The sequence below is a fragment of the Phaseolus vulgaris genome, chromosome 5, assembly GCF_051622355.1.
Source record: "Phaseolus vulgaris cultivar YP4 chromosome 5, ASM5162235v1, whole genome shotgun sequence".
Lineage (NCBI taxonomy): Eukaryota > Viridiplantae > Streptophyta > Magnoliopsida > Fabales > Fabaceae > Phaseolus > Phaseolus vulgaris.
Window position 1 is genome coordinate 35,863,187 of NC_143502.1, and position 144,179 is coordinate 36,007,365.

General features: G+C 32.7%; 10 protein-coding genes, 1 long non-coding RNA gene and 3 pseudogenes across 13 annotated transcripts; 6 read left to right on the top strand and 8 right to left on the bottom strand.

Moving 5' to 3' along the window:
- Positions 1–337: 337 nt before the first annotated feature.
- Positions 338–2,901, top strand: LOC150027598 (uncharacterized; annotated as a pseudogene).
- A 15,386-nt stretch (positions 2,902–18,287) lies between these two features.
- LOC150027599 (uncharacterized) lies at positions 18,288–19,098 on the bottom strand (annotated as a pseudogene).
- A 6-nt stretch (positions 19,099–19,104) lies between these two features.
- LOC137834363 (uncharacterized) lies at positions 19,105–20,523 on the bottom strand (annotated as a pseudogene).
- A 4,728-nt stretch (positions 20,524–25,251) lies between these two features.
- On the top strand, positions 25,252–40,281 carry SDG2 (SET domain protein 2). Its single transcript, XM_068644061.2, has 20 exons — positions 25,252–25,554; positions 25,763–28,132; positions 28,293–28,349; positions 30,308–31,453; positions 31,815–32,188; positions 32,275–32,820; positions 32,903–33,003; positions 33,478–34,516; positions 34,640–34,711; positions 35,349–35,459; positions 35,561–35,661; positions 37,294–37,393; positions 37,494–37,589; positions 37,802–37,969; positions 38,058–38,183; positions 38,307–38,360; positions 38,650–38,897; positions 38,989–39,097; positions 39,207–39,509; positions 39,825–40,281. Exons 2-20 carry the CDS (start codon positions 25,879–25,881, stop codon positions 39,999–40,001), a joined length of 7,182 nt encoding a protein of 2,393 aa, XP_068500162.2. The 5' UTR covers positions 25,252–25,554; positions 25,763–25,878; the 3' UTR covers positions 40,002–40,281.
- A 3,187-nt stretch (positions 40,282–43,468) lies between these two features.
- Positions 43,469–44,285, top strand: LOC137834507 (basic helix-loop-helix (bHLH) DNA-binding superfamily protein). The gene has a single exon (XM_068642536.2). The coding sequence runs from the start codon at positions 43,495–43,497 to the stop codon at positions 44,215–44,217; it is 723 nt and encodes a 240-aa protein (XP_068498637.1). The 5' UTR covers positions 43,469–43,494; the 3' UTR covers positions 44,218–44,285.
- A 15,890-nt stretch (positions 44,286–60,175) lies between these two features.
- Positions 60,176–64,069, top strand: LOC150027600 (uncharacterized). Of its 2 annotated transcripts, XR_016521226.1 has the most exons (4): positions 60,176–61,836; positions 62,085–62,138; positions 62,427–63,086; positions 63,188–64,069. It is a non-coding gene; the product is annotated as an uncharacterized LOC150027600 (long non-coding RNA). The 2 variants fall into 2 exon arrangements; XR_016521225.1 differs by lacking the exon at positions 62,085–62,138 and having other exon boundaries at positions 60,179–61,836.
- A 15,419-nt stretch (positions 64,070–79,488) lies between these two features.
- On the top strand, positions 79,489–80,463 carry LOC137834508 (protein VASCULATURE COMPLEXITY AND CONNECTIVITY). Its single transcript, XM_068642537.2, has 3 exons — positions 79,489–79,692; positions 79,769–79,974; positions 80,110–80,463. Exons 1-3 carry the CDS (start codon positions 79,594–79,596, stop codon positions 80,279–80,281), a joined length of 477 nt encoding a protein of 158 aa, XP_068498638.1. The 5' UTR covers positions 79,489–79,593; the 3' UTR covers positions 80,282–80,463.
- A 2,237-nt stretch (positions 80,464–82,700) lies between these two features.
- On the bottom strand, positions 82,701–87,226 carry LOC137835524 (beta-amylase). Of its 2 annotated transcripts, XM_068644063.2 has the most exons (9): positions 86,975–87,226; positions 86,564–86,766; positions 85,591–85,659; positions 85,106–85,504; positions 84,654–84,818; positions 84,221–84,484; positions 83,933–84,142; positions 83,128–83,367; positions 82,701–83,042 (listed from the first exon to the last, which is right to left on the bottom strand). In XM_068644063.2, exons 2-9 carry the CDS (start codon positions 86,753–86,755, stop codon positions 82,818–82,820), a joined length of 1,764 nt encoding a protein of 587 aa, XP_068500164.1. In that variant the 5' UTR covers positions 86,756–86,766; positions 86,975–87,226; the 3' UTR covers positions 82,701–82,817. The 2 variants fall into 2 exon arrangements, with proteins under 2 accessions (XP_068500164.1, XP_068500163.2); XM_068644062.2 differs by lacking the exon at positions 86,975–87,226 and having other exon boundaries at positions 86,564–86,913.
- Positions 87,227–94,982: 7,756 nt separating this feature from the next.
- LOC137835525 (transcription factor ILR3) lies at positions 94,983–97,120 on the top strand. The gene is made up of 5 exons (XM_068644066.1): positions 94,983–95,286; positions 95,483–95,539; positions 96,199–96,273; positions 96,352–96,514; positions 96,644–97,120. The coding sequence occupies exons 1-5, from the start codon at positions 95,132–95,134 to the stop codon at positions 96,893–96,895; spliced, it is 702 nt and encodes a 233-aa protein (XP_068500167.1). The 5' UTR covers positions 94,983–95,131; the 3' UTR covers positions 96,896–97,120.
- Positions 97,121–97,472: 352 nt separating this feature from the next.
- On the bottom strand, positions 97,473–98,505 carry LOC137835526 (uclacyanin 1). The gene is made up of 2 exons (XM_068644067.2): positions 98,229–98,505; positions 97,473–98,116 (listed from the first exon to the last, which is right to left on the bottom strand). Exons 1-2 carry the CDS (start codon positions 98,392–98,394, stop codon positions 97,635–97,637), a joined length of 648 nt encoding a protein of 215 aa, XP_068500168.1. The 5' UTR covers positions 98,395–98,505; the 3' UTR covers positions 97,473–97,634.
- Positions 98,506–99,688: 1,183 nt separating this feature from the next.
- On the bottom strand, positions 99,689–100,630 carry LOC137834509 (antimicrobial ginkbilobin-2-like protein). Its single transcript, XM_068642538.2, has one exon. The coding sequence runs from the start codon at positions 100,542–100,544 to the stop codon at positions 99,825–99,827; it is 720 nt and encodes a 239-aa protein (XP_068498639.1). The 5' UTR covers positions 100,545–100,630; the 3' UTR covers positions 99,689–99,824.
- Positions 100,631–117,826: 17,196 nt separating this feature from the next.
- LOC137835527 (antimicrobial ginkbilobin-2-like protein) lies at positions 117,827–118,836 on the bottom strand. The gene has a single exon (XM_068644068.2). The coding sequence runs from the start codon at positions 118,671–118,673 to the stop codon at positions 117,912–117,914; it is 762 nt and encodes a 253-aa protein (XP_068500169.1). The 5' UTR covers positions 118,674–118,836; the 3' UTR covers positions 117,827–117,911.
- A 14,355-nt stretch (positions 118,837–133,191) lies between these two features.
- Positions 133,192–135,057, bottom strand: LOC137834510 (uncharacterized). The gene is made up of 3 exons (XM_068642540.2): positions 134,169–135,057; positions 133,520–134,044; positions 133,192–133,408 (listed from the first exon to the last, which is right to left on the bottom strand). Exons 1-3 carry the CDS (start codon positions 134,955–134,957, stop codon positions 133,304–133,306), a joined length of 1,419 nt encoding a protein of 472 aa, XP_068498641.1. The 5' UTR covers positions 134,958–135,057; the 3' UTR covers positions 133,192–133,303.
- A 5,469-nt stretch (positions 135,058–140,526) lies between these two features.
- LOC137835528 (uncharacterized) lies at positions 140,527–142,460 on the bottom strand. Its single transcript, XM_068644069.2, has 3 exons — positions 141,528–142,460; positions 140,879–141,403; positions 140,527–140,772 (listed from the first exon to the last, which is right to left on the bottom strand). The coding sequence occupies exons 1-3, from the start codon at positions 142,314–142,316 to the stop codon at positions 140,668–140,670; spliced, it is 1,419 nt and encodes a 472-aa protein (XP_068500170.1). The 5' UTR covers positions 142,317–142,460; the 3' UTR covers positions 140,527–140,667.
- Between the last annotated feature and the right edge of the window lie 1,719 nt (positions 142,461–144,179).

A 144,179-nucleotide genomic window follows, 5' to 3' on the forward strand; every position in this document is an offset into this window, starting at 1 on the left:
GGTGCCCTAACAGAATTTCGAAAATCCTTTCAGCACAACAAAAATAAACCTATTCTTTTACAGAGAAACAGATTTATTTTTGTGCAGTATCCTGATTTTTGGAGAAAACTCTAAAAAGCTTTTTGAAAAACATTTAACCACTTCATATGCTTAAACTAAGCTTGATTAGGCATCTAGAATAGGTCATACAGCAAACGGCAACCTTACACAAACACAAGCCTAAATACAAGATCATCTAAACTCATTACAACTTCAAAGCAAACTAGTTATTTTCTTCATCAAACACACACAAGGACTGAGTAGAGAAGAAGCTTCCTCCATCTTCAACATCACATACATGTCAGAGAGGAGAGCGAAAGGACTATGCTATTTTTGTGATGAACCTTATTCCATGGAGCATAGTTTGGTTCATAAGAAATTGCAAATTCATGCGATGGAGATGGACAACAATGATATTACCGTTGAGGACACTACCGGTGAGGAGGAGGAGCCAACACAGTCGGCTAAACCACAAATTTCTGTTAATGCTTTAACGGGGGTAACATGATTTCGAACCATGAGAATTATGGGATATTATCAGAAAAAACCAATGCACATTTTGATTGACAGTGGCAGTACCCACAATTTCTTGGATGCTCAAGTTGCTAAAAACTATGGGTGTACAATTGAACAAATGCAGCCTCTAAATGTTGTGGTGGCGGATGGATCTAAAATCTCTATTTCTTCTATGGTCAAGAATTTCAAGTGGACTATTCAGCATACAACTTTTACAGCAGATATGTTGTTACTTCCCTTAAGGTGTTGCGACTTGGTATTAAGCATTGAATGGCTAATACAACTAGGAGATATCATATGGAACTTTGATAACCTTACTATGGAGTTTAGAGTCCAAGGAAGGAGACATGTGTTAAGAGGAGCGACAACAAATAAGGTAAAAACTGTTAAGAAACAACAGTTTTGTAAAACATTAACCGATGGAGTGCACCTCTCGTTGATGCAAGTAGTGGATGACACAGGAACTTTATTACAGTCCTTAACAACCCATGCCCACACCCAGGTGGACCAATCAGGATTACCGCTTGAAGTATAAGAGTTACTTGAAGAGTTTCAAGAACCCACTCAATTACCTCCATTCAGGACAAGACATGATCACCAAATACCCTTGAGTCAAGGAGTAGACTCGGTAAATAGGAGACCATATAGGTATGCGAAAACCCAAAAAGACATTATTGACAAACTTATACAGGAATATTTGAAGTCTGGAATCATTCAGAACATCAGTATCCCCTATGCAAGTCCAGTAGTGCTGGTGGGAAAGAAAGATGGATCATGGCGATTATGTGTGGACTACAGGGAGCTAAATAAGGGTACAGTAAAAACAAGTTTCCTATTCCCTTAGTTGATGACTTGTTGGACGAACTTAAACACTCCACAATCTTTTCAAAATTGACTTGAGAGCAGGGTACAATCAAGTCATAATGGACCCTGCAGATATATGGAAAACAACATTCAGAACACACTAAGGACATTATGAATACTTGGTAATGCCCTTTGGCCTCACGAATGCACCTACTACTTTTCAGGGACTCATGAACACAATATTTCAACAGTTTTTTAGGAAATTTTTATTAGTTTTCTTCGATGATATTCTCATTTATAGTAAGAATTTGACGGAATATCTCCAACAACTACAACAAGTCCTGGTAACCCTTAGACTCCACTCTTTATTTGCTAAAAGATCTAAGTGTTCTTTTGCGGTGGATACTGTGGAATACTTGGGACATATCATATCGGGTAAAGGTGTTTCTACTGATACTAATAAAATTGCAACCATTGTCAACTGGCCTTTACCTTAGACCCTAAAGCAGTTGAGGGGTTTTTTGGGGATAGCTGGTTATTATAGGCGATTTGTTAAAGGATATGGAGTCATCCGTAACCCTTAACTGATATGTTAAGCAGAGACAATTTTACATGGACTGATATAACTGTACAAGCTTTTGACAGGCTAAAAACATTAATGAGTAGCACACCAGTTATGGCATTTCCAAACTTCTCACAAAATTTTGTTATTGAGGTAGATGCTTCTGGATACGGAATTGGGGCAATTTTAATGCAGGAAAGTCATCCTATAACTTATATTAGCGAAGCTTTTAATAAGCAACAATAGTCTAATTCAACTTATGAAAAGGAATTGCAAGGAGTAGTCTTTGCGGTACAGAAATGGAGGCATTACCTACTAAATAGGCATTTTATTATCAAGACAAATCATTACAGCCTAAAATACTTCCTGAATCAGAGGTGGACCACTGATTTTCAGCAAAAATGGTTAGTGAAATTGATGGAATTTGACTTCTCAATAGAGTATAGAAAAGGGCAAGACAATGTTGTAGTTGATGCCCTTTCTAGACTAGATAATGTGGAATGCAAAAGCCTTATTACTCTTCAATTAGAGTCACATCTGCTAACTAGAATAAAACAATCTTGGACTGCTGATTCAAATTTACAGAAATTGATTACAAAGGTGCAAAAAAATGTACCTGCCCACAAGCATTATTCATGGCAGCATGATGAATTGAGGAGAAAAGGAAGATTGGTGGTAGGAAACGACTCCCTATTGAGGAAAGAAATTTTGCAGTGGTTGCATGCTTCAGCTAGTGGGGGACATTCGGGAGTTAATGCAACTATAAAGAGAGTTAAAGCAGTGGTTTACTGGAAAACATTTTATACAACGCTCACAACGTGCCAACAAAATAAAAGTGATTCAGCTGCGAGTCCAGGTTTATTACAGCCCTTGCCCATTCCTGAAAATATTTGGCAGCATATTACTATGGATTTCATTGAAGGATTGCTTAGTTCCTATGGCAAACAGGTGATTTTTGTGGTTGTGGACAGACTGAGTAAGGCCGCTCACTTTATGACTTTATTTCATCCTTACTCAGCAAAGGAAGTAGCACAATCTTTTTTAGACAATGTGTTTAAATTGCATGGGTTCCCACATACTATAACTAGTGATAGAGATTATGTTTTTGTGAGCCAATTTTGGCAAGAATTGATGGCGGTGCAAGGGGTTAAGATCCAACTATCTACAAATTACCATCCACAAACTGATGGACAGACGAAAGTGGTAAATTGCTTTCTTGGGACTTATTCCAGGTGTATGTGTGCTGAATCACCACAAAATTGGGTGAAATGGCTATCCCTGGCTGAGTGGTGGTATAATACAACATATCATACTGCTACGAAGTCTACACCATACGAAATTATGTATGGACAACTCCCCCCTATACATCTGCCATATTTGCTTGGGGAATCTAATATTGAATTGGTTGATAGAAGTCTTGCAAAAAAGGGAGGAAATGCTAAAAGTAATCAAATTCCATTTGAAAAGGGCGCAAGAAAGAATGAAGCAAGTGGGCTGATAGGCACAGATCTGATAGGAAATATGAGATTGGTGATAGAGTTTGTGTGAAGTTGCAGTCCTACTGACAATTCACAGTGAGCTTTAGGCCTTATGCCAAACTAAGCCCTAAGTATTTTGGGCCTTATCAAATTCTGGACAAGGTGGGAGAAGTAGCCTACAAATTAGAACTTCCTGTAAACTCAAAAATTCATAATGTGTTCCACGTATCTCAGCTGAAGAAGTATGTGGGAGATACAATAGTCGCTACTGAGTTGCCTTATCAAGCTGAGGAAAGGTTGCAGGAGAAAGAGCCCGAAGCCATTGGATAGGATGACTGTAAAAAGAAAGGGAATGGCAGCCACCAAAGTGCTTGTGAAATGGAAGCATAACCTTCCAGAAGATGCTACATGGGAGTTTTACTATGACTTCAAAAGAAAATACCCTTCATTTCATTTTTTAGGACAAGAATGTATTCATGGGAGGGGTATTGTCACATATAAAGTGATTTTTAGATGTAAAAGTGAGCGGTTAGTGTGACCCATGAGTTTTAGATGTAAAGTGAGCGGTGAGTGTGACCACCGCTTTCACCGCTTAGCTACATACATATAAATACATATTGTAATCATGGAAAAATATATGATAATACACATTTTTACTCACCTCTGGATTCTTCTTCTGTTTTCTCTTCTCTGTGCGAACCCAATTCTCGATTTTGTTCCTCTTCTCTGTGCGGAAACCCCGATTGGTTTTTCTTCCTGCAATCTTTATCTTCGGTGCCCTTAGCCAGGAACCCTACATCCTATTCTGTTTTTATCACAGACCCGCGGGTCAACCCTTACGCGGGACGGACTAGAAAAATCAACCCGCAAATTCTATGTGGGGCGGGACAGCTCGCATTGCCACCCCTAGTAGTGGGAATAAAAGTTCAGAGTGAAATAGCGAAAATAAAAGCGACGCAAAAGGAGGGAGAAGATGCATGACTGGAGCACGAGGAAGGATAGGGGAAGTAAGAAAGGAACCGATATGAGGAGTGGCATCTAGAGAGAAAGGAAGAGAGGCTGCTTCGGCTGCTACCGGCGGATCGGCTGCTTCCGACGAATCCATGAAAAAATAAAAGCAGAAACAACGTAAGTTAAAATAATTTAATTAGTGTAAATTAATCTATCTTAACATCCACGTGTATTTCACTTCAGATCGGATTGGAAGATTAATATTGTTGGAATAAATCCATGATAATGCATTTTGTTTCTACTTTTATTTATTATTAATTAAAATGATATAAAAATAAACATTTATTTTATGTGATTGTGATTTATAATAATGATATTCACATACTTTTTGTATGGGTCACTACAAAAAAAAGTGTATATTGTGGCGGTTATTTTCGTATAAACTGACGTTTATAACCACCACAATATACGCTTGTGGCGGTTTCCCAAACCGCCATAGAACTGGCCGCCACAAAGTTTAATGTGGCGGTTTTACACTACCCGCCGCAACACCCACCACTTTAAACATAGTGTAAATAGTGACGATTTTTATATGTAAGTAATATCAGTTATAACTGTCGCAATTTACATTCATTGAAGAAGATTTTGGCGCCATAATTTACGTAAGTAGTGGCGTTTTTAACTGACGTAATTTTAATTCTGAATAAATAAAATTTAACAACCACTTTTTTATAATTTTTTTCATAATCTGTTTTATACAATTATAAAATTTAACCACCACTTTTTTATAAGAAAATAAAATAATGTATTAAGTTATAATCATCCATTTATTTCATTGAAAATTAAAGTACACATAATAATGTTCAAAAATTTATATGTAATTGAAAATTAAAACACATAAAAAGCTCATACATCCCTAATCAAGTTTAAAATGAATCTCCCCTTTAATCAAGTTTATACACATAGATGATGACTTCTCTAACTTTTCCTTCTCAATCTCAGCTTAGCATGCTGTGTAACACCATTTGCAAGAGCTTGATAAGAGAACTCGAGTGTCTGGGTAAGGTTTAGAAATCCCAATGGATCTGATGATTGCATCACTACAACAAAATTTATATTTATGTCAGACAACAATAAGGAGGCATTCATGAAACTTATAACATGTTTTAAGGGGCAGTATTAGCATACCTTTCATTGTATCCACAAAGAAAACAAAAGTGTTGTTGTTGTATTGACTTGAAAAATTAAATTTATTGATAACTACGGTACAATATTGCATGTTTACTATAAAATATTGTACATATTGATGTTTACCGTACAATATTGCACACATATTTTTTATTATTGTATAATATTGCACATATTGATGACTACTTTACAATATTGCACATATTTATGTTTATTGTACAATACTGCTTATATTGAGGACTATTGTACAATATTGCACATATTGATAATTACGGTATAATATATCACATATTGATTTGTACAATATTACATATATTGATGTCTACATTGCACAAACTGACGTGTACTCTACAATATTATATATATTGATGTCTATTGTACAATATTACACATATTGAATACTATTGTATAATATTGCACACATTATGATTACTGAACAATATTGCACATATTGACATATTGACACCAAGTATACAATATTAACATATTGATAATTACAGTAGAATATTGCATATATGGATAACTACCACACAAAATTGCACATATTATTTGTTAGGTTGTTTTATAATAGTACATTTTTCATGTAATTGTTAGGCAAAAGTTAAAATGCAAATACAATTTGATATTTCAATTTTTTTAATAATTAATAAAATATAAATTATTGTATCTTTTAAAAATTTAAATTAAGAATATGCATCTTATTTTTTAAACATTAAAAGAAGTAAAGTTAAAAATTATATATGACCAGTTGATACTATTTGACTGCATCCACAATTGATCAGTTTTCATACTACAAAACTATGATAGTTCTTTTGTATTTTAGCTTTAGATATGTAGCTTAGAAATTGATTGACAAAAACATAAAATCATGTTATAGAATGAATGCATATGTTTAGAAATATAGAGATCAACAAAATAAATAAAAGTCAATGAGGTATTAATATATTTAAATATTTATTGATGTCTTTTTTTAATAATTATAACATTGAAAATCATTGATTTAAAATTATTTATTTCAGACATCAGATATTGGAAGTGATACTCCATCATCACCTAACCAAGTAATAGGATAAAATGTTGGAAGCAAAACTGATTAGGGATGAATAATGTGTGTTTTAATTTTAAATTATGTTTTAACTTTTGAACAAGTATGTATGTTTTAATTTTAAATTACGTATCAACTTTTGAACAATTATTTGTGTTTTAATTTTCAATTATGTATCAACTTTTGAATAATATTATGTGTATTTTAATTTTCAATGCAATAAATGGATGCTTATAAATTTATATATTATTTCATTTTATTAGTATTTTATTTTTTTATTAAGAAAATATATTATGTTTAGTTTAATTGTGCAAACCAAATTATAAAAATGCGATGACTAAATTCCATTTATTTAGAATTAAAATTACGTTAGTTGAAATCGATGTATTATTTTTTCAATTTTATTATAATATTGACGTTTAAAAACGTCACATTATACCCTATATAATGGTGTTTAAATAATCTTTAATGAATTACATTGTGACAGTTATGATTGACATTACTTACATATAAACACTGTCACTTTAAACAAAGTGTTAAAGTTGTAGGTGTTGCGGCGGGTAGCATAAATAAACTTTGTACAATGATTTCGTATAATATTGGTTGGAAAGTTGTGTGCGGATCACAAAGGATATGTGCAATATTGGTAGGAAATTTGTAAAATATTGGTAGTAAATTTGTGTAGAAAAGTTGTACAATATTGGTAGAAAATTTGTGTGCGGATCACAAAGGATATTGCATATATTGAATCCTAATCAATATTAGCGATACGGATATGTGCAACAATATATACACAATATTGGTAGGAAATCCTACCAATATTCGCACACAACTTTCCTATCAATATTGAATTCTACCAATATTGCACAACTTTCCTACCAATATTGTACAAATTTTTTACCAATTTTCTCATTGTACAAATTTCCTACCAATTTTTCCATTGTACCTTTAACATTTCATTTTTTTTTCACAAATTTGTTGCGTACGGATATTGCACGGATTCCCCATTGTTGTGTGTGGATCACAAAGGATATTGCACATATTGATTTCGTACAATATTAATAAGAAATTTGTACAATACACATTAATATGTAATAATATACAGTAGACATCCCTGTCATCCCTGGTTTGCTTCTTACACACTATACACGTACAAAAATTGTATACTATACATTATTGCACATATGGATTTCGTACAATATTGGTAGTAAAGTTATGTGCGAATCACAAAGGATAATCATTATGTATTCATGGAAATGCTTCAAGGATATTAGGTATATGATGTGGAATGTGTCAGAATTAGTTGAATGTTTTTCTTAGCTTGTATAGCTAATTGGTTTCCAGGTATCTAACATATTGATACCTAACGATTTTCCGCAAAGTTGCGACGAAGGGTATAACTTCTACAAATCTTTCCATTTTCCAATTCGATACGATCCATTCGTTCGTGGAGCTATTTACTCGATCGCAGACATTCAATTCTAGTGATTTTTGTTTCGGCATGCACATGAACATTTAATGATGCAATGTTGAAGGTGAATCAACAACATAACACAGATATTTCAGCTTCAGTAGATTTTTGTATCATTTTGAGGTTTTGTAATAAACTTTTTTTGATCTTGTTTTTAGCTTGATGAAGATAGAATTATTACTGGATTAGAGAATGAGATTATCAAGTGAGTTTTTTTTGTTGTTGGAGCATTATACCTCTTTTATGAATTCTACTTCAATGTTTTTTTTATTGTGTTCTTTGTTTCATTTATATAGTTGTTAGTTTTTTTAGTTTGGTCGGGATATCACCCAACTTCGTCCAGCCAATAGCTGAAAACTCAGGGCCGGTTGAGTGTATTGGTAACATATAGTCCATTCCACTCTTATGAAAAATATTGTTTTAAGCCTCAATTTTTTTAGTATTTTTTGTCCTTAGCATCGATTCGGTAATTTTTATTGTGAGGTGGTTTTGGAACTTCATCTATGATTCGTGTGTTTTCTCCCTCATTATTCTGTGCTTGAACATATGTTTTCATATCCCTAGTTTATTATAAGTTTCACTTAGATTTTTTATGGTCTTGTAGCATTCTCTCATGATAGAAAGTTTCTTGGAAGGGATGAAATGTTAAAGGTACTTCTTTATTCTAAATGTTGGAAGCAAAACTGATTAGGGATGAATAATGTGTGTTATAATTTTAAATTATATATATATATATATATATATAACATTCATTATGTAAGTAGGAAGTTCTTCTAATCATTGCGTATACATAATTTAAAATTAAAACATGCATACTTGTTGAAAAGTTAATACATAATTTAAAATGTTTATTATTCACATAATTCTTAAGAATAATTTTTATCCAATTAGACCTAAAAGTCAATGTTTGTGTTATGGCTATTTATTTAAATTTAAAATAAATATTATTTTTGAAAATATGAATAAATATTAAATACATTTATATTACGATAAATATATCTAAAAAAAAGAAATCATATGCATTTTTCTTTGATTTATAGTGCACATACATAACTAAAATTGAATCACACCAAATTTTCATACGTAATAAAACATAACTTTTTTTTATCTTCCGTCTCTATATCTTTTGTATACTCTTAATATTTAAATATTGCCTTTTATTTTTATGTTTACAATACTGTAAAATATTGTATTGTTCACAAGTAAGAGTATGTAAGGAGAAAACTTCATATTTTAAAATAAATAAATGAAATTAACTTATGGATGAGTTCAAAATCAAATTCTGAAAAAATATATACAGTGATTGTACATTATTATATGTAGGTGATTATTACTAGTGAATGGAGGAAAATTCATAAAGCAAAACATATACAAACTTATCATGACGATTATTGCAAAATTTGACATAAAAAGTCTGATTTACTATGACGGGTGGTATAAGTATCTGTCCTAAAAAATCAATTACTATGATAATTATGATGAGAACCATCATGGTAAGTTATATTTTTATGATTATTCTAGAAATACCAATCATAGAAAGTTCCATTTGGACATATTATGATAGATATATTTATAACAGTCATAGGAAATATGACATACTATGACAGTTATATCCACAATAGTTATAAAAACATGACTTATTATGATGATTCTTCTTAGAACCATCATAAAAAGTGTTGTGCAACAATCAGGTTTTACATTAATTTTGCACATTTTATGACAATTTACATACAATAGACATAATAAGTTCAACTTATTATGATAGTTTTTTAACTGACAAAGAAAGTGCAAAGTTTTTATATCGTCTGCATTAATGTCGTCATTAGAATCATCATAAAAAGTTATGTAGAACCGTCATAAAAAGCCCATATTGAACTAATGTTTATATCTAGTCATTTAACTTGGTTTAGATAAAATAAACTTAATTAATTTTGATGGGGTATAAATTTGATAAATTTATGTGATTATATCTACGTTAAATTAAATTCAAGATTTGGAGTAATCAAATTTGAATTATAAATTATTTATTAGAATTGTGAAATGTGAAACAAGTTTATTTTTTATGATTGATTTATGTGAGAAAGGTTAAGAGTGATTAAGATTACTTACCTTGATTTTGGTATATGTTGTACACATTGTTGCATCATTTTTTATTTTTTTTTTTCTCACGAGAGATTTTTAAGTAAACAAAAATTATAGTGAGACAATTTTTTCTCCTTGCAATTCTCTTTCTAGAAAGAATTTTCACTTATGCGGAAAATTTATCGTTGAAGATAAAACACCTAATCAAAGTATGATTAATTATATCATTAATTAATTTATATTTTTTATATGTGATTGGATGATATACATAATTTTGTATATGGATATATAAGAAAATGATAAAAAATGGTAAGAAGAAGAGATGTTTATTATTCTTATGTGTATTTTACATCACTCATGTATAGGAAATATATAGGGAGTTTCTCTCTCCCTAATTACAATCTAATTAGGTAGGATACTAATCATGAGATTCTATAATTATTAAATTAATTGCATATAATTGGGTACAATATCGTCAAATATTGCATACAATAATTGCATATAATTTGATAATTATTATTTCCTTAATACTCCCCCTCAAGTTGGTAGGTGAAGATCAAGAACCCCCAACTTGTGTCGTAGCGTCAAAAATCGTTCTTTGCCCAATGCCTTCGTAAAAATATATGCGAGCTGATACTATGTCGGTACATATGAAGGACTGATTATCCCAGCTTGTAATTTTTCTCGCACAATGTGGCAATCTATCTCAATGTGTTTTGTGCGTTCATGAAATACTGGGTTTGCTGCTATATGTAATGCCGCTTGATTGTCACAAAAAAGTTGAACCGGCAAGTTACATGGCACCTTTAAATCCTGCAACAGATATCGCAACCAAACTATCTCCAAACAAGTATTGGCCATTGCGCGGTATTCTGCTTCCGCTGATGATCTTGATACGTTTGTCTGTTTTTTTGACTTCCATGAGATAATAGAAGAACCAAGAAAAATGCAATATCCAGATACTGATCTCCGAGTTGTCTGACAACCTCCCCAGTCTGAGTCACAATAAGCTGTCAATGTCAGATTGTTTTCGGATGGCAATAGTAATCCTTGTCCTGGTGATCCTTTGATGTACTTTAGGACTCGAATTGCGGCATCCCAATGAGGTTTCCGTGGATTCTGTATATATTGACTTAGGGTCCGAACCGAAAATGCTATGTCAGGTCGAGTAACCGTGAGGTATATCAGTCGTCCCACGAGTCGCCTGTATTTGACTGGATCCTTTAATAACTCTCCATCGTCTGGTGTGAGTTTTAGGTATTGTTCCATTGGAAATTTTTCTGGACGAGCACCTGTGAGTCCCGTATCCTGCAAAATATCAAGCGCATATTTTCTTTGGGACATGTAAATACCAGCTTTGGAACGGGAAAATTCAATCCCTAGAAAATATTTTAGGTCTCCAAGATCTTTAATGCGAAATTGTTGTAATAAACAATCTTTAACACGCTGAATTTCTGTCAAATCATTTCCTGTCAGAAGAATATCATCCACATAAATCAAAAGGGCAGTAAATGATGAGTTATTCTGTCTTGTGAATAGAGAGTAATCTGTCTTGGACTGTTGAAATCCTACAGATTTAATCACATGAGAAAATGTTGAAAACCATGTTCGAGATGCTTGTTTGAGACCATAAAGGGATTTGTTGAGTCGACATACAATGTTCTCCCCCTGTCGATGATGTCCGGGTGGCAAGTCCATGTAAATAATTTCATGCAATGTGCCATGTAAGAAGGCATTTTGCACATCTAGCTGGTGAGTAAACCAATTTCTGGCTGCTGCAATGGTGAGGAGACACCTCAAAGTTGTTAATTTTGCTGTTGGTGAAAAAGTTTCAGAATAGTCGACACCTTCAATCTGAGTGTACCCCTTTGCGACAAGGCGCGCCTTATATCTGTCGACGCTACCATCTGAGTTGTACTTTATTTTATAGACCCATTTGCATCCGATGGGTTTCTGCCCAGCGGGTAACGGTGTTAAGGTCCACGTTTGATTTAGCTGCAAGGCGGAAAGCTCTTCGTCCATTGCTTTTTGCCAATTTGGATCAAGGATAGCTTGAGCATAAGTGTGAGGTTCTTTGGTGGTTGTGATGTTAGCAAGATATGCACTATGTGTAGAAGAAAATCGTGAATTAGACAGAAAATGATGCATAGGATACCTGGTTCCATTCGGTCGGTCTTGGGCAGTGGTCGAATGATTGGCTTGGGATCCCGTTACGCAGTCTTGAAGCCAGGAAGGTTGGGTTGATGTGCGACTGGATCGTCGAACAGGAAGGTCGGTTGGAGAAGGTTTGGTAATGGGTGGTAAACTTCTTGGCATGGGAGAAGAAGGTTGGTCTACTGGAGATTCAGGTGTATTATGACGAGTAGGAGAAGAAGGTTGGTTTGATGGAGGTTCAGGTGTATTGTGACGAGTAGGAGAAAAAGGTTGGTTTGATGGAGGTTCAGGTGCATTGTGATGAGTAAGAGAAGAAGGTTGATCGAGTGAATGTTGGACAGGAGTAGGTAAGTCAATGTCAATAGTGGGCAAAATACCTTGTAATGGAGGTGAGGATTGTGTCTGTGACTGTTGGCAGAATGGGAAAACAGTTTCATGGAAGATGACATCCCGACTTGTAAAAAAAGTGCCTGCATCTATATCAAATAATTTGTATGCTTTTTGACTGTGAGGATAACCAATGAAAATGCATTGTCGGGCACGCGGATCAAATTTTTGCTTAGGTGAAACAACAGTTGCGTAACAGAGGCAACCAAAAGTTTTTAGGTGAGAAAGTGAAGGTGGTTGATTATACAGTAGCTCAAAAGGTGATTTATTTTTTAGTAAAGGTGATGGCAAGCGATTAATGATATATGTGGCGGTTAAGACGCATTCTCCCCAAAATTCTAATGGTAAATTGGACTGAAATAGGAGGGCTCGTGCTGTGTTTAAAACATGTCTATGTTTGCGTTCTACTACTCCATTTTGTTGAGGAGTGTAAACGCAAGTGCGTTGACATTCAATACCTTTTTTGAGAAAAAAATCATACATTGAAATAAATTCCAGTCCGTTGTCAACGCGGATGGTTTTAATAGATGCCTGAAATTGATTTTGTGCAAATGTAATGAATGACTCTAAGAGATGTTGGGTTTCAGATTTGTGATTCATAAGAAATAGCCAAGTACATCTAGTATAGTCATCGACTATAGTGAGAAAAAAACGTTTTCCAAAATGAGTTGGGGTTTTGTGAGGACCCCAAATGTCACAATGCAATAGATTAAATGGAGAATGAGATTTTATTGTGCTTAAAGGAAAGGGTAGCCTTGTCTGTTTAGCTTTGGGACAAATACTACAATGATTATGAATGGGAATGAGATTTTTACTGATAGGGATAGGTAGTAGGGAAGATACAAGCTGTAGACACGCCGGAGAAGGATGTCCAAGGCGCTTGTGCCATAAATCAGGATCGGTCGATATTTGAGATGCGTGGGCTTGGTTTGGAAGAGGGGACATGTAGTATAAGCCTGCGTGTTGTTTACCCGAGCCAATCATCCTCCCCGTAGCCAAGTCCTGTAAAACGCAACCATGTGGAGTAAAAACGACACAACAATTTAGTGAACTGGTTATCTTACTAATGGACATGAGATTTAAATTAAAAGAAGGAACACAAAGAACATCTTTGAGAGTGATTTTGTCATTGAATTTAATTGTGCCTGTAGATGAGATGGGCGCAGTTGAGCCGGTGGGCAGATTAACATTTGAAATAAATGATGATGAGGTGTGTGTGAAAAATTGTGAATCAGATGCAATGTGATCGGTTGCTCCGCTATCCAAAATCCATGGTTTCGTAAAAGCAGAATTAGAAGAGGAGTTATGGGCAAGCAGACCTGCAGAGCTAACAAACGTGTCACTTTTACCGTTATTGTTGAGTGAGTAAATAGCCCTTGCCAATTGCTGAATTTGCTCGGCACTGAAGCGTTGTACGAGGTTTCTATCGGACTCGTTACTGGTGCCTTCTTTACAAGACATGATTTTTTTATTTAGGGGATAGAAATGGAGAGGCTGTCAGGGCACAAAGATCGGTGCTCTGATACCATATAAGAAAATGATAAAAAATGGTAAGAAGAAGAGATGTTTATTATTCTTATGTGTATTTTACATCACTCATGTATAGGAAATATATAGGGAGTTTCTCTCTCCCTAATTACAATCTAATTAGGTAGGATACTAATCATGAGATTCTATAATTATTAAATTAATTGCATATAATTGGGTACAATATCGTCAAATATTGCATACAATAATTGCATATAATTTGATAATTATTATTTCCTTAATAGGATATTTATAGGATATAGTGATTTAATGGGACTTTGTGTAGATACTTATGTGATATCATATTGGGTATGTTATGAATGTATGAATTGAGATGATATTTTGATCCTAAGAGTCAAAGTTTTAAACATAAAAAATTATTATGTAAGTAAATAATATAATTTCATTAATGGTCTTATACATAGATTAAACATTAGATTATGATAAGTGGAATGAAGTTGGTACATCATGTTGTTATAAAGTATGTGTAAAGAGTCACCGTGACATAAGAATATGATAATAAATTTCTAATATAATTCTCAATGGGTGAGAAGGTTTTAACTCTTTTGGGACATTATTAATATGAATTTTCAAAATTGTGTTGAACATGATAATTGCTCTGAATCATTAAGATACAATTAATGATTCATATAGTCTTGTATAGTGATTCAGATGTAATTTTTTTGTGTTTGTTTTTAGAGTGAAAATGTGATAATTTCATTTGTGTGTTGATGATTTCTATATGATATATGAATGGTATTGAAAATTATTATTTTATATTTATATTTATATATATATATATATATTTATTGTAATTACTACATATTTCATATCATAACAAGTATTCTCCACTACATTCTTTGAGAGGAATAAAAAGGAAGAGAAAGTTTGCTATAGAAAAAAGCTCATACTAGAAAACTCGATCTAGAAGTTAGAAAACTCAATCTAGAAGTTATTATTTACGTTTTGGAAAGCTTACTCTAAAAATTTCATTATGGAAAGCTTGTTCTATAACACTTTACACGTGTTCTAAAAAATCACTTTATGAAAAGCTCATTTCAAAGGATATTATATATTTTTTGGAAATTTTGTTCCAAAATTTTTGTTCTGGTTTGTTCTGTAAATTCTATCAAGCCATATCTTCCAAAAATATTGTTCCATAAATCCTTTTTTTGAAAATTTTGTTTTAGAAATTCTGGAAAGCTTGTTCTAAAAGATTTCTAGAATAGATAATTCGAAAGTTAATTTAAATGGTAACTTTAAAAATTATGAGAGCGTAGTTAGAAATTATAGGTGTGCAAGAGGAAAAAATATTGTTTCATGCTCTATTCCACCGTGGGCTTGATTGTGCGATTGTTGGCCAGGGAAATCAAGAAGATCATGGGCTATATATGACACAAAACGCCTTTCCTCCTCTCTTCCCGTGTTTTGAATATCTATTAATTTTAGATTTAATTATCTTATTTGTCCTACAATGGGTCAATATTCAATTTAGTATTGTGATTTTAAAAAAAATCAATTTGGTCCCTATGTTTTTTAAAATGTATTCAAATTGGTTCTTTCTGTTAGGTTCATTTGTTACGTGGCAAAGAGAATGTCTGCCCATTCTCTCTCACATAAACACTCTCTCTGTCACGTAAGCAACACCTGAGTGAAACTTAACGAAAATGATCAATTTAGATACATTTTAAAAAATAGGGACCAAATTGATTTTTTTAAAACCACGGTACTAAATTGAATATTGATTTCAAATGTATGGACGAATAAGGTAATTAAATCTTAATTTTAAATGGGGTTTTAGTTATTTAAATTTGATTTTTTTTAGTTTTACAAATTAAAAGTGCCATTTTAAAACTTTTAAATTTTATAAAATATATTTATTTTATTTCGTTTCACTGATAGTTTAGATTTGTTGTTCACGTAACTAAATATATCCTTGTTAACAATGATGTGTGATTTTTTTTAGTCTTTAGATGTAGAATTGATATTCTTAGTTTGTCAATTTTTTAAAAAAAAATAGCCCTCCAAACTAGAAAAATTTGTAGTCTCCAAATTATTAATTTTAATTTTTAAAACAAATTATTTTAATTTTTAAGGTTGACGTTATCAAAATTTTGTTAACTAACATGTATTTAGTTTAAGAAAAACAACTTCAACGGTATTTGAAGTATTTTCTTAGTTTTATTAATTATTTTTCTCTCCTTGTAATAGTATTTTGAGTAATTGTTATTACAAGTGCAATAATGTAGTTTTTGTCCTAGTTTTATTGCCCTTTTTTTGTTTACATTCTTGAACTTTTGATTAAGTTTTTATTTTAATATTGAAGTATTGGGGTTACGAATAAAATGTGTAAGTATAATTTTTTTTCTTTACAAGATTTTGGAGATTCAAAATTATGAATAAATTTATTTTAAATATTATTTGATAATCTTGAAATGCTAAAGTTATGCTAAAGTGTATCTCTGACTTTTCATACAATATATAAAAGTTGACATAAAGGTTATAAATTATTTTTAAAAAATCATTACGTGATATTTTTTTTAGAAAAACAAATGAAACAAAAGTTTCTCGTTTAATTTTAAGAGATGTTAACATAAGTCTTAAATTTGCAAATTAAAGATGTGGTATCAATTTTCCTATAGTTTATATTATCTATTTATTTCATTTATTTATTTTTCCTATGTGAATGAACCTATAATTTTTTAATTATTATGATTTTTTTTTTAATTTCTGTGATTTATTCATTGCAAAAATTAGTCAATCTTAATTATTTATATACTGTACCGGTACTGGGCGAGGCTGTGACCCACCTGGCTGCCCGATGCCCCAGTTAACCTGACCGAGACCTTTGGAGACTTGGCCGAGAGACCAAGAGGCCGAGACCTTGGGAGACTTGGCCGAGAGACCGAGAGGCCGAGACCTTGGGAGACTTGGCCGAGAGACCGAGAGGCCGAGACCTTGGGAGACTTGGCCGAGAGACCAAGAGGCCAAGACCTTGGAGACTTGGCCGAGAGATCGAGAGGCCAAGACCTTTACAGACTCATGCCGAGAGGCCGAGACCTTAGAAGACTTAACTGAGACGGCCGAAGACCACAAGTATTTGGCCGGTGGCCGACTCGCACCATGGGAATCTGACCGATGGCCGAACCCCATTACAATTAACGCTCAAACCGAGATCAGTGAAGCTAATCCATCATCAAGAATTAGGTAATGCAACCCTAAGCGGTATCCACCCCGATAAACGGGCCCAACAAGGTAGGCCCATTAGGATAATATAAATAGCGCGCATCCCAAGGAGGAAGGTATGTCATTTATTATTGTTCACCTACCTGAGAGCTGACCACCCGCTTTACTGACTTGAGCGTCGGAGTGCCTTCGCAGGTACCCCCACCATCCGGTGATTCGCCCGACGACCGAGCGCCGAGTACCGAAGGATAAGCAAGAAGACGAGAAGAATCACAGTTCATCACCCAGTCACCTGCCCCACCGAAGGAAGAAGAAGAAGACCTCAATAGTTCCCTAGGTCCCATCTCCCTAGCAGGAACATATACGTATGCATTATTTTAGCTATTACTCCTTTTCTTTGTTAATATGAGACATTTAAAGTTTCATTTATAAATTGATTAAAACATTAATTTTCATAATTTAAAAAAACTTTTTAATAATATTTTTATTGTCTTTTCATTTTTTATATAGAAATTCACTTATCATATTAGTACATTGTGAATTTATTTGTAATAAGATATCAAATGTTAATTTTTTTATAGGATTCTAAGGAATTGAAATTTGTGTTATGGGAAAAAAATAAATAAATTTGGGGTTTGATATAATTATATTGAAGCTTTAGTTAAATATTTTAAGTTGTTACTCCTTTAAAACATGAGTATTACACACAAAAAAAATATTATTTGTATTTTTGGAAAAGTGACATAAAGAGATCAACATTGTTGACAAGAAATTATATTTCCCAATCTTGTTTTGATAATCTTTAATGTAAAAAATTATTTTCTATTGTAATTGTGAAACATGAAGAGTTAAAATAAGACAAATTAAGTAATCAATCAAGCAAAATGTACTTGACTTCTACTTTCTTGTCAAAGATTGACACAATTTAAGCATGATTGATAAATTCTTAAAACCTGGATGATTAGGAGCATCACCAATAAAATGTTGAAGTTGACATTTTAAACTAATCTTCTCTTGTTCACTAAAATACGTATGATAATTTCTTTTCACAAAAGTGCATATATCCTTAATGTTAAAAGCTTTATAAGCATCCCTATGAACTAAAACATTGCTTAGAGTTAAAAACTCCATTGTTCCTCATTAAATGTCATTTAATTCTTGCAGTTACTTATCCATACTAACAAAAAATATACTCACTTTGAAATGACGTTATACATTGACATTATCTTTTTTATGTTGAGAATGGCTATGGTGTGTAACATAAGTAGAATTCAAGCTAGGAATATCAATGTCATGTTGTTCACGAAACAATATTACACCTTTCAAAAAAAATTGTCAATTATCTTCTCTTAACTTTTGAATCAAAATTTTCGTAGAACAAACTAGTTGCATAACATTAAGTATATCCTGAGATTATTTATGCAAAGCTTGACAAAAGATAGTCAATAATCCTCATAATCTCTTTCATCGTGTATATAATCAATATGAACTTAAATGAAGACAAAACATTAAAAGCAGCATTGCATCACCCCTTTGAGAATAAGTTTATCCATCAACCATTATTTTTTTTGGAGAACCAAACAAGATGTATTACATAGCTTCATTATATTACAAATGGAATTAAAATATAAGCTCCAGTGGTATCACTAACTTGTTTTAAAGTGTTAATTTGGTTTTTTCCTTTACTAGTTTCAAGTTCACCCATTTATAACAATTAAGTCGAATTTAGATATTCTTCCCAAATATAACTTACTTTTCTAGAAAAAATATGCAAAATTTATTTTTGAATATGATGAGAATTATAGTTTGCATTACATGGAGCATTTTCTAACATAAGGCGTCTCACTTTATCGTTTTATGATGTTATAAGTTTAATCATCTCAAGAAAGTTACATCTATTATTGACTCTGATGTTTTCTTATGGCCTCTAAATGCATAAGCTTCAAATGTTAGCCAAACAAATTGTATCAATAGAGATTTTGAGATGTAAATGGTTCTTGCAAAATTGTTCTGAACTTTGAACATTTATAATGTTATTGATGTGCATAGATTGATTCAACAAATCTTCAATAGCTTTCATTGCATTGTTATGAAATGAGGAAAGATTATCTCCATTGTGGCTGAGAGATGCATAATTATTTTATGCATTAACCTTTTCTCGTGATCTAAATCCTTGTCTAGTAAACATATCTGAACTAGGATGATCAATTGGCTTTGAACTAAATAGATAACATGACAAACAATAAGCTTTATCACTAGTTGGGGAATACTTTAACTAAGTGTTCCTACAAGACCTAAACCCTACAAAACACTTCCTCTTGTGATGATCTTCTCGTCTTTCCGGCCTTTCGGTTAGTCTTCTTTCAGTTGGATCTCCTTTGGTCTGGACACGATGGGGGAGTACCTGCGAAGACACTTCGACGATCAAGTCAGACTGCAAAGACACTCTGACGATCAAGTCAGACCGAGAGCTAAGTACCAGAAGAGTGGGGAATGAATAGTTACCTTGGGTGTTGTGCCTCTTATGCTATTTATACTGCTCTAGATGGGTTGTGGTTGCTATGGGCCTGCTTTAGGGTCCAAATGGAGGCCCAATCGTTCCTTAACCGCGCTTATCACTTAAGTTTGCTTGTTTATACCTAATTACATGTTTAACTTTGTATCTTGTCGTCTAGTCGGTTTTGTAGATTGGTCGGCCTTTCAGCCACTTGGCAGTACACTAAGAATAATACATTTTAAACCAAATAGATTGAAAACTCCTTGGATGTTTTTCCTTAGAAAAAGGATAATTTTGAAGTTATGTTTGATATAGACCCTATTTTAAATAAGCTTTTCTAATTTAATCTATTTGACTCATTGGATATTTCCATATCTGAGGATGTTTTCCTTAATCATGTTCCAAAAAGTTAATATAAAATTTATCCGTTGTAATTCTTTAACCCCCTGTTTGCTTCCATGGATGTACTGTTCAAGAGGAAGGATGTGAGTGGATATCCATGGTTTGGATCAAAGGATGTGCAGGGAAGTCAAGGAGAGGATATACTTGTGAACAGTAAATATCCTCTCCCCTCAAAATGAAGAGATGTAGAGGGAAAGCCATGTCAGCATCCCTTATTTCCAAATTTACCCTCATTTGAATGTATTAGTATTTTAAAAAATTTATTGTACAATGTTTAAAATATATATATATATATATATATATATATATAATGAAGAAACAAATCATAATAAATTTTAAGGAAGTTTTAAGTTTGTTTATTATTTTATATAATATTATAAATCAGTGTAAAAAAAATATAGTTAAATAAAATCTTCCATTTATATATTAGTTATTAGAGTAGATCAGGTGATACCTATTTTTCAAGTTCTAATCAGATAATTTATTAAATGTGGTTGAATTTGTTTTTTTTTAAAAGAAAAGAATATACTATATCTAATTAAAATTGAAAATATTACTTGGATTGGATCATGGTCATCACCAAAAGGTTATACTAAATATTTTTCATTTTATTTTATACTAAATATTTAATTTATTTAATACAAAAAAATCCCTAAAAATAATCCATCACTTAAAATAATTTTATTCTAACTTAAATTATTCATTAGAAACTGAAAATATAATTAATATATTAAAATATGTATTTATGTATTATGTTATATTTTTGTTACTGTTGTATTTTTTAGATTGCTTTATTGTGAGGTTTTTTAATATTAAAAAATAGTATTTTTTTATTTATATAAGATGTGATTTATTTTTTAATTTTATAGTATATGTTTAATATTTAAAGAAATTATTTGAAATTTTGTTTTTATTTTTATTTTTGTTATGTTTATATTAAAATATTTCTATATATAGTTATTATGTTTATGAGTTATAATTTATTTTATTATAATTTTTTATGAAATTTTTTTCTATTGTTAATTACGTTATATTTTTGTTGTTGTAGTATTTTTTATTTTTCATTTCTAGAGGGTTTTTAATATTAAAAAATAATATCTTTTTATTTATATAAGATTTGATTTATTTTTCAATTTTATTACTTGAAGTTGTGTTTTTATTTAATTTGTTGAATACATATTCTTTTTTCTAATTATAGTTTTTATATTATACATATTTACATTTAACATATATTTTTTTAATTATAATTTTCATATATTTTTTTTAATTATAATTTTTAAATCTACGAAATGTGTGAAAGTTTTTCACTTTTAAACAAAAACAACTCATTTTATTATTAATTTTTTAATAGGCAAGGGTTAATCTGTAAAGTAACATTTCACACCTTTAAAAAAAATTAAAATTCCCTCATAACCATCACATCACTCACAAACTCCCATAAACTTTCCTCACACATCCATCCTAACATACCCCAATCCAAACACCCTCACTTTCTTCACACTTTACTCACACATCCACTCCCTCAAATCCTCACACATTTCCTCCCTAATCCAAACAAAGCCTAAATATTGAAAAGAGGTTCCTTTATTTGAATAATTGGATTACTAGTATCATGCTTCATAATAATAGGTGGAGATGTTGAATTTGTGTTATTTTCATCTTTACATTTGGCTTCCCTTTTATTGCGTTTAAAAAATAATCTAGTATTTTATTCTTCATCAATATACCTATTTTCAAAAAAATGAAATAAAGTTAAAGACTAAAAAATAAACTATAAAAATTAAATTAAATATTGAGATATGTAATTACTAAGAAGGAAATCTATGATAAATAAGTTACAATTAAAATCTAGTTATAAAATAAACACATAATAGTTAACATTTCCTTTCATATTTCTAAAAATAACTCCCATACACAAAGCTCGTGAGATAAAAAATAATATATACTATGAAATTAATATTTCACTATCAAGTGGGACAAGAAATAATTAGCTCTTTTTTCTTCAAAAAATTAACGAAACATTTGAGAAATGGGTAAAATAACGAGTTTACGTTTTAATTCTTTTTTTTTCTTCATAAACACAATAAACATAATAGAATGGGTGAGAGTGAGAATTAAGGAAAAAGCATAAACAATGAGTAACTGAAGACGTAAAGGGAGAGAAAATAAAAGCAAAACTTAAACCTATCCAAATTTAATGAAAACTTATGGATTGAACAATCCAAAATACTTTCAAGGAGGTGTTTTTCCTTAATAGCACAACCTGAAACTTCTCCCATTGTAACTATGCAATGTACTTTCCATAAGGGTACATTTGCCTTCCAAAAAGTGTTCATAATATCTAAAAATTAGTATTCTAGAGTGCTCAATCTAAAAAAATTCTAGATACCAATATCTAAAGAGAGAGAGAAAAAAAAATACGAGAATGAGTGTAGGGAAACTTCATTATTACTAAATATGATTTTTAAATACATCTCAACACTCATTAAACAACTAACTTGAACACTTTTCAATACCTTGGATTCTAACAACACTTTATGCGAGTCATTAGAAGCTAAAACCATCACCTACCTCAAAGTGCCAACAATTGAGTCTTTATTACTAAAAAAAGGAAAAAAAAATAGAAATGGATAAAGTTGTCACTTTCAAAATTTGGGGGGTTCTAAAAAGAAAAAGTCTTTCCTATGATACTAGATTTGGTTCTTAAAAAAATAATACTCATTTCAATCCATATATATATATATATGATTTTTTTTATCATTGCCATCTTATGATTGTTGTTTCCTACAACTCCATGAACAATGAGAATGTAAAAAATATACTTCTATATAATTGTTAAGAAGAATTAAGATAGAGTGATCCAAAAAATTTTTGAATTACATAATTCAGAAGTTAAAAAATTGAGTGTTGGGCTTCTAATTGTACACTTTTAGAGTTTTTTTTTTAAATGTTGTTCAACAATCCATAATGTATTTTCAAATCCAAAATGTGATACAAGTTTGAACTAAGTTGGACGGATAACAATTTCTTTTCTGGCTTCGTCTTCACACGTGGGAAAAAAAGAACAACAAACAATTTCTTACTTATCACACAACACTCAAAAATTTCTTCTCTTTCAACCTCATATACAATTTTCATTTCTTTACTCATCCTAAGAAATTAATCAGTCTTTTACACTGGCGAATAGGTGTTTCAAGATATTTGGAGGTTTGAAAGAAGTTAAAACATTAATGTGATGACAATTAACTTGTGACAGATTCTCTGTTTTTTCTCTCTTTCTTTACATATTTCCAACTCCTTTACGACGAATTAATCTAAATAGAAATAAAATGAACTATATTTAATTGGTGTAGAATATTTTTGCTAATAGTTTTTTTTTGTAAATCTAATCTAAAATGAATTATTGTTTGGTCTTGAAAAAATTTGGGTAAATATATGTATTGTGGATCCATATTTAATTTAGGAATCCCAAAAGATATATAAAGACATATAGATTGGAAAATCGAGAGGTATGTTACAAATTTTAGAAAATAGATTTTACTGTGTAATTTAGAAGTTAATCCATTATAACTACACATTATACAATATGAAATGTAATCATTTGCTTTTTAAGTTGTACAATCACCAGTTATAGTTAATTAAGTAGCTTTTTTTATCCCGATTGTTTAATATGAAAGATTTTTAGATTTCTTAATTTTAAATTTTTTTGGTGCATAATATGAAAAAACTTTAAAAACCAAAATTGTTATAAAATAAAAAGGGTAAAGTTGTCATTTTAAAATAAATGGGGTGCTTGAAGCAACAACCTCACCTGAAGCTTATAAACATGGATCATGGAATGAACCAATGGAGTAACCCAAGTGGGTTATATTTCTTTTTGCACCTTATAGTTTCCATGTGCATTCCATAGAGGTGATTAAAAAATCAAATTGTTCCCTTATTATCACCACCCCTTCTTGTTGCCGTATCGCCACCCCTTCTTGTTGCTGTGCTCTTGTTATTATGTCATCTAGTTTATGTGTTGTGTTATTGAATTTGAATATTGGATTGTACAATTTGAAAGACTAATGATTAGACAATTCAGAAACTTTTAAATAAATTTCAGATAATCTAGAAAAAAATTTCACGCAAAAAAATAATTTGTATATTGCATAATTTAAAAATTTGTTTTTCATGTAAAAAACAACTTATGAATTGTACAACTTATATCTAAAAAAAGTTTCTAGATATCATGATCTAAAAGCATTTTTCATGAAAAAAAAAATTGGATTGTGTAATGTAAAAGTAATTTATTCATAAACCAAAATAATAAAGTGAGAATTTTGATATTTATAAAAGTGCAGAAGAAAAGAAAATTAAGGGTGCAAAAAGAAATTCCCATATTTTATTATCTGCATATGGATCTGTGAAATTTGTGTTAAGTCAACAACAGTTTCCTCTGAGGCTGCTTCTTCCTGCACCTCCATACCTTCTTGTGCCACCCCATAAGTTTTTCATATTCCAAAAATACCCTTCTCAATATTCCGGATTACATAATTTGGAAGTCTCCAGAATTAGTTTCCAGATTATGTAATCTGGAAGTCTTTTTGTGATTAGCTTCCGGATTACATAATCTAGAAGTCTTTTCTATACATAAGATTAGTTTCCGAATTGTGTAATCCGGAAGCTAAATGAAATTGACTTCCAGATTATGTAATCCAGAATATATCCAGATTACATAATCCATAGGTTTATTATTTGAAATCTAAGGGGGTGAAGAAAAAAGGATAGAATGATATTTTCACATTTAGTATGGGGGTGGCACAAGAAGGTATGGAGGTGTAGGAAGAAAGAGTCTTCCTCTGATCTTAAGAAAAAAAATCACGCGGGCCTGGCCCTTTTCCCCACCCAAATATATATCCAGTTTCGTATGAAGAGGGGCAACTTGGTACTTTAACACAGTCACCAACAATAAATATACACAAAGAGAAAAATAAATATACACAAAGAAAAGAAAAAAAAAAGAGAGAAGAAATATACACGAAGGTTTGGTTCGTCTTTAACCCAGACCAACATCAAAGAAGAACAACCCAAAAGAAGGGAAGGAAGAGAACATATAATAGCAGAGAGGAAGCGCGAAGACGGAAGACACTGTTACTAATTACCCTATCTTTCTCTGGCCACAAACCATACTTTTCGATCTTCTTTGTTCTAACGCTTCAAATTCAAACTACAGCTACGCTCGTCTCTCCGATCTATCATATTCTCTCTATCTTTCTTTTCTCGGTAATCTTCTTGTCTTCTTTCCTACCTCTTCTTTTTTCTGTTTTTAATTTTCCTTTATATATTTTCGCGGAGTGGTTTCGCGCGGTTCGAATCTTAAAGCGTATTTTTTTTCCACGGGAGGTTTCTCGTTCGCTTGCGCGCGCCGATGCGCGAATTATACGCATTTGCTTCGGCTTTGACCCGTTTCGTGCTTGTGTGTGGAATTTAGGGTTTTCAATTGGAGCGAGGATTGAATTGAGGCGAAGCATTTGCAGCATGAGCATCGACAGCCCCGGGCGAGGGGACTGCTAGGGTTTCGAGGTTCTTACGTGCAGGTGAGATTTCATGGGCGATGGAGGCGTCCCGTGCATGCCTTTGCAGTATATTATGGAGAGGTTGCCGAGTTCCGAGAAGACTGTTGTGTGCGGAGGCAAGAGTGGGAATGGCTTCAATTCCAAGTTGTTCAAGTTTGCTGGCAATGAGAGGAGGAAGATGAAGGCGAGAAAGAGTGAATTGGGTTTGGACAGAGTGAGCAAGAGGAGCAGCAATGACGTTGAGAATGGTGGCGAAGTGGAGAAGCAGCAAGAAAAGGTGCAGAAGGAGGAAGTTGAGGAGGGTGAATTGGGCACTTTGAAGTGGCCTAGGACTGACCTGGAAAATGGGGAGTTCGTGCCAGAGATGCCGCCGCCACCCCCACCGAGGAGGGGCGAGATTGAGAACGGGGAGATTGTGAGTGAGAAGTGGAAAGGACGGGAGCTGGAGAAGGGGGAGATTGCTTCTGGAAAATGGAGAAAAGAGGATGTTGAAAGAGGGGAGATAGTTCCTGAGAAGGGTGGTAGGAAAGGGGAAGTTGAGAGAGGTGAATATGGGTCGTGGAGAGGAGTAAATGATGAAATTGAGAAGGGAGAATTCATTCCGGATAGATGGTACAAGGCAGATTATGATAGCAGTAGAATCCGCAGGTACCATTCAGGTAGGGACAAAGGGTGGAAAGTTGAACGTGAACGTGAACGTGAAAGTACACCTTCTGGGAGATATACAGGGGATGATTTTTTTAGGAAGAAGGAATTGAATATTCGTGGGAGTCAGCATGCTAAAAGTTCTCCCAGGTGGGAGGGTGGACAACAGCGGAATGTAAGGATCAGTTCAAAGATTGTGGATGACGAGAAGAACGTTCACAGCAATGGTAAGGACCATGCACGAGATTACACTTCGGGAAGTCGCTTGAAGAGGCTTGGCAATGATACTGACAGCTATGAGCGGAAGCATTCTGCAGATTATGCCGGTTTAAAAAGCCGAAGACTTTCTGATGATACCGGTCGCCAAGTTTATCCAGAAAACTATTCTCGTCGTTCTGTGGAACGGTCTTACCGAACTAATAATGCTACAAAATTATCGGCAGATAAATATTCAAGTAGAAATCATGAATCTTCTTTGTCTACTAGACAGGTTTATGATAGGCATGGGCGCAGCCCTGGTCATTCTGAGCGATCCCCACGAGACCGAGGCAGGCATTATGATCATAGAGATAGAACTCCGGTACGCCGGTCTCCTTGTGGTCGTGACAGATCTCCCTATAACAGGGAGAAATCTCCACCACATGGTCGGGAGAGGTCACCATATCTGTATAACCGGGAGAAATCCCCTCATGGTCGGGAGAGGTCGCCATACACAAGGAACTCGGACAGAAATCGTCAGCATGATCATAAATTGAGAAGTCCAACACGAGCTGAGCAGTCACCGCCAGATCGAAGTCGACGACATGATCCTAGGGATAGTACCCCAATTTTGTCAGAAGCATCTCCCCTAGATCAGGCTAGGAAAGACAGTCGTCGTGATTCAAGTTGTAAACCCTTGCCTAGTGAAAAACATGATTCCCAAAATTGTTCTAAGGATATTGAGGATAAGCAGACTCAGAGGGATTCAAACTGTTCAAGTACCGAGTCTCAGAATGAAAAAAGTGTGCAATATGCCATTAAGTCTGTTGAGAAAGATACCTGCAGTCAACCTTTAAAGGAACACCAGAGTTGCAGCCCAATTGTTACCCACAAAGAATCTCCTCACTCCGAGCTACCTCCTGAGGAGATGCCTTCTATGGAGGAAGATATGGACATTTGTGATACCCCTCCACATGTCCCTGTGGTGACAGATTTGTCATCAGGGAAATGGTATTACCTGGACTATGGTGGTGTAGAGAATGGGCCTGCTAAATTGTGCGACATCAAGGTCCTTGTGGATGAAGGTGTACTAATGTCAGATCACTTTATCAAGCACCTAGATAGTGATAGGTGGCTAACAGTTGAAAATGCCGCGTCACCTTTGGCACCTCTGAACTTTCCTTCAATTGTGTCTGATACCATAACTCAACTGGTAAATCCTCCAGAAGCTCCTGGTAATATCTTGTCAGATACACCTGATATTCTTCAATCTGCTCCTGAGTGTCATCAGGAAATGCTAACCTCCTCGCCTCCATTAGTGTGCCCTAGTGACAGTTTGCGTTCATCTGAACTTTTGGAGGACTTCCACATTGATGAAAGAGTTAAAAATCTGTTAGAGGGTTATGATGTCACTCCTGAGATGGAACTTGAGGCAATAAAAGGTATTTTATTCTGTCAATAAATTTTTTGAGAGTTTCTTTAATAAAAAAAAGTGAGAAAATAAATCTCAAAATTTGTTGTTAATTTCACCCCCAATCCTCGTCCTTTTTAATATTTCATCATCTTTTTCACCTTTGTTATTATTATCATTTATGCTTGCAGAAGTGTTGCTAATGAATTTTGAAAATGCAAAAGGGGAGGGATCGAGAGACTATGAAGGTACGTAATTGCTTTGTGGTTCTTGTCTGTTTTCATCTTTTTAACTTCTCTATTAATTCATGATTTTTTGTGTGATATTTCTTACAAAGACGAGATATTCTGAGAAGTTTGACTTTTTTGGAAGCATTATATATTGTGCTATATTCAAGTTATTGGTCATTTATTGCAAATTTTCTAATTGTTCTGGTTTTCTGGTATTTGGCAATATTGAGGTTTTTGTTGTTGGAGTTCTCCATTACTGGTGTTTTGTCATATTTTTGCGGAAAGCAGCTTCTTGTTTTCGGTTATGATTGAGCATTGACAAGTGGACCCACTTCTTGATATTGGTAATACATGACTGAGAGCTGATAAATATGTGAAACTTGTATGTGCTTAGCATTGGCAGGCCAGCATTGTAATTTGGAAATAATACTGTTCAGTGTTTAAATCCCATAGGGGCGAGTAGTGGTCTGCACCAAAAACTTTAGCCAGATAACAGTTATTTTGAAATTTTTATATATTTAATGTAATGTATATTATATGCAAATATATGTACAAAAATGGTAAAACTTACTCTAAATTAATGACATTCATAATTAATAATAATATTTCTTAACAAAACATACAAGTAAATGCCAACAAAAGTCAAATACAAGTTCCGATTTTGAAATCATTAGTCATCATCTTTTAAATGTCTTTTTTTTATCATTTTCACTAGGAGCCTAGGCGGGTTGCACAAACACAATCTCGCCAAACCCAATTACATTTTATGGGTTGGAATTTTTGTGTAACAAATTCGTGAGTTTCAAACCTGATGATCATGCGACTAACACGCAAGCTCGCCCAACCCAATTACAGTTTTGTGGAATGGGTTAGAATTATCCAATTTAAAGTGGAATGGGTAACGGGTTCGTGACTTTCAAACTCGATGGTCATGATCCAACCCAACTACATAATAAGTATATGATAAAATACTATTTGTGTTATAATTTTACTATAAAAAAGAAATTTATGTATTATTATGTGTATTGTTTATGTATGTGATATAAGTATTGTTGTTACCTTGTAAAAATTAATAGGCATTGAAAATATTTATTACCTAACAAACATTAAGAAGCAATGAAATATATATTTTTGTGAAGAGGTGATAATTTTTTTAATAACCCAACAATCCAATTTAACCCAATTAAATTTAATTGGATTGTGTTGAAAAATTGGATTGAATTTGACTAAACCTGTGTCATTTACAACCATAATTTTTACTTCTATTATACTGTATATTTTGTTTGAAAATCGGACTCCCAAGAATAACTCCCCAGAAAAATCTTAATTTCTCTGTTGAGTTGAGAGAGCTTTTCTGGAACCAACTAAGTGCTGCTGCGGCCGCCATTCAGTCTGCCATTTGGTCTGTATGGTTGCTACACTAAACCACTCTACCAGCAAACCTTGTTGGTAGATGGGGGACTTTTCTGCACCCCTTTGCCGTTGTAGTGCACTATTTAAAACCTTGCTTTTGTTTCAAGCAAATACACCTTATTTGTGTCTAAAATCTGAAGAAGTTTTTTAGTGTTCTACAGAACACTTTAGTGATTATTTATAAAATGACGTAATTTGCATTTCATTTTAGGCTTGGCTCTGTTGCTCTTTTGTAACTTCTCACTGAAAAGAGTTTGTGGTAATCTTCAGTTGTTTATGATGGCTAAGTATGCTATCTTATGTTAGCAATTGATTTGGTTGGTTCGTAAAACAAAATTTTGCGGTAATCCCATTCAGTTGTTTATATACTTTTTATTGAAAACAGAAGTTGTAAACCATCTCAGATTGTTATTTTACATCGTGTATGGAACTTAAAATTATAATTTGTCCATTTTGTTATGCCTACGCACCCTAAATTTGTTTGTGGATTATGCTTATTTTTCATCTAGAAAAATAAAGGGATATTCACTTATGTCATGACAAAGTATCTCTGACTTTTTCAGGTTTTCCTTGGAGTGTTTCCTGCCTTGGGGAAGATTGTGATTCTAGTACTGATTTAGCATCTAGAGATTCTGAGTCACAGTTAAGTATGTCATCTGATAAGGATAATGGACTTGGCTTTGGTATTTCTAGTGACTGGTTTTCCACCCGTTGGTCATGTAAAGGTGGTGACTGGAAGAGGAATGATGAGGCCCTGGATAGATATTCTAGAAAGAAACTTGTCCTAAATAATGGTTTTTCATTGTGTCAAATGCCAAAGTCAGGATGTGAAGATCCTCGTTGGCCTCAAAAAGATGACTTGTATTTTCCTTCTCAAAGCAAGAGGCTTGATCTTCCTCTGTGGGCTTTCAGTGCTGATGAGCGGGATGAATGCAGTGTTGCAGGCAGATCCGTTCAAAGTAAGCCTGTTTCTGTGAGAGGAGTGAAAGGGAATGTTCTTTCAGTGGTCAGGATAAATGCATGTGTAGTAAAGGACCAGGGGTCATTGGTCTCTGAGTCACGGCACAAGACACGGGGCAAGGAAAGACATCATTCTAGGTCAAGTCGGCCCTTCTCTGCAACCAGTGATAGCAAGAGATCATCAACTGACCATGATTCTCAGTTAAAAGCTTTTAGTGATCAAGGTTCTTACAAGATCATGGAATTCCTTAATACTCCTAAAGATCATCTTTGTACTATCCATGAGTTGCAATTACATTTGGGTGACTGGTATTATTTTGATGGTTCTGGGCGTGAAAGGGGGCCCTCATCATTTTCAGAGCTACAGTATTTAGTAGATCAAGGTATCATAAAAAGGCATAGCAGTGTGTTCAGGAAAAGTGATAAACTCTGGGTTCCTATTACCTCTGCAACAGAAACATCTGATGGTAGTCTCACGATCCAACAAGAAAGCAGTTCAATATCTGGTGCATGCTTTGGTTTTCCGTCAAAGCAAACTCAAGCATGCGGTGAACCTTACACAAATTCAAGTTTGTTTAACAGCTTACATCCTCAGTTTGTTGGTTATACTCGTGGGAAGCTACACGAGCTGGTAATGAAATCATATAAAAGCCGAGAGTTTGCTGCTGCCATAAATGAGGTTTTAGATCCCTGGATCAATGCAAGACAACCAAAGAAAGAAATTGAAAAACAACTATATTGGAAATCAGGTAACGATTAGTCCTTTGATATCTAATTTGTCCGCTGACCTTCTTTGGTTGTAATTTTTCAACCTGTTTTTTTGTTCAAACCTCAAATTTTCTCTTAAAAATAGCTAGTGATTGGGCAACTAATTTATTTTTTTAGACTAATGTATTAGCGTGACTAGTATAAGCTGTGAGCCCATTTGCTAGCAAATTTACCCTTCTGAGCAATGCTTTTGACCTTGTCACATGCTACTTCCTGTGTGGTAGTGTGTGTTGGTCTATTAGAGAATATAACAGAAAATAAATTTGATTCAAATGGTTTCATGATTAACTTTTAATTTATTTCCTTATTTTGTGTATGTATGTTGGTACTTGTAATTTTTAGAAGGTGATGCACATGCTGTCAAGAGAGCCCGGATGTTGGTTGATGATAGTGACGAGGACAGTGATTTGGAAGATGGTGATTTTACTATTGAGAAGGATGAATCCAGTTTTGAGGATCTATGTGGTGATGCTACTTTACCTGAAGATGAAATTGGTGTTACTGATTCTCAAATGGGAAGCTGGGACAATTTGGATGGTCGTGTGCTAGCACGGATTTTCCATTTTTTGAAATCTGATTTGAAGTCCCTTGTTTTTGCTTCAATGACTTGCAAGCGCTGGAGAGCTTCTGTAAGGTTTTATAAAGAAATGTCAATACAGGTCAACTTGTCATCCTTGGGTCATTCCTGTACCGATACTATGTTGTGGAACATTTTGGTAGGTTTGATATATATTTGGTAATTCAAATTAACCAGAATATTTCATATTCTTCATCTTCCTCTAATCTGATTATTTGTTTGCAGAATGATTACGAGAAAGAAAAGATCAATTCTATAATTCTAAGGGGTTGTGTTAATATTACAGCTGAGATGCTTGAGAAAGTTCTTCTTTCATTTCCTGGTTTATTTACTGTAGACATTAGAGGGTGCAACCAGTTTGGAGAGCTGACTCTTAAGTTTGCAAATGTGAAATGGATCAAGAGCCGAAGTTCACACTTGACTAAAATTTCTGAGGATCCTCATAAAATTAGAAGCCTTAAAAATATTGCAGAGCTAACCTCATCTGTATCCAAATCCAGCAGTATAGGTATAGATGATTTTGGGCAATTGAAGGATTATTTTGATAGTGTGGATAAGAGAGATACCAAGCAATTATTCCGTCAAAACTTGTACAAGCGATCAAAACTATATGATGCTAGAAAGTCCTCCTCCATTCTATCGAGGGATGCTCGCACAAGACGTTGGGCAATCAAGAAATCTGAAAGTGGTTATAAGAGGATGGAGGAATTCCTTGCCTCAAGACTCAGGGAAATTATGAAGACAAACTCTTGCGATTTTTTTGTGCCCAAGGTACTGTGCAAAACTCTTTCAATGTCCCTTTCATGAAGTTCTGCTTTGTTCATGATTTCTTTTGGGTTATTTTTCTTAATAGGTTGCAGAAATCGAGGCTAAAATGAAAAATGGTTACTACAGTAGCCGTGGGTTGAATTCTGTGAAAGAGGACATAAGTAGAATGTGCCGTGATGCCATAAAGTAAGTTCTCTTTCTGCTTTTCCTTTTTCATTGGTAGGTGGTAATTATTCTCACTTTTATCTGATCCCAGGGTTATATTATTTTTATTGTTGGGCAAATTGAACTGAAGATGATAGGGCTTATTAGTTTATGATGACAAGAATACATAGCACCCTTTAGTTTCTCATATTTGTGTCAAAATACTGATCGAGTGATGTATGTTCTTGCGATTGAGCTGTTTGATGTGTAAGCTCTCCTGCTTTGCAATTGTAGTGATTTCATCTATGCTAAATTTGGTGATTTGCATGTCTTAGTTGTCTTGCACTCGACATTATCTTCAAAATTTACTCATTATACTTACAGTTGCCTCTGCTTATGGACTTATTCATTTAGCTCATGTTTCTTGGATGTGTATCATCTGACAACCCACATTTTTCATGTATTTTTAATCCAATATTTATATTAAATGTGTTCATATTGATATTGATTACACAGAGTGAAGAATCGGGGTGATGCTAGTTACATGAATCATATTATCACACTGTTTATTCAGCTTGCAACACGGTTGGAAGAGAGTTCTAAATCTGTGCATGACAGAAATGCATTACTGAAATCATGGGACAATGACTTGCCTGCAGTCTCCTGCTCTACTTTGTCAAAGTATAAGAAGAATAAGTTGGTGAATGAAAGGAAGTATAGGAGTAATGGGACACATGGTTTGGATAATGTTGAATATACCTCTGATCGAGAAATTAAGAGGCGATTATCAAAGCTGAACAAGAAATCTATGGACTCAGAGAGTGAAACATCTGACGATGATCTTGATATGTCCTATGAAGATGGAAAGAGTGATAGTGATACTACAACCTCTGACTCTGAAAGTGAACGAGAAGTACATTCAGAAAGTCTAATCAGGGAGTCAAGAGGGGAAGGATACTTGACATTTGAGGAAGAGTTGGATTTTATAACTGATGATCGAGAGTGGGGTGCACGCATGACAAAAGCAAGTTTGGTTCCTCCAGTTACCAGGAAATATAAAGTCATTGATGAATATTGCATTGTAGCTGACGAGGATGATGTGCAAAGGAAGATGAGGGTTTCATTACCAGACGACTATGCTGAGAAGCTGAGTGCACAAAAGAATGGCACTGAGGAGTCAGATATGGAACTTCCTGAAGTGAAAGATTACAAACCTAGAAAGCAGCTAGGATATGAGGTTATTGAGCAAGAAGTTTATGGAATTGATCCTTTTACACACAATCTTTTGCTTGATTCTATGCCAGAGGAGTTAGATTGGACTCTGATGGAGAAGCATTTGTTTATAGAAGATACTCTACTTCGAACATTGAATAAGCAAGGTAGAAATTTTACTGGAACTGGAAGCACTCCAATGAGCTACCCATTGCGGCCTGTTGTTGAAGATATTAAAAGACATGCTGAGGAGGATTGTGATGCAAGAATGGTTAAAATGTGTCAAGGAATTCTAAAGGCCATGGATAGTCGTCCTGATGACAAATATGTAGCTTATAGGAAGGTATATCCTCTTTTTGTTTGTTAATTACAATTTAACTGTTATCTTACACTAGTCTGCAAGTGATTCATTTGTCACTGCGATTTTTCATGGTTATGATACTATCTGTTGGGATGGATCATGCAGGGGCTTGGTGTTGTTTGCAACAAGGAAGAAGGATTTGCGGAAGATGATTTTGTTGTGGAGTTTTTGGGAGAGGTATGTCTCAATGGAATTTTACCCTCGAAACTTCAGTCTTTGAATATTAAATTTGCAAGGTATATGTTTCTTCGTGCAAGTTCCTACTTTGGGATAAATTCAGGTTTCCAGTGTAATGTTAAATATTTAAGCAACGATCCATCTAAAGACAGAATAGAAGACTGTGCCCAATCATGATTTGTTCTGTATCTTTGAACATGATTAAACTACTCTTGATCTATTCTCTGCAAAAAGCACAAATCTATACATTTCTGTATTTTACATATGAAACATGTCAAATATCTAAGCAACAACAATTCACTAGAGAATAGAAAATTTTCCATGTGTATGAAGTATGCAATAATTTACTCTCTAATTTGTGACCATAACAAATATTGGCCTATCAGATCCTTGACTTTCTAGTTAGCCTCAGGGATCTGAACTACTTCTCAAAATGCTAGCTGTGGTTTTGTATAAAATGTTTTATTTACAATAATTGTAGATATAGTTGTTTGTTCTTTTGAGTTGATGTGCTCTGCTTGTTCAGTTTATTGAATGCACTAGTGGCTATCCAGTTTAGAAATTTAGTCTGTAGCATCATATGCTTATAGGATTTTGTATTGGTGAGGCATTATAGTTTGTTAAATGTTCTTCATAGGTTTATCCTGTGTGGAAGTGGCTTGAGAAACAAGATGGGATTCGATCTCTGCAGAAAGATAGTAAAGATCCAGCACCAGAATTCTACAACATCTACCTTGAGAGGCCAAAGGTGCCCCCTATCCCTTCAAAATACTGAGGTTATGATGGTTAACTTGATATGATTCATCCATCTTCATTCTATACTGATGAATCTTACAACTTTCATGACAGGGTGATGCTGATGGGTATGACTTAGTTGTTGTTGATGCCATGCATATGGCTAATTATGCCAGTCGAATATGTCATTCGTGCCGACCTAACTGTGAAGCCAAGTAAGTTGTTTGTCTTTCATATTGTATGGTTGTTGTTTGCTGTCTTTTCAGATCCTGATACTAGTTCTCTTGTTTGTAAAACAATTTTGTTTGCTATTTTAGTTCACTGTGTGCACTTTGGGGGTCACTTGTGCATGAAAGATTATACTAATCTATTTACCAAATACAATCATGATTCTTGTGATGACACAAAGAAGGGTTGTGGCTGCTGAAGAAGGGCTGCGGAAGACCTAAACCTAGTTTTAGGAAACAGAAATTTGGGCCAAAGGCCCATTTCAGCCGCAACCCTTCTTTTCTTTGGTTTTTGTTTGAAAATGGTAACAAACTGCTCGTGGCTCATCATGATCTGCATCTTGCATGTTGTGGTTGTTGCTGACGATCAAATATTGGCATGTTAAATTTAATGAGAATGTTTCCTTTTCCATTCATTATCCTAATATATCTATATATTTGCTGGGTTCAATTGAAATTTTAGTCCCTTTATTATTGTTAATGTGTGATTTTGCTCCCTCTAATTTTTGTCGAACTCGATCTGTGCTTTTTAACTTATTACAAATAAGTTCATCACCTTCCATTTGTACTTAAAACTCTCAAATTCTCTTTTTTGTATTCCAAATCGTCAGAAAAGTTGAATAATTTGTTTTATATATTCATTCATTTATAACTCACCAGCCAAAATATCAAATTTCGTAAAAAATAATCCCATAATTTTCCCTTCACACTTGACATCAATTTTCAACTAAACTCTTGGCTTCCAAATTTTATAAATTATTTTAATGCCATATCAATTGTATATTTCCAATTACTTGAGTAGAAAATTAAGATTTTGATAATTTTATGTTAACAAAATGGACAAAAGGATCATTTTTTTTTTAAAATAGAGATTTAATTCACTAAAAAAAATAAACTAGAGGGATCAAAATTGCACAAAAAAATGCACTTGAGTTTTTCTGCTAAAAAGAACTTAAATGCAAGCATTGCTACCAGGCTCAGAGTTAAGTCGACATGCAAAGTTGTTGCTTCTTATTCTATTGTCTTGTTTTGTTCTTCAATGTGTTGATGGGCTTTAAATGCTTTTGTGATTGCCCTCTTTTGGTGGGGGAAATTCTTTGGTAAAATAGCAACAAAACACAAATGACTTAAAAGTGCTTTAATAATGACATGGAAGACCTAAACGATCTTATCAAAGGAGAAAAGAGATATTTGTGTGTTCATTTAAGGTAATGATCCTAGTGGATATTAATGATGTCACTAATGACATTTAAGTTGAAATTACCCATTTAATTTTCCAGTGGAAGTAGAATTTGTATAGGTTGATTTCGGAAAGAAATTTCAGCTAGTTGGTCTGCCGAGCTTCCACTTCTGCCCCTTGGCTGTGGCAATAAAGGTGCTGAGGGACCAAGCCTACGTACATGATAGGACTATTGTATTTAAGTCTTTATATTTTGACATTAGTTTGAGGTTTGACCAATGGACACATTTTATATATTTTATTTCAAATTTTTCCCTGGCAATGACACAGGGCTATTTATTGTTAGTTGAGGATTATATTACTAGGTTGCATGATTTTTTTAATTGTTAATTGTTATACTTTCTGGTAGTTATCTGTTGTTATTTTCACTGTTTTTTCAGGGTTACTGCTGTTGATGGTCAGTATCAAATTGGTATTTATAGTGTTCGTAAAATTCAACATGGTGAGGAGATCACTTTCGACTACAATTCTGTAACAGAGGTTTGTCTTGTTACCTTCCGACTTCTATCTATTTTATTCCATTAGATAAATGTATCCTTAGTATATCGCTGTGTAATGAGTACCTTTCATCTCACTGTAGAGCAAGGAGGAGTATGAAGCTTCAGTTTGTTTGTGTGGAAGCCAAGTATGCCGTGGGAGCTATCTAAATTTGACTGGTGAAGGGGCTTTCCAAAAGGTTTGGACTTGTACAAAAATTTCAATTTATAGTTGCTAAGAAAAACCAAAATAAGACAGAAATATTGTTAATTGTTCAGTGGAATTACAAGACATGCTTGCTTGTTAATAATGGTAGCGTTTTTTTGCATAAAATCTGAGTTTCTACATATACGTTTCTTCAGTATTTGGTTATTTTATGTGTTGACTGGAGTGTGCTGTCTGTCCTCTTAGGTTCTGAAGGACTCTCATGGAATTCTCGATCGGCATTATTTGATGCTAGAAGCTTGTGAATTAAATTCTGTGTCTGAAGAGGATTATAATGACCTTGGAAGAGCTGGTTTAGGCAGTTGTTTGCTTGGAGGCCTGCCAGATTGGCTTGTTGCTTATGCGGCTCGCCTTGTATGTGCCTTCATCTGTGTTGATACCCTTTTTCTGTTTTTGTGGTTGTTGTGTATCAATTTTCTCTAACATATATTCTATGGTGAAGGTGAGATTTATCAATTTTGAAAGAACAAAACTTCCTGAAGAAATTCTAAAGCATAATCTGGAAGAGAAAAGAAAATATTTTTCAGATATATGTCTTGAAGTTGAAAGGAGTGATGCCGAAGTTCAGGTTTTCTATCTGTCTATCTGCTTTCTTTTGTGTACATTATTCTCATGAGATGACATTTGTAATATTGTATTCTCATTTTTCCTCCAAATATTGTCCCTTTATCCCACTTTTTGTATGACTCAGGCTGAGGGTGTTTACAACCAAAGGCTTCAGAATCTTGCTGTCACTCTTGATAAGGTGATTATGCGTTCTTATATCTGTATTTGTGTTGTCTCATTTTCTATTTTTTTAACGTTGATAAGAAGAAAACTCTTTGGATGTAAACATAATCATAAAGGAGAATTGGTAAACACTAAGTAAGAAATCAAGCATTTCACTAATACACAACACAACCCTTTGTTTTTTGAACTCGATAAATGTCAACTCTTTCTCTGCAAAATATTATCTCATTCTGATAATTAGTTTTCCAATTAATTTTGCTCTCTGTAGTTTGTAGATGATGCTAATTTTTGATGGGGTATTACAGGTAAGGTATGTTATGAGATGTATTTTTGGCGATCCACGGAAAGCACCACCTCCTCTTGAGAAGCTTAGTCCCGAGGCAACTGTTTCCTTCCTCTGGAAAGGTGAGGGTTCATTTGTTGAGGAGCTTCTTAAGTGCATCGCTCCTCATATTGAAGAAGACATCTTGAAAGATCTGAAGTTTAAAATTCATTCTCACGATCCTTCAAATTCAGTAGATATTCAAAAAGAGCTTCGAAAATCTTTGTTATGGTATGTGGTTCGTACATCTAGTTTGTCTTAAGTTTATTTTAACTTGGTGGAACTTCACAATCTTTACAATTTAATTTTCTCATTTTCAAAGGTTGAGGGACGAGGTCCGAAATCTTCCTTGTACATATAAATGTCGGCATGATGCTGCTGCTGACTTAATCCATATTTATGCTTATACCAAGTACTTCTTTAGGATACAGGTATGTTTCTCTATTGCCAATAAGCTACATGGTACAGTTAATTTTTTCTTTTGTAATTTTTAAACCATACATTAGCAATCTGAAAACAGTTTTAATTTTTATATTGCAGAATTATCAAACGATTACATCACCACCTGTCTATATTAGTCCACTTGACTTAGGTCCCAAGTACACTAACAAGTCGGGAGCAGAATTTCAGGAGTACCGAAAGATATATGGTGAAAATTATTGTTTAGGACAGCTGATATTTTGGCACAACCAGAGTAATGCAGATCCAGATCGGAGCCTGGCTAGAGCTAGCAGGGGTTGCTTGTCTTTACCAGACACCAGTTCCTTTTATGCCAAGGCGCAGAAGCCCTCTCGACATTGTGTTTATGGTCCAAGGACCGTCAGATCTATGCTTGCTAGAATGGTTAGTTTTTTTTATCATGATATATTTTTTAAGTTATTCTGTTATTGTGCTTTTATCATAGATGCGAGTCAAGTAACGGCATCCACAGCCTTGATACCTTCTCATGCTGTTCATAGAAAACCTCTTCTCCACAATTGTCACGTACTGTCTCTGGCAATAATATGCTTCTATGAGCTTCAATCAGATTCAAATCCATTAAGTAGATTCTTTAACAGTGTTAGGAATGACGTGCTTAAAGCCTAGCCCAGATATGTTGATTGTGATTTAGTGTGACACTGGCAATTAATTGGTCATCTATTCTGTTTGTTTATTCAGGAGAAGCAGCCGCAGAGATCTTGGCCCAAAGACCGGATATGGTCATTCAAAAGTTTTCCGAAATTCTTTGGTAGCCCAATGTTAGATGCTGTAGTAAATAACTCTGCACTGGACAGGGAGATGGTTCATTGGTTGAAGCACAGACCTGCCATATTCCAAGCCATGTGGGACCGTTAAAATTTTGCATGGTTTGGAGAATTTTGGTCAGAGCACGCTCGATAAAGCACCTACTTTTAGATGTGGAATGGTTCATCATTCAGAGCTGCTGCCTGTTTTAGCGTGGGTGGGGGTCTGTAATTATTAATCAAAAAGCGTAATTCCTTGTACCGCTTTTCAGTCATTCTTGTGTACAGTTTTGTTGGCCATTGATTTGTAATTCATTTGATTGTAGGGCATTGGTTTTACATTTATGTAATATGAAATGATAGTTAGGAAGAAAAAAGAAAGGTTATTTCCAGTCTTCTGTGTTCTCGTCTTTTATTAAGCTAAAACTGTGCCCTGTAATTTTCCCCATGAATGGTCCCCTTCAAATATTCGGATCGAGTTCACCTTGGAAACTTCTATTAGGTTGCCCCATTGTGGGGATGTTCTCTGCACTTTTTCGTACTGAGCTGGCACCTGATACTCTTCGAAACCAGTAGCTGATACCCAACATTACGGAGGGAGAAATGATAATCGCTGACACTGTCCTTGCGTGTCTGTTTTTTGTGCTTTTTCGGCTGCAACAAGGTTTGTTAGATGCTTTAATTTTTAACTTGACAGACCATTAAAATAATTGTAAATTGAAACAATAAACCCAGCTTCAACTGTTTTTTACCAGTATATTTCCTTATTATTGCAAATTGTTAACTGCTAATTTTTAAAAAGCTGTCCATTTTTGGATGGGAAATTTCCCTAAGCGCCATTTTACATATAAAAGAGAAAGCTGAGGAGAGGGAAATGTGAGTGCGATAGAGAATATATGATGTGGTAGGAATAGAGAACTAGATTTATGTTTTATTGTTAATATATAGTCACTTTTTTAATTCATTTAGAAGTGTAATTAGTCATCAAAACTAATATTCACTTCTTTCAATCCTCTACGAAAAAGACTTGAGACCGAAGGAGATAGGTGTACTAGATTAGATCGGAAAGTCACAGCCTAGAGGGACATTGTAACTCGTTTCTGGAGGTGTTTTTTTGGTGAATTGTTTGTTGAGTGACTATCCCCGAGGTTGAAATTGAAGGTTTCTGAGTCTCCTTTATCGATTTGGTTTTCTTCATCAGAATGAATATCCATTTGCCAAACACCAGAAATAATAGTTGGCATGTTAGTCCACACTAATAAATAACATTTGCTCTTCGATAATATGACCAGCTTCATTATCTGCTGATTAGAATATGAGTGATTAGTATTTGATCTTAAACTTAGCTTAAGGATCTTATGAACATTATCTGACATTCACGTGTCGCAGTTTGTCTGGAGATTGCGGTGCATGAACTGACGAATCGCTTCACTTTATAACAACAAACCAAGCAGAATCAAATGATTACATGGCACGGATAATTAATAGTTGTAATTGCATGCACACGCAGCTTCGATTTGGTTTTATTTGGGACAAAGAGGAACACTGAATACTCTATCTGATACCCATACTATCACCACCCAAGCAAGCGTCAATTGCAAATTTGTTCTCATTTATATGTTGCAAACTAAAATTTTTAATTTTTCATATTATCCAATTGAATAAAAATTATAACCCAACTTTTTCTTACATGAAAAGTTATAGCATTTTTTGTGGATTAATTTTCGTACAAAAGGCGAAAACATAGCGATCTTTCTTACATGAAAGGGAGGGTATCTACACAATTACAAAAATGATAATAATGAAAAAAAAGGAATAAGTTGTGAGATAATATTATGTGAAAATGTTGTTATGTGGATATGATAATGAGATCACTTTCAGATAAATGAAAATTAATGATCTTTAACATGTCGACAATTTTAGATGATTAAACACTCTTACAATTGTGGGTTATCTTAGACCGTCTTTCAATTATCATGGTTCTATTCAATCCTGCTTGCATGCTACCGACTCATTTTGGTTAATAATAACTGTTAAATAAGTTATCCGTATGAATATGTACAAAAAGTTTTTTATTCCAAGCAAGTGTAAGGATTGAATTATCTGATTGTATTTTTATACTGTTAGTACATTTTTAAGACTTTATAAATAAAGATGAATATTAAAACAAAAAAATATGGTTGATGATTAAGTTATGATTTGTTGAATTCAGATATAAATATTATTAAATAATATCTGAGTTAGTATTAAAAATCGATGTTAATGTCGTTTCATTTATTTTTAATCAATATATGTTTGGTTTTAGTAAAATGACACTTTTACACCTTAACTTTTGATGCTTTTGTTGCATTTAATCCGTGATGTTCTCTCTCCCTTTATCAAACTGATGCTTTGGTCGTCTTTATTGTTGTCACATTCTTTTAACATTTGTCCTTTCAGCTGATTTTTGGATAACAATGAAAAAAACACCTACTTTTCTATATAAATAAAAAAATATTTTCATCTAAATCATATTGGACGAATAGGAAAAACTAAATTATACCATATATATATATATTTTTATTTTTATTTTTGTCATTATTTTTCACACGGATGACCATATAAGCAAATCATAAATTTGAGATACTTTTTTAATGTAAAACCACGTTTGATGCATATAATAACGATTGAGCATAGTGTGTGATTATAACAAAATGAGTATATATACCCATTGGAAGAAGGTGTGAATAATGTGGAACAACTTGGTTCACTGATGGAAGATGGAAGAGGACGAGACATAACCTTTTCAGAATTAAGCATCCCAGCCGTCCGATGGTGATGACATGCAACGGTTGCGATGCAAGCCATGCCTGAAACCATAACTAAATAACAAGAGAAGAGAAAAGTTGACGACAACAGCAGAGTGACAGGGATAATAAGGAAAAGAACAAACGGCCAAAAATAGTATCAGAGCAGACAAAACAAACAAACAAACAAACCAACCAACCTCCTTCATCATCCATTCTTCTCATCCCACCTGTTACTTCCTTTCTCATTCTCTCTTTCTCTCACATAAATATAAATTTATATATTCTTTTTTCTTCATAATCCAATCTATGCTTTTTATATTTTTTTCAAAAGTAAAAACATACATTTGCCCAACGTTAACACTGTTTTAATAAATCTTAACAATTCATAATTTTTATCCCCAATCTAAAATTTACAATGAGGTCACCATACCATTTGTGTAACGTTTCGACTCTCTCACTAATAAACCCTACCCATTTCTAATGTTTATTGTTAAATCTAATAAATGAAATAAAAACCAAGTAAATATAAATATGACTGTCAAATTTATTGATATAACAAATGGATTAGTTTTTATTTCAACAGCAAAGAACAAAGAATCCAAATCATCCACCATTCTAATAAAATCTCTCTAATTATTATAAGTTCTAATTGTATAATACAATTTTATTCCGTTGAATTAATTACTACATTAATTATCAATAATTAACTCCTTTCTTATCTTATCTCTCATAAGCTCTTATATATACCCATTTTCATTCATGCAATAGCGTCTTCTCACTTCCCTCTCTCTCACTCTCTCTGTCTGTCTCTAAGTTATGATAATGTATCCCGGCGACGGCTCCTCCTTGGACCCCATGTTTTCCGGCACCAGTTTGCAGTCACTTCTCTCTCTCAACCCTTCCATCTTGGAAGATGGTTTTCCCACCTTGGCTTCCCTAACCGACGACCCTACCTTAATACCGCAACCTTCAGAAGTTCCAAAGCTTCTCGTTCCCAAAACCGAACCCTCACAACCATTCAAATTCTTCCCCCAATATCATCCCACTCCCTTCCTCCATCTTCCCCAGCTCCGCTCCCCGGACCAGCCTCAGCCAAAACGCCAACGGATGGAGTCTCCGCTGATTCCGCAGAGTAACCTGGCTCGCCAACGCAGACAGAAGCTGAGCGAGAAAACGCGGTACCTGCAGAAACTGATGCCATGGGACAAGAAAATGGATCAAGGGACGCTTCTGGAGGAAGCCTACAAATACGTGAGGTTCCTTCAGGCGCAGTTCCGCGTGCTACAGTCCATGCCCTCCCACTCCTCCTCTTCCTCCTCCTCCTCCCGACAAAATACCGCCGCCGTATTCGTAGATCTGGAGAAGCTGAACCGATCACAACTCCTCCAGGTGCTGGTTAACTCCCCCGTCGCTCAAACAATGCTTTATTCTCAGGGCTTTTGTGTCTTCTCTCTGGAACAGTTATCACTGCTCAGACAATTATCCGACAGAAAACACCAGCACCATGATTCTGCTTTCTCCAAATCTGTTTTCAACTAAGTTTAGCTTCTGTATTCAATGTTTTCTGCTATTTTACATTCCTACTTAGTGACTCTTCAATTTCTCAACTATTTTACCTTCTCTCATCTTTCACCTTACCTCACTTTCCTAATCACTTCAACAACACTTAACAATCTCTTTATTAAACCCAATCCTCTTCACACTCTGTTTAATATCTTTTCTGAAACCAGATTTTTATTTTCACACCCTCTATCTATAATCGCCTAACTAAAATATTAATATTATTAAAATTATTTTTGTAACAATTTAGTCGTATATATTTTTTAAATTAAATTATATTATTACTAAAATAAATGTGCTAAGTGTGTGTTTATTTAATAAAACGGGTGAAAATAATATCATTTCTTATCTTTATAGTATTTTTCATTCCTTTTCCCTATTTTGCGAATAAGTTGATCATTTTCCTTCTGTACTTAAAACACTCAAATTCTCATTTTTGCGCTCAATATATTCAGTAGAATTGAATCATTTGTTTTATATATTTATCATTTATAACTCGCCAAAATATCAAATTTCGTTAAAAATAATACCAGATTTATTTCCTTCAAACTCTACCAACAAATTCTAAATAAATTTATTATTATCTAAGTGTAATAGAGAGAAGTATAAGGGTGGAAATAAAGGAAAAATAATGGAAATGTAGATTATTTAAAAACAGGAATGAAAAATAAAAATAAAATAAAATTATTATTATTACTCCAACATATATGGGGTGGAAGGAGAATGAAGAGAGAGAAATAAGTGTCTCTACCTTATCGGATTTGATGAAGAAATATATTTTAAGCAAGCAATCAATACAAATTATCCAATAATCTTTATAATATTGTAAAAAAATTAAAGACTTTTTAAATATAGGATTAATTAAATCTTCTCATTCTCAGCCCTTATGAAGTTGTTTTGAATTTTATCTTAAGAATGTGTTGGGATAAGTGAGAAATTTCAAGATTAGTTGTAAATTATAAAACATTGAATAAAGTATTAAAATGATAAGATGCCTATTAATTCTCGTTTAATTAAAAATTATGTTCTCAAGATTGGACATGAATATCATAAAATATAAAAGTGTCCATGTACTGCGTTTTTTTACACTAAAAAGGGAACGAATTTTCCATAGGTTAAAAAACGCATTTAACGAATTCCAAAATATTATAAATAAATTATATTATTTCAACAATACATTAACTTTTTTTTTATATTTTAGAAAATGTATTAAATTTCTCTAAAAGAATATATTAACACATTATACATTTAAATTGAAATATAGAATTAATAAAAAAGTTGGGTTAGTGTTTTTGACAACAACAAAAAAAAACTAAAATATTTCAAACTAAGGTTATATAAAATAGATTCTGAAACAATAACTCATATTTATATCTTTAGAATTTGTAAAAAAACATTTTTGTTTTCACTTCCTTTTCAATTTTATCCAAACAAATTGTTTGAACCAAAACAATAAAAATCACTTGTAAATTAGATATTTCATATATAGGTCTTATTATTGGATGTCCTTCACTACTTTTTTTATTACATGCAACTCCAACTTCATGTTTATTCTACTATTCAACCTCATGTTTGTTTTAGTCTCCCAAAACCTTATCTAGATTTTCATTTTGCTTTCTTTATTGTTTTTGTTTACCTTCATCCAACAATATAAATCACATGTTATGTTATCCACAAGACTACAACAATTAATATTAATACTTCGCTTAACAAAAAAATGAAATATTAGCAACTCAATTAAAAAAAATATAATTTTTTAGTACTTAATATAAAAAAATACCCAAATTTATAAGAAACTTCAAACTTAATTAAAAAAATATTCCAACATCAGAATCTTTATCAAAGAGAAACTTAATTGTATTCTTTTAGCGTTTTGTATTTTGGGCTTTTAAGTGTTTGGATTTTTTTTTCTGTTGGCACCAAAGATCAATTTGCCTTTATTTCTCTTTGTATAAATAAACTCGCATAATTTTATTTTTTTAATCAAAATTAACTTGAGAGGTAAAATTAACTCGCATGCCAATGACTATGTTGATGATATTGCAAAAGGAGTTTGAAAATCTAAAGAAAAATAATGAAGAAGAGTTGAGTATGTTGAGAGTTGAGAATGCATATATGAAGTAGAAGTTGAATGAATAAACAATTTTAAATACAACTTCATTTGAAACTGTTCAACCATGAACACGTATTCATCATGTTAAAGTGTAGGCCTTAAACAATAGGGGGGTGAGTTGTTTATGAAAGATTTTTGCAAATATTTAAGGTAAATTGAAAGTCAGGGAAAAATCAATCAATTAGAAAACTGTACAACCAATTAGAAAACTGTTTTTAATTTGATTGCAAAAAATCAACCAGTTATTTTTCCGAAATAATCGGTTGTTTATACCAGCAATGTTGAAAATCAAAGCAAAAGTAGTTTTAAAAAAAGTAAGATAGAGAGATTAACACAAAATATTTATATTGGTTCATTCTTTACCAAGAGCTACATCCAATCTTCAACAACCACTAAGAATTCACTAAGTAATCAAACATTGATTACAAACAACACACCAAGGTGATGATCTTGAACCCTTCAAGAATACACACCACCTTTGGCAAACACCACATAGTTTTCAGAACAACCTACGAAACTACACAACACCAATTCACGCAGAATTTCAGTGATCAAGAAAGAAAGGAATGGAATACACTTGGGTACAATCAAAGATTAAAGTACACAGAATACATGATAATCATATTCCACACTTGAGAATGATCCAAAGCTCTTTGAAATCTTGAAAAACTAATTTGAATGATTTTTCTTAGTTGGTTCACAACCACGAGCGTAAAACAACTTATTTAAACTTCAATCAGATGGTCAAAGTATTTAATTCAAGAACCAAAATCAGTTTTAATAATTTAAAACATATTAAAGTCACTTAACAAAATTCTGTTAAGGTTTTCAGAAAATCAATCGATTGAAAACACAAATCAATTGATTGAATTGGTTTGACAACAAAGTCAAGCTTTTTCAAATCTTTTTCAAAATACACTAAGAGTAAAACAACCGGATGAATCGACATTTCAACAGGTTGAATTTTCACACTCTTTAGAAAACACATCTTTTTCAAAAGGATTGAGACACTAGTACAAAAATAAGAAAAGAATGCTCCTTATTTAATGCGGTTCAGCGCTTAAACGCATTCGTAAAAAACGCGGTGGCATTTTTGAAATTATTTTGATTTACAAATGCGGTTATTTAAATAACCGCATTTGTAAATCAAGCTTTTTGATTTACAAATGCGGTTATTCAAATAACCGCATTTGTAAATCAAGCGTTTTGATTTACAAATGCGGTTATTCAAATAACCGCATTTGTAAATGGATTTTACCCTAAAAATTTTAGGCGCTCAACAGTTTCGTTCATTCTTCGTTTGCGCTCATATTTGTTCTTCGTTTTCTCTGGTTGCGAAGTTCTTCATTTTCGAAGGTACGTAACTGCATTGCCCCTTATTCTCTTGTTTCCATTGCTCCTAACAACTGCATTGAACTTCAATGGCTTTCGCTTTCCATATTGCTTTCGTTTTTAATGGGTTTCGCTCTGCATTTTGAAGGTGTACTCTTCCATTGCTTCCGCCGCTGTCGCATTTCGCTCTCGCCGCTTCCGCCGCCGCACTCGCCGCAGCTGCCGTGTTTCCTCTTCTCCCCTTCCACTCTTCACCAACAACGTGCCCCTAAAACCCCAGCTCATTCAGAAGAATATACAAATGCGAGCTCATTCAAAAGAATATACAAATGCGGTTATTTCAAATAACCGCATTCGTAAATCGCATTTACAAATGCGGCTCTATAGCCGCATTTGTATTTCTCTGATTTACAACTGTGTGCTGATCAAATGCGGCTCTATAACCGCATTTGTAAATGTAAAATAGCCGCATTTGATTAGCATTTCTGCGCTAGTGAGATTCACACACACACAACCAACAACAAGAATCTTCATGCATTCCACTTGGATTTGGAGACATCAAAGCACCTTGTTCAACACATCATAACACATATAATGAAGTAAGTCTTAAAGTGACATGGAGGAGGCAACCGAAAACATAAAGCTTACTTTTTGGAACATCTGTGAGAAGACATTCTTTTTTTGAAACAATCATAGAGACTCCACTGTTTGAGAATTGGAAAAATCCAACTATGGATAAGTACGATGGAAGCACGAACCTTGATGAACACATAACAATTTATACAACACAGATAAGCTTATATACCTGGAGTGACGTTAAGTATTTCCAACCACTTTAAAGGGAGCAACTTTAAGTTGGTTTACTCGTTTGCCACTGTTGTCCATTGATTGTTTCGATACACTTGTTGAGAAGTTTGGAGTGCAATTTGCTACAAGTCAACCACATCATTTGACTTCAATTGCTTTGGTGAATATAAGACAGGAGAAAGGAGAATCACTCATGTTGTTTATGCAGCGTTTTGGAAAGGTTGCATTGAGTATCCGCAATTTAAGTCCAGAAGTAGCAATGCATCATATGATCACGACATTGACGAGTTGAGGCAACGTGCATCAAAATTTATGCAGATGGAGGAGTTGAGGGATTTTAGAAATCAAGTGAAAGCAGATGGCAGAGTTGAAAAGAATTATAATGAAAGAGAAGGAGGGCAACAATATAAAGGAGTCAAAGAAACTCGTGGAACGAAGTTTCCACATTATACACCTTTAAGCACTAATAAAGCTTGAATATTACAAGAGGCAATGGTTGCAGAGATAATACCACCACCGAGAATAGCATGAACACCAGAACAAGTTGATCAAAGTAAGCACTAAGAAATCATGGCCATCACACAGAAGAATGCATATCTTTGAAAGACCAAATAGAAGAGTTAGTTTAGGCTAGGCAATTGAAGCGTTTTGTAAGAGATGGAGGAATACCGAGAAGGGAAGAAGTCCATAATAGATGGAAAGGGGGTATGCGAGTAGAAGGGAAGAATGTTTTGTTAGGAGGGATGAAAGAATAAAAGGAAGGGTTGAAAGAATAGAAAGAAGGGTTGAAAGAAGAGAAGAGAGAAATTGTCAAAGTCCTCAAAGAAGGAGAAGTTGCGAATGAAGTTTGGGTAAGCTTGTCAGAGGTTTTATCAACACTATTTGTGGAGGTTTTACAAGAGGAGGAATGATATAAGGTTTGCAATAGTAAGAAAGTATGATATAAGGTTGAATCCTCATAAATGTGTTTTCAGGGTGAGAGGTGGAAAATTCTTAGGGTTTATGTTAACTAACAGAGGGATTGAAGCAAATACTCACAAGTGTGAAAAATCTTGAAAATGAGAAGTTCAACTAACTTAAAAGAAGTTTAGAGGTTAGTTGGAAGATTGACTGCCTTAGCTGTTGATCAAGAGTGATAAAGAGCTTTGAAGAATCCAAATCCAAGGTGTTTGATGAAAGCTTGGTGTTGCTGTTGTGTGTGTGTGGGATCTGGGTAGATTAAAGTGTAATTCACTCTTTTGTTGAATCTAAAACTGATGTGAATTGAAACCTTTTTTAAAATAGATGTTTTTCCAACCAAGTGAAAAACAACATGATGTTTTGTCGAATCAACCGGTTGTTTTGCTCTTAGAGGTTTTTGAAAAAGGTTGAAAGTTGTTTGACTTGGTTGACTTAACTGTCAAACCAAATCAATCAGTTGTTTCGTGTTTACAACTAATTGTTTCTTTGAAAATCCTAACATAATTCAATTTTGATTGGTGAATCTGTCTTAAATGATTTCTAACTGAATACACTCCTTCATTAAATGTTTTAACCAATCTTTGGAAATATATATAGTTTGTTATATGTTTCTGAAGAGTAAGAAATAGTTTTGAGAAATTCAGTTTGACAAACTTAATCTCAAGTTTTCAAGATTCACATCAAGCTTTGGATTTTCAAGTGAGAGTGGAATAGGATTGCAATTGTATTCTTTTCAGTTGTACTTTGATCAGGTGTAATCCTTTTCTCAATCTTTTGTATTTCTATAGTTGTATTGTAGAGAGTGTTGTGTGTTCTTGAGGTGTTCAAGATCAACACTCTTGGTGTGGTTTGCCAAAGGTAGTGTGTTTCTTGAGGGGTTCAAGGTCACTACTTTGGTGTGTGGTGTTTGTAATTTGGTTTTGATTGCTTAGTGGATTACCAGTGGTTTCTTGGAACTGGATGTAGCTCTTATTGTAAGAGTGAACAAGTATAAACTGCTTGTGTGCATTTCTCTTTCTCTGATCTCTTTTAAATTCTGTTTTTAAGTTGTTTAAATTTCTACTAGTATAAACAATCGATTGAATCGAAGAAACAACCAGTTGTTTTGTTGTGCTTCACTTTAAAACAGATTGTATTCTTGGCTAACTTGGTTCCTCTTATGGATTTCTTCACTGAGTTTCATTAAACCTTCAAAAAATTTCAAAAATCTCTTATAAATAATTCACCCCCTCTCTTGTTTAAGGCCATATATTCTAACATTAGCAAGATTCTTACTAATCCTAGCCGAAAGGAAGAAACCTATAATCAAACTGTTGAGAAAAGCAAAAACTTTCAAGTGGATTGGGCAGTGTGAGTAAACCTTCCTAATGATTAAGAAAATCTTAGTTGAAGCCCCAATTTTAGTGAAACCAGTGTCATCTCAACCCATCATTGTATACCTAGCTACTTCACATGAGACCATAGGAGCAAACTTTGTCCAAGAGTTCCCAGAACAAAAAGCCAACTTACTTTGTCTGTCGAGCCTTACAAAACGCCAAAACTAGGTATCAACTTGTAGAGAAAATAGCCCTTGCCTTGGTGTATACAGCGAGACGTCTCCAACCATGCTTTCAGAATCATTAGATAATAGTGAAAATTGACTGTCCGATAGAAAAAAGTTGAGAAAACTAGAACTTGCAGGAAGGATGGTAGCATGGTCAATCGAGCTTTCAGATTTCATCATGGAGTTGCCGATAACACCATTGAAAGAAGAATCATAGAATTTATATATAAATGGATCATCAAACAAGAAGGGAAGCGGAGCAGGAATAACATTGAACGGACTATTCAGAATAACCGATTATTTACAAAATGGAGCCTACAAATTAGAAACCCTGGACGGAAAAACAATTCTGAGAACATGGAATACAAGTCATTTGAAGTTTTATTTTAGTTGAAGACTTGTATGAACAGTATCAAGACTCAACCAATCATAATACCTTTCGGTCAAGGATGCTTTCTAACTCCAAAAGAAAATCCCTCCCGTGATGGAACTGTTTAATGAAGAAATCATTTCTAAAAGTGTGTTCTCATTCTCTTAGTTCAAGAAAGAAAAGTAACAACTCTTGGCCAAGGAAGTTTTCACTCCAAGTGAATCCCTTCCGAGAGAAATACATTTCAAAGTTTTCACTCCAAAACTCTCGGCCAAGGAAGTTTTCACTCCAGGTGAATCCCTCCCGAGAACAAATTTATATAATCTAATGCTCCAGAACTCTCGGCCAAGGAAGTTTTCACTCCAGGAGAATATCTCCCAAGAGAAATACATTTGAAACTTTTCACCACAAGTGAATCCCTTCCGAGAGAAATCTACATAATCCAACGATTCAAAACTCTCAACCAAAAGTAATTTCTCCTTCAAGAAAAACTTATTTTGTTTAAGTTGAATCTCTCGGCTTAAGAGAAAACACAAATCTCTCGACAAAAAATGTCTTCAATATAAGTGAATTCGTTTTGGAAAATAAATTATCTTGTTAAACTAAATGTTCTTAACATAAGCTCTCGCTTAAAATCACTTAACCATCTTTACATGATTTGTTTTACAAGTTGATGACACGAAGAGGTTGAAAGGTTAAAACTGAGAGGTTAAAACCATAACCATCTTTGCATGATTTGTTTTACAAGTTGATGATACCGAGAGGTTCAAAGGTTAAAACCGAGAGGTTAAAACCATTTAACGATTTTTAAATGATTTGTTTTATGAGTTGATTATGTCAAGAGGTTGAAAGGTTAAAACCGTTTAACCATCTTTACATGAGTTGTTTTATAATTATAATTTCATAGGCCGAGAGGCTGAAAGATAAATAAGAACGAAATAATGATGCTGAAACTATTATGTTAAATCTAACAAGTTCAAAACGGTTGACAAAGGCCAAACCAAAGCATACAAAACTGATAACTAATAACTGAAAAGTACATCAAAAAGAAAAAAAGATAATGATCTTAATCATTCAACACCCACTACAACATCATCAACATTGACAGTTTCTTCTTCTTAACCTTCTTCATAAGGTATTTCTTCAATGGAAATGAGGTTGTCGTTATAAAAATCTTTTTGAACATCAAAATTGTCTTCATTCAAAGGAATTTTGTAAAATTATTCGGCTTGGAGAGCTTTAGAAAAACTCAACTAATGTTGTTCTATTACAAAACTCTAGGCTTCCTCTAAATCTTTCTGCAACTGATTTATCTTAGTCTTATTGGTATCTCGTCTTTTTCCAAAATCCTCATGCATGGGGGACTAGTGTACTAACTAGGCCGAGAAAACGAAAGACCAGGAGGTCGTTAACATATGAAAAGTTAAAACAACATAAATAAGTAATAAAATAAGATAATATTGTATCAAAGCCCAATAAATAGGCCTAAAACACTTAAAATATATTTAATAACTACAAGGTGTGAAAAGTAAAAACCCAATCAAGTTAAAGCCCAACAACAAACCACTAACCACTATAAATAGGTGATTTGTTTAACAGGTAAGTAAAGTGTTTTTATCCGATAATCAAACAAACTGATTATGACTTTTTATCATTAGAGCCCCTTGTAGGTACACACACCTATTTGAGAGTTATCCTAGACCTAGAAGTTGAGAGCTGAACTAGATCCAATGATGGTCCACATCCAGTAGCCAAGAACAAGCCCAAGTCCAAGCCCATATAACAGAGTCCAAACTAGCTGATCCAATAACCGAAAGTCCAAGTCAACAGCAAGAGACCAAGAAGCCAAGAGAAGAAGGAGTTAATTGTTTCTAAGACCTTATAAAAACAATTTACTTTGCCTTCGAATTTTGTTTTATGAAATATTCTAAATCAATAATAAAGTATAATTATTAACTGATTAGCCCTCTCAGTCACTAAGGCTATAATAACTTTAAACAGGCAAAATTTTTTCTGATTTTCGTATTGTTACATGGCTTAACATATGCTTTTAATAATGGTAACTATAAGATATTCAAAGTTTGTTTTTAAAAATTTCTTAAAATATTAATATAAGCCATAATTTTGTTTTGATATTTTGTCGTTTCCAACAAATAAAATGTTAATAGAATCTTTAGTTTAGTAAAAATAAAAGCATTTTAATCATAGTAAAAATAAATTAAACTTTAAAAATTAAAATTCATCGTTTTAAAAGTTTAATAATAAAACTATTTGATAAGTTAAAAAAAAATTATTTGCAATACTATTTTTTTTAATCAAATTCAATATTATGCTTATTATGGGTATATTAGAAACCATTGATATAAAAATTGATGTAACACTTTATTTGAATGCAAGTTTAATAACAAAATGATATAACAATTTTACTTTTATAAAGTATTAAAAATATATTTATAAAATATTATTCAAATTTTTTTTATAAATTTAATTTAATTTAAAACTTTTAAAAGATTGAATGTATTTTTAAATTTTTATTAATTATTTAAAAATATTTTATATAAATTTTGGTTGAAATGTCCAAGGATTAAAGATTTACATTATTAAAGGTAATAAATACGCAAATTTTCTCAAAAATCCTACGAATACAATTTTTCTCAATTTTTAACTTAATTTTATATATTTTGATCTAAGTTTCGGTTGATCTTGCCTATTGTACCGGTAGATGAGTTGAAAATCTATAGTTGATGAATTTATAAACATTTTATCACATATTGTATCAATAAATACGCGGAAAATGAATTTATAAATATTTTATCATGATATATATAAAATTTAAACTCAATCATACTTCTTTTCAAATTTAAATTAGCTTCTGTAAAATTATTTTTCGTTTAGTTTCAAATTTTATAGCTATTATCTTTTAATTTATTTTTTATTAGATTGTATATATTTTATCTTATGCGTTGATTCAATGATAGAAAATAAACATATCATATCATTTGCATCATAAACATTCATAAAATGGTAAATAAATAGTGCGAACGAAATAAACTAAAAGAAAATGCAGCATGTGATAATGACATAGAGTAATAAAAATAAAGAGAAAACGTAAAATAAAATAAAAATAAAAAATTTGATAAGTGAAGAAATATTTTAAAAGATTAATTTTTTAAAATTTCATTATATTTAAAATTATGAAATGTCAAAGTAATAAGTATACCCGTAAAAAGGACATGTATCAATTATTAAAAAATGTTACAATTGTAATTTTGTTAGTTTAAAGAATCTATAATTTTTCTAGTTTAAGGAATTTATATATAGTAAGTATATATATAGATTACGAGATCTTATTATTTTATTATTTATTGACGATTTGTGTTTGTATTTTGAATGACATTAATAAATTTATATGAGATATTATTATTTTGAAGTTTGTAGCTTTTCACAATTTTGAAAGAATTTGTTTTTGTTTGCTTTATTTTTGTTAGTATTTTTTGAGCTTGAATTTTGAAATTAATAGTTAGATACAATGGGCTTTAGTAGTGGGCTTAATTCAGTGACAGAGAAAAACGAGTGGCAGCCTAGCAAGAAAGTAAAACAATTTGCCCTCTAAAAGCAGAACCAATCAAGTAGACAAACCTGAAAAGAAACTGACATTCTCTTAAAAGATTAAGAATTCCAACTCTCCATTTCTACTTTTTTTTTTCTACAGCTACTGAAAAGTGAAATAGAGAGAACAAAATTTAACTATGATAATGTTTGTGCTAATTTCTTTTGAAACTTTCTTTTTCTTTGAAAAGAAAAATAGTTTTAAACAACTTTTTAAAAGGCTAATTAAAAAAGAAAAATCTCAACTTAATAGTAGATAGAGTTGTATTTAGAAATTTTTGAGGTTGAGAATCTAGATAATAACATCAAGTTTAACATGTCATCGAAAATGATTTGTTTATCCTTTTAGTTTCTTTTTAATATAATTTTACATAGTTCACGATTCTAAATTAATAACAATTTATATATTTATTTATCTCTCAACTTCTCAAAACATTTTTTAAAAATAAAACTGTCAAAACATTTTTTAAAAATAAAACTGTAAATTAATAACAATTTATATATTTATTCATCTCTCAACTTGTTAAAACATTTTTTAAAAATAAAACCGTCAAAACATTTTTTAAAAATAAAATTGTGATAAAATACTGACTTTTTAAACAAAGAATACCTTGAATCTTGAATTTTAGGTTAGAACACTTTTAATCTTATTTTTAACTTTTTTTTATAAAATCTCTTCGATAAATAATCTCTGCGGCAGATAATTTTTCACTCATAATTTGTAACAAGTTTATCAAAACTAACAAATTGAGATTAAATTAAATTTCCATTTTTTTTCAGTACCAATTCTATACTTTTTCATTTTGATTTTTTCCAATACTTAACAAGTTGATACTTAACAATTTTCTTAAACATTTTTTGATTTTGTGGAGAAGGAATAATTGGAGTTGAACTTAAAATAGATTACTTGTGAGACAAGTTCCTGAACTCCATTTTGTGCTTTAATAGTTGTTTACTATTTCTAATATTAAGACATGTAAAATTTTAAAATAACATTTGGTCTGAAAAATATTCTTATGATGTATATGTATCAATATCTATGATTTAAGTTGTTTATAAAAATCTTCTTTTCTTAATTTATTGAAAATATTTGTTAAGAAAAAAAGTGTGATAAAATCATCAAACTCCAAAATTAACCATGCATTGGATGTAATGATTGAACCTAATGATGATATCTTAGTAGATTTGAGGTCAAAATACTAACGTTGCAATTATGAAAAAAAAATATTTTAGATCATTCTTACCGATTAATCCTTAATTGAGACACTTGTTTTGGTATATCCAAAAGTTTCTACTGCTTAGGAGCACTACAAGAAATAATGATGGTAGAGTCTCCAAAAGAGCGACGCAAAGAGTAAAAAAGAGACTTTACATGTGACTAGTGTGAGCTTAGCATCCCAATAGAAATGGAAGTTAATGTTTTAGAGACGACCTCCAATGGGACACAAATTTACAAGGTAGTGTTGGCTAAGCCTACATAAAGAAAAATATTATTTAACTATAGCGTAGGTTTATGGGACACTAAAATGACTATAAAATTAAATAATTATTAAAAAGTGGACTTTAAGTCTTTCCACCCACGTATATACTATGAAATTGTCCTAATCTATAGTCGATGTGAGATCTCCAACAACACGTCAAGACTACCAACTCGTACGTGAAACTATATATTATGGGTGGTCCGATAACGAATTGCTATGATAGGTTCGAGATGACTCTGATATTATATTAAGAAGTGGGCTTTAAGCCTAATTCAACCTCATAAAACCAGCTTATAAGGTGAGGTTTACACCCACTTATATACTATGAAATGTCCTAATATCTAATCGATGTGGGATCTCCAACAATAATTAAACTTAGAGTCGCCATTGGAGACAATACGTGAGAAAACAAATGTGAGTAAATTGTCGCCATTGGGGACACTACCTCGGAAACAAATATTAGTGTCACTTAGACTTACGCTAAATTTAATAAAATATTAACTAACATCCATTTTGTGTCCCCATTCTCGACGCAGTATCATTCTGCAACTTATTTTTTTATTACATCTACTTTGTGTCCACATTCTAGACGCTAACTTATTATTATTATTTTAATAATTTTTAACTTGCATTCACTTTGTGTCCACATTTTAGACTCAATATTATTCCGTCACTTATTTTTTTTTTATTGTATCTACTTTGTGTCCCCATTCTAGATGCTAACTTATTATTATTACTTTAATAATTTTTAGTGTGAGTTAAAAGTCTCCATTGTGGACACAATGTTTGACATTTATTTTTGTGTCCAACTTGAGTAGATTTCACTCTTACTAGTGACTTCTTTTTTATAACCCTCACTTTTTGTTGGAAGCTAAAGTGAATTTTTCTTGTAGTAGAGTTAAGGTAAATAGTGATTTATATGCACTCTACTTTCTTTAATCCAAAGACGTTTTACAAGAACAAAATTGTGTTCCAGTCATTAAACTTAAAATGAAACAATACATTAGATGATATAATTAATCCTAATGATACTATCTTAAAATACTTGAAATTGACATATATTGTAACAAATATCTCTTCCTATCAAGGAAATATTTTTTAAAATTATTTAATTGTGTCAAATTATATAAAATAATACATAAATATAATTAAAATTAGATTTGAAGCTTCTTAAAATGTGAAGTTATTATTTCTTTTTTAACCCATTCTACAAGCATGTTGTATGTAGTTCTTTCTTGAATGTTAGTCATATATTTTGCAGTTTACAATTATTTTTAAAATTTTGATCAACGATACTATTGTCACTTTGTTATAACATGTTTGAGTTATTGAAAAATTAAACATAACATACTTTTTTTTTAATTAATCACAATTGTTACTTCTTCATTTCGTGCTTTTGAAAGTATAACTTTTGTTTAAATTCCACCAAACATTTGTTCCTTAAGATTTTAAAACATTTTGATCCTCTTTTAATTTAGGCAAAGTTGTATTAAGTATAAGAAAAAAATGTTCAATCTTATAGTTGTGTCAAGATTTATCCTTAAAAATTATGAAAGACTTTAGTTTTGATCCAAGTTAAATCAAAATCTTACTAAATATGAAAAATCTTATGCTTTGTTTACATTTGGGTGAACACTATTCACGTGGATGGAATATTAGGGAAATACATTATTTGTATCAGCTGATTAGCAGGGAATTAAGAGCGTTAAAAAACAATGAAATAGGAAAAAAGGTTCTTCTCGATTATGCCCGGATTACTGAAGAAACACACGTGAACAATTTTATTACATTCTTACTCTTCTCAAAAGTAAAACTGAATATTAATATTTTTTATTAAGAGACACTTTCCAAGTAATTTATGTGAAGTATTTTAATTTTTCTATTTTTAAACTAATCCAATTCAGTTTGATAAAATACAATTAATATTATTAATAATAAAATAAAAATAAATACAGTCATTTATATAAAATAATTTTGTTTATATAATAATAATATTAATATTATTAATTATAAAAAAATAAACATATAAATAAATTAATATATTTTTTATTTTTTATTATAAAGATAAATTTACTAACTTATATTTTACACATTTAAAAAAAAAAATTCACAACCATCACATCACTCACAAACTTAACTTTTCTCATAAATCCACCTTAATATACCCTAATCCAAACAATATCACTTTCTTTATACTTTCATCTCAAATCACTCCAAATCCACTCACTCAAATCCTTTAGCCAATCCAAACACAACTTTAATGCAAGTTGTGTCAAAATTTACTCCTTAAAATTGTAATAAACTTTTATTTTGGTTCAATTTAAGGTGAAATCTTATTCTATAAAAGAAAAATTAGCATAATAATAAGTTGTGTAAGAATATACTTATAACCATAATATAATCATGAGTTGTATTAATGTTTGATATAGTAAGAGTTATTTATACATAGTAAGTTGGAATAAGAGTTTGTTAAACATAACAACGATACATTAACATAATTAAAAAATCATGCTTAAAGTAAATTTCTATCCATAAAATCAACTAAATTCTTAAAATATTTATATCATACTCACTTAGTTATTTGAACATACATTAATTCCACCGTCTCAAATATGTCTTCATTAAGATAAATTGAAATTATGTTCTTCTTTCTTCTTTAAAACATTTCACTTCTTTAACTTATATATTCTCTAATGTCCTTTGTTTATATACATATGCTATTTAATTTTCATCATAACACTAAAAGGAGAGGTTGTATACCTTTCAAATTCTTTCTATAAAAACATCAATAATGAATCAATCATTTAATGACGTAAACCAAAGACTTATCATAACAGCAATAATCTAATTTGAGGAACGATAACTAAATACTTCCAAGAGAAATGTCACTATAGAAATATTCACCTTGTAATTAATTATTAATTATGATTACGTAAAAGTTATGAAGTTAAAATATGATTACGTAAAAGTTATGAAGTTAAACAAATGTTTTTTTTTTCAATTTTTAAAATGTTCTAAAAAGGTCAAATTTAACTTCTAATTTAGAATCATATATCTTAACAGAATAGTCAATATTATTTTTTTTGTTGAAATTTTTTTGCTTTATTATGGGTGGTAGTTGAAGCAGTTTGTCACCATCAATATAGGTGGATTTTCGGATTTTCTATACTCTTCTTTGTTGTCTTTATATATTGGTGGGAATATAAGTATCTTTAGTAATTTTTATTTTTATTATTATTATTATTATATATAAATTTATATTTTATTTAAATGATATATAGATTTATGTGTATGAGACATACAAAAGAGTATGCTAGTGATGTTATTGTGTTTCAAGAAATTTGAGAAATAAAGTGAGAAAGAAAAAAAAACAATGATGATAAAATTTCAAAAATTCGAATTAAAATACAAAAAATTAAATTAAAAAAATATTCTACATTTAAAACTGCTTCACAGAATACTCCTAAGACAATAATAAACTTAAATATTAATATAAGAAGAAAATAATAAAATAAATTGAAGTTAAAGAAGAAATCCTTTATATATATATTACAGATTTCAAGATTTTGATAAATGAATGGATTTAAATTGGAGTCATTGGTTTTAGATACCTGGAATAAATACAGAAGGCTGTTAAATTAAATTTGAAATTACAAATGAGGATGGGCACGTGTTTCTCCAAATCGAAAGAAGAAACCTGCATAATGTTTGTGCAAGCATGATTATAATGTAACCTTGGAGTATTATAGGAAGTTGTTTGGTCTTTAATCTTTGATTAAAGTTATTAATTTTAAAAATGGTAGGTTTGTGCAGGTAACGTAACGTGAATTAGTGTGTTTGTAGCCGTTAAGGAAAGGGCAGTTGTATTGTAGTGAGGATGGAAAGAGCATAGAAGAACGCAAGAATGGAAAAAGACGAAAAAGAAGGCAAAAGACCCACACACAGTCACTACTACTGAAGCAGATTAACAAATACTGGGAGAACAACTTGTACTGAAAAGGAAATCAAGTTTCAGGTTAGGACAGCCAGACAAAGCCCCACCATCTTCAACATTTACAAAATCGTTTTTCCCAGTTGCAGGGGAAAAATAACAGGAGAATGTGCTACGTGGGGAAAGCAACAAAGATCTTCATCTTCATAGTCACCGTGCTCCTTGTTCTGGGTCTCGTTTTGGGATTGGGGCTCCTCCGCCGCCGCCACCACACCAACACTGCAAATGACTGTTCTGATGGCTCTTGCTTTCATCCATCACCTTCATTACCCGACCCCAATTTCAATTCACCAACCCCACCTTCCTCCATTCAATACCCCCCAACCCCACCAACCATTCCGGTTACAAATCCAACCGCTCCGGTTACAAATCCAACCCCTCCTCCTCCTTCCGACACCAACCCATCTTCGCCGCCGCCGCCAATGCTGCAGTCGCCGCCACCGCCGCCGCCGCCGGAGGAAACTGCCCCTCCAAATCCTCCAAGTGTGGCGGCGCCACCTATTAATACCCCTACACCAGGGTCGGCGCTGGTGGCTCAAGGTCCTGTGCGTGTTTTTGTGTAGCTATGTATCTGCATTTTGCAGATGGCAATTGGGTCAAAAAGGAAAAGGAAAAGGAAAATCGGTATTGGATCTGAGTGGTTCCTATTACTCTTATTCTCTTTTTTTCATAATTTTGCTGGGTGATGGGGTTGTTACTTTGTTGGTGTTTTTCTTTTGGTATTGGGATGATGTGAAAGTGGGATCACTTTTTTGTAAGCCTCTATGTTTTTCGCAATAAGGTATATAACTCTTTGATTATACACTTCAAACGACATTCATTAAATGCAGTAATGCTGCTTACCAGATTTGCATGCATCTTTCTCCCAAAGGCTCTCCCGAAGGCTCTGAATATATCAAAGTGTGTTTGTTTTTTGCATTAACTCATTTGATAACTGGAGTTGTGTCACGCTATACAATTTAGAGGTCTTGGATTCCGTCTAGCATTTTGAAGCATTTGGTTATAAGCTTCTGCGTCATAATATCTTGCAAGTGCTTTTCCACCTGCATTCTAGGCATTGAAGCTGAAATTGCACAAAACTAAGGCATGCTTCATGCTAATTCTCTGAGTACATTCAAGATTTTTTTTTCTTTTGAATTTTCTATTAAGATGCAATAGTTGTTTTAGCTGATAACCAATTAAACAGCTTAAGCACTTGAGATTGTGGATATTTGAGAGTAAAGATCCAAGTCATAAGGCCTTGATGCTGGGGTTGGCTGCAGCAGTGCTTTTGACATCAGCTCATGTTATAGTGAATTTGGTTTGTGGCTTCAGTTGCCTTTGTTCTCAACAAGAGGATGATAAGGCTTCTCCCAGTAGACAATTCTCAATGGCTTCTCTCATTTTAACATGGTAATGTCTCATTGCCTCCACTATTGTTTTGGAGAAAAGGAATTAGGAGAAATGAGTATTTTTTTTATTAGCAAGAAAAGATAGTTATTTCTCATATTAGTTTATTTTATGTTTTGTTTGGATATAAGATTAGGGAAGGGAACTGTTTGTTTGACTAATCCCTTCCCACACTTTATATATAAGGAGAGCTCTTTTCTATTTGTGAGAACACTTGTGTGAGTGATTTGAAATTTATCTTGAACTCTTAGGAAGTAATTGACGATTCTACCTCCTTCTTCAAGTAGTACTCTTCTTTCATTCTTGTAAGTTTTTCCATCTTTTCTTCATTGTTCTCTGTCTTGAGTTCTTAATATCTTGTTTGTCTTGTTATTCTTTGCTTCGTGTTTCCGCCAATTAATCTCCTTCATCATGTCTTTTTACCTTGTGAAATGTGTTAATTCTTTCTCATCGTTTAGAAGCAAATCTTCACATTTAAATAATTTTCTTAGCTTAAATTTGTGTTCGGTGGTAAGCTTCATTTTTAGACCAAAATCCAGAGTTTCCATTGTTAGTTAGTTTGTGATAGAAAATTAAATAAAAAACCCTTACAGGTACTTATTTCAAGCTATCAAAGCTTAGATCCAACATCTTGATGACAGATGCAACATTTCCAGCGAAGCAGTTTTGTTCCATTGGTGCAATTTGCATTGCATTTGAAGCGCGATTTGTTAGCCATTCTGTGAAGTTTGTTCGGTTATTGGTAAGCGTCTTTCATTGAAGGACCGCTGCATTCGTTGACTAAGCCAAGCATGACTGAATTCACGTGCAGATGTGAACAAAATTGAATTTGTTGTTTTCAAATCAATTCTTAAATTTTAATTCATGTAAAGTGCAAACTGAAAGTGTTGTGGTGCGCTTTTGGAATTGGAAATTGACTTAGCAAATAGAGTCTATTTGAATTGAAGATCTCCAAGCGATGCTGGCTAGTTACAGGTGGGGTAATCACGCGTACGGTGAATTGAATTGTGAGAGCATTATGCGGTGCGGATCTTGTCAATTGCAATTGATTCGGTATTTTTCGGAAACTAAATTGGAATATGAATCTGCAAAGCAGGAGCTGTTTCGAGTGAAGGTGCAGGCAACATGAATTGCACGGTGCAATTAAGAAGCGGAATTATGGAACTGACGCTGAAATTTACTTTCGGTGCAAGAATCAATCTGGTTTCATTGAAGCATTTCGTCCAAGATTTGGAATTGACACTGCGTCGAATGTAAGCGTATCTGTGCTTAATAATTTGTTTCAATCGTTTTGTTCAGATGAATTTATCAAGCAGCAGTTCAATTGATCAAGCATGTATTTTAATTGAAGCAGATGATTCAAAGTCTGCTTCGTTGCTCGAGTGTTTTGGAAGCAAGCAGTTGATATTTTCTGTGATTGAATTAATTCAGCAACTGCAGTTTGAATCAAAACACGTGAGTAGGTTCAATGCATTTAAATTCCACAAACAGTGGAGACAATTGATCTGAGCAAGCGGATGCAATTTTGTGATTGTTGTGCTTCCGACATTTTATCAAGCATTTAGCAAGCGCGGTGGCTTTAAATTGAATTGACGGTGCCTTTCTCTATCATTGATCAAACTCCTAATCAGAAGAAGCTGGCTCGTCGATTATTAATTGAACTTGAACGGCACAGTTATTGATTGGTTTTTTTATTCAAATAAATTCCATAATTTTGGTGCCTTAGATCATTGAAATAGAGTATTCAAATTGTTTAAAAAGCTCAGCAAGCAGCACGAGGAGAAATTCGATTTGATTCTTTAAAGCAATTGTGGTAATTCATTGGTTTTGTTGTACGATGCCTTATGCCATTGATTTTGATGTGGTTGGATTCAATGGAATAACTAGAGAATTCAATAGCAGTGCATCAAATTAGCTCATCGTGGAATTGTTTGTGATTCTCTTAATAGTTGGTGCAAAGTGAATTCTATTCGATGCACCTAACTTGAATTGTCGAATTGGCAAAAGATTCTTTTTGTTCAACTGACTGAGATCTTTACTTGAACTGGTGCAGTGGTTCATCTATTTCCGGTGGCTTGATTAGCTGATTATGGATTGAATTCTTTGATGCCTTTTGTGAATTGAATTTGGTGTAATTCAAGAAGGCTAACAGTTTATTCGAAATTTGGAAAGAAATTTCTTAAAAAAAAGGGAAGGATGATATGATCTTAAAATAAAAATAAATGTGTATTTTTTATTTGTTTTCTTTATACTAGTTATTTCTAGTATTAGTTTATTTTATATTTTGTTTGAATATAAGGTTAGAGAAGGGAAGTACTTGTTTCTCTATTTCCTTCCCACCATACTCTCTCTGTAAAAGGGTTTTATGTACTCATTTTAATAATTTTGATTAAATAAAAATGTGAATTCTCATCTAGAATGTCATATCTAAGGTGGTTATGGATTGGATTTTGGGTAATCCAAATCCAAATATTTGGATTAGATTTATGGCAAATGCTTCTTACACCCAATCATCTTTAACCCGCACCCAACATATTTTTTTAATTTCCAAAAATACCCTTTATTTCGAAAATAAAAATCCAGAATTGAAAATAATATATTCCGGAAAAATAAATCCATAAGTGGTTATTGAGTTTTGGAAATAAAAATCCGGAAACAAAAATTAAAATTCTATTTCGGACAAAAAAATCCGAAATTGAAAATAATACATTCCAGAAAAAAAAATCTGGAAAAGAGATTATTGTGTTTCGGAAATGAAAATCCGGAAACAAAAATGAAAAACCCATTCCGGATTAAAAAAATCCATAATATAAAATTTCGTTTCGAAAAAAAATATCCAGAACACATATTTTGGAAAAAAAATTTAAGGACAGTTTCGTCTTTTCCGCTGGAATCGGGTGCAGTGATATGGTGCAGGAAGCAATTGTCCAGATTTATAATCCAAATCCATATTTTTAATAAAAAGAATTTGGATATCCAAATCCACATATTTGGATTGGATTTTAAGTAAAAATCCATATTTTTATAAAAAAAATTGTATTTTAAATAAAAAATCATGTTTTCTTAAAAAAATTAACACAATATTAATATAATAATATGTATCAAAAAGTTAGAATATTATATAAATATTAAGAAAATATAATAAAGTTATAATTTAATAAAACTAAAAAAAAATTAAAGATAACATAATATATACATTTTTAACATTAAAATATACCTACCTATAATACTTTAATTAAACTTTGAAAATATTATATCCATTTATTATGTACAAAATATTGGAACAAATAAAATTATAAAAAAATGTATAAAACTTGATTACATAATAATGTAATGTGTGTGTGAGACAGTAATTAAAATTAAAAAAGTGAATAAGAGGTGGAACCAAGAGGTGGAGGAGAGAGAGGTGGAACTAAGAGAGAGAGAAACTAAAATTTTAAAAAGTGAATAAGAGGTGCAGGAGAGAGAGAGAAAGAGAAAGAATAAAAAGATGATTTGGATAGAATAGAGAATTTGGATTGGAAATCTGGATTTTCTAATTTTGAAGATATTTATAAACAAAATGGATATCGGCTATGAAAATATAATAAAATATGGATCAAACTAAAAATTGGATTTAAATAAATGAATTTTTAATGGATTAGTGCAGTGCAAAAATGGAGGAATTTGATAAAAGTAGATTTTTGCTCAGCCCTAGTCATATCTTCATTTGCTTATTTTAAAATGACGCATCTTAACTTATTTTTTGTATGATATATTGTTGGTTAATTAAAGATGTGGATGTAAAAATATTTCTTTTTTAAGAGTTCTTATCTTTGAATTAGATTACAAGTGACGAGTTATTTATCTTGCAAGATTAAGTGGCACATGATTCTTCTCAATTCATAATATTATCTTAATTTTTCTATTTTTTTAATTATTTAATGAAAATTGTCGAAAATGATCTTCCTAATCCTTGGTTAGACATATCTCACAAAGTTTCGTCAAACAACAAGTCAAGTGGTTCTTGTGGTTTCACTTTGCCACCATTTCCTATCCATTGGTGGAATTTTGTGTTTTGTGCATGTCCTATTCAATGTATTACGTTTCGACCGTTGGCTGTTAACTAACATTTAAGTTAACTGGATTTTGAGGTAACTTATCTTCCATTTATTGTGTTTTTTTCAAATGTTTTTCTTTACCAAATGTTTATTAAGTTAGATTAAAAAAAAAGAAAAAAAAGAGAGAAACCATTCTTATTTATCCATTGTCTGAATTTAGCTAATGTTGGAGTTATCCAAAATGTTTGGACTTGTACGAAAATTTTAATTTATAGGTGTTAAAACAAACCGAATGGACTTGCATGTTGGTACTTGGTAGCATTTTTCTCATGAAACCTGAGTTTCTATTAACTCGTGTTTCTTCAGAATTTGGTTACGTTATCGGTTGATAGGAATGTGCTTTTTGATCTCTTATGCTTTGTTTGGATTAGAGGGTTTGGGGGAGTGGAAAGTTGAGGGTGAGGAGGAGTGGAAGTGTGAAGAAAGTTGAGGTTGTTTGGATTAGGGTATGTTAAAGTAGATGTGTGAGGAAAGTTTATTGAAATTTGTGAGTGATGAGATGATTGTAAGAATATTATAAATTATTTTAAATAGTAAAATTTGTAAGATTACAAATTTACCCTTGTATATAAAAGAAGAATAAATAATGATGAATCATTTTTCATATTTTAGTTAATTAAAATAATTTTAAGTTTCATTTATAAATAAAAAAAATGTAAAATTGAAAGAAATCATGAATTATAATTTTAAATTTAAGTATAATTTGATTATTTAACATTTTATTAAATTTATTTTATTTTTTACTTAAGTGAATTTATTTTCATAATTTTAATATTATATATGAATTTTTAAATTATGTTATATTATATATATAGAAATATATATAAAATTAATTTTAATAATGATTTTCATTATTATGAATAATAAAATGAATATATTTTAAAAAGAAAATAGATATTTAGAATATAACATGAATATTAAGTAGTTGTCAAAATATATAATATAAAGTCATTACATTTGATCCAGAAAGAAATATAAAGACATGTTAATTTGTTTGTAATTTTGAAATTATGTAAAAATGAAGAACATAATAATGTTAATTAGAAAAAGAAAAGACATCCCCAGTAATAAAATTTTAATCATTCTTGTGGAGACCTTCAAACGGTTTTCTAGAAGATATATCTTATTCCGTTGTATGATAATAATTGCATCTTTTTCAATGCACCATTTGAAAAAATTACAGCCGAGAACCATGTCACTTCTAATCTGTTTTGATGAAAACAATAAAATTGAACAATGAATAAGTTTAAAATAACATTCGTAAGTTTGTATCAAACCTAATTGTATAAATTTTACCTTGTAGTTGGGACAACCCCAAAATTTTTTTCCAACATTTTTTTTTCTGTTGTCGCTATTCTCAAAATAGCAAACTGTCCACAATCACAAATAGGAGCAACGAAGGCACTTGTGCTCCCAGTAACATGGGTAAAAGTACCACGTTTTTGCACGCTACAACCAGTACAACTAGATGACGACGTGTTCTGATACGCAGACATTGAATGACACTTAACCAATGCTGTTGAAGTTCCGTATTAGGGTTTAGGGACACAAATATGATTTATGCATAATATAAATAAAATGGTAAAAAAGTTGCATTCAAAACAATATGATTATGTAAATAAGTAGCATGAAAAGTAGCATAAAACCTTAATATTAAATAACAATAACAATTCATTAATGTTCAAAATGAAAATTAGAAATAAAAATAACAATGACAATAACATAATGATAACACAATCAATGGCCTTGATGACGTCGAATGTCATTCATAGTATCCTCAATTCGGTCCATCCTTTGATCAACCCTGTCAATGTAGGTATTCATGTTTTGTATCTCGGACAAAATTTGGGTTAACAATTCGGTTTGATTGGGGATTGTCGCCTCAGGTTGACCACCTTCAACATCTTGTGCTGGCAATGCATACTGTTCATCATCTTCTTCGTGTGCATGGTGAGGCCTACCAAGTTGCCATACGCCATTGACCTGGAATATAATTAATTTTGTCATACTCTTTTAACCAAAGTAATGATTCCAGCCTAGCATTATTGGTTGCTCATTTGACAAGTCGAAGCCATACACCTGCAAGATCCTCGTGATCAAATTTGCACATGGGAGAGACATCTTGTTATCCCGACATTTGATGATGTGTTGCATTATGTAATGAGGCCAATTAATGCGTACATTATTTTTTATTAACCACAACATCAAAATATCTTCATTCAATAGTTGTGCAAAGTTGCTTCCACGAGGGCACAAGATATGCACCCATGTGTAATGCAACAATCGGTCATTCATTTTCAGACTACCGGCATTTCTGAGATTTTCACCTTCAACATCTTCACGAATCATGGACGATAATGCTAGTGCTCGATCAAAATTCAGTTCCTCAGGGATCGTCCCAGGCGTTAACATAAGACCGTCATACTGGAGATAAGCAATGGTCATCCAATCCATTTCTTTAATGTGTATCATTGTTCCGCAAATCTCAATGGCAAGGTGACCAACAGGTGTGATTTTTACATTTGTATAAAATACTCTTACCAAGTCCTCCTAATACGGAAGATTAATTCCAAGGAAAGGTTGTAAACCTTGCCAATTCAGAGCATTTTGGAATTCAAATCCTGGAGCAGCAAAAAATGGAGTATGCATAACTTTTGGTGGTAATACTAGTCTTGTGTGAAACTTTTTTTCAAACACCACCATTTGACGTTTAGTATTAAAGTATCTTGAATAATCAAGAACTTGTTCAATCCTCGTTGCTTGCTGAGTAGGAGTGACAACATCTTCTGCTGGAGATTTACCCTTATGACTTCTGTTACGTTTCTGGGATGATGATGCCATGTATAATGCAATTACTACAATAAATAACTAAACAGAAGTTAACCTGATATCATAAACATAATGGTAGGTCATTTCAAACCCAATAGTACAAGTTTACAAAGCAAAATATTACATGCCAATAATATTTTTAATATTTTAAATTACATTTACATTTTGTAACAATAAAAAATAAAAATTTGTATAACATTATTAATTTTTTTAATTACATTTCCAATATCTAACAATAAAACTTTCTATAACATTATTAATTTCTAAAAACTTCTGTTAACCGTTATTATCAAATTTGCCATTATGTCAAAATATTAACTATAAATAAATAAATGTATTAACTATGTACACATATTAGTAAAAATTTAATTTATTACGTAACCTTTTTCTGTTTTCTTTTTAAATTACTACCATATTTGATTTAATTTTTAAATAATAATATTAACAATTTATGTAAATTATGAGAAATAAATTATATATATTTTCATAAAATTAAATGAAAAAAATTATAAATATAATATTCAAAATTTGTATTTCCATTCTATAAAAATAATCATTTCAAATAAATAAATATTTTTTTTAATAAAGCATTAAATGTTAAAAAATATAACTATCTACCCATATTATTAGAATATCGAATTTATTATGTAATCTTATTCTGTTCTTTTTAATTACTACAATATTTGTTTAAATTTTTTCATAATAACATTAAGTAACTATCTACACATATTATTAAAAATTCTAACTTATTATGTAATCTTTTTCTGTTTTTTTTTTAATTAATATAATATTTGTTTTAAAAAATAACATTAAAAAAAATTATATTTACATTCTGTAAAAATAATAATTTCTAAAAAATAGTCTATTCTGTAAATTTAAATAAAAAAAATTTATTTATTAACAGCTTCAAAGTTTTTTTAAAAAAATACTATCTATACATTCATAAATTTATTTATTAACATTGTAAAATTTTCAAACAAATCTTCTGTATATTTGGTTTTTCTGTTTTTAAATTACTCCAACAATTTTTATAATTTTTTTTAATAACAATATTTTAAAATAAAAGATTGATCTCTAATTTCAATCTATAAATTCAATTCAATTCATGTCACAAAAATAACATATTCAAATTTCATGAAATTTTTACATTAACAATTAACAATATACAATCTTAGATAATCAATTTTCCTAAACATTCACATCTAAAATTAAAAACTCATTAACAACTACTTTAAAATAATTTAAACAAATTAAATTTAAAATAAAACTAAACATCTAAACACAATTTTAAAAAAATAAACACATACCTCAACAGAGCAGAACAAAACCACAACACAATGCAAGTCTAAGATTGATCAAACTGTGCCTGAAAAAAAAAATCATTGAAAAATTAGTTCAAAAAACATAAAATCATAAATCTGGAAAATTAGAACCATAATCGATTATCACCTCAGTGCAAAATAGGACATAATCGATTATCCAAATCTTTATGGCACATAATCAATTATGCTTCCAGTGCAAAAACGACCATAATCGATTATCTTACAGAAATTTTTTACAATAATCGATTATCAACTATTTTTTTTCCACATAATCGATTATTGCATACGCTCATTTTCAGTGATAATCGACTTGTTCAGGAATCTCATTTGCTGCTGAAAAGCTTGTCTTCACAGATGCTCATGCATGCTTCACCTACAATGCTCACACGTCCAAAAATAAAGTGAGGGCACAAATGATATTTCACTCCATCCTACGTGGCACTCACTCACTCACCCTCTCCTTTCTCTTCACTTCTCAGAAGACCCTCATTTTGGCCAACTTTCTCCTCACCCTCACCCATCAACATATCCAAATAGGGGTGGCACCCAAAATCCGTCTGCGGCTACAGTGCCACCCCCAATCCAAATAGGGGCTTAGGTTCTGAAGGACTCTCATGAAATTCTCCTTCGACATTATTTGATGCTAGAAGCTTATGAATTAAATTATGTGTCTGAAGAGGTCTATAATGATCTGGGAAAAGTTGGTTTAAGCAGTTGTTTGCTTAGAGGCCTTTCAAAGTGGTCTGTTGCTTTTTTTGCATTTGTGGTTCGCCTTGAATGTGCCTTCTTTTGTGTTCATACCAATATTTTTCTATGGTTGTTGTTGTGTATCTAAGGCAAGATTTATCAATTTTGAAAGCACAAAACTTCCCAAAGAAATTTTAAAGCATAATCTGGAAGAAAAAAGAAAATATTTTTTAGATGTATCTCTTCCAGTTGAAAAGAGTGAGATGTCGAGGTTTAGATGTGATGTATGTGACTCTACTTTTCTTTGTGTAATTTATTATCATCACATGACATTTGTAATATTGCCTTCTCATTTTTTCCATTTATCCCTTTCTTTTGTATGAAATGCCAACTGTTCTTACAACCAAATGTTTCAGAATCTTGTTGTCACTCTTGATAAGGTGATTATGCACTATGTTATCTATGTTTGCCACTTTTTATTATGCTAAATTTTTAATGTTAATAAGGACAAAAACAGTAGGTTTTTAAACATGACATGATTATAAAGGAGAAATGAGAAACTCCTTGTTCTTGGCAAGGGCATTACATGACATTTGTAATATTGCATTCTCATTTTTCCTTCAAATACTTTTTCCGTTTATCCCTTTCTTTTGTATGAAATGTCAAGAGTTCTTAGGGCCAAATGCTTCAGAATCTTGTTGTCACTCTTGATAAGGTGATTATACTCTCTATTATTTATGTTTGTCACTTTTCATTATGCTAACTATTTAATGTTAATAAGGACAAAAACACTTGGAATTTAAACATGACATGATTATTAGGGAGAAATGAGAAACTCCATGTTTTTGGCAAGATGACATGACATTTGTAATATTGCATTCTCATTTTTCCTCCAAATACTTTTTCCGTTTTTCCCTTTCTTTAGTATGAAAAGTCGCAAATTCTTACAGTCAAATGCTTTCGAATCTTTTTGTCAATCTTGATAAGGTGATTATGCACTATGTTTGCCACTTTTCATTATGCTAACTTTTTAATGTTAATAAGAACAAAAACATTTGACATTTAAACATTGCATGATAATAGAGAGAAATAAGAAACTCCATGTTTTTGGCAAATGCATGACATGACATTTGTAATATTATATTCTCATTTTTCCATCAAATACTTTTTTCATTTATCACTTTATTTTGTGCGAAATGCCGAGAGTTCTTATAGTCAAATGTTTCAGAATCTTGTTGTGACTCTTGATAAGGTGATTATGCACTCGGCTATTTATGTTTGCCACTTTTCATTATGCTAACTTTTTAATGTTAATAAGGAAAAAAATACTTAGCATTTAAACATGACATAATTATAAGAGAGAAACGAGAAACTCCATGTTTTTTGTAAGATGACATAACATTTGTGATATTGCATTCTCATTTTTCCTTTAAATACTTTTTTATTTATCCCTTTCTTTTGTATGAAATGCTGAGGGTTCTTACAGTCAAATGCTTCAAAATCTTGTTTTGACTCTTGATAAGGTGATTATGCACTCTGCTATCTATGTTTGCCACTTTTCTTTATGCTAACTTTTTAATGTTAATAAGGAAAAACACAATTGGTTTTTAAACATGACATGATTATAAAGGAGAAATGAGAAACTCTTTTTTTTTGGCAAGGGCATTACATGACATTTGTAATATTGCATTCTCATTTTTCCTTCAAATACATTTTCCATTTATCCCTTTTTTTTGTATGAAATGCTGAGGGTTCTTACAACCAAATGCTTCAGAATCTTGTTGTCACTCTTTATAAGGTGATTATACACTCTGCTATTTATGTTTTCCACTTTTCATTATGTTAACTTTTTAATGTTAATAAGGAAAAAACATTTGACATTTAAACATGACATGATTATAAGAGAGAAATGAGAAACTCCATGTTTTTGGCAAGGGCATCACTTGACATTTTTAATATTGCATTATTATTTTTCCTCTAAATACTTTTTCCATTTATCCCTTTCATTTGTATGAAATGTCGAGGGTTCTTATAGCCAAATGCTTCAGAATCTTGTTGTCACTCTTGATAAGGTGATTATGCATTCTATTATCTATGTTTGTCAATTTTCATTATGCTAACCTTTTAATGTTAATTAGAACAAAAACATGACATGATTATAAGGGAGAAATGAGAAACCCCATATTTTTGGCAAGGGTTTGTTAACAATCATTGACCAAGCTAATATTAGAAGTTGTGCATGGTAAGACAATTTCTAGAAGGTCAACAATAGTATATCCCATGTTCCCTTACAAAAGAGACTGAAAGAATTTTTTCACTAGCTGAACAATTAACTCATTTGCTTCAGTTAATCGGTATTACCTTCCTTCACTCCTACTCTATTAACTTCTTTGCTTCAATTGGGCTTTGCTTCCTTCCTTCGTTCTTTGCTCACTACCCTCGACTCTTGGCCGGGAGCACACTTGCAAACGGTGCTCAAACGCTGATAAATGCGTAATAATGATGTCCATTTTCTTTGGTTGTTGTGCCTATGTATACTATTTATACGGCTGTGATGAGTCCTGTTACTGTTGGACTACAATTAGTATATGGTTCATGATTAAGGGCGTATTACGTAGTTATTCACATGACTTAACCTCGTTAATCATCCTTTAATCTTATTGCATTTCAAGCATGTTGGTCGGTCGATACCGGGTACCGAGACATCTCGGAACTATCCGCTCTCGACCGGTATAGTTGCCCCTAGGCTCGAGACATGTCCTTTCTCGAATAATCTCAACGTGTTAGTTATGTTTCTCGAGGTAGGATGTGACTAGACGTGTTGCAGTGTCGGCGTTCAAGGGACACACCTCATGATTACTTAGGGTTTTATAGACGAGAAACCGTACGTTCGAGATGAGGATCATTAGATGCAAAACAAGGCGACATTTGGTGTGCTCACTACTTGGATCCTTATAAATAATAGTCCCCCTCACTTCATTTTTCATTTCTTCTTCTCCGACTTCCGAATTCTTCATTGTGGCGAGGTGTTTTCCATTTTCTTTGAGAGGTTAGCGATTTTTTCTTTTAGCTCTTTCGAGTGTTCATCTTCTTCTACTACTTCTGGTTCTTCCTCTTCTCAAATCTTGTCGGTCAGTGTGTGTCACTGGGTGTTGACTCGGTTCGAGTTGACAACCCGGCAGGGGCTGTCGATCGTTAGGTGATGTGGTCGGTTTGTGGCGAACTCCGTTCCAAACTTGGACATCAACGTTAGTAGTGATAGAGTTAGGTGAGAGCCTGATGAACCAAGTGAGGGCTCATCCCTTTAAAGATATGGGGAAGACTCGACATAACATCAAGTTGTCATAAGTGTAAAGTCACATATGAGTGGTGTAGACATCAATGTGCTCGTCTGGATCGGTAGTTCTGTCGTATCGATCGATGTTCAACCCCTTCCATGCGAGAGGTAGTTGTGCCCCTTAGAAGGGGTGCCTCCTGGCGATATCTAGGGTTTTGATTATGTAGAACAACCGGTTGAGTCATGATTCCTCAACCATTTCCTAAGGATGCGTCGTGGTGGACGGGTTGATGGCCTGAACCAAAGGCTTCTTATGGTAATGGCTGGCTTGGGACACTTCGGGCAGTTGTGGTTGCTTGGGCAACAACTTTCCCTCGGACAACTGCCACTTCATGCCCTTATTCTCCTTTTGAAGAGCTCAAATTTCCTCCTCATTCTTCTATTTCATCTCTACCATCTCCCTTTAGAGGGACATGAGTGAGGCCATCTGTTTGGCCTCAGACATTTACTCATTCCCCATGTTCCTAGTTAATACCATATGTTGGTCTTTTGTCTTTTCTCTCAGGTCCATGATGGATGTCAATTGTTCTCGTACAAAAGGGACTGAGAAAATCATCCACCCACTGAACAATTAACTCCTTTGCTTCAGTCAGTCGGTGTTACCTTTCTTCACTCCTCCTTTTCAATCTTCCATGCACCATCACTCAAAACATACTCTCATTTTGGAGGATGAACTAAAGGGACACCCTTTTACCAATGAAATCATGGAAGCACAACTTTTTCCTAATTGAAAGGGGCTAAACCTAGATCGGTATGATGGCACTACAAATCCGGATGAGCATGTGGACGTATATAAAACAAAAATAAGCCTTTATACGTTAGACAACTTGGTGTTGTGCCGAGTATTCCCTACCTCACTAAAGGGAGGGGCACTTATTTCGTTCACAAGGCTTCCCCCTGACTCGGTTGATTGCTTTAGAACACTTTTGTCTAAGTTCGGTACTTAGCTTGCGACTAGTCGACCACACCATCTTACATCCATTGCATTTTTCAACATACGATAAGAAAAGGTGAGTCACTTTGAGCCTTCATGGAGAGGTTCACTAAGCTATCTTTAAATATCCAAAATCTTAGTTCGGAAGTGGCCATGCATCACTTGGTGATTGCACTATGGTCAGGACCGTTCATTGACAATCTATGCAAGAAGCCAACAACTAACTTAGATGAATTGAGACAGCGAACGAAAAAGTTCGTGCAACTTGAAGAATTACGTGATTATCGAAATCAGGTCCGATTAGAAAATGGTGGAGATAAAGGAAAAGAGAAAGATTGGGGTGACCAACACGTGCCCGAAAGAGGACATAAATATAGGGAAAATCGAGGACCTCAACTGATGTGAGTTGATTTTAGGATTGCACATTTTATGGTGGTTTCACTTTTGTTTAAGCTTTTTTTGAGATTAACAATTTAAGGTGAGAATCCAAAATAGATTCCCACTGGACACGGACTTAACCAAGTGGTTAAGTAAATGTGATGGTTCACATCTAGAGGGCAAAGAGAAAAACAAAATATGGTGATTATGATGATGAAGGTAAATTGCGGAAATGGAAGGAACATAAGATGAAGAAAGACAAGTGATAACCAAGAATTAAAAGACAAACATGATATCATAAAGAGGAATGAAATGGATGGCACAAAAGGAAGATAAAAAGAGGAAGGGATGAAGAAAGCTTATGGAAGAAGATAAGATGTCACGCCACTTGGAAAAAGAGGCACTCCAAGATGAGTGGTGAAAGAGCCGCCACTTGAAGTGTTCACACACTCAAGATAAGACCCACTATGAGAACTCTCAAGTCTCACAAAACACTCTTGCAGAGTTTCTTTAATATATTTAAATTCAATATGTGACATACATGAGGCAAGACACTCTATTTATAGGAGAGTCTCTTGGAGAACAAGATAGAGAGGTAGGGGTGTCATTTGTGAGAAGCCTTCTAGAAGGTAGGTCAAAGAAACTCTAAACCTAGAAACACTTGTCATGAAAGGTGGGTTTGGCACAAACCCAAATTACTAAGCACACTCTACTCAAATTACTAAGCACACTCTATTCTAGTTTATTCTTCTATTTGGAACCCCCAAAGTGAGCTCAATTTATTTACAAACATTTTTGTCTTGTAAGAAGACCAAAAGAAAGAACATCTGATACTCTGGTCTAGACACCATTCTTCTTCTGCCGAGGTCCTTCCGATATTTGGTGGGACCTTGTTTTGTAAGCTGAGATGACAGATCAAAGTGTGAAATACCTCTTGTGTCCTTGGTCATCTGCTTGACTAATTGGGTTGTATCATTGACTCCACAGCTATACCCCTTTGAATGTTGAGAGGAGGAAATTATGGATGAAGCATTGAATACTGACCTCATCCCATGCTCCAAAAGCTACATAGTCCAAAGGACGCCGATACATCAAGGCAATGTTGATATCATTGGAACTTCGGGGATCGAGAAGTGTCAAGAATTGAATGACAAAATAAAATAACTCATTTAGGCCAGACATTTACGTAAGTTTGTCCAAACTGCTAACAGAAGTTCCAACATGATTAGAGAAAGAAATATCTCCGAAAGAATAAATAGAGGAAATATTACCCCGTGTCATCATGACGACGATCGAAGCTACAAAGGAGTTAAATCCCAAAACAGACCGAGCCTTCACTTAAAAGTGGAAGAAAAGTGATCAACACAATTGCTAATCGATATGCATGCGGAAGATGTTCGAGCTCTATTAAAAAGAAACATCTTTAAACTTTTAAACTTTTCTTTTTCTAAGTAGTCTTGCCACTAACTACTCCCCAGTCATTTTCTACCAAATTTTATTTTCATAGCAGCTTCAAAATAAACAAATTATACAATTATAAAATAATTTTAATTTTAAACCTAAACCTCAAACTTTAGTTCATTTTTAAAGTAACTTTTAAAATCTGAAAGGCAAGCCAAACCCTATTCAAGGAAATATTACAGAATTTGCGTGAAGAATATAATATAATAATTCCATAGAATTTGCGTTTCATGTTAGGTTTTTAAATTTTATGTTGTGACAGATTCTTAAAACAGGGCTCATTGAACGTTAAATGTTGTGCATATAATAGTATTAATCACTTTTGCTTATTCCAATCACTGCCTTTAATCAGCTTTTATGTGATGAAAAGTACGTTAGCTTAATTAATAAGAAAAGGTCCCAAGTGCCATTATTCATAAACCATGGTTGTCTGATTGAGACCATACTTTTTGTCACACATATGCATCCATCTCACTTTCCAATTTTAATTTTATACATTTATATCATTTATCACCATAAAGTGTACACGAGTTTTGGAAAAATAAAAGGAATAGTATGTCACCACTTATTTAAAGAATTTTAAAATAAGGTTATAATTATTTTAAGATTAGAATAAAATATTGTTTTTGGTGAGAGTATGAGTATCATTTACAACATTAGTGACACCACACTAAATATTCTTGGCTTTAGCGTTGATGCCATGGCTCATGTGCTCATACATGGCTTAGAATACCAAATCATGTGATTGTTTGATACCATATTGGTTACTTGATTGAAAGGAAAGCAGAAAAAAAAAAGGAAGAAAGAAAATTCGATATTATGTATAAATAAAAATAACTAGAAAATAAAAATTAAAAATTAAAAAATAAATTATCAATGATTAGTCGATTTATCTTATTCTTTACTTATTTTTATTTAATTTAAACAACCTTTTTTTTCTCCACTCTTCCATTCTCAATCCCTATCCAATCAAAATATTACATTACAAAAAAAATTATTTTTAACATGATTATATTTGGCGTTACCGGCGGTTTTAACCCCCGTTAAGTGTGTTATCCGCAATTTGCTTTTCCGCTGATAGAGCCAACGTCGCTAAGTGATTACCAGTGGAGCGAAGAATCATGAATTAGTGAGAGGAAGTTACAAACATAACACCAACCACATCCACAACTAAAATAGCGTAGCACGAATTTATATGAGAAGAATGACAAGAATTCTAAACTAAGTTCGAATTTGCTGTTGGAGATGAGAGATTAAAGAAGCGTTTAGGGTTAGAGAAGAGTGTAAATGGAGAAGTGTCTAAGGTTAGAAAAAAAAAGACTTACCATTTCACTTAAAATTAAAACTAAAAAATATCTCAACATCACTTTTATGTTTTCTAGTTTTTAATAGTCTTAGGTTTAAAAAAGGAGAAGTTAAGAAAAAAAAAATTATTGACTTTATTAGAGGTTTGGAAAACCTCTAGTAAATATGTGTCTTACTAGGTGTGTAGAAAACTTCTGCGTAACCTCCGTTAAAAAACCTTTACTAAATTTAATTTTTTTTTCAGTGTTAAGGGTGTATATAAAATTTTTTAGGCCTTAAAATTTATATTTAAAGTTAATTTAATGCAACTTATCAATATTTTATTTTGGTATTTTAACTGTTATTTTGATTAATTTTCCAATTAAATATTTCTAATATTTTTTACCAACAAGGAAAATAAGAAATCAATTCAATTACTTTTTTTAACATAGTTAAGTAATAGTATTAAATAAAATTTGAATAATTTTAATTTTATAAAGGTTACTTTATACAACAATAGTAATTACAAATATTGTCATCAACATTTTAGAAACAATGAAATTATTTTAAAAATGAATATAATTCTTTTTCTGTATTTTATTATTTTTAGTGGAGTTGTGAATTTTCTTTTGATTGTTACAATAACTATATTTATTTAAAAAATAAATAAAGATCTCTAATAATATGATATTTATTAGAACTTAAAAGTATTTTAATGCAAAAAATAATTTAAATTAATATAGTTTGCAGTTTATATCAAATTAAAATCAAACCATAACCGGGTTTGATTTTTACGTTTTGTTTAAAGATTTTTTTAACCCTTCTCATTTATAACTTATTATCGTAAATATCAGAGATGATTGTATTTACAAATAAATGACTTTATTAATTTACAAGAAAAATTAATTATGAGCACATTTAATCATATTTCTTTTATTATAAAAATCAAAGGTGATTTGTTAATTATTTTAATAAGACTCAATCATGAATATTATATTAAAATTTACATTAAACTTCAAGACACAATTTATATCTTCATTACATAGAATTGTTTTTGTTATTAAGACCTGTGATTTGAAATCCTAAAATTTGGTTCCTGTTCATATAATAAAGAAATGTTACCTATTTCAGAATCATTTGAACCACTATATGAGCTGGTTTATGCCCTGCTTTCCTTGCACCCTATCAAAGGAATCCATTATCAAAGAGAAAAAAAAAATAAAAAAGAGACAAAAGCAAACCAAAGTTTAGATTGTCCAGTTTGTATAAAAGGGTTTTTCCCACTTATCCCACCTTCTACCAATCCAATTCTATTCTATATATACTTTATGTACCATTTTCATATGTATTAGTGTTTACCCCTCACATCATTTTCTCCACTCTTGCCAACAATCAAACTACAAACAAACACTTTCAATTCTCCCAAAAATGAATAGAGGAGCAGGAATTTTTGTGTGTCTCTTACTTGTGGTCATGGATATCACAGCTGGGATTCTAGGCATTGAAGCTGAAATTGCACAAAACAAGGTATGCTTCATGCTAGCTAATTATCTTTAGTACATTCAAGATTTTTTTTTCTTTTGGAAATTAACTAATTAAACAGGTTAAGCACTTGAGATTGTGGATATTTGAGTGTAAAGATCCAAGCCATAAGGCTTTCATGCTGGGATTGGCTGCAGCAGTGCTTTTGGCATTAGCTCATGTTATAGTGAATTTGGTTGGTGGCTTCAGTTGCCTTTGTGCTCAACAAGGGACTGATAAGGTTTCTCCCAACAGACAACTCTCAATGGCTTCTCTCATTTTAACATGGTAATGCCTCACTGCCTCCACTACTGTTTTGGAGAAATGTTAAATGTATAATAATGAATTGTAGAATTAAGAGAGAAAGAAAGAGATTTGAGATGTGATGGAAAAATGAATGCAAAATTTTGTGTGGTTGATCAGGATTGCTTTGGCTGTTGGATTGAGCATGCTGGTGATAGGGACTTCATCAAACAACAAGTCAAGTGGTTCTTGTGGTTTCACTCACCATCACTTCCTATCCATTGGTGGAGTTTTGTGTTTTCTGCATGCTCTACTCAGTGTTGTGTATTACGTTTCTTCCACTGCCTCTTAAGATAACTGAACTTTGAGGCCACTTCTGCTCCCTGTATTGTGCCTTTTTCTAATGTTTTGCTTTACCAAATGTGTACTAAGTTAGATTGGAAAATACAGCCATTGATCTTATTAATTATAGTTAAACTTAGTTTGAAAACAACAAGTAAGCATTATTATTTAAGAGCTTATTTTTGGTTCTCAGTTATTCATCCGATTACAGTTAAATTAATAACAGCAATCCGGCATGCTAGGATGGAGAAACAGTGACAAAATTAGACCAAATAAGGAGGAGCTTTGTTCCTTCACCACATTGTTTGCTACTAAAACCACATAATATAATGCAAGAAGTGAGGAAGATCATCTCAATGAAACGCCATCATTGTTTTCCAAATGTTTCCTTTATATCAAATTAAAATTAAAATAAGCTAGTGCACTATTGGCCTTATAAAAACATACCAAAGAAAAAAGAAACATGTAGGAGATGGAAACAACCTAGTACAAGATAAAATAACAGAATGCAAACAGAGAAAGAAATGAACAATGAAATAGTGATAAGAAAAAATGGTCGTTTAGCACAGTCTGAAAATCGTGTAAATACAAAAAAAAAAAATGTAAATTTATTCCGTGAGGTGATAATGAGAATTTGTATAAGAATAAGAAGAAACATGTAGAAGTATGAAAAATGTTTTGTTTTTTGTTTTGTTCTACCTAAAAAATTCTTCAATAATCTTCTTTCTGTTTTTCTTTTCTATGATCCAAGATTCTAACGTTCTTTTCTTGCACTCGTCGTCGTGTGTGATTTATCTTTTTCGTATCGGGGCTTCAAGCATAATTAACTATAACTACATTTCAACATCTTCCTTCCCCTTTGATCCTTAGTTTCATGTTGTTTCAATCTTCATTTATACTTATCCATTCTCTTTTAAGTTTACTCGTAGCTTGGATACATAAGCATAACAAATTAATAAATAAATCAAGATCAATAACTAAATAATTAAAATATAATAATGTTTTATGTATTTTTTCTATTAGTATTTTTCTTTAAGATAATTATTGTAGAAGTTAATGTAATTGAATGATAGTAAAAAGAAGTATTTTTTCATAAAAATAATGTTAAAAAGAATTAATGACATATATAAACATAAATAACACTAACTATATGCTTTTGAGGTGTTATTCTTGGCTTCCTTCCTCTCTCCACACGTATAGTTACGGTTACAACACTCCCTAAGATCTCATGCTGGAAATTATACTTTTTTAGAATTGAAACCTCGACTCCATTCCATACACTACGTTTTCGTTTACCAATGGAGACTACCTTAATTCTTACGTACTGTTAGTATAATTCTTACGTAATGTATGTTGACAATTATCATAACAAAATTTAAAGATTTTATTAATGATGTTAATTTATTTGTACAATTTGAATTTATATTGTAAATTTCTATTTTATATCAAAGTTATTGTTTTAATTAAATGACACAAATATTTTAGTTTAAAAAATATATATAATAGATATTGATTCTTTACAATATTTTGAAGTTATTTGTGTTTATTTTAAGGTATTTTGAAAACAAAAACTACATACAAACGTGAAGGTGAGGTTAGAAGAAATTGATTTGTTAGCAGGTTAGCAGTGGCCATAGATACTTGTAAGATGCTTCCCTGCTAAGTATATACCAGCCCAACTGGAGAGACTAGACAACATGCATGAGACTATTTCTACAGAGATTCAGACCTCGTTTTTATAGTAAACTCGTTCATAATAGCATCACTGGTGGTCTTTTTCTGCATAATTTGTTGATTTTGATGTCTAAAGTGCTGGTGAATTGTAGCCTTATACACTGCCAGGGGAGCCAAAGTTTTTTTGTTTTTTTTTGCTTTTTAGTGCTTGCTTAGTGTGCTGTTTGGTTGGTTATGTTGTTGGAGTGTTTGTAGGTTTATGCAGTAAAGGGGAGCCAAACTTATGCTTACCTTCTTAAGGTCTTTTCGGTAATGAAGCTAATGTTGGAGTGTTTGTAGGTTTAGTGCTCATTCCATCAAGCATCCTATGCTGTTTTTGGCTGGTATCCTGCATATTCTTCCGAAGCACCTCAGATTTTTTGTTGGTCTTCATGTAGACGAGGGGTGGGAAACTATAATCATTGTAAATGAGGCTTGTTTTTGCTGGATGCTTTGCTTTTATATGCTGCATAATTATGCAGTAAAATTAGGATTCATAAGCTAAAGCTTTGTTATATGTTCAAGATTGTTATTTTTCTGATTTTAGTAGTAAGATAGTTAGGAATTTGTATAAGGGTTGGTCCTCTTAATTAATTTATTATTTGTTGATAAAAATAAAAAATAAACTTGTTCATGTTAAATAATTCAGATCCGAATTCTCTAACTTTCAAGGCCAAAGTAAGAGATTAACTTTGAAGCAATCAGGACATTATTAATTTTGACAAGTGTAATGATTATTTCTTATTATGGGAGCTTTACTTCTCCCACACGGCCACTGTTTCCAAAGACAAAAGGAACAAGGTTAGACTGCTCCTTTCATCCTTCTTTTTCATTCACTTTCCAGTTTTTACTTTTATCCTGAGTATGCGTAAAACAGTAATAACTATGTAATAAAAAAAACCAGTAAGCACTCTCTGGATCACGTCCGTTTCCTTTAAAAATGCATAAGGCTGCAATGGTGTGGTTACTTCCAGAAGAGTCTCCAGTGGAATCCTTGGCTCTGATCGCTTCATCGGTTCTGTGAAATGATAGTACCTCTCCGGGTCCGGGCAGTGATCCTGTAAATTTTTTACATTAAGGGAGAGCCCTTTGATTATATACTTCAAATGACTATCATTCATTAAATGCAGTGATGCTGCTTACCAGGTTTACATGCATCTTTCTCACGAAGGCTGTGAATATTTCAAAGTTCTTTTGCTTCATTAAGTCGTCTGATAAACGAAGGTATGTCACGCCATACATTTTTAGTCTTGGACGTCCCAATTTGGAAATACCGTTCGGTCTAGCATTTTGAAGGATTTGGTCGTAAGCTTCACGGTCATATCTTGCAAGTGCATTTTCCCCTGCAACTTTAAGGTTCTCCTTCCATCCACAACTAAGAACCTGGGAGAATGAATGCGCTGAATAAAACTATGCACGAAAAGAATGTAACACTAACTGGAACAATCAGACACATTATAATGTGGACAACTTATTTCTATTGGCCTGAACAACTATTTCGATGGCTTCCTCTTGGGTCTCGTTAAATTTTCCTGCAATTCCAGGATTCACTCCAAGTATGATAACCCTGTTGAGGGGGATTTTTTTTCCTCCCATAAGGTTTCATCACCACTTCCGTTATTTATATTCTAATAATTTATGGACGTTAAGAATCAGAACTATACAGTGACAGAGGTAACCTTACTTTTGTGTTCAATGACAACCATCAAAATAATTTACCTTTCTAAATAATAATTATTAACATCATTATTCAAAATCGTATATCACTATGTCAACCTAATATCTTCGAAAGCTTATTACTTATCAAGCTTGATGAAAATTCAAAAAACGTCCAAATTAGTTACTGTTAATTACAAATAGTAAGCAACTGGTATATTTGATGGATTTTCGTCAAGTCATGATTTTGTGGAGAACGAATAAGACTGGGATTGAAGTTGAAATAAATTACCTGCCGGACAAGTTCCTCGGCTCCACTTTGGGCCTCAACTGGTTGCTCATAATTTCTCATCTCAAGACATGTAAAATTCAAAATAGCATTGTGTCGGGAAAGCATCCTTGCTATGGGTCTGTATCCATCCCTATGATGTAAGTTGTAATATCCTGCAGTCAGCTCAGCAGCATGGCTTTCTGTTTTATACCACCAGTGGATTCCAGCTACCTGTTTCATAAGAAAATGTCAGGTAATTCCTGCAAAAAACGAACTTGCTAAATTATTATATTCATTTAGAGAAGTTACTTTTGCTGCTAATTTCACTTTGCAACCAAGGAATACATTGTTGGCTTCATCCAATATATCATCACCATGGGTCAACAATTTGTTGGAATACCATGTCAGAAAAAAATTGCCTTTCTCGGTTTGGTAAGTCCCCCCTGGTTTGAAAAACTCTGTAGATTCTGGTTTATCGTTAGATTTCCCAGCATTATCTGGCAGCTTCCACTCAGGATGGCCTTCCTTTGCTGCAGCCTTTTTAAAATCAGCTTTAAGATAATTGTCATAGCACTGCAAGATTTTAAACATATTCAAATAAAATTAAACGGGATGAGGATGACTTGTTATTATTGATGTTAGACGTGAATATATACTAGGAAGTTATTGACATTACAAATAATGTAACTAATGTATTTTAGAACTACACACAAATGGTTTCATCATAAAACTCCAAACTCACCTGAAATTCTCCAATACCAGGAAATACCCACCCCAGATTTTGTGAGTAAGAGGGATATCTGAGTTCTCCTGCAGGGCCAAGTCCTACTTCAATGTCTATAATGAGCTGAGATTCAAGAAAATCTTGCATATTATCTCTGAAGCTCCTCATGTAGTCTGTATACAGCTGTATGAAAACAAGAAATAATCAATTTAACATTAAGAAGCAAGATATTACCAATTGGATAAAAAAAATCCACAATTCCTTTTGGCTTTATTCTGTGTTACGCTTTTTTAATTATGATAAAGTACCAAATTTGGACTTGGTAGACCCAAAAGGACTAAATGGTCGTACATGCGATAAGTTATATAGGAATAGTGACAAGGCTTGCAAAAGGAAAAATTAGATGTTTAACGTGGAAGAGTTTCTGAACAACAAGAATACATGAAATAAAAATATACAAGAAAGTTGACCTCAATTGGACTTCGTCCATGAAACAAAGGTTGCTTGTCCACGCCGAGAGATAAACATTCCGTATTCCTGATACCTTTGTAGTTGGTGTAAAAGATATCAGGATTTGTTTTTCCAACTTTAAGGACCCATTTAGGTAGTGAGATGGAAACAGAATCTCCTACGTTCCCCCCACATTGGTGAAATGACATTATAACTTGTAGCTTCAATTTGCAATTTTGAACCAATTGAAACAAGGTCCTATAAGCGGACCAATCATATTGCATAGGTCCCTTGGATTCTACTATACCCCACCAGACATCAACCATAACCCCATCAACACCTGCTGCGTGTAGGGACATGAGTTGGTTCTGTAGTCTCACTGTGTCTTTTAAGACATTTTCGTTTGTAACAACTCCCAACTGAAAGCAACGACCATCACATTTTTTAGAATGGATTGCTAAGTGGAAGAGGGTTTAGAAAAGAAATTTAGCTTTTTATCACTTACTGGAAGCATCACATATACTGGTACATAATTTGCAAGCATTGGATCTTCGGAAATGGTATGAATTTCTACCTGCAATTTATGAGCAGAGTTTATAAGTTAGTATGATATTCTGATGAAATTGGATTACAGGTTTTCATCATTGATATGTCAGCTATCTATGGTTACAGTATAAATTCAATAATATTATTAAACATATTTTCTAACAAAAGTCTTAAAAAAATTATTTGCATATGTATTCAAAATTTAAATATAATAATATTTAATAATATTCACTAACATATATATTTATAAAATTTAAAAATTATTAAAAAATATATTAAAAGTATTTATCTACATTATAAAATATGTAGATTATAAAATTACAAATAAGGATTAATAATATTGATCAATAAAAGACACATATTTTCATCAAGATTCACAAGAAAGTAGCCTGTTTTTTTGGCTGGGAATATCTGGACGGAAAACTAACATTGTCTGGGATTATTTAATATCATTTTAAACTTTTGGTTGTGTTAGGTAAAACATATAGTACCACACAATAAATTAGTGATTAACTTCCTTTTTATTCCCATTTTATTATTATAATAACATTGTCGACATATTCTCCTGTTGATTGAGAGGTTGTGCTTTCAGGGTTGCTGATAGCAAGAGATTCGTGGCCAACGTCTGATAGTGGGGACCACTGAAATAGTTTTCACTCAGTTACGATACAAAATACAAAGCAAGAGGGGCATTATTGTGAATCCAATTAATCCGTGTTATATGAAAATTTGTTTGGTCACAAGAAAATGCAAAAAGATAATGAAATTATTGTAATATTGAACAATGTATAGAGGCAAAAAAAGAAAATGAATGAAGAAAAAGAAAGAACACGTGAAAGGATGATGAACCGTTAAAAAGCTTCAACAGGCAAGGCAATGGAAGTTATAACTATGGAGAGTTGGTAGGGATGAGAATTGGAAGAAATAGTTACCTTGGATTTAGGAGCTGAAGCATTCAACGGCAGTACAAGACGTGGTTGTTTCTTGACGTGGTCACCATCCATTTTGAAGCCACACATGGCCCTTTGCTTCCTTGCTCTCTTCACACGTATAGCTTCACCTGACATTCTTTCGTGCTGGAAATTATACCTTTCTTGAAACTGAATCGTCATTCTTGTCGCCATGTTACGCTGTGCTGCACACACTACGTCTTCCATTTGTTAATGCAGAACAACTCATAGAAAGAGAAGAAATTTGGGGAAATCTCAGTATTGAAGAATTAAATTAACAAAAATCCTAATCAGATGAATCAGCATCCCTTAATAATAGGCATATTTTTGACTAAGTGGTAACAAACCACTAAAACAATAATAAAACTAATATCTAGAATAATAAAACTTAACCGATTTGTGGCTCTCTGCTTCTCGAGATTATCACTTCTTGTTCTTGATACTGATTGCATGAACCATGCAATCAAATAGTGGATGCAGTTTATATATAAACCAATCTGATGAGGGAAGTGGTGGATCCTGCGTCCTTCTTAGACCGATGATGAAGAATAGAGAACGCTTATGGACCGTCTGTCAATTTTCTCATTATCCTTCGTCTCTTTCTTAATTGGGCTTTCTAACAGATCATCTTTCTACTTCTAATTCTAATTGGGCTCCTCAATCTAAGCCTCATTAATTACTAATTTCTCATATTTTAAATACCAATATAGATAAAAAAAAATAATATAACGATTATTAGCAGGTAATGCAACACTAATTTATACCATTAAAACATTATATATTTTCTAAAACATAACAAAATTTAAAAATATTACAGATTTTTTTCTCCATTTCATCTTGTTTTGGTCTGGTTCTGGGATTGGGCCTCCTAAGCCGTCGTCACCACCACACTGCAAATGAATGTTCTGATGGGTAATGCATTCTTCACCAACCACATTCCCAAATCCCAATTCAATTCACGAACCCCTCCTCCTCCTTTCGATACCAACCCATATTCACCACCACCCCTGGGAGGAAACTGGCCCTCAAAATCCTCCAAGTGTGGCGGCGCCACCTGTTAATACCCCACATCAGGGTCGGGTTGGTGAACCCAGATCCTGTGCATGCTACAGTGTAGCTATCTATCTGCATTTTGCAATTGGCAACTGGATTCTTTACTTTGTTCTTCTTCATTTTGTTATTTTTCAATTAATGGGTATTGGGATAGTTTGAGAGTAGGAGAACATTTTTGTACATTTTTTTTTATCAAAATAAACTAAATAAGAAAATCTAATAGACTATCCACATTTTATTTCCCTGTGAAAAGTTTTGAATTCAATTATCTAGTCGAATTTTCTACTATAAATAGTAATTCTCAGTGAAAAAAAATAAGTCAAAACTCAACTCTTTTAGAGACCATTCTTTTGATATTTTTTTTAATTTTTTTTAAAAAGGAAAAGAAGATTTTAAAAATAAAAAAATTAATTTAATTTTAGACTTGTGAAAAATAAAATAAATATTATTTTAAATTGTGTAAATAAATGTAACATATAAATTATTATTAATTTTATAATTTCTCCAATTATTTATGGTAAACAATTTTTTTAATGTTAAAAATATTTTGAAAAAGATTTTAAATATTTTTAATTATATAGAAACTAAGACTTTAAGACTTTGTTATTGTACTAAAACTATTTTGATAAAAAGTTCAAGAAAACAAGGTCCATTAGAAACCGAATAAAACCCATCAAATTTAGAGATTATATCTAGAAGTAATGAGTTGTCACTTTTGAGTAGGAAGAATATATTTATGTTATACTTTTTGTTTCAAGGAGTACAACTATCTCTTATAAACCAACTAGCAAAAATAATATAATGGTCTTTTGGATAGTCAAGACGCATAGAATGATATTATAGTTTTTCCTTGATTATTTCTTTTCATAGTCTCTCCTTTTTTTCTTGCGTTCTTTTTCTCTATCTCACAACATTTTGGTGCTTTTATTGAGAGCTCTACATGCCTCCCAAACCAACCAAGGACATGGAGGATACCATCCAAGCCATCCTTGACAAATTAACCAACATTTAAGCTCAACTACACACCACACAAGAAAACCAGAAGGACCGTTACTTGGCTCTCCAAAAAGATATGGAGTCCCAACAAACTGCCTTGGAATCTAAACATGATACACTCACTAATAACCCTCACTGACTTTTTTCCCACCTTGTCCTCACAAACCACCACACTTCCATCCCATATGAACTCCACTTTTCCTTTTAACCAATTTTCCATGGATGTCACCTCCTTTATCCCACCCCCGGTTGGGAAAAACAATCACACAACCTACACTACCATAACAACTACAACCATTCTCCCCAATTCTTCTTCTCCTATACGCCCACCAAAAATAAAACTATCTTTCTTTGATGGCACTGACCCCTTAGACGGGTTATTCCAAGTTGACCAATTTTTTTCAGTTTTATAATATTCCTTGGGATTCACGATTACATATGGCTACTTTTTACACGAGAGGTGATGCACTTAATTGGTTTAAGTGGATGTACCAAAACCATAAACTTACTGACTGAATCTCTTTTAGTTGTGCCCTGGAACTTCGCTTTGGACCCTCAACATATGTTAATCATTCGGCCGAGTTGTTGAAACTGTGTGAAAACACCACAATTGCGGAATATCAAAAAACTTTTTGAAAAACTTTGCAACCGAGTGTTGGGCTTAAATCCAGAGATGATACTTAATTGTTTTATATCTGGCCTACTTCTGAAAATTCAAAGAGAAATAGTTGTGTAGCAACCCACTTCCATCACCCAAGCCATGGGCCTAGCCAAGCTTTTAGAATCTAAAATCCATGATTCTAAACTGTATTTCCGTTTTCCCATACTTTACCCCAACCATCCAACCATTTATTACCTTCACCACGTCCCTCTCCTTCCCCCACTACACCCCCACATGTAACCCCTTCCATCCCTATAAAAAAACTCACACCAGCCAAACTTTAAGAGCGTAGAGTCGTTGATTTGTGTTATAACTGTGATGAATTTTTTTTCCAGGGCATAAATGCACCACCCATCGTTTTCTTCTCTTACTAAGTGACAATTCCCCAGTAGAAAACTCTATAGAGAACCCTACCACTTTCAATGACTCGTCCACAGATACACCTACACACATTCACCTCTCCTTCCAAACCTTATGCGGAGCTCCCTCAACCCACACTTTTACCTTTGATGGCTACATTGACCATTTTCCTTTTACCTAATTTCTAGAATGACAAACGTAGGCTACAAGTTTGACTTAGTCAAACCCTAAGGCTGCCCATTTTTTCTCTTTTCCCATCCTACCCCTCTTGCTTGTTTTCCAAGGCTTTTTCACCTATAAATAGGAGACCTACCCATTGTATTTTACATGTTGAATTTTAAGAAGTAAATAAACTTTGCACATTTTGTGAGAGCTTATAGTGAGACTTGTTTCCTCTTTACATGGTCTTATCTTGAAGAGTGTGAGGCTCTCAAGTGGCGGCCCTTCCACTTATCTTGGTGGCCTTCACACCCCAAGTGGCGTGATCATCCTCACCATCCCTTCCCTAAGTTTCTTCTTCCATTTTCCATTACATTTATGCTATTAATTTTCATATGTTTCCTTGAATTGTGTTCTTGGGTTTTGGCTCATTTATTCAGTATGGATCATCATTTGGCTTACCATGTTCCCAATTCATTTCCGCAATTGCATTCCATATTCACCATATCTTATTTTCCATCTTTGCCTTTGTGAAGTGAACCTTCACACTTACTTAACCATTTAGTTAAGTTTATGTCCAATGGGAATCTTCCTTAGGTCCTCACCATTAATTGCTAAAATCTCAATCCTAAGTAAAGTGTCACCTTAAATGAAAACATCTAAAAATCAACCATCATTTTCCCCTTCTTCCCCAATTTGCCCCCAGTTAACATTAGACCCTACCGCTACCCACACGCTCACAAGCACACCATGACTTCCCTCATTCACGAAATGCTCAACAAAGGCATTATCCGCCCCAGAACAAGTCCTTTTTCATCCCCAATCATCCTTATAAAAAAAATGAAACTTGGCATTTTTGTGTGGATTATAGAGATCTAAACGCCATTACTGTTAAAGATCAGTTTCTGTTCCTGCTAGGGAGATGGGACCTAGAGAACTATTGAAGTCTTCTCCGTCTTCCTTCGGTCGGGCAGGTGACTGGGTGATGAACTGTGATTCTTCTCGTCCTCCTGCTTATCCTTCGGCACTCGGGTCTCGATCGTCGGGTGAACACCGGATGGTGGGGGTACCTGCGAAGGCACTCTGACGCTCAAGTCAGTAAAGCGGGTGGTTAGCTCTCAGGTAGGTGAACAATAATAATGACATACCTTACTCCTTGGAATGCGTGCTATTTATATTATTCTAATGGGCCTACCTTGTTGGGCGCGTTTATCGAGGTGGATACCGCTTAGGGTTGCATTACCTAATTCTTGATGATGGATTAGCTTTACTGATCTCGGTTTGAGCGTTAATTGTGATGGGGTTCGGCCATCGGCCAAATTCTCACGGTGAGGGTAGGCCATCGGCCAAATAAATGTGGTCTTCGACCGTCTCAGTTAAGTCTCCGAAGGTCTCGGCCACTCGTCTGTCGGCCAAGTATACAAAGGTCTCGGCCACTCATCTGTCGGCCAAGTATACAAAGGTCTCGGCCACTCGTCTGTCGGCCAAGTATACAAAGGTCTCGGCCACTCGTCTGTTGGCCAAATATACAAGGGTCTCGGCCACTCGTCTGTCGGCCAAGTGTACAAAGGTCTCACCCACTCGTCTGTCGGCCAAATATACAAAGGTTTAGGTCTACTGGCCGTTCGGTCAGGTCTCAGAAGATCTTGACTTCTCGGTCTCTCGGTCAGGTTTGACTAGGCATCGGGCAGGCAGGTGGGTCCCGGCCTCGCCCAGTACCGGTACAGTTTCATATCCCAACTATTGATGAGTTGTTAGACGAATTGACCACTGTCAAGGTTTTCACCAAACTTGACCTACGTTCAGGTTACCATCAAATACGAGTTAATCCCACAGATTGTCATAAGACTGCTTTTAGAACTTTTGATGGTCACTACGAGTTCTTAGTGATGCCATTCGACCTTGTTAATGCCCCCATCTACCTTCCAAGTAGCCATGAATGATTTACTTAGGCCTCACCTACGACACTTTGTCCTAGTTTTTTTTTATGACATTCTCATTTACAACAACTCCATGCAAGAACATATTCAACACCTCACATTGATCCTCCGATTATTAGACACTCATAATTTTTTTGTTAAGGAATCAAAATGTGTGTTTGCTACCACCAGAGTCTCATATTTAGGCCATCTATTGGAAGATGGCACAGTGGCTCTATATCCGGATAAAATTCAGGCTATCTTACATTGGCCTAAACCTACATCCCTTACTATCCTACGTGCGTTTCTGGGTATTGCGGGATTTTATCGGAAGTTCATCCTGTTAGAATATATGGCCTTAAACAAGAGGGGGGTGAATTGTTTAAAAAAGGTTTTTGAAAACTTTTTCAGGTTTAATGAAATTCTTTGTATAAATCCAGAATAGGAATCAAGTTAGACAAGAACAAAAGAAGTTATACAACAATACACAGAAAAATAATTGGTTGTTTTTTCGAAACAATCGGTTGTTTATATCAGTTAAGCTTAAAACATAATTTAAATGAGTTCAGGGTAAGAGAGAAACACACAATCAATTTATACTGGTTCACTCTTAAGCCAAGAGCTACATCCAGTCCCCAGAAAACCACTGGGTAATCCACTAAGCAATCAAACCAGATTACAAAACACAAACCACCAAAGTAGTGAATTTGAACCTTTCAAGAAACACACTACCTTTGGCAAACCACACCAAGAGTATTTTTTTTTAACACCTCAAGAAAACACAATACTCCTTGGCAACACAACACCAAAAATACAGTAGGTTTAGAAAGGATTACACCTTATCACAATACAATCTGAATTGAATACAATTGCAATCCTATTCCACTCTCTCTTGAAAATCCAAAGCTTGATGTGAATCTTGAAATCTTAGAATCAAATATGTCAAAACTGAATTTCTCAAAATTGTTTCTTACTTGTTTGAAAACATAAACAAACCATTTATATTTTCCAAAGATTAGTCAAAGCAATTAATGAAGGAGCATATTCACTTAGAAAACATTTAAAACAAATTCACCATTCAAAACTGAATTATGTTAGGATTTTCAAATAAACAATCGGTTGAAACCACGAAACAATCGATTGTTTTGGTTTGACAGTTAAGTCAACCAAACCAAACACCTTTCAACCTTTTTCAAAAACTCCTAAGAGCAAAATAACCGGTTGATTCGACAAAACAACAGGTTGTGTTTTCACTTAGTTGGAAAAACACTTGATTTCAAAAAGGTTTTTAATCACATTAGTTTTAGATTCAACAAAGGAGTGGATCACACTCAATTCTACCCAAATCCCACCCAAACACAGTAACAACATCAACCTTTCATCAAACACCTTGGATTTGTATTCTTCAAAGCACTTGATCACACATGATCAACAATCTTCCCCTAAATAATTGGTAGGTAAAACCTTGGTTGTTAATTAGATATCAATTTAGAAACTATTTAACAATAATAGAAACTAATTTAGAAACCAATTTTTTTTTTTTAGTTTTTAAAATATTCTCTAATTTAATTACTATTGCAACTAATTATTTTAGTCTCTAAAAATTGGTTTCTATTTCATGATTTTCTTGTAGTGTAAATAAACCAAGGTAGACAAAATACATATAGTGTTAAATGCTATTACACAATAATTAATGTGGAGGGTATTGGGATAGTTTTGAGAGTGAGAGAACTTTTTTTTAAGATTTTTTTTACCAAAATAAATTAAATAAAAAAAATCTAATAGACCCTCCACATTTTTTCCTGTGAAATTTAGAATTCAATAAATTAATAGTAATTTTCAGGGGAAAAAATAAGTCAAAATTCAACTCATTAGAGACCCTGTTTTTTCTTTTTTTTTTTGTAATTTTTTAAAATGGAAAAGAAGATTTTAAAAACAAAATTTTAATTTAATTTTAGACTTATGAAAAATAAAATAAATATAGTACTTTTAATAAAATAAATATTATTTTAAATTCTGTAAATAAATATAACATAAATTATTATTAATTTTATAATTTTCCAATTATTTATGATAATCAATTTCTTTTAATGTTGAAAATATTTAAAAAAGGTTTTAAAGATTTTTAATAATATACTAAGACTTTGTTATTGTACTAAAACTGTTTTGTAATAAAATCTCAAATAGTTGATGATGAAATATTTTAATTTTAAAAGTTTTCTTTAAAATCATATTTAAAGTTAAAAATATTCCAATATTTTATTAATATCGAATTATATTAATACTAACTTTCAAATTTTAAATCAATCCTGAATTTTAGCTATCATTGTATTAATTGATTTTATCCATTTTTTTAAACTATAATTGTAATGTGGCCTAGTGAATTTACAAATTGGTCCCTGACATCAACATTGAATTTTCAATGATGACAGTCTCAGAAGTTAAGTTTTTTTTTTATTGTAATACAAATTTTAATAACAAATGCAAACACAAATATTTGTTTTGGTCTTTAATTAATCTCCGATTTAAGTTATTAATTTGTAAAATGATATTTTTATGCACATGACGTGACGGCAATTAACAGCATGTTTCAAGCCATTAGGAAAGGGCTAGTTGTATTTTATTAAGCATCCAAAATGACGTAATCACTATTATCATATTATCATTACTATTAATAGCAATTTATTAATGAAAATAATTTAATGAAATATATAAACCAGAAATACTATTTACATCTCTTGGTATGAGTAAGTAACAATAGTGTTTGTTTCTTTATCCACCTTACATATAAAGAAACTACCAAAAGTTATATAATATAAGAGTGAGATGAGATTGTTGAAAGTCTTCAATGTGAAAGAATGAAAACTAGTTTTTAGTAGTTTCAATTTGAATGTTGATTCATATGAGTGATCGATAGAATGAGAAGCCTTAAGAATTTGTGTGTATGCAGAATATTTTACGTTAGCAACAAAAAGGTTAAAATTGAATATGTTGTTCTATGAAAAATATTAACGCGGATGAATGGTCAACTTTTGCTTAATTTGCATGTGAAAGGGTCCAACACAAAGGCATCAACAAAGGAAGAGATGGCGTTTACTTGGTTCCTCTGCACTGTAACAACGTAAGGTAGTGTGATGCCAATTGGCCATGGTGCACTGTTCTAGCATGACGCACAATCTGCTGCTTCCGTCACAGCCCTCATCACCACAATGACTTTCTCTTTACACTCACAACGGAAGATAAGGAACAAACAAGTAAAATAAACAAAAGCCAAAGGAACAAATGAATAATGTTGTGTGTTAGTGTTACATAGTATTATAATATTCTCACGCCATTCACTACTCTCTTAGCCTCAGTTCATACACACTACACTCTTCTTCTCTCTTCTTGCCTGCTTCCAACATGGACATGAATTCCTCAGGTGCTGCCTCCGGTTGGCTTTATGATTATGGCTTTGATATCCCTGTTGCTGGTGCTGACTTCATGGCTGCAGCAGACTCTGGAGGTTTTAGTTGGGGCCCTCAAAATCACACCTTAAAGGCTCCTTCAAATACAAGGTTGGTTGGGTTTGTAACTTTCTATTCTTCTTTTACTTTCTGCTTCGTTTACACACTTTCACCACAAACTGTTCTTGAGCATGGGAATTGTAGTGAATAATATTGTATTTCTTGTTTTTCTCTCCAGGGGAGAAATTTAACTAACCTTTTACTTAAAAGCCAGAACGGCCTTATGATGATTATTTTATGATTGCAGCTTGGATATGGAATACTCACTGGATTCAACTGTCCTGGAAAATGGTCCTTCAAAGCGGTAATATCTCTTCTGGCTATATATTTGGAATCTTGGCATAGAGCAGGGATTTGCGAGTTATTATAACCAGGATAATTTCGAAATTTGTACAGTTTGAAGCCTTTCCCATGACATGTTTTATGACTTGAGGGATTCTACAGCAATAGAATACCCTATTATCCAAAGTCTTCCGGCTAGAACTTTACATAAAGATTTTCTACATGTTGTAAATCTAGAAGAGGAGATCAATTCTATGTGCTACTACAGTCAAAATGGGTTTGAGTAAAAAGAATCTTATCGTGCTCTGAACTTAGTTGAATTATTCTTTCAATTGTGTCAACCAATTATTATTAGTCATAGTGAAGAATATGGAGCTAAAAAATGTTTCTCATGTGTTAAATGATGTTCATATATTTGGAGATTAGGAATGAGTATTATGTTTCTTTGTTAGTTAACAGTGACCATGTTAAACTTTAGTCAACTAATACAGGGTTAAGTATACGTACTGATATGCTTGGTGACAAAGTTCAATTAGTGACTGTAAGTTTGACGTGATTCTCTGTGCCTACAATAACTTGAAATTTGTGATTAATTTGCCTTTGTGTCTTTTTCTTTTTACCTCTCTAATCTTTCTCTTTCATTCATTATTTTCCCTAAATCCTTTGGAACTGCTACTTCAGGTTAAGGACTGAGTCATGTGCATCTGGCGCCAAGGCATGTCGCGAAAAATTGCGAAGGGATAAACTGAATGAGAGGCATGCTATTATTTTGCATCTTGTCTGATTGAGTTTAGTGTTCAAAATCTCATGTCTTCAATTTGGCATGATTTTAAGGTTTCTGGAATTGAGTTCCATCTTGGAGCCTGGTAGGCCGCCCAAAACAGACAAAGTTGCAATATTAAGTGATGCTGTTCGAGCGGTAGTCCAATTGAGAAATGAAGCCGAGAGGCTTAAGGAAATGAACGATGAATTACAGGGAAAAGTTAAAGAATTGAAGGTGATTTTCTTTTCTAGAGATTATTTTATTTTGATGAATTCGATTGGTAAGCTTTCTGTATCAAAATACGTGGTGATCATGAGATGATGTGCTGATTGTGTGTAGTTTTGAACTTTTGTTCCCTTGCAGGCTGAGAAGAATGAGCTTCGTGATGAGAAGAATATGCTGAAGGAAGAGAAAGAAAAGTTGGAGCAACAGGTAAAACTGACAAATGTTATGCAGCACAGCTTCCTGCCTCAAGCCCCAGCTGCTAAAGAACAAGTTGGTAGCCACAAGCTGATACCTTTCATTGGCTATCCTGGAATTGCTATGTGGCAGTTTATGCCCCCTGCTGCAGTGGATACATCAAAGGATCATCTGCTTCGACCTCCAGTTGCATAAAGTGGTTAGCAATAGCATCCACTTTGTTGAATGTGACGTTATTTTTGTATAAGTTATCCATCCTACCTATTGTGTGTTTTCTAAAAGTCATTGGAGAAGTGTGCTCGAAAACTGATTAATAAGATAAATTTGTGCTATTGTTCCTTGAACTATTTTAAGAAAGTGGACCATGTCAATGGCTATAATGTGTGTTGCATGATTAAAAATAAAGATGTGTTTGAGTGATTCTTTGCCGGAATGTTTCACTTTTTCGTGGTCCAGGTTCTAGAACCCAAATGATCACCTATATTTCTTTCCTTTTCAAGAACAAAAAGTGCCTATTGTTCCAAGATACTGAATGAATGCCTTGTCCATTTGGGAAGTTATATCACCACATAGTTATATAGTGTGCTTGATTGCAAATTTTTTTCTGCGGCTTATTAATATATGGGAAGTTCCCTTCAATCTGTCCTCTTCCTGTCTTTTTCACATCACCTGCTATAGAGTAGTCTAGTTTTCTTTCAGTTTTTAAGCAAAGTTTTGAGACTTGAAGATGGTAAGCGCAAGCTTATCCTCGGTAGGATGATTGGAAAATCAGTTTCAGTACAAGGGTCTAAAATCATCATTGACTAATAATACACGCTCATAGAAATTATCTCTGAGTTTGTAAGCAATAACCACACCAAACTGACAGAGAACACCAGAACAATTTTTCAGACAATGAACTCAGAAGTAACGATTAAGTAAAATTCCCCTCTCCTTAGAAGGCCATAAACATCACTAAAAAGCTTGAAACTACCGCAAAGTAGGCTTGTAGATTTCCTTTCCTGGTCGATGAAGCTGACACGTCTGGTGAATGTTGTGCTAGAGGTGAAACAGAAGCAGGAAATTCAGTGGAAGGAATGACCGGAGAGAATATAGGACCCTCTAGATGAGTTTGGAACAATGGACTTGGTGCTGTGGGAATTTCTTCAGGAGATTCTGCTGGCGAAGTAGTAGAATCCTCAGGAGATGCTGCTGGTGTGGCAGAAGTTGTTGCAGTGGCAAGAGTGTCTACTTCAACCTTCATTCCTTGGCTGCAATGTCCTATAGTCCCACAGATGAAGTATCTTTGGCCTGGTGAAGTGAGAGGGATGGCTGTGGCACCATCATTGTAAGACTGAATAGGGTTAGTTGGCTGGCAAGAATCATAGTCTGCCTTTGTAACTTCAACCACGTCATGGTTTGGCGGGTACTGGAAAACTGCATTCATCAATGTCAATGTCATCAACTTGCAAAGGATACAATGCATTATTTTTCAATTTGATCAACATAAACATAATTCCTTCACGGATGCTTGCTAGGACTGACTTACCTAGACTGTCTCCCACTGAAAATATTTGAGATGATGCCCATGATTGAAGGTTTGAGTTTGTGTCCCAGCCACCATTTGGCCCTCCAACAATGTAATTTGTAGCCAAGGCCAATTTGATGAGTATGGCCAAAAGAGACACCCTGAAGATGATTGCTGAAACACCCATATTTTCTAACTGCTAAGTGAGGTATGTTAAGTGATGGAGCAGATTCACAAGAGATGAGAAGTGGTAAAAGTTAATTGTTTGGTTGTGTCTGACATTTGACCTTGAGTTTAGAAGTCTATATATAGGGACATGATGGAATTTGGAGAAGAATCTTTAGAATGATGATGTGTACTTGTGGTTCATGCAATGCTGGAGTTGGTAAAGTCATAGAGATAAGAGGGATTATATTGGTTGGGATGCAAGTACTCTTTCCTGCCTGTCTTGACTCTTCCATATGATTCCTAACTTTTTATTTGTTAAATTTTCTGACCAAGTGGAAGGGTGAGAGGCGTTTGGGTGGTTGATGCCTGGCGGATTCACAGGTGTAGAATTTTCAGATGATAGTTGTTGGATTCACAACAACTCAACTTCAGCCTTTTTTACATTTATGATTTGAAAACTAATTTATCAATTCCATCATAAAAATATGTGACTTAGTTCACTTGCACGCACATCATTATACACCAAATAGTTTCACAGGCAATTTTTTTCTCTAGTCTAACCAATCAAAATCTGTCAGCATAATTTTTTTTCCCTTCATTTGTAGAATAAATGTCAGAGATGTACAGGGAAATCATTTTGAGGCTTGGCCTGTTCTTCCCCAGTGGTGCACCTAATCCATGCATCCAACCAACCCATCGTGGCAGAATATTAAACTATTTTCTGCTATGTTGGCTAGTAGGGATTCAATAAGGAACACAATAAAAATGCAGAGAAAACATTGGTATCAATCTCATACATTTCTATAGGTAAATATGCACTCGGCATTATCAAGGCCAGCAAAACTTAAACCTGTGGCGACCTATACTTATGAATTTCTTTTTTCTGAACTACTCCTTGATCTCAGTGCAATTTATTTCCATAATAAGAGCAAGGAATTTTAAACCCAAGTAAAAGTAAAATCTTATTAAGCTACACTACACCAGTCACAGAAAATGTGTACATCTAATTATGTTTCCTTCCAAATCGTTTTGTCTTTAAAAATAGATAAATTTTTTTAATGTAAACTACACGACTTCGTATAAATCCATTAGAATAAATCATCATTTTAGTCCTTCAATGTAAGAGGACACAACATCTTTGGAATTAAAAAGAAATCAAACCAATACATGAAGTTAACGATTATTTCACTCTGCAAAACATTCAACTTATTATCATTAAATTTCTTCAAACTACAATTTTTGAAGATTTTGTTAATCTAAAAACTGCCATTACAAAGTCTTACCAATTCAAAGAATAAAATAAGTTTTAGTTATCAAAGTGTTGACAAGTAGTGTGTACCCAAGAATTTCTCCATTGGGCTGCTTCTGAGTCCACAAAACCATTTATTTAGTCATCAAATATAACAGATATACTCAATTGGATGTAGCAGAAACTTAAAAAGTTATGGTCTAGGCCTCAACAATAGGGTATAGTTCATATCTAACATAGCAGCTCCCACCCACAACCCTTCCACCTTCCTTTCCGTCACAAAAATCTGGAAGTTCACTAATAGCTTCATCAAGGCACTTCTTACAACTAGGGCCAAAGAGATCCCTTGTGCACTGAGCCAAACCGTACAGTGTTTTTGCTTCTTCAAGTTGCAATTCCCCTACGGCATATAACATGGGAGTTTGAGAAGCATTGTAAGACAAAGCACTCAGCAACTCATTGACTTTAGCATTGAAAGTAGCAGGGTCATCTACGTCGTAGATGTTAACCATATAAAACTTGTTCTTCTCATCACTTTCACCAAAGAAGTATTCATTAGAGTACTTAAGAAGACAGTAATCGTACCAAACTATTGCTCCCTTCTTCTTTGGGCACCGTTCTTGAAGCTTTTTGGTTGCATCATCGACACAAGACATGCAGTTTGTGGCGTTGACATCACCACGACACAAAGCTAGACCATTCACTTTGTCCATGCCTTGGCCAATGGAATCAAGTGCAAAGCCATTAAGGGATACTTTGGTGTGTAACAGATCAAACAACTGGTTTAAATTGGTAGCATAAGGGCTAGAATCAGTGTAATTTTCGTGGTTAAAACAGAATCGAAATAAAGGGCTCATTATAGAATTGGCACCTTGGAAGAAAATAAAGAACAGCAAGAGATTGAGAAAGATGGAATGCATTTGGATGGAGGGATTAATTGTTGAGTTTGTTCGAAGTTGTAAATGGAGGTTACTTTGTATGGAGTTGAAGTCGCTGACTTGAGGGTAGTGCAAACCTTAATAAATACCCATTTCCTCCATTTTCATTTGATTCCTAGGAGGAATTGGAGCACGCACTAACCTTGGTGGAAAACATTTGAAGTATTTTTGCTTAAATATATTCTTAGTTGTTTATATTTAAGATAACTTTGTTTTTTTTATAATTAAAAAAATTATATTTTACTTAGACGTCGTTAAAATGAATATTATGAAAACTGTTCAACGCCAGACCTGCAAAATTAAGTAGATAACAATGTAAATAGTTTATTATTTCATTAAGTACGTAAGTGAAATTATTAATAATATTTGGGGTAGAAAGAGTATTGATTAATAAGAAAACAAGTCAAAAAGTTTGTTGTTTCAATTGGACAAATAGTGATTGGGGTTCATCTTTCTCACTCTTTTCTATTTTGATTAGAGTGACAATATTGTGTCCTTTAATTGATATTGATGTCCGTATAAAAATCATTTATATCGATTCCTCGCATATAAAATTATTAAGATGTTTCCTAAATATCAATTTCTCGCATATTTATAAAAACAACTTATCAGTAAGAGACGTTGATAGCAATTAACATTTCAAATCTATTCTTAACATTCAAATATGTTAAGCATTATCATTTGGGTTAGAAACTAACTTAGAATTATGTTCCAGTCAAATCTAAATTTTGAAATCAAGGCGAACAAGCATTACTAACAAAATGATAATATCAATCATCAATCAAGAATATAATATTATGTTTAGATATCACCTCAATACATAAGAGTTTGAAGAGATTACTCACAAACCCAAATAGTAGAAGTAGCCACAAATGATGGTTGTTACAAGTAGGGAGAACAAGAAAAGAAGACTTCAGATGTTTCTCCTTAACGGGCTGTCTCCTCTAGGGTTTATAACACCTCTTATTCTCCCAATTGGATTATAATTCACTCAATGGTGTGTTTTCCTCTCAATCACGGGTGTCTAGGGTTGTGCCTCAAACCTCCTATTTAACCTAATTTGTTTGGGCGTTAATGGGCTCGCTTGAGCGAGTTTCACGTAAAAAGGTCCAACGTTACTAAGCAATCTCGCACAAGCGAGATTGAGCTCACTTGAGCGAGATCCACTGGTGGTGTTTTGGCTTTTTGCGAGTTTGGGGTAGCTTTGGTGAGTGTTGGTGCGTTCCAACTTTCCCTTTTCAGCTTTGTATATTCTCCTTTTGCCCAATCATCTCCATGCTTCCCTAGAATCCTGAAATTAGCATAAATTTAGGAGTAAATCGTTCTTATTCAAATTAAAATCACAAAATATGTAAAAAGGTATAAAATCATAAATTAAGGGTTATTTTATGTTTATTTTATCAATTAATATCCATAAGTGACTATATTTTAATATGAAATATTACTGAATTTGACACTTATCATTTGACTCTTCCAAGTGATCTGTCTATTGATTCCATAATTTCCATTAGCGATTTATTTCCCTTATTCGTGTTTACATTTAGCACTTCGCTTTATTAGCTAATACCCACCTCTAAACTTTCCTTTTCCACATTTAACTTACATGTTCCATTATGCTCCCCACATTTTTCGTGTTCTCCTTCATTCCCCACTATAGAATATCATGTTCATCAATCTTTAGGGACTCAACTATTAGGTTGGGCCTCGTACCATTTTCTCCATTCTGCTCATGTCGGAGCATTATGCCTCCAAGCTAACATTCTCCTCATATTCGATCGAAGAAGTGATATCAGATAATAAATAGTCACTAGATCCACATTTGCAATATGTTTGTTTTTCATTGGGTACGTCTTCCTTTAGTACTACAGGTAGACTGTGCCATTTATCTTGATGTCCATTATCCTCCACACCTAACAACTGATGGGCAATTGTATTTTGATTCTCGCATATCCCAACCTCTCCCGCAGTAGTGTAGCTTCATAAATTGACCCCAACGAACCTACGAGAGACACCACTTTGCTGAGACAATGTCCAATCCATAAAGATAATGCTAACATTTTTACAAACGTGACTTATAAACTACTATAGACCACAATTTTCAAGGTATGGATATTTAAGCCATAGTTTTGTAGTGTGACATTTATGATAGTTGTCGTTTTGCTGTCAAATTAATATGATTCTAGCGTAGACTTGTCTAACAATAGAGATATGATAGTATAATTGTGGTCAGATGACCCCAAGTCGTCTCCCAGCGAATCCAATAGTAAACTCAGTAGATCAGTGTTTAGAATTTATCTGCAAGCAATAAAAGTTAGCAATAACAATAAAAATTAAAAGGGGGTTTGAGATAGTTGTTAAGAAAATATAAAAGAGATTAAAATAACAAATAAAAAGCGGTTGATTCTCAAGTTCTTCCACCATTGAATTCTTTATAGGTTTTCTAAAGATTAATCTTTTCTCAATCATCCAATAGAGTTAAACCAGATTGAACACGCGCCAATCTAATTCAACTGAAACTCACCAGTAAAGCATGCATCTACTGGTTTAATCAATACCCATTTTGTTCCATGCGTATACTCCATGGGAATGCTTATCTCCTCTCTCTCTTGAATCATGTGCCCAAGAAATTAATTAGAATAACTAAGAAACCAAAGTTTAAGATAAGGAAGACTCTCAATCATGCGTTCAAGTACAACATCTCACAAAAACTAGTTTTCCAGGAGATTAGACTATTACAATTGCTATAGAGAATTAAAAATTGAAACTTTTATTGAACAAAACCTCAGAACTAAATGGGAAATTACAAAAGAATCAACCAAAAAGGTTTAGCCTTCCATACAAAGGCAAAACAAAAGAATTACAAAGAAGAAAAGAAACTAAGAAAATCCTATGAAGTTCTTTCTTTCTCCTTGAAGCTTGTGTCCTTTTATAGGCTTTTCTGCTCTAAGGATCTTGAGAAATTATTGTAGTTTATATTTTGTTAATAGTTTCCAAGTTTCCAACTTTCCAGAATTCTTGTATTTTGCACAAGATTTGCTTCCAATTTTGTTTAAGATATTGTAGATTTTATCTTCTCTTTCTTCTCCTCAGAATTTGTTTCCTGCTTTGGTTCAAGAAGCAACGTGGACTTTTGCATATTTGACTCATTCACAAAGGTAGATCCTCCGGATAATTTACTCTAAAAACACAAAATTAACAATAATAATAGTTAAGGCCAAATAAACCCAATTATATGAATCTAAATTAAAGCAATGGATTTATTTATTATTATAGTCCAATAATCCATGATTAAAGCTATTGAGTGTGAATAAATATATGTTCATCACTTTACAAAAAGAATAAACAAAACTAAAAAAATATGGCCTAAAATAATAAAAATGTATTTTTTTTCTAATTTAAAAATAAAATGACAACATTTTTAAAAATGTAATTTATAAATATTATAAATCATGAGTCCAAAATGTGGATAATTTAAACCACAAATTTTTATTGTAGTCTATAATTTATCAATAACCAATAAGTAAAAAAGTGTGGCCCTAAAACTTTTCACATTTTCGAAAGAGGCAGTTCAAACCCTGGCAAATCTTCATCTCTCTACAAGCATTATCTCTCTCTGCTTTCTCATGTTTTCATTTTCTCCCATTTAGTTTCTCAAAATTGCTTTTCATTTTCCTGCTTGGTTTATCTGCAAAATAGTAGTATGTTTTCATTTTGAAATAGAAACCACTATGCATTTCTCAGGTTTCTCTCTGCTCAATGAACACTCTATTCGCTTGATTTCTCGTTTCACTATTTCAGTGTGGGGTTGATTTTCAACGAAGGTGACGAGAAGGAGGTTAGTGAAAGTGGTTGCTAAGTACAAGGTACAACTATTGTCGTTGCTCTTATATTTTCCTACTTTTTTGTAATGAAATATGTATAGGCCTATTTATGTTTATATTTTGACATATACATCATTCTAATGCATGCATGGTTTGATTGATTTTACTGTGCCCATGGACTTGTTAAATTAGGTTTGATGACCATCATGGAGCATTTTTTTTTTCATTTTTACAAAAATGGGGTCGTTTTCAAAAAAATTACAAATATGGACAAGTCGTGCCAACTTGGCACGACTTTATATGCAGAAGTCGTGCCAAGTTGGCACGACTTCTGCCACGTCAACCCCTGAAGTCGTGTCAACTTGACACGACTTTGCCCACGTCATATATATATATATATATATATATATATATTTTTATTTTTTTTAATTTTCCTGTAAAATTTTCTTATTTAGATATTGACTGGTAAGTTATGTAATGTTTAAAATTAATTTGATACATAATTTTCTAAGGGTGTTAGTTTTAAGCAATAAAAAAATGAATAATTGTGTATGGATCATGTTTGACGATAATGTAATATATTAATTTGGTTATTAGATTAATAAAAAATATGAAAAACAAAACAAATGTTCATATTGCAGAATCGAAGGTCACAATAAAAGTAATTGTCTGCACAAACAAGATTGATAATAAAATTCAATTTCAAGTTTGATTATTAATTTTCTCATTTTCTTTACCTAAGTATTTATACCTTCATAAAAAAATTATTTATCAAATTAATTTCAAATATTACATAACTTATAATTTTAATTATAATTAAATAATTATAATATATATTTATTTAAAAACAAAAAGAATTAAAAAAATATGATGTGGACAAAGTCGTGCCAACTTGGCACGACTTTAGGTTGACGTGACAGAAGTCGTGCCAAGTTGACACGACTTCAGGCTGACGTGGCAAAGTCGTGCCAAGTTGGCATGACTTCTACATATGAAGTCGCGCCAAGTTGTCACGACTTGCCCCATATTTGTAATTTTTTTGACAACGACCCCATTTTGGTAAAAACAAAAAAAAAAGACCCCATGATGATCATAAAACCGTTAGATTACTTTGCAAAAAATTTGCACAACTACTAGTGAATTTTGTTATTCTTCTTGTCTTCTGGTTTGATTGATTTTACTTTGCCCATGGGCTTTTATTTGTCATAAAAGGTTTGAACTAGACTCTTAAAAAACATTGTAACCACAGTTTTATTTCCGTCATCAAGTCTTATTTGTCATTACAACTTTTCTTATAGTGGTGGAGCTTGCAAAAAACACCATCAAGGTCGCGCTACTTGTTGTGGTTGAATCTTGTGTCATGTTTTTGGGTTGGTGAAATCCAACGACTATGTGGTTTTTGTTTTATTTTTATATTTTAATGAGTAAATAGTTTGTTAATTATGTGTTCTATAACTTTTGTATATTCCAATTAAAATGATGATTTCATACACACATATACGTGGTATTAGAGAACTTGTTTAGGTTCTTCCTTTAAGAACAAAAAATGTAAAAATTGGAGCCAACTAAGTTTTCAAAATTTAAAATAATTATCTTTTATAAGTTATTTTAGGATTTATGTGCATTAAAAAAACACAACCTATTAAAAAAAAACACAAAAAAATGAAAGTAACGGAAGTGTTGGAGATCCCACATCGACTAGAGATTAGAGCCTTTCATTGTATATAAGTGGGTGCAAACCTCAACCTTATGAGCCGGTTTTATGGGGTTGAGTTAGGCTTAAAGTCCACTTCTTAATATGGTATCAGAGCCATTTTCGAGCCTATCCTAGCGAGTGTTTGTGTTGGGCCTATCGTGCCACCTGCTATCGGGCCGCTATCGGACCACCCAAAATATATAGTCCCACGCACGAGTTGGCAGTCTCGGCGTGAGGGGGTTTTATGGGCCGGTTTTATGGGGTTGAGTTAGGCTTAAAGTCCACTTCGTAATAGGAAGTTTGAAAAATCCTTAGAAATAATAGGAGTTTGAAAAACCCCTGAAAATAACAAATGGTTTGGAAAATCTCGAGAAATAACATGAGGTTTGAAAACCCTGGAAGTAATTGGAATTTTAGAAAACCTTTAGAAGTAATGTGGGTTCAGAAAACCCCTAAAAATAAAAGAGATTTACATCACCACCGAAATATAATTGATATTTTAGAAGAAAAAGAACCACAAATAACACATTTAACCAATTTATTTATCTTATTAAAATTAATAATAATAATATTAATATTAAAAGAATAATAATATTAATAATAGTATTAATAATTATAAGAAGATTAAGAATAAGAATAAGAATTATAATATAATTCTCCTCTAGTACGGTGATAATAGATTTTATGTGTATTCATATAACCAGAATTTGATTTTCTATAATAAGATATTGTTAATAATAATGACCTTAAAAGTAACGTCATTCTTATGGAGTAATATTAAAATGCAGTTTAGCACTACCTATCTTGATTGTGTCTAATTTTTTTACCCAAACCTAATAATCTTTATGTTCAATCTCTAAATTATCTTCCACATATGATGTTATCCAATATTATTTGGAAAGTCGGAGAAAAATATGTTTTTTACATTCCTTCTATCATATTCAAACCATCGTGACCGGTACTATGAAGGTCTCCGGTTTCCCATGGAACTCATATTCGTTAAATTAATGATTGATAGGTCTTTTAACGATTATGAACCATCCTGTTCGTTAATTATAAAATGTTTTATTCAAATTTATTAACGTACAATTAATTATAACCACTTAAACAAATTAATGAATTAATAGGAATAGGAAAAAAAATTATATAGTTTTCAATTGTTTTTAAGCATTAATATAAAGGTTTTATAAAAAAATCATCAACAATTAAAATTAAAAATGTATATCGATTTTGACGGTTATTTGTTTTCCAGTCAGAAATTATTACATTTTTACTGTTTAACAAAACCACTAATAAAACTTTTTACTAATTACATGATTTCTTGTGGTGGTAAAAAGTAAAAATATCATCATGAATATAAGATCCAAAATATGTAAGTCAAACATATAAACGTCTGCATCCTGACTGTATAACCTCATAAATATCTTGGCTTCTGTCACTTTCTTCTTTTATATCTAACATTTTTTTCGTAATTATCACCATGTCATATCATAACGAAAGAAAAAAATATCTTTTTAAAATATAATTATTTAATAACTTTTTATTAACATAATAATAATAATAAAGAGTAATTAAGTGTTTGTATTTTGAAAAGATGGATATCAATATATAAATAAACTAACAAAATTTAGGAAGGAAAAAATTATCAAGGAAACTTAATAAGAGACATTTTTCTACAAATTTTAATTATTGGCACAAAAAATTGGGAAACAATTAATTATGTTTAAGAAAATTGGCCCTTTCTAAAAAAGTGTTATGGATAGAAAAGGATTATTACTTTATATTATTTTCTATAAAATAATTACGTCAAATTGATTGAACTATTTGTAAATTCTCTTACATGTATTAAATTCTATATAAAAAAATGTATAATTTTATTTTACTCTAAAAAATATGAATTAATTATCCACTCACTCAAAAGAAATGGATAATTTGATTTTGTAAGAGTTTAATTTTTTGCTATACTTTTAAAAAATAAATATGGAAAAAAAATGAAATCATGCAATTGTTTTAAAGTATTTAAAAACAAAATACACGACGTCTAAATTACTCAATTTCACTTTTAACAAAAGAACACAAAAAAGTAGAAAAGACACGGAAGGCAAATGGGAAGTCTTGAATATTTATTTTCGACAAGGGTATGGGTATGTGTACCTTGATCGGTAACCGAGTCATATTTTAAAATATTTGGGAAATATTTCAATATAACGATACGATAAAAATTGATCAAACTGTATAAAGGATAATATATCTCACTGCTTTTTAGTCTTTTCTGTTGTAACCACCTATTGGTTATAACTCCTTTATATACACTTATAATTGTAATCTTTGATATGAATATTTGATATACATTTTTCCTTTTCTCAAACTCTCACTCTGTTTTACTCTTTTACCCTTTACCTTCCTCTCTCTTCACATGGTATATAGAGCTATTTTTTCATCATGTCTTCCCCTTCTTCATCTTCTTCTTCTTCAGGTACCAATCTTGAAAATTTTTCTGGTGTTTCCTCCTTCACACCTCATACTTTCTCTACTCCAATTTCGTTGAAATTGGATGATGATAACTTTCTTCTCTGGCAGCAACAAGTCACTGTCATTGTACATGGTCTCAATCTTTCACGGTTCTTGGAGGAGTCTTCATCACCTCCAGAATTTCTCACTGCTGAAAATTCAAAATCGCCCACCCTTAATCCTCTTTTTCTTCGGCATCAGCAACAGGATCACCTTCTCGTTGCCTAGCTTCTCGCGTCCATGACAACGCCAATCTTGACAAAAATGGTGGGTCTTCACAGAGCGTATCAAATATGGAATAAACTGCATACGTATTATGCCACTCAGTCTCGAGCCAAAATTAAGAAACTCAAGGTACAGTTACGCAATCCTAAGAAAGATCGCTCCATTTCCACCTATCTTCTTGATCAAAAGAAAATCGTGGATACATTTGTCGCTGTCGATGCCCCAATCTCGATCGATGATCAAATCGAAGGAAGTTATTCTGGACAGCTTACCAAACGAATATGACGGTTTCATTACTTCCGTCACCTCTCGCATCGATCCATACACAGTGGAAGACATTGAGGCTCTTCTGCTTGCTCAAGAGGAGCGTTTTGACAAACATCGATTGTTGGATTCTGGTATTGTTCAAGCACATCTTTCAACAGCTTCTTGGCAACCGTCAAACCCCACATACAACAAACCATGGATGAATCAAACTCACAGAGGTGGTCGCCGTGGTGGACGACCCCCAAATCGCTTCTCTGGAGCGTCAAATCGAATTTCTGGGGCGTCAAACAGAAACCCTAATTTCAAGACTCAGTGCCAAATCTGTGGAAAGATGGGTCACACAGCTCTCCGTTGTTGGCAAAGGTATGACACCGATTCAAATAGCTCTATCAATGCTAATGCTACTGATTTTTTTTGCTTCAGTGAATGAATCTGTTGAACCATCTATTTTGGGAGCACCATCTACGGTCACCGATCCTCTCTGGTATCCTGACAGCGGTGCTACACATCATCTCACAAGTGACTTCAGTGCTTTTACCACAATCCAATTATAATGGCACCGAGGATGTAAAGTTAGGTAATGGTTCAGGTACTCCCATTACTCACATTGGCTCTGCCACTTATATTTCTCCTTACCATAACACTGTCGTTCGTCTTCCTCAACTTCTTCATGTTCCAAATGTTGAACCAAGTGGTGTTCAAGCTTTGAAGAATCCAAATCCTTTGAAGGATGTTGAAGGCTTGGTTGTGCTTGCTGCTGTTGAGCTGTCTTAGTTAGGATCTGGGGTAGATTGGTTATGTAATCCACTCTTGATTGAATCCAAAGCATAGGCATTCTCAATCTTTTTAAAAGAAAAGTGTTTTTCAAACTAAGTGAAAAACAACCGATTGTTTTGTCGAAACAACCGATTGTTTTATACTTAGGTGTTTTTAGAAAAGATTGAAAACTGTTTTTCAAGTGGTTGAACTGTTAAAACCAAAACAACCGATTGATTCGAGGAAACAACCGATTGTTTGTTTTGGTACCATAACAGAAAAATGGTTTTTGTTTTGACTGAGCTTTAAATTATTCTAATTGTTTACGCTCCAGTCTTTAATGCTTTGACCAATCTTTAAATGCAATGAATAAGTTTGTTAAGATTTGATAACAAACATCTTTGAATAAATTCAGAAAAACAGATTTGAGAAATAACAATCTTTTGAGAACAACAAGATTCTGATTTTCAAAGAGTTGAGATTGCTTAGAGATTGAGACTGATCAAAGAGTGTGAGATAGGATTTCTGCTTGTATTGATTTCAGATTTGCTTCTGTAACAAGTGTAATCCTTGTATTCTGTTAAACAAGAATTTTTGTGTTTTTGCTGAGAAGTGTTGTGTGTTCTTGAGGGGATCAAGATCAACATTCTTAGTGTTGGTGTGTTGGCAAGAGAAGTGTGTGTCTTGAGGGGATCAATGTCACTTTCTTGGTTGTGATGTAAGTGATCTAGGTTTGATTGCTTAGTGGAATTCCTCAGTGGTTTCTGAGAAGACTGGATGTAGCTCTGGGTTTAGAGTGAACTAGTATAAACATTTGTGTGCATTCTCTCTATCCTTAATCTCTTAAAATTCAGTTTTGATATTTGTTTACTGGTATAAACAACCGATTGTTTCTGTGAAACAACCAATTGTTTTTCTGGTGCTGTTGTTTTGCTTTGTGTTTTGGCAAACTGAATTCCTTTTCATTTGTTTCTCGAAGTAATTTCATTCTTGGCTTAAAAGTTTTCGAAAACCCTCTTTAAACAATTCACCCCCCCTCTAGTTTAAAGCTATATATTCTAACACCAAACATCACCAAAAATCTTATAAGTGTTTCTAAGTTTGCTAAAGACAATAATGTCTTCTTTGAATTCTATTCTGATTACTGCCTTGTCAAACAACAGGATACAAAGCGGATCATTCTACAAGGAAAACTTAAAGATGGTCTTTATGTGTTTCCTCCGTTTAGTCACAAACTCAAACCTTCTGTATGCAATATTAGTGTTAATTCTGTGTGTTCTAAGTTTCAACTATGGCATAATCGCCTTGGTCATGCTTCCTATAACACTGTTACCATAGTAATGAAATTGTGCAACGTACCATGTATTAAACACTCTGTTTTTTGTGAAAATTGTACTATTGCTAAACATCACCAATTACCTTTTCATGATTCTAAAACTGTTTATACTTGTCCTCTTGAACTTGTTTTTGTTGATATATGGGGTCCTTCTCCATACTATTCTTCTAATGGATCTCGGTATTACTTAGCCTTTCTTGATGCTTATTCGCGCTTTACATGGCTTTATCTCATATCCTCTAAATCTCAAGTTTTTTCAGTTTTCCAGCGTTTTAAAATTTTTGCTGAAAAACAAACTGGATGCATATTAAAAAGCTTACAAACGGATAATGCTAAGGAATTTCTTGCTCTTACACCTTCCCTGCATAATAATGGGATACAACATAGGCTAACTTGTCCTCACACACATGAGCAAAATGACTCAATTGAAAGAAAACATAGACATGTTGTTGAGATAGGTTTAGCCTTATTATCAACTGCCTCTTTACCTTATAAGTTTTGGGGAGAAGCTTTTCTTACTGCAACTACTATTATTAATCACTTACCATCTTCTGTGCTTAACAATCGTACACCTTATGAAGTTCTTTTTAACAAGAAACCCACTTATGAATTTTTTAAAGTCTTTGGTTGTGCTTGTTATCCTTTGCTTAGACCGTATAATCATCATAAATTTGAATATCATGCTTATATATGTCTGTTTTTGGGATATGATTCCAATCATAAAGGGTACCTTTGCTTGTTGCCTTCTAGTAAGACAATTATCTCACGCCATGTCATCTTTAATGAAACTGTTTTTCCTTTTTCTCTTACAAATAATCCTTTCTCTATTGATTCTGATTTGTCATCTTCTACTCATTCTAATGTGCCCCTCACTGTTATTCCTTCATCCACCTCTTTACCATCTGCTCCTAATAATAATTATGCTCCTAATAATAATTCTACTCCTAATAATAATAATTATGTTGCTCCTGCTTGCACCACTGCACCTATATCTTCTGAATCTATGGAGTCTCTTTCTTCTCCACCTGCTTCAGCTTCTATCGTCAACAATCATCCCATGGTGACTCGTTCCAAAGCTGGTGTGTTCAAACCCAAAATATATCAGGTTAGTACATCATCTGTTGAACCCCTTGGTTATAAACAAGCTTTATCTTATTCAAACTGGTTTAAAGCAATGCAATCTGAATATAATGCGCTTATAACTAATAACACTTGGACTCTAATGCCTCTTCCTCTTGGTGCGATTGTCGTTGGGTGCAAGTGGATTTTCAAACGCAAGTTGCATGCTGATGGGACTTTTCATCGCAACAAAGCACGCCTTGTAGCAAAAGGCTTTACTTAGGTTCCTGGTCTGGATTATAGTGACACATTCAGCCCTATTGTTCGACCTACAACAATTCGAATTGTTCTTGTTTTAGCTGTTTCCCACAATTGGCCACTACATCAAATAGACATTGACAATGCTTTTTTGCATGGAGACTTACAAGAACATGTATACATGGCTCAACCACCTGGTTTTGTTTCATCTGCGCATCCTCAACATGTATGCAAACTGAACAAAGCTATATATGGTCTAAAACAAGCTCCTCGGTCCTGGTTTCAGAAGCTTCATCACACTCTTACACAGATGGGTTTTCAATCTTCTAAAAGTGATTCTTCTCTGTTCATAAAGTTCTAGGATGGTAATGTCTTACTCATTCTTGTCTATGTTGATGACATTCTTATTACTGGTAACTCATCTAATGTAATTCAAAAATTTATTTATGCCCTACAAACTTTTTTTCCTTTAAAAGATCTTGGAATATTGCATTATTTTCTTGGTGTTCAGGTCTCATCACTACCAGATGGTAGTTTATTCTTGTCTCAGGAAAAATATGCAAATGATCTTCTGCTGCAAACTGATATGCTTCATGCCAAATCCCAGCCCACACCAATGATTTCTTCTTTGCGGTTAACTAAAGATGGTAGCACAGCCATTCCAGATCCCACTATTTACAGATCTACTGTTGAAGCACTTCAATATCTCACTATCACACGTCCTGAACTTGCTTTTTTTGTGAACAATGTCTGTCAGTTCATGCGTGCTCCTCAAGAACACCACTGGAAAGCTGTGAAACAGATTCTAAGATATGTTGATGGCACCACTACGCATGGTCTCCATCTTCATCCCAGTTCTACATCATCCATAATGGGTTTCAGTGATGCTGATTGGGCAACTGATTTGGATGATAGACACTCCACAACTGGCTATTGTGTCTACTTTGGAAAGAATCTTATCTCATGGTCTTCTCAAAAACAAAAGGTGGTCTCTCGGAGCACTACAGAAGCTGAGTATCGAAGTGTTACTGTTGTTCTCGCCGAGCTGTTATGGATTCAATCCCTTCTAGCAGAACTCCGACAAGTTTTCTCTCCTCCTACAATATACTCTGATAATCTAGGAGTTGTTCTTATGGCTGCCAATCCTGTCATGCACTCCAAGACTAAGCATTTTGAATTAGATTTACACTTTGTCAGGGAGAAAGTTCAACAAAAACACATTCATCTGGTGCACATTCCTGGTCAATATCAAGTAGCTGACATTTTCACTAAACCTGTTTCAAGAGCATCATTTTTTTAATTTTAGGAGTAAACTTATGGTGGAACACATCCCCACCACAAGTTTAAGGGGGGATGTAAAGGGATAATATATCTCACTGCTTTTTAGTCTTTTCTGTTGTAACCACCTATTGGTTATAACTCCTTTATATACACTTGTAATTGTAATATTTGATATGAATATTTGATATACATTTTTCCTTTTCTCAAACTCTCACTCTGTTTTACTCTTTTACCGTTTACCTTCCTCTCTCTTCACAAACTGAAAAATACACTTCCATGATATTCGAGAACCACTATGCATGTTAGTTGTTAACTATCTATCCAGTCTATACAGATAAAAGTTCATGAGTCAGCATTATAAATAGAACTCGTTGTGAGAAAGTAAGGTATGTTTTTTATATTCTATCATAACACACTTAAATCATAACACTGACTTGAGCGTCGGATTACAATCGTAAGTACTGACCGACAGAACATCTACAACAAAGAATGAAACTTGAAGAAACTCAAGGACAACCGACACGTCAACAATTATGTACTCAGCAGACAGATATTACCTCAGCCCCTCTACTCTCTGTAGATATGGAAATTTAATTTTACTAACAAAGGGAAAGAAAACTATGTTTTACTTTTAAAAAATAGATCAGAAAAGAAAGAAAAAAAAGTATATGAAATACGCGTTGAAAGAAAAAGGTTTATTACGTTTGAGAAATCCAAACGAAAACTTGCCAGACTCAAATGCTTTAATATAGATAAATTGAATATGAGTCCAAGACAACAAAAAAAACAAATGATTATGATGCAAATTGAATCTTAAGATGTCCTTTACTTACATTTTTAACACTGAACACACTTGTTTTTCATTTTATATTATTTGTAAAGGTAAATAAGTTGAAAGAAGAAAGAGAAAGTGAAAACTTAAATTCTCTTTGGATGTGTTGGTGGAATGTGGCCAATGGGAGAGCACAAATGTGTTATCTTTGAATCCACTTATTTGTGAGGAAGGGAGAACACGGATCTGCGGGAGAATAATTGTTGGTGCTTCTCTCGATACAACGAAAAAAGACGTTGTAAATAGTTGTCAAGTTATTACTTTTACTCTTTTTTTTTTCTCTATCATTTTGCATGTGATGAAGAGTATGAGATTGATTGATAATTCACTATATTTTTTGGAGATAAATGAAGGATAATCAATTATCCAGTATGATGAATATTGACTGTGTACTAATTATAACTACATAAATTAATTAATTATGAAAGTTTTATTTTAGATACACACAACAAAATCATCTAATAGAAATTAGTTTTAGATAAAAAATAATTAGTTGCTATATTAACTAAATTAAAAATTATTTTAAAAATTAAAAAAAATTTGGTTTCTAAATTAATTTTTATTATTGTTAAATAATTTTTAAATTGGTATCTAATTAGCCACCAATGTTTTAACTACCAATTATTTAGATTCTAAATTTGGAAACAAAAACCTTAGTCTCTAATTAGATACCAATTTAGAAATTATTTAATAATAATAAAAACTAATTTAAAAACCAATTTTTTTAGTTTTTAAAATGGATTCTAATTTAGGTAATATATTAACTAATTATTTTTTGTCTCTAAAATTGATTTCTATTTAATTATTTTCTTGTAGGGATATATAATCGATTATTCAACTGTATTGGATATAATATAAAAAAAAATAATTAACTAAAATTTATACCAAAATACTCATATATCATTTTTTAATTATTTAAAAAAAGATAAATTTGTAAACTTACATTTTTAATATTTAAAAAAAAAATTCATTCACACGCATCACACTATTCACAAATTTGAATAAATTTTTCCTACAAATTTACTATACATACCTTAATTCAAACAACTTAACATTCGTCACATTTTTCTCTCAAAACATTCTAAAATTACTTCTCAAATCCTCATATATCTCCCTCTAATCCAAATAAAACATCAGTCTTTGACACATTTCATTGTGGAAAAAAATATAGTGCTTAAACTCGTGCAATGGTGCCACTATCTACATAAAGATAAGTTTTCCAAATTATAGTGGAAGTGTATTGGCAAATACTAGGGTACCACTATAAAAGTAATATAGCACTTATAAAATGAACGAAATAGTATTATCACATAATTAACCACTAAGACTACGAGCATATCTAATGTGAAATTTCCAAACTATGCCATTTTTAAGTTTTAACTGTGACTGCAATAGAAATAACCTCTAACTTTAAGCATTATCTTCAAAGTTGAAAAAAATAACATTATTTTGAGGTAACATGGATTGGCATGATAGCTCTACACGACACCTTTTGATTGGAAGAAGAATTTAAATGGAGTTTAATGCATCTTAAAGTAAAATCATTGACTTTTTTTTTTCAAACTAACAAGAAAATCATGAAATAGAAACCAATTTGTAGAAACCAAAATAATTAGTTGCAATAGTAACTAAATTATAGACCATTTTAGAAACTAAAAAGAAATTTGGTTTCTAAATTAGTTTATATTATTTTCTATTATTGTTAAATAGTTTCTAAATTGGTATCTAATTAGCAACTAAGGTTTTAACTACCAATTATTTGGTAGTTAAAACCTTAGTTGCTAATTAGATACCAATTTAGAAATTATTTAACAATAATAAAAAATAATATAAACTAATTTAGAAACCAATTTTTTTTTAGTTTCTAAAATAGTCTCTATTTTAGTTACTATTGTAACTAATTATTTTGGTCTCTAAAAATTGGTTTCTATTTCATGATTTTCTTGTAGTTAATTAAAAGTTGAAAATTGAGTTTAGAGTTCAAAGTCAGTTTTTTGAAAAAAAAAATCTTATAAAGATAAGAGAGATAAACATAAAATAAAAACTTAAAATGTTTGTTTTCATAAACCAAATTATGCATAAGTTAATCAGTAAATAAATTAATATTAGTTTATGATCTAAATTTATTTTTTATTTTTTTCTTAAAAAATGTTTATTAAGAACCTATTATAAAATAAAAAGATTATTAGTTTATTGAATTGATTATAAATATTTGATAATTTATTTTTTTTAATGAGTTGATAAATATAAAATAATAATAATAATAATACTAACATATTTACATGATAATTTATTTTTTCTATTAAATAATTTGTGTATAATTTTGAAGTTCAATGTTAGAGTACTCTTACGAGATAATACATATGTACACATATATTTATATTTATGTATATATGCAAGTAAACCCTATAAAGTATATGAATAAAGATGAGACGTTACAACTTCTAGTTCGATGACACTAAGATTGTTTAGATTCTAGTTCAGATAATTATTTTAATATATATATATATGTTAAAATTATATTTTATATTTTTATTAAATAATTTAGAAATATAAAATTATGAAAATAAGGATTTTTTTAAAATCATATAATTTAAAAAATATATGTTTACATTTTTTTATTATGGTTTTGGATATAAAAGCAAATTTTATCATGTTTTAAAATTTTTGTCACTGTGTTATAGTTCCAAAAGTTTCAATTTGGTTAATGTTTTAAAATACACTTAACGTACATATGAGCTAAAAAAATAACACTGAAAATATTATTCATTTATTCACGTAATTACTAACAAAGACTCGTGACTAAACTATTTACGAAATACATCTCAGTGAAATTACTATAATTTTATATGTTTCAAAAATCAACTTGTTAATGTCTCATACTTTAAAAAATACATTTTAATTACGGTTTACTAAAACAGTATTCATGTGAACTTTAACATGATTTTTTTAAAATGCCATATTATATCAAATGTTGTTATATTATCAATTAATTATATATTAGACACTGAATTAAACAAAAGATTATCAATTTTAACAATTTTTTACTACTGTGTGAGATTAAAAGAAGGTTCATAACACAATACAATATTCAAGAACTTGAACAGTTCAATTAAAAATATAGGACCAAAATCACATAAAATAAATTTAAGAAATCAAAAAATTATATATGTTTAAGTCAGTAAAATAAAATATTAGATAAAAAAGAAAAAAAAATTGTAAAAAGACAATAGTTTACTATAGTTTATTCATGCATTACTCAAATAGCATAAGAAGGTTTCTGAAACCATAAAACACAAGTATATATCTACTCTTTGACAAAGGGGTAAATCTCATAACGGAAGTTGCAACTTCCACTCACAACTCTACCTCCTTCTTTGCCATCACAACAACTTGGGAGTTCATCAATGGCATCATCAAGACACTTCTTGCAGTCATTGCTAGAAAGGTCTCTAGTGCACTGAGTCAACCCATAAAGTGTCACTGAATTCTCAAGATATTGCTCTCCACTTGCATACAACTTATTGTCCACATAAGCTTTCTCAGCAAGCTTGCTCAATAACTCTTTAGTCTTGTAGTTAAACGATGAAGGGTCACTCACACTTTTCAGGTTCCACATGTAGAATCTGTTACTGTAGTCAATTTTGCCAAAGAAATCAGTGTCCGAGTACTTGAACATGCAGTAGTCGTACCAAATGATGGCACCTTTGTTGTATGGACAGCGATTAAGGATTTCTTTGGGTGCCTCAGAAACACAAGTTTTGCATTCTGAGGCTGATACGTCACCACGGCAAAGAGCAAGTCCATGTGCCATTTGGTTTTGGTTTTGGCCCACAGAGGCAACACCAAAGCCTGTTGAAGGGGTCTTGTAGATAAGTGAGTTGATGAGTGTTTTCAAGTTGGATTCATAGGGACTATTGGCTGTGAAATTCTGGGAATTTGAACAGAAATGGAAGAGAGGGTCAGCTCCAAAAGAGGTTTGGAGAATGAGAGATAAGGTTAGTGAGAAAAGAAAAGTGGAAAAGAGCTTTGTGGAAGACATTATTGGTTTTGATGGATTGTTTTGCATATGGGATTATGGAGAATGAGGCTATTTATGGAGAATCTTTTGCTTCATCCAAAAAGTTTACATTTTCGTTTTGACCATTTTATAATGCTAATTTGTTAGGCTGCACTGCACTATGTCAAAGTTAGGCAGCGCCTTCACATTTCGGAATTGACATTGTCGGCTTTGGTTTCTAAATCCGCAAGAGATAAATTTGAGTTTTCTATTCCATTTTATATTCATAACACCATTTCTTTTCGTTATTAAGGTAAGAAAATAAATTTTTAAAAATAAAAAATAATTAATTATTATATTAACTAAATTAAAAACCATTTTAAAAATTAAAAAAATAATCTAAATTAGTTTATATTATTATTAAATAATTTTTAAATTGGTGTATAATTAAATACTAAAAAAGTAATTTGTAATTTAATTTTATAAGTACACAGTAAATATATTGAACAAATCAGAGTGTTAATCATAAAAATGAAAAGAAGGTAGAAAAATTATATATATTATAAACGGGTCCATGCATCCTATGTTAGAATAATAATATAATTTTGCGGGCGTGTAAACCGTAAAGTTATAATGTTGTGAAGGAAAATATTTGAAATTTTCTACAAATTGTTGAGTCAAATGTTGAAAGTTAGAGATGAGCGACATGTTCTCTGGATATGATATACACTGATTATGCATGGTTGAAGGAGTAGTGCAAAGTGACTTGTAATTAAGTAAATAATATGAGTTTAATAGTAATGTATGCGCGTATAAATCGATTTCTCATCACAGAAATCCATTTATGCAATTAGAGCAAAAGAAAATTTCAAAAATTCGAAACACGTAAATACAATTTATTAAAAAAAGTAGTAGAGGGATGAAACTGAGTCAGAACTCGTATGTTGATCAGTTCATTATTAGTTTGGATTGAACCGGATCAAAACATGAAAATGCACGTTAGTTATAATAAAATAAAATTAGGTTAAATATGTTTTTTTGTGTGTTTGTAATATAATACAAATTTGATTTTTTTTTTCTGATCAAACTTTAAATTATCAAAATAAAATGAAAATTATTGGATTGGATTATGTGAAATCATTGTTAGTTTCCTTTTAAATTTATAGTTTTTTTCAAAATTTATTAGTATTGTTTTGCTTGAAGAGGTAACATCACATTTGAGGTATTGTCAGTTTTGTTCTTAAAAGACGAATCGATGGATCGAGGGAGGAAGAAATATTTAAACTGTCATTGTCCTCTGAGTGATGTGAGACTATATTGACGGTATCGGAAGAACGACATATGTCCAGTGTAACTATTTCTAATGAATTGATAAGGTGCAATATCAAATTGAACTAATTTCATATATAAAATAATTTATTTTAATTATTTTCATACTACAAATACATACTATAAATACCTGAATGGTCTAGACTAAAAATAAATTTTTTATTATAATTAAATGATGAAAAATATATTTAACTCAATAAAATTATTCAACCAATATCATTTGAATTGAATTTATGTGAGTAAAAGTGACATGTAGAACTTATTAAGTTCAATTAAAAACTATTCAAATTCAAATAAAAATAAATACATACTCAATAATTTCTTCATTCAAATTTAAGTGAAATGAAAATATCTTAATCTCCCAGCTTCGTTGACTCTTCCCGCATATTTAGTCATTCTTCAACCATTGCGTCTCTTTTATTTTCATTCCATGTTAAGTTCACACACTACTTCTTTATCATTCGTACTTTTCTCCTCTTAATCATTGAAAAATAATAAAACTAAAATTGAAAAAGTTTCTAGAAGAGCAGCATCCCTACTTTAATTTCAAAATTCAAAAAGTCAATTTTAATTATTAACGTATTTTTAAAATTGGTTTATACACGATTTTTTTTTTAAAAAAATACTAACTTTATTAAAAAAATATTTTAATTTATATACAACTTAATTGTAATTTTAATTTTGCATAACTATTTTTAAAAATATTTCCAAATAATTCTAATCCATTCTAAATGTTTTGAGTATATAAGTAGTTAACTTCACTCATATATCATTTTTCAACTTATTATATCTATATAAATAGTATTTGTAATAAATTAATATTCATTAATTATATGGAGGAAGAATATTCTGTTTTGTCTCTTTTATTCTCTCCTAATTAGATAACATTTATTTCTAATCAAGTACTCTCTTTCGAAGGAATCTATATAGTTATATTGTCATTATGATATGTTCTAATTTTCATGTCACGTCCATCAAATAGAAAGATTTAACCAAGCCAATCCTCAACCTCATTTTATCTTTTCTATTTGTAATTAATAAATATTTTTCTCACTTTTTCTTCTCGTACTATTTTTTCAAACTTTCAAATTAAATTATTAAAAATTACTCATAGGATTGAGTTTATCTTTTGTACTCTCTATCATGCATTTGAGAGCTTGGTCTTTAGGTTTTTGGGTTTTCGATTTTAGAGTCTATGATCTTTGTGTTTTTGGTCTTTGAGTCCTTGATAGGAGTACCTGCGATTATACTTCAACATTCAAGTCAGTTTTTGTCTAAGTAGTAAGTATATAGTACAACCAGAGACATCTTTTCAACTTTGGTGTTCACCTATTTATTGATTTATTGATCCCCTATATTGTACGGATAACTAGGCTAGGTCTAAATAGGCTCAAGTACGGTTAATAATGATTTGCATGTTGTTTATTATGCAATTTTTTGTTAATTGTGTTGTTAAGCCCTTAATCATGATTAAGAGACATTTGTCGCATATATTGTCAAGATGTCGGGATGTCGAGTTGGACTTCAGCATCTCAAACACTCGGGTAGAAGATCTCAACATCTTGAACATTATGGTAGTACACTACAGGACCTTGTCATCTCGACACTCAGTAACACACTGCGAAACATCGTCATCTTGGTACTCGATAGTACACAATGGGACCTCGTCATTTCGGTACTTAGTAGCATACTACGAGACTTCTTCATCTTTTTATTCAGTAGTACACTAGCCCCCCAAGTTCAAGCGAGGGGAAAAGTCTTAAAAAAGAAAAAATTGTTTCTTTGTCATGCCAATGTGTTGTCAACCTTGTTAGGTATACTAGCCCTCGGGCCCAAGTAGGTGAAGCCTACAAAGGGTCTAGAAAGATGTAGCATTTTTTAGATGCCTCTCTTTGGCAGAGATTCACAAGGGTAAAAATTCAACATTGACCGAGAACGTTGTCATGTTTTGCAGATGTTATTTTTGGGTGAATTTTTGACCTTGGTTGAGAATGTTGTAACATTTTGCAAATGTCATTTTTAGTAGTGATTCACTTAGGTGAATTCGACCTTGATTGAGAACTTTGTAATGTGTTCTAGATGTCGTTCTCGACAAGGATTCACTTGGGTGAATTCGACCTTGGTAAAAAATGTTGTAACATTTTCCAGATGTCATTATCGGTAGGGATTCACTTGGGTGAATTTGACCTTAGATGAGAACGTTGTGGCGCTTTCCAGATGCTGTTTTTTTATAGGGATTTACTTTGGTGAATTCGACCTTGGTCGAGAACGTTGTAATGTTTTCCAAGCATTGTTCTTGACAGGGATTCACTTGGGTGAATTCGACCTTCATCGAGAATGTTGTGGTGCTTTCCAAATGTCATTCTTGGGAGAGATTCACTTGGGTGGATTTGATCTTAGCCAAGAACGTTGTAACATTTCTTTGATTTAGCCTTGAAAATAGGAGGACAAGGAATGATGTAATATCAATGTAGATTTCTTGGCTAATGACTGCCTCATTAAAACCTCGTCAGCCAAAATCCTACTCAAGTTGATGGTAAGAAAGAGTACACTAGTTACATTGATTTAGCTGAAATAAAACTTCAGATTCCTGACATTTCACGTTCTTGACACGTCTTCCTTGGTCAAGTGTTTAATTTGGTAAGCCACATTTTGCAAGCTTTCCTTGATTCAAAAAGGTTCCTACAAGTTCAAGGCAATTTTTTCGTTAGCATGGTCTTTATATGATTCACTCCTCATCCTCCACACTAGGTCGCCTTCCTTGAAGAGTCTCAGTTGTACCATTGCGTTGTAGTGTTTAGTTGTCCTATGTTTGCAAGCCTCTTTTTGGATTTTCGCCTTGGCACGTAACTCTTGTAGCAGGTCAAGCTCGATACGGAGGCACTCGACATTCAGGTTCAGGTCAGTTAGCCTTCTGGCGAGTCATCAATCATCCTCCCCTTGATATGAAATTCTCTTAATTCTTCAAGTTACATGAACTTGATCACCCTCTGTCGCAACTTGTTGAGGCTTGCAGTGGGTTTCTTGCAAAGATTGTTCGAGAAAGACCCCGACTTGAGTGTGGTGACCATGTGATGCATGGTTACTTTGAGGCATAGGTTTCAGATACTAAAGGCGAATTTCCTAAATTGTTCCATGAATGTTCCCAATGACTCCGTCTTCTCTTTTTCTTATATTAACCATAGCGATTGACGTTAGGCGGTGATGCCTACTCGTGCAAATTGTGTTCCGAACTTGTCGACCAGGGTGTCGAGGCAGTCTACTAAAAGGGGTGAAATTCGTGTGAACCAACTTATAACGACCCCTTTAGGGAGGTGGGGAACACTCGACAATACAACACATCCTCGGTACTTTACAAGCTTATATGTGTTATGTATGCATTGATGTGTTCGTCGAGGTCAGTGGTTTCGTCATACGTGTCTAGCCTGGGACACTTCCAATTGCTTGGGAAGGAAACCTTCATTATGTTCTTGGTGAATGAATGTCGGCGGGATGTCAGTCCTGGGTGCAGGTTAACACATGCCCCTGATTATAGATGTGTCATTCTTGACATTTCGTGGAAGTTGGAACATGTGAGCTCACATTCCTCATGATAAATCGGGATTGTCCTGCTAATGTCGAGCTTTTGGTTCATCCAGACATTCTTTTCTTTAAGGGTGTCAATCTTCTGTGCACTCTTTCTTTTCAATGTTTCTAGCTACTTCCTGAGTTCTAACATCAGTTTCATAGGATCCTTCTAGTGGTTGTCGACTCATTCAGGTGTGCGTTTGTTGCTGCCCATCATGTTCCTCGTAGTTACCATGTGGTCTTCTCGCAAGGTTTTCGCACGACTCCACGGTGGGTGTAAATAGGTTCTTGTAAAATTCTGATAAGGTTCAGTTTCTCCTTTGCACACTCTTACAAGTACTCGGGATCTTGATCTTCGAGTCTTCGGTCTTTGAGTCCTCGACAAAGGTATCTTTGATTATACTCCGACGCTCAAAGCGATTCTCGGTCCGACTAGTGGGTATATAGTAAAGTCAGAAATTCATAACATTTTCACATTTGTGCTTCACCTATTTATTGATCATATTGGTCTCCTATATTGTACCGATAACTACATTGTTAAACCCCAAATCCTTATTAAAAGACGTTTATTGAATATGTTGCCGACATGTTGGAATGTCAAGTTAGACCTCGACATTTCGAACACTCGGATAATATACTATAGGGCATTGACATCTTAAACACTCATATGATACACTACAAAACCTCGTCATCTCAGTACTTAACAGTAGATTGTGAAATCTTTTCATCTCAATACTCGATCATATATTATATAGGATTTCATCATTTCGATATTCTGTAGCACACTACGGACCTTGTCATCTCGATACTTGGTTGTACAAGTTTGATTATGAACATTTTTATGATTGTAAAATTTTTAATTTTATATTTTTTTAAAACTATTTTTATTTAAATTTAAAAGAAACACGTACTAATAATTTTTAAATATATTTCTGTCAAATACTGTTCCTTTTGGAAGCATGTTGAAAATTCTACTCTAATTATAGTTTTTCATTGTATCCCAAAAAAAAGATGTCACGATTCCAAGTCAACGACCCCACAATCAATACCTTTACACTTCTAGACAAATCCATATCAAATAGTGTTTAGGTTTGTTTTTTTCATGAAAACAAGCATCTTGAGTTCACATGTAAGCTAAGAACATATAATACAAAAATTGTATTAAGCTAAAGAATATCGTATTAGGAATATGTATGATAAATGTACCCAACATCCTTATGATGAAGAAAAACTTCATTCACCATCTAACCGATTTTCCATTTAGAATTTAAATAAAATATTTTATAATAATTTAATTTAAAAACGATTTACAAATTAACATCGTCTAATTGATATTATCAATAGATTATTTTTTATAAATGTCTTCAAAGATATTTTTTGTTGTATAACTAACCCAAGATGGTTAATATTAGCTTTATTTAAATAATAAAAAATATTCTAAATCCAAAAAAATGAAACCTAAAATGAAATTTTAAAAATTTAAGTCTCACAAATAAAATTATTTTTATTCAATAGATAAATATAGTAATTTGATATAAGTAAATTTGAAGAGCTGTAAATGATTTAATAAAATAATGTTATTTTTAATAATTTAAAATTTTAGTTAATTATATTTTGAAAATGGATTGACCTGAAGTCCATGATGAGTCCAATCCGAACTCATTCGGGCCGATGGATTAAATGAGGGCTGCTTCTTCTTGCACCTCCATCTTGTGGCACCCCATATATTTTTTATATTCCAAAAATACCCTTTTTTAATATTCCCGATTACATAATCCGAAAGTCTTTTTCTAAATCCAAAATTAGCTTCTAGATTATGTAATCCATAAGCCTTTTTTTCAGATGTATGATTAGCTTCGGATTACATAATTCGGAAGTCTTTTCTAAATATGAGATCGACTTTTGGATTATGTAATCTGGATTTCGGATTATGTAATCCGGTTTACATAATCCATAGGCTTATTTCAAATGCAAAAAAAAGTTCTAGATTTTATAAATCTCAAGAAACTTCTAGATCCAAAAACAGCTTCCAGATTATGTATGGAGGTGACACAGAAAAGGAGAAAACTGTATTTTTACATTTAGTATGGGGTGGTAGAAGAAGGTATGGAGGTGTAGGAAGAAAGAGTGCTTCTTCCTGCACCCATAGGTTTTTTTGGGCACCCAAAATTATTGTGTAACTACATTTTGTCCTTCCATTAAAAAATAAATAAATACATTGGGTCATGTTTCCTAAAGCACAACCCCATCCTACTTATAAGCTATTTTGAATATGTCTTACTTTGTTGAATCCTCTTTAAATAGAATATTGATTGCTTTAGATCCACTTGATCGATATGATCATTTGAAGGAATCAATTAAATTAATTTAGTTTTTTCTTAATTTAATCTAAATCAATTCAATACAAGAAAAATCCATTTTAATTGCCAACAAAAAGCGGGGACTATAAAAAAAAATAGAGTAAATGTGAAGTCTACTCAAATTGGACACAAAAATAAATGTCAAATATTGTGTCTACAATGGAGATCTTTAACTCACACTAAAAATTATTTAAATAATAAAAATAAGTTGTTAGTGTCTAGAATGAGGACACAAAGTAGATGCAATAAAAAAAATTAAGTGACAAAATAATACTGAGTCTAGAACGAGGATACAAAGTGGATGCAAGTTAAAAATTATTAAAATAATAATAATAATAAGTTAGTGCCTAGAATGTGGGCACAAAGTATATGTGTTCCTGCTGGTTGACCAAATACGTCTTCGTGCGCCTACGTCACTCTCATGTCCAGAATCTCTGCACTTCACACGTGCTTTATGCCTGAAAACACAAAGACAAAGGGCGCCCTAGAGGTCGTTTGCACTCCAACGCTCAAGTCAATCTTAGGGCTAGGAAACACCAAATTGTATAACTGTCACTATGTGTGTTAAGCGGCGCAAATGAATAGCGTACCTTGCTAAGTTTGTTGCTTTCCTTTATATAGACTGAAACTAGGGTTTCCTCTTTACCCAAAATGGACTTTATGAGGGGGTGGGCTGAACACTGTTGTTACCCACTCTTAGGATAACCTAGCGCGTGGGTTCCCTAACTAGAGTGCAACCTCTGACGGGGTGACCACCTGGGTTCCTCCTCGTGCACCTGATCTCTGGGGTCACCCGCCTTTGGGAGTGTCCTAGTTGCTCACGTGTCATGCATGCAGCTCATCCCTGAAACGCGACCCTCACAGGTCATATCATTCCAGTGGCTCTATACTTGTGTTATGCCTAAACGCGTCATCCACTCTACACGCATGGACTCTCGTGACCTACGCTTCTCCCTTCTGATAACTGGTGTGTGGTCTGGGATCCACCTCTCGTGGCCCAGCTCTGTTGTTCGGGTCCCGATGTCCAACCTCTCCATACTGTCTAGTGGCATGTTGGTACATCCTGGTAACCGATGTTTGACCACTCTTTGGCTCCTTGGCGCATGTGCTTCGCGAGATACTGGCCCATGCCGCTCGTGGGACCCTGCTTACGTGGCACCAATATTACCAATGGTCAACGACGCCCTAGGACTGGTCGGTACAATATGCAATCAAAAAATAAGTTGCACAATGATACTGCGTCAGGAATGGGAACACAAAGTGGATGTAAGTTAATGTTTTATTAAATTTAGCGTTGATCTAGGCGACACTAATATTTGTTTTCCAAGTAGTGTCCCCAATGACAATAATTTACTCACATTTGCTTTCTCATGTAGTGTCCCCAACAATGACGCTAAGTTTAATTATTGTTGGAGATCTCAAATCGACTATAGATTATGACATTTCATAGTATATAGGTAGGTGCAAACCTCACCTTATAAGTTGGTTTTATGAGGTTGAGTTAGGCTTAAAGTCTACTTCATAATATGGTATCAAAGTCATGGTAGCCTTGGCGTGAAGGGGGTGTGTTGGAGATCCCACATCGACTAGAGATTATGATATTTCATAATATATAAGTGAGTGCAAACCTCACCATACAAGTTGATTTTATGACACTAGTGCAAAATGTATAAACAAGTGCAGTTTATTTAGTGAGGTTTTGCGCTCAAACGCTTTCGTAAAAAACGCTGTGGCATTTTTGTAATTAAGTTCATTTACAAGAGCGACTATTTGTACATCCGCCCTTGTAAATCAAAATGCTTGATTTACGAATGCGGCTTTACAAATAGTCATCTTCTTAAAACCTTTTTAACCCTAATTCAGAAACGCGCCACTTACGTTTTGATACTCTCCTTACTCTCGTGTTTCGTTTCTCTTATATGCTTCCTCCATTTAACTATGCTTTCTCTTTTCTTTGCATTGTTTTCATGCCATCGTAAGCATTGTCTTCCTCTCTTCTTCTTCACTATTGATTTTTGTATGTTTTGCGTTTCTCTTTTGTTTTGTCTTATGCCATTGCTAAGGTCATGCTTGGGAAGATTTTTGTTTGCGCTTTCTGTTGTGCCTTCCTTGTCGTTATTGTCGCCTTGCTTCGTCATATATTTTCATTTCATTAGAGAATTTTTATTTGCGTTTTTTGAACTTCCATTAAGATGAAATACGAAGATGTATAATATGGATGAACCAAGAGATCAAAAGAAAGGCTAAAATAATGACCATATTCTTCAGAAAAGATCAAAGTTGAGAACATTGATTAGAAACCCAATCAACAGTGAACAAGAAAAGAAACCCTAAACACCTCTCTTAAATGTGATTTATAAATGCGGTTATGTAAATAACCGCATTTATAAATCGAATTTACGAATGCGGCTATATATATAACTGCCTTCTTATCTCTTCCATTTACGTGCTCATCAAATGTTGTTATATAGCCACCCTTATAAATGTAAAATAGCCGCACTTGTTTTGTTTTTCTGCACCAGTGTGAGGTTGAGTTAGACTTAAAGTCCACTTCTTAATAATTATTTAATTTAATTTTATATTCATTTTAGTGTCCTCCAAACCTACGTTATAGTTAAATAATATATTTTTCTTTATGTAGACTTAGCCTAACTTGTAAATTTGTATTCCATTGGAGGCCGTCTCTAATGTATAGCCACCAAAAGATTAACTTCCCTTTCTATTGGGACACTAAGCCCACACTAGCCCCATAAAGCGTCTTTTTTTTTTATCTTTAAAAGCTTTCATGTTGGGCATCACTCTTGACATCTCAGCTATGATGACACCTCAAGTAACAACAATCATTTACCATCACATGAAAAAATATTATTAAAAAAAATGAAAAAAGACAAAAAAAAGAAAGAAATTACAAAAATATGGGGGGAGTAGACCAAAAGTCATATGTTAACAAAAACAATACATAGGTAGACTATACCTATTCATAAAGAATTCTAAGAACAGACTAGATGGTAGCCTATTATACCAATGAAAAGATTCTCTATGAATAAATCCTAAATTAGCCAACTTATCAGCACACGCATTTCCTTCCCGAAAAATATGAGTAACCCTAAACTTGATTTCCCACAGTAATTAAGACAAGTATTCCATCGATTACGAAGCATCCAAGGAACATTAGTCCTAGCAGTAAACGCAATACAAACCAAAACAGAATCATATTCCAGCCAGACATTAGTAAGCCCCATCGTTGAGCTTCCTCCATAACATGTATAACCCCATAAAACTCAGCAACCAGAGCAGTCTGAACTTCGAGAAACGCAGGGAAAGTTCCAATAAATTCCCTCATACTCCCACAAAAAATATCTCCACAAGTAGCAAGACCAGGATATCCCCTAGCAGCTCCATCAGTGTTAATTTTAACTCAGCCTGGTGAAGGAAACTCCCATCTAATAGGAAAAGGACGAAGAACTTTATCAACACGAGTATAAATACCAAAAAACTTAATCACGTTGAAATTTAACATATTATTCTTCATTGAAGCTTTAGACGAATTTCCCACTAGACGAGTTAAATCTTTAATAACCGAAATAACCACAGAAACCTCAATCTTATCCTGAAAATGAGCATAATTTCTCATACGTCATATCTAAATAGAAAGAGTTATCACTACAAGCTTAATCAATTTAACCAAATGACTACCATCACTATTAATAAAAGAGAGGAGATCATCCTTTTTAGAGAAATGAGAAGTAGAAAAAATATATCAAACTCAACTCCAAATAGGCAAAGCATTATAACATTCAAAAAATAAATGTTGAATAGATTCCTTGTACTTTTCACAAAGCGTACACATAGAACAAATATGCAGACCTTTATTTTAAATATGTTGATCTTTAAAAACTTTCCAAGGACAAGAGTTTGGAAGACAGAAGATATGAAGACCAAATAAATTTACCCCAACTACAGGGAACTCCTGGATCCAATAAAAAAGTGATAGTCGATTTAAGTGTAAAACAACCAGACTCATCTAGAATTCAATTAGGAATATCCTGTTTCACCCTAACCATGATATGACTAAAAAGATGAGGCATCTGCTGTCAAGACAATGGAATATTCCAATCACCACCTGTCCAAAACTGAGAGACTATATCCGGAATGTTAACACCATCAGATAATCCTACAATATTCGCTAAAGAAGTAGTACCACACCATTTATCATTCCAGAAATTAATAAAAGAACTTGTACCAACCGTCCAAGAAGTATAATCAATTATAGTAGAATAAAACTGCTTAATTCCAGGCCAAAGAGATGAGGATCTATAAACCATTCAAAACTCATATTTTGATTTAAGAACCCTGACTTTTAAGAGCAAAGACCAATGTATGTTTCTAGCTAAACTTCAATTTAAAAATAAAGATGAAAATTGTAGATTAAAAGAGGTGGGAAAAATATCCGAAAACACTCATGGAAGGAAAAACTCCTAAAACTATATTTTTCTGAATAACTTTTTACTTTCAATGAAACACCCTCGTCTAATATAGTTGTTCTCGCCAATTGACTCCAAAGGAAAGCGGTGGCTCCTCCTATTTCTGGTCCTTTACGTATCATGCATGCAACCTACCCTTGAAAACCCTAGCGCTCTTGGGCTTTGGCGTCTTCAGAGGATATTTACTTGTGCTAGACCCAAATGTATTATACACACCACATGTACTTTCTTGCTGACTAGGCCCTACATATATATACGGGTTTCAACATACGCATTTTTGGGCCCACTTAAGTGGTCCATTAGCTCGACTAAACCATCGAACCAACCTGCTCCACACAGGTGCCGATGTGCGATCACCAAGCATTGAGCCCAGCGCTCTGGTCCAATACAATAGTTATTCGAAAAATATAAATAGATATGGAGAGTGGGAAAGACATAGATGATAAGTTATATAAGATTTTAATTAATGTCACAAATTTCTTAGGTGCGTGTGAAACTAATTCAAAATCCATTATAAACTCGAATGTTTGCATTCAAATAATACAAATTGTTATGTCCAAAAAATGATTTTGATCCCTTAGAAGAAGTTGTGCAGTTGAACAAAAAATCTTGCATTAGGTTGCTGTTTCACATGCTTTGCTACTGCTGTATCTTAGAACAAAATCATAAGTAGCACAAAATGAGCCAAAAATTGCGTTGTTGGTGTTTTTATGGTTGATGTTGAACCTATAGATAGATGAACTTTGAAAACAAAAATTATGCAGAGAGAGGCACTCCATTAGGTTGAAGTTTAACCGAGTGAATCGTTACAAGTTCATCAAATACTGTGTTAGCATGTATAAAAGTTTCAATTTTAGATTGCAAATTTCCTTACGCAATCTCTTGCTTTCTCTCTAAGCAACACTCATCAAGGATGCCGGCTACTTGAACATGTTGATAATAATGGCAACACATCATAACAGTGCCTTCTCGGAGTCTGCAACTTAATAGAAAACAATAGTTAATGTAAAATATTATCAGTATCACCGATGTAAGAGCCCAGATCTGAAGAAAGGAATATATATACAGCTTATTTGTTTGTTGTCAATGTATAGCTTATTCGTAACCACTTTGATCACTCTCAGTTTCTGCATTGATGCCTTGTGTCTACAATTTTGAAAATGTTTCCAGTAACTGCTTGTGATGCCATCTTTGGCAGAAGACACTTTGTCTAGATAGAAAATGGTGGATTTTTTACATGGGAGACGGTGAAGTTCCCTTGTGTTGAAAGTATATGTTCCTAACAAAACATTTCCTTCCTTCCATTGCTTGAATTTTTCTCCACTCTCAACACATCTCTATATTATCTAATGTATGAATTTTGAAAAGTTATTTAAATAAAATAGATATGATAATAGTATTTTATCTTTTACTTGGGTTTGTTTAATTTTATCTTTGATATATAACACTGAAATAAAATTATTAAATATAAATTAATTTTATTTATAATAAAAATTATTTATTAATTATATTTTTAATCTAGTATCTAACTTAGTTAATATAATAATTAATTTTTTTTTCTTTAAAATTGATTTTTATTTAATAATTTTTTAGTATATAATTATATTATTTAAGAGTAATTTTTGAATATTTTAAAAAATACTTATTGAATAAGATAAAATAGTTATTTGGATTTTTATTAATATTTTTATTTGTTAATAACCAATTTCTAAAAAAATTGGCTGAATATTTTAGTGGGTGACAATCACGCGTTTATAAAAATCAATGAGACTTGACTAATTGAGTACTTTTTGGGTTAATTTAATATTATCATTCATAAAACTGTGTGTTATCAAATATTATTTTTAAAGTCAAAATTTTATCTAAATATATAAGAATTTAAAAAACTTTATAATAGAAAAAATTTAAATTCATTATAACAAAAATTAAAGATACACTTAAAAAAAAAATAATTTTAAAGACAAAAAATAATTAGTTACTATATTAATTAAATTAGATATTATTTTAAATATTAAAAAATTATTGATATTTAAAGTTATTTATATTATTAATAAATTTATAAATTAATTTTTAAGTTGATATTTATTTAGTTATTAAAATTTTAACTATTAATTTTAAGATTTAAAATAATTAATGTCTAAAATAATATCTAATTTAATAAATATGAAAGTTTTTTTTATTTAAAGATTTTTTGTGACTAAAAAAACTTACTAAAATTTTATAATTCTTCTTAGAAAATATGCAATTAAAAAGCATTAAAACAATATTGCAACCTTGGAATAACTATATCTAGCTATTTAACTTTTGAAGTGTGAACAAATATATATGAGTAATGATATATTAATAACTTAACTTTTTATATCATCACTTACACTTTTTAATACTATTATTTTAATATTATTTTACATCATTAAATTATAAATTTATCTTTTATTATATATATATATATATTTTTAAATCTATCGCATCAAAAAAATTATATACAACTCTAAAAATATAAACAATCATTTTTCAATTTACAATGACTGAAGAATGATGTAAAAAGGTTTAACAATCCTTAATGTTTTATTTTAATTTTTTTTCTGATAAAAAAAACTTAGTTATTTATATGCTATCGTACTGATGTATGTATAAAATATCTCATAAATGGCATCAAATTGCATTGTTGGTGTTGAACCTATAGACTTTTATGTTGTTTATCTTCCAAAAGCACTTCCCATTTTATTTGTTTTTCCATTTTCTTTTTCCAAGCTTAGATTGAATCCAATAATTCATTCATACAACTTCAATTAGCATATATGGATGTTTAAACTCTAGATTTAAAACTCCCTTACACCGTCTATTGCCTTCTGCAAACTCCTAGCATTTGTTATATAGTAAAAGATTTTTTATTTTTTTTATCGCCAATAACAATAAATAAATAGGAAGGGGTAGTAAAAGATTTTATATAAACTTTCTGTCAATTCATATAAATCAGTTCTTCATAATTGCATTCTCTGATTGCAATTTCCATCAAGTTACCAGCATTAGAGGGCAACACATCACAACAGTGCCGTCTTGAAGTCTGCAGTTTAATACAAAAGAACATTTTATAAGTAATATTATATATTACGATCAATTAATATTAAATCATGCTCCTAATTTTATTAAATACAAATTGTCCAATATAGATTACCTGTTTGTTGTCGTTTAACTTATTTGTCACCACTTTGATCACTTCCAATTTACTCATCGATGCCTTGTATGAACAATTTTGAAAATCTCTCTTGTAACTGCTTATGATACCATCTCTCCCAGAAGACACTTTATCTAGATAGAAGATGGTGCCTCTTTTACATGGATCAGGGTGAATTTCTCTTGTATTGAAATTATATATTCCTCTCAAAAAATTTCCTCGCAACCATTGTCTGAATGTTCTTCCCACTCTCAGAACCTCTGGCAAAAACATATTGTGCTGAAACACTTCAACAGCATAGCCCCATGACACTGAAATTGTCCATGACAACTGCTTTTCGTAACAAACTGTTTGTTGTAGGATCCTCTCGGAATCAGCATGAACAGCTTCAAATAAATGTTGCATCGATGTTATGCTTGACATGTTAGGAAAGATAGGATCAAAGATATCTGGGTGATGTAGGGACAATAAGGGAGTTAACGGATGAGCAGCCAATAGGCCAAAGATATTTCCCCGCAGATCAACCTATCAAATTCCATAATCACATAAATAGAGGAGTAATTAGAAGCACGATGAAGGAAAGAAAATCACCAACAATATTTATCATTTCAATCTAGATTTCAATATACCCTTTCAACCTAATTGTTACCTGATGAAAACCTGGTTCATGTGTTAATCCCACACCTAGTTCAGTTATGCAAGAGTACACCCTTGAATCACTTGCTAACAGATGCGGATACCTTTGTATGCATGAATCAAGAACCTTGGCTAGGACTTGTGCTAGGGAGGAACTGATGGCAAAACCACCTCCACCAAAAGCCATTCCAAAACCAAAAACCTTGTTGCCTTCATACATCTCTGTGTTGGACCCAACATAGTACCAAAGCCTATGATCATATTTGGAAAGAGTTTTGAGCAGATTGTGAGGGAAGAAAATGGTGTCATCATCCCCAAACACATACCATCTAACACCAGAATGGTTCAATGCCACAGTCTCTTTCACAACACGTGCCACACGGATTGCTGAGCGATGACCAGTCTTGTAAGTGTAGGGAAACTGTGAAGTGTCTTGAGAGACACAAAGAGGAGGAAGAGAATCATCATTGTTGACATTTTCTTCATGTGGGAGGGCATCTACGAAAACACATCCTCTCATTGTTATATTGGGTATGCTGTTCCACCAAAGCTTGGTGTATTGCTTCCTCCAAGGCCATAAAGTTCCGCTTGAGGCAATTCCAAATACAAGATGATCAACAGTGGTCTGATCAGACCGTGACACATCATGTTGTGGTGAATAAAGACTATTCAATGTTACCTTTGTTTTGGCTAGGAGTAGCACTGATACACAGAGAGAAATGACACAAAATAAAGACGAGACTAAAATGAATTTCATCAGAGTAGGTTTGGTTTTGATGGGACTGTGAAGTGTCGTTTTCATGATTAACAAGGGAGCTCGACGAAGTTTTGCAGATGCAGATTTCTCTACGTTATAGAAAAGTTGCACTATTGCATATATAAAAGTTTGAATTATTTCATATTGAACTACACAAAGCATCACCATAATCAGTGGAATATTATAAGAAAACTTGAAAAATGAAAATATAGTTTTGATACCTATTTCTCTCCATGTGCATTCCACCGGTTGGTGTGTGAGAAGGTCATTAGAATGAAGTCAACCATTGGGGATTGCACCATTTCAATCCTTGCTCCGTAATCCTTAATATTAAAGGGGCCAAAAGCTCCATTTGTTGGAGTAATTCTAGTATGTTAGAATTATTATAAGCATATATAGAAATAATATTGAACGAATTTGTAACTTTTTTTTTATATTGTAATATATGTAGCTGGTTATGTTATTGTCTTCTTCTGAACTTTCAGCACATTACTTGCACATTGGAAATGCCAGCTTTTCTGCAAATTGGAAAGATATGGTTGCTGATGTTGCAATCCTAAGCAACTATTTGACTACTGACTATTCATGTATTTTTTATAGGACTCCAGATATCTAAGTTGGTTATGAAATTTTAAATCCGTAAGTGCTAGAACAAAACTGATACAATTTGTGATGAGAAAAGACAAAGTTTGAATAACAACAAGAATAATAATAGTAAACTATAATACAATTTTTATTTTAAAAAATATTATAATAAAGATATACTAAATATTAATATCATTATTTGTTTTTCATCTATTAAATCCATACTCATAATCTTTACATCTTTGTTGTCAAGAGAATTTTATAGATTGTCAAATTTACTAAGGATTAGACTAAGAAAATTACTTTCTTTACCCAATATTTTTTATCTGCACCGACGGTTTCATATAAAATGACAAAAATATTTTTTTTTAGTTTTTTAATAAGAGGGGTTAAGGATTAAAATAAATTTTGGATTTGGTATTTTGTACTATGTTTTTGGATTTGATTTCTAGAACGAGTGATATTTTGACACCCCATTTGCGTTGCTCCAGAATACATCCGTCTGACGTGACACTTTTAATATTAAACAAATAGTGTGGGGGTCCCAGTTGCTGAGGTGGAAAAATTGAAAAGAAAATTGCATTTGAAGGGTGCTTCTGGAATGAAAAACGTTTGAAATGTGCGTTTGAAAGGTAGGACCCGGAAGGAAGAACATTTTGTTTGAGGGTCGTGGATTGGGAAGGGAGATCGTTTGTGTTTGAGGGTTGTTGGTTGCGAACGAAGATGTGCGATTTTGTGTGTGTCGTTTAGCGAAAGCAGTAGCGGGATTTGGAAGGATTAGGGTTTTTGATTGGGGCGTTTTCGATTGTGGCGGTTTTTGAAGGGAGAATGAAGCATATGAGAGGTGTGTTGCCATCTTGAGGTGTTTAGGGCTTTCGTTTAAGAGTGCGATTTCGATTGAGGTATGTATTTTGCTTCATTTTGCACGGGGTTATTTGTTTAATTGTTTTGCTTTTCGTTTTTTAGCGTCGAGTGTAGTGTAATTTCGTTTGTTTGTTTGGTGTGTGGTTTTTGAGTTTTGAAGTTTGAATGCATTTGGATTTCATTGTTTTGTGCTCTGCGAATTTGGGATTGGTTTTGAAGTTAATGTTTATCCACAAGGTTAGGGACAAAGTTACTAGTGATAGAATTCAATGTGAATGTTAATGTCCTGAATTAGTGACACTGACATGGGGAAGTGGGGACCCCTTCCTTTTTATGTGGGGACCTATGAAACAGTTTTTGCACTGTCTTGTTGTCTTACCGGTGTTATGTTTGCATGTCCTGTTTTGGTTTTTTCTTTTTTATTTTTCTAGTGAGATAGAGATGTTACTATGTTAGATGTATGAACATGTGGGATTGTATGGCATATGAATATTGAATTGGATTAAATTTGAACTTGAAACCATTATTGTTGCATTATGTATGTTTCTGCAGAGTATAAAATGGCATAGAGTTGTGAAGAACTTTGCAGTGAATTTGTTCAAGAAGTTTTTCACCAAATTGGTTGTGAAATTAGGAAGAAGAAACCAACAAAGGATGAATTAAACTGATGTGTAAATCTGAGGATTCGAAAGTATTAATCACGAGTATGGAGAAAGATGTCAAGGACATACTTCAGTTAACTGGAAGCAGAACTTTTGTTTCTGATGATACTCGGTCGGAAGTAGTTGAAGTTGAACCTCTTTCAGTGGATCGCACATACTTCAAAAAGTCAGAAGGTAACCATGAAGATATAGATGAAGAGAAAGACTTACATGGAGATGCAGATCAGCCAAATGAAGAAGTCAACATGTTTCCTAAAATGGAACGTGAACCCAGGAAACGTTTCAATACTGCTGTTTTGAAAACACCTTGGACAACATATTGAAGAAGGAAGGGAAAAAACCCAAAAATTGATGCTTAAGTAGTTGATTAATGGATATGTTTTTAGGTTTTTGTGGTTTTAAGTTAGTTGATGTATGGTTTATTGACATTGTTCAAACGAGTGTAATTTGTGATATTGTACAATTTATGTTGTTATGAAATTGTTGTAACAAATATTTTTGTTCATGATTAATTTATTGTGGAAATTGTCAATGTGTGAGTGGATTTATTTTGTTATTCATTAAGAATTGTTTATTAACTTGGTCAACTTTGCAACTATATTTGTGATTGTTGTGTATTTTTTAGATGTCTTTGTTAAAGTTTGTAGTGAATGTGGTCAATTGAGTTCAATCCAGGTTATGCAATTCAACAGTCTAGACCTGTGAAGTGGGAACCCATTTGATTTTAAGTGGGGACCTGTGTAGAACTTTATGCACTGTCATGTCATCCTCCAACTTAATGTTTCCATGTGGGTTTTTTGGTGTTGTGAGGGTTCAGATGAGACTCTAGTGAGCTCAATTGAGGTTAGAGAATTGGATAGTGCAAGACTAGCTTCAGTTCTTGTGTGTCAATGTATTTAGGAACCCCTTTGATTTTAAGTGGGGACCTACGTAAAACTTTATGCACTATCATGTCATCCTCCAACTTAATGTTTCAAAGTTGTTTTTTTTGGTGTATTGAGGGTTGACATGGGACTCTAGTGAGCTCAATTGAGGTTAGGGAATTGGATAAAGCAAGAGTAACTTGAATTCTGTTGTGTGAATGTATGTGTGGACCCATTTGATTTTAAGTGGGGATCTGTGTAGAACTTTATACACTGTCATGTCATCCTCTAACTTAATGTTTGGAAGTTTTTTTTTTTTTGGTGTTGTGAGGGTTCAGATGGGACTCTAGTGACCTCAATTGAGGTTAGAGAATTGGATAGTGCAAAACTAGCTTTAGTTCTGGTGTGTCAATGTATTTTGGGACCCCTTTGATTTTAAGTAGGGACATGTGTAGAACATATGCACTGTCATGTCATCCTCCAAGTTAATGTTTGTAAATTGTTTTTTTTTTTGTGTTGTGAGGGTTCAGATGAGACTCTAGTGAGCATATTGGAGGTTAGGCAATTGGATACTGCAAGACTAGCTTCAATTCTGGTGTGTTAATGTATGTGGGAACCCCAAAAAGCAAGTGTTGAATACCAAAAAACAAGATAAAAAAAAAAAGACCATGCAAAAACTTAGTCATGGGTCTCCACTTGTTAACACATAGGTCCCCACTTACAGTACAAGGGTTCTTATGACCATCACAACATGCCTTTACCCACCCAATTGACGTTCATACCTTACAACTACGTCCCTTGAAACACATCCTGCACTGCCAAGTTTTGAATCCCAAAAACCAACATGCAAAAACCTTGTGATGGGTCCCCACTTACAGTACAGTGGTTCCTATGACCACTATAACATGCCTCTACCCACCCAATTCACGTTCATACCTTTCAACTACGTCCATTGAAACACATCATGATGAGAATCAAATAAAGGAGGCTTTTATTAATGAAGGAAGAGGTCATTCACCTTCACATTTGAAGTTCTTCCTTCTAGTCATCTCAAAATTAAAAGAAGACATAAAATAAAGAGAGGATTAAAGCCTAAAGCCAAAGAAGTCTACAAGCTTTCAAGAATAGACTTCATTTAAATACCTCTCTTTATAGTTTCTTTTATAAATTTGTAAATAATATAGAATGTTTAAATACATAGTTTTTAAGAAAGGTGCTTAGAGGGAAACCTTAGATACCTCTTTTGTAAAAGCATCTTTAGGCATTAATTTAGAATTTTCTAGAAGAATACTCTTCATGCTTCATTTAGGCTCTATTAGTAAGTAACATATGAAGAGTCTTTTGGTTAGCTTATGTTGTAAGCTTCTTGACCAGCCCTTGCTCCTATATAAGGAGGGCTTAGGTCCTTCACAATAGAGATTGGAAATTAGCAATAGAGAAACTCTACTCAATTTGAGAGAGAATTTGTAAGAGCTTGTCTTCTCCTACACCTTGTCTTATTTTGAGTGCATTTGGTTCTCTCAAGTGGCGGCACTAGCTCACTCATCTTGGAGCCTTCATCCTCTAAGTGGCGTGATCATCAAACCAAAGCATCCATCTCCATAAGTTCTTCTTTCTTTCATCTCCATTTTATATGAAGCTTAAAACATGTCTTAGTTTCTTTTGTTCGATTCATCTTCCTTTCCTTGCACTTTTGTTCGGCTGTTTTCATTTGATTATGTTGTAATCCAGTTCAATAGCTTATTTTCATAATTCTGTTTGGTTCATTTGCTTTCTTAAGAGTTTTAATCGGTGCCTTTGCCTTTTTACACAATTTGTTCGGTTCAATTGACAATAGATGGCTCTTCCATATGAGTTTGGTGTTTGGTGCAAGTCTTGGTGAGTTCTTGAAACATAGAACCTTGATCCAATTCTATTATAAGTGCCTAAGCTATCTCAATTGATTGTGCCTAAACTTGATACACAGGCCACGTCAGTGCCTGTGTTCCCGCTAGTATATATAAAGATAATTGGATATAATATAAGGTATATCTAATTATGTTATATATATAATCAATTATATATTATAATACAATATATAATTATATATAATAAAAAAATATTTTTTAAAAATTAAATATTAAATAAATTTGTGTTATAAAAATAATTATTAATATTAACAAGACTAAATAATTACAATGATAAAATTATAATTGTAAACTAATAATAATAATAATAATAAATATTATTATTTATAATAAAATGATGATTTATATAATAATAGTATTAATTATAAAAAAATATAAAAATAGTAATATTAATTAAAATAGAAATATTGTTATTAAATTTTTGTAATTGTAAATATTAAATATTATTTATTTTTGTAAAAAATTACTTTTAATAAATATTTATAATTTGATAATTTATATTTTTTTTATCTGAAATATTTCAATAATAATATTTTAAAATAGATTTTATATATAAATAAATAATCTTTGAGCCTGAGAAGCAAGTGTACCGATTGAATCTGCATGACTAAGACCAATGGTTCGAACAACCGGACTACACCTTGAGACCTGGTCAAGTACGAACCTAGGTCATGATAGAGGTTATGTCTTAATAAAGATTAACGAAGATAATCAACAATCAACTCCTGAACGTGACTCACTCCCTAATCAATAAAGAAATGCTTATAATAATCATATAAATAGACACAAATTTAAAGAATCATAACATGTTAAAAGAGATAGTGTCGACACTATTCTCACTTGAGTTAAAAAGATTTTATATGTACTTCTTCTATCAGTTCATATAAATTAGTTCTTCAAAATTGCACTCTCTGATTGCAATTTCCATCAAGTTACCAGCATTAGAGGGCAACACATCACAACAGTGCCGTCTTGGAGTCTGCAGTTTAGTACAAAAGAACATTTTATAAGTAATATTATATATTACGAATTAATATAAAATCATGCTCCTATTTATTAAATACAAATTGTCCAATTTAGATTACCTGTTTGTTGTCGTTTAACTTATTTGTCACCACTTTGATCACTTCCAATTTACTCATCGATGCCTCGTATGAACAATTTTGAAAATCTCTCTTGTAACTGCTCATGATACCATCTTTCCCAGAAGACACTTTATCTAGATAGAAGATGGTGCCTCTTTTACACGGATCAGGGTGAACTTCTCTTGTATTGAAATTATATATTCCTCTCAAAACATTTCCTGGCAACCATTGTCTGAATGTTCTTCCCACTCTCAGAACCTCTGGCAAAAACATATTGTGCTGAAACACTTCAACAGCATAGCCCCATGACACTGAAATTGTCCATGACAACTGCTTTTCGTAACAAACTGTTTGTTGTAGGATCCTCTCGGGATCAACATGAACAGCTTCAAATAAATGTTGCAGCGATGTTATGCTTGACATGTTAGGAAAGATAGGATCAGTGTGATCTGGGTGATGTAGGGACAATAAGGAAGTTAACGGATGAGCAGCCAATAGGCCAAAGATATTTCCCCGCAAATCAACCTATCAAATTCCATAATCAAATAAATGGAGGACTAATTAGAAGCACACTGAAGGGAAGAAAATCATCAACAATATTTATCATTTCAATCCAGAGTTCAATATACCATTTCAACCTAATTGTTACCTGATGAAAACCTGGTTCATGTGTTAATCCCACGCCTAATTCAGTTATGCAAGAGTACACCCTTGAATCACTTCCATACAGATGCGGATACCTTTGTATGCATGAATCAAGAACCTTGGCTAGGACTTGCGCTAGGGAGAAACTGATGGCAAAACCACCTCCACCAAAAGCCATTCCAAAACCAAAAACCTGGGTGCCCTCATAAATCTCTGAGTTGGACCCCACATAGTACCAAAGCCTATGATCATATTTGGAAAGAGTTTTGAGCAGATTTTGAGGGAAGAAAATGGTGTCATCATCCCCAAACACATACCATCTAACACCAGAATGGTTCAGTGCCACAGTCTCTTTCACAACTCGTGCCACACGGATTGCTGAGGGTAGACCATGCTTGTAAGTGTAGAGAAACTGGGAAGTGTTTTGAGAGACACAAAGAGGAGGAAGAGAACCATCATTGCTGACATTTTCTTCATGTGGGAGGGCATCTACGAAAACACATCCTCTCATTGTTATATTTGGTATGCTGTTCCACCAAAGCTTGGTGTATTGCTTCCTCCAAGGCCATGAAGTTCCGGTTGAGGCAATTCCAAATACAAGATGATCAACAGTGGTAGGATCAGACTGTGACACATCATGTTGTGGTGAATAAAGACTATTCATGATTACCTTTGTTTTGGCTAGGAGTAGCACTGATACACAGAGAGAAATGACACAAAATAAAGACGAGACCAAAATGAATTTCATCAGAGTAGGTTTGGTTTTGATAAGACGGTGAAGTGTCGTTTTCATGATTAACTAGGGAGCTCGACGAAGTTTTCCAGATGCAGATTTCTTATAGAAAAGTTGCACTATTGCATATATAAAAGCTTGAACTATTTCATATTGAACGACACAAAGCATCACCATAATCAGTGGAATATTATAAGAAAACTTGAAAAATGGAAATATAGTGTTGATACCTATTTATCTCCATGTGCATTTCACGGGGTTGGTTTGTGAGAAGGTCATTAGATTCAAGTCAACCATTGGGGATTGCACCATTTCAATCCTTCCTCCGTAATCCTCCTCAAATTGGTCAATTAATGCATTTCAATGCACATAAATACCGTGATTGAACAAATTTGTAACTTTTTTTTGATACTGTAATATATGTAGCTGGTTATGTTATTGTCTTCTTCTGAACTTTCAGCACATTACTTGCAAATTGGGAATGCCAGCTTTTCTGCAAATGGGAAAGACGCAAATGTCACACATAAAAATATGGTTGCTGATCTTGCAATCCTAAGCAAGTGTTTGACTACGGAACTGCACATATCTAAGTTGTCTTATGAAATTTTAAATCCTTAAAAGCTAGAACAAAACTCATACAATTTGTGATAAGAAAAGAAAAAGTTTGAATAATGACAAGAATAATAATAGTAAACTATAATACAATATTTATTAAAAAATATTATAATAAAGGTACATTAAATGTTAATATCATTATTTGTTTTTTTTTTCTATTAAATCCATATTCATAATCTTTACATCTTTGTAGCAAGAGAATTTTATAGATAGTCAAATTTAGTATGGATTAGACTAAGGCAATTACTTTCTGCATCCGGTGCTTTATATAAAATGACAAAAATGTTTTTGTTTAGTTTTAAATAAGGGGTGTGTGGATGAAAATATATATTGAATTGGATATTTTATAATATATTTTTGGATTTTATTTCTAGAACACTTATCTGAATTTTAATTTTTTTTCTATAATTTCATTTTAGGATTTTTTTTAATAGATTTTGTTTTCTAAAATACATTTTTCTTTATTTTAATAAAATGAGATTTTGGTTTTTCAATTTTATTATGAAATTTCATTTTCAGAACGCAAAAATCTATTCCAATTTTTTTTCTGAAATATATATTTTAATTCTTGGATTTTCAATTTAAAATAAATGACAATTTTTGAAATTAAAAAGTCTATTGTGTGTAGATAAAAAAATCATCACATATAGGAAGCAATTGCCCTAGATTAATATTGTGAGACCTTGAGGGAGATCCATATTCCTCCACTTCTTTCTTTTTTTTTCTTCTTCGTTTTTCACAATACCTTGTCTTTTTTTTCTCCTTTCCATTGTCTTTAATCTTCACTCCATTTCTTATTTTATTCAGTAATTCAATAAAAAAAACTCTAGCTTTGGCCAAATTTATGAAAACCTAATTTTAAAAAAAATCAGAATTTTTTTAATTAAATAAATATATATGTTAATGTTGACTTAATCGATATTATTAGAGTCCACTTAACACTACAAGAAAAATTACATTTATCTACAAAAAACAAAAATGACGGCAGCACTATGGACACTAAATAGTGTCAACAAAGCTTTCACGATTAAAAAAATTCAAATACAGTGTAGGAAAGCATGGGTTATACTCACGTAAACTTTTTAAAAAATTAAAAAAATGGTTGCGTTGATCAAATATAAATAATAATAAAATTTAAAATTTTGAAGGTTAAGGTCACGTTATACTACTTAAAATTTCGAAGGTTAAGCCTACGTTATGCATTTTCAAATTAAATTTAAATAAATAATAAAATTGTGAACACTAGTCTACGCAAATAATTAATTTTGTTTTATTTGAAAACTGTGCGTGAAAACTGAGAGCTCTAGC

Bases quoted from the DNA above. Each gene is read 5' to 3' on its own strand.
- LOC137835527 (XM_068644068.2), bottom strand. From the start codon at position 118,673: ATGCAAAACAATCCATCAAAACCAATAATGTCTTCCACAAAGCTCTTT.
- LOC137835526 (XM_068644067.2), bottom strand. From the start codon at position 98,394: ATGGGTGTTTCAGCAATCATCTTCAGGGTGTCTCTTTTGGCCATACTC. The intron at 98,117-98,228 runs GTAAGTCAGTCC...TGATGAATGCAG, and splicing joins TTCAGTGGGAGACAGTCTAG to TTTTCCAGTACCCGCCAAAC.
- LOC137834510 (XM_068642540.2), bottom strand. From the start codon at position 134,957: ATGAAAACGACACTTCACAGTCCCATCAAAACCAAACCTACTCTGATG. The intron at 134,045-134,168 runs GTAACAATTAGG...GGAATTTGATAG, and splicing joins ATGAACCAGGTTTTCATCAG to GTTGATCTGCGGGGAAATAT. The intron at 133,409-133,519 runs GTAATCTATATT...ATTAAACTGCAG, and splicing joins AGTTAAACGACAACAAACAG to ACTTCAAGACGGCACTGTTG.
- LOC137835528 (XM_068644069.2), bottom strand. From the start codon at position 142,316: ATGAAAACGACACTTCACCGTCTTATCAAAACCAAACCTACTCTGATG. The intron at 141,404-141,527 runs GTAACAATTAGG...GGAATTTGATAG, and splicing joins ATGAACCAGGTTTTCATCAG to GTTGATTTGCGGGGAAATAT. The intron at 140,773-140,878 runs GTAATCTAAATT...ACTAAACTGCAG, and splicing joins AGTTAAACGACAACAAACAG to ACTCCAAGACGGCACTGTTG.
- LOC137834507 (XM_068642536.2), top strand. From the start codon at position 43,495: ATGATAATGTATCCCGGCGACGGCTCCTCCTTGGACCCCATGTTTTCC.
- LOC137835525 (XM_068644066.1), top strand. From the start codon at position 95,132: ATGGACATGAATTCCTCAGGTGCTGCCTCCGGTTGGCTTTATGATTAT. The intron at 95,287-95,482 runs GTTGGTTGGGTT...TTATGATTGCAG, and splicing joins AAGGCTCCTTCAAATACAAG to CTTGGATATGGAATACTCAC. The intron at 96,515-96,643 runs GTGATTTTCTTT...GTTCCCTTGCAG, and splicing joins GAAAAGTTAAAGAATTGAAG to GCTGAGAAGAATGAGCTTCG.
- LOC137834509 (XM_068642538.2), bottom strand. From the start codon at position 100,544: ATGCATTCCATCTTTCTCAATCTCTTGCTGTTCTTTATTTTCTTCCAA.
- SDG2 (XM_068644061.2), top strand. From the start codon at position 25,879: ATGGGCGATGGAGGCGTCCCGTGCATGCCTTTGCAGTATATTATGGAG. The intron at 33,004-33,477 runs GTAAGTTCTCTT...TTGATTACACAG, and splicing joins ATGTGCCGTGATGCCATAAA to AGTGAAGAATCGGGGTGATG. The intron at 35,662-37,293 runs GTAAGTTGTTTG...CTGTTTTTTCAG, and splicing joins CGACCTAACTGTGAAGCCAA to GGTTACTGCTGTTGATGGTC.
- LOC137835524 (XM_068644062.2), bottom strand. From the start codon at position 86,788: ATGGAAGACGTAGTGTGTGCAGCACAGCGTAACATGGCGACAAGAATG. The intron at 84,485-84,653 runs GTGAGTTTGGAG...AAAATCTTGCAG, and splicing joins CTGGTATTGGAGAATTTCAG to TGCTATGACAATTATCTTAA. The intron at 83,368-83,932 runs GTAATTTATTTC...TCATTCTCCCAG, and splicing joins CCGAGGAACTTGTCCGGCAG to GTTCTTAGTTGTGGATGGAA.
- LOC137834508 (XM_068642537.2), top strand. From the start codon at position 79,594: ATGAATAGAGGAGCAGGAATTTTTGTGTGTCTCTTACTTGTGGTCATG. The intron at 79,693-79,768 runs GTATGCTTCATG...CTAATTAAACAG, and splicing joins CTGAAATTGCACAAAACAAG to GTTAAGCACTTGAGATTGTG. The intron at 79,975-80,109 runs GTAATGCCTCAC...GTGGTTGATCAG, and splicing joins GCTTCTCTCATTTTAACATG to GATTGCTTTGGCTGTTGGAT.